Raw genomic sequence first — 144,179 nt, 5'->3', positions numbered from 1 at the left:
ACTCCATCCAACAACAATTTTCATCTCATCCATTAAACAACAATTTTCATCTCATCCATTAATGTTGAATTTTTAGAGAGTCCATACCTCCTACTCATCTTAGATTCATTGTTTCCTCCCCAACATGTAGTTTTTTATATCATAAAGCACTATGCCTTAACCAACAACATTGTAATGCAAAATTATATGTTAGTTTGGAATGGCTAAGTTTCCAAAACATGAGTCTCGTGGAATGAAACAAAATATGACTTATATTTTCCATATCTAGTTATTAAAGTTCTTGCAAATATATTTCCTTACAAACTACAAATTTAAAGACCAACTATGACAAACCATACTAGAACTAGAGAATAAATACAAAGAAATCATTTCCCTTCATGGGCTTAAGCTTGCACGTCCACCGTGGACATAAGTCTTGCATTTGTTACGTGCATTGCTTTGGAAATGATAATTGTGGTTGTTACGTGCATTTAGTAGCTTTCATCAAGTCCAAGCATTGGGTGCACTAAGTGTCTAGATGCTCCTCTACAACTAGAGAATGGCGACGAAGGGAGTAGTTCCTTAAAGATGTTCAACTATTTTAATGTGAGTTATTATGTAAGTTTCAATCAAAAACTGTATTTAGCTACTTTCTTATGTGTATCAACCATTTTTATTTAAATATGACCACAAGAATGTAATTATGGGTAAAATTTAAAGTTACTGTGAGTTAGTTTTTTATAATGAGACTCATAACGACAGAGTTATGTAACAAAGTGCCCATATTAATTGGATGGCCTGAGAGGCTTATATCATGAAGAATCATTTTTTATTAATAGATTTCTAATCCCTTGCCCTGTAGAGGTTTCCTTGATACATTGTCAAGGTTTTACCATATAAAATTACTCGAATTAGTTTCTATTTTATGTTTTTCTTGTTCAATTATTGAATGCTTAATACTCCTGAAAGCCATGAAGTCTCCCAGAGAGAAAAAAAAAATTGAGAGCTGCAGAGGCAGCCATCGAGCCCATTGTGTAGATTGCCAACAAAGAGCCATTGTTTGAAGTATGTATTTTTAAAGAAATCAAGCTAAAAAATAATTATAGCAGAAATAAGGAAAAAAAAAATCTCTGAAATTCTGAACTAAAAATGATACAGAAAAAGTGGAATAGGGTTTGAAGTTTTTTGTGGAAGTTTTAGAAATTTATTAAAGGGGAACATAATAAAAAAAAAATGTAAGAAATCAAAGGAAATTAAATTCAGAGAAACTCTAGTTGAAAGCAGAAAGTGAACTGATAAACCCTAGAAAGAAAATCTAGAAACAGAATTTTATTAACCCTATAATAGAAAGAAATGGAAAAAATGATGAATGCAAAGTTCGAGGTGGAGAAATTCACCAATAAGAACAACTTTGTTTTATGGAAACTCAAAAGTTCTGGATTTTCTTGTGTAACAAGGGTTGCACAAAGCATGACAGGGTGAAGAAGAAACCTGCTAGCATGACAGATTTGGACTGGGAGGACTTGGATGCCCGAGCTCTCAGTACTATCAGGTTATGCCTAGCGGATGAAGTTCTCTTCAATATTGTTGAAGAAACTTTAGCAAAGGTTTGCGGGGGAAACTGGAAACGTTGTATATGACCAAATTTTTATCCAACATAATTTATCTAAAAAGACAATTGTACAGTCTTCGGATGGAGGGTACAAAAATTGTAGAACATCTAAATTTTTTTAATACACTTATTTTCCAATTGTCGGATATGGAAGTTAAATTTCAGGAAGAAGACAAATTCATGGGTCCGCTTGGTTACCTCTATCAGTTTGAGCACAATTGATTCCTTGGAATTTGATTCAGTTGTGGGAGCTCCATTAGTTGAAGAAGTAAGGAAGAAGTCCAATTTTGAAACCTCTGAATCAGAAGCCATGGTAGCCAGAGGAAGGTCAAAGGAAAGATGGGAGAAAGTAAGGGGCTCTTCCAAGTCAAAATCAAAGGGAAAATAGTGTAAGGCCAAATGCTGGTACTGCAAAAAAATTGGACATCTCAAGAAAGACTATTGGAAACGAAAGGAGTCTGAAAACCGAAAGAAAGAAGCAAATCAAGTTGATTCAGGTATGATTGATGAAGTTTTATCTGTTGAAGAATTAGGTATGGTAGACGAAACTTTACCTGTATGTAATGTCTCTTAGAATTTTAAAAATTGTTTGTTAGACTCTGGTGCTTCTCATCACATGAGTCCGCACAGAAATTGGTTCACATTATAAGTTCTATGTTTATGGGTGATAATGTATCCTATCAAATTTTTGGGATGGGAAATATCAGGATTAAAATGTATGATAATACAGTTAGAACATTAACTAATGTTAGACATGTCCCTGAATTGAAGAAAAAATTGATTTCTTTGGGAGTGTTGGACTCGAATGGTTACAATTTTACAGGTCATAGTGGAGTGTTGAAAGTCTCAAAAGGCACCCTAGTTGTTATGAAGGAAGAAAAGGTCGAAAATCTTTACAAACTCAAAGGAAGTACTCAGGTCAATAAGGTAGTGATTGTGTCAGAGAAAGAAGAAGAAGGTACTTGCCTATGGCTTCAACGATTGGGTCACATGAGCGAGAAAGGTCTTCAGGTACTGATGAACCACGAATTTCTCCCTGGTTTGAAATCCTTGAAGTTGGATTTTTGTAAACATTGTGTGTATGGAAAACAATGTAAACAAATATTTAAAATTAAAAGTCATAATAGTAAAGAAATTTTGAACTATATTCATTATGATCTGTGGGGACCAATGATCTGTGGCGTCCATTGTGGAGTACTAAAGAAGGTATGTTTTTGGTAATTATTTCAGCATCTTCTCATTAGAACTTACAAACCTTTTTGCATCATGAACTAGGAAAATGATAAGGAATTGTAATAAAACCTGCGAGATTAATGTGCAAAACGAAAACACTGACAATTGTCATTTTCTTATGCAGGAAGAAGGAAAAATGAAAAGTTGTCGTTCCAAAGGAAAGAATAAGGACGGGTTAACCGCTGACCCTTTGACGGGGAACCGTATGCAAACAAGGCAAAAAAAATCAAAGTGAATCAAACCTGGAAAGGAAGTGAAGATATCGGCTTGGCACAAGAAAGAAAAGAGATACTGAGGACTAACGGTTCGGCGAATCCCTCAGGATCCTTTGATCCTGAGGGATCGTTGCTTTAACTATTTTTTCACCTAGACACCTTCGCCTTCACCATTATAAAGGGGGCAGCGCTGTTAGCTCGAGGGGGCGGTCGAGTCCTTATGTTTTATGTAATTTCTCTTAAGATTGAAACTTTGATCATCGAGTCTCGTTGAGAGCTGATCTACTGTAATTCCGTCTTATGCATTAATACAAACTCGGTTGCTATTTCATCTCTGAGTCTGGAATAACTTCAAGCGGTGTACCCCTGGAGGCTAAGGGCCCGGCCCTAGAGGACACTTGCTCCTGTACTATTACGTTTGGTTTATGTGTGGTTTGCTTATCAGCGTTATTTGGTAATCTTATATGTTTTTTTAGTTTACATCACATGCTCTGTTATGTTTGATTTGTTAAAGTTTCTAAAGATAGAACCATTGTATTAACTTTGCAACGTATTACTGTTCTTTTAAGCACTAATATAGTATCGTCGGTCTTTACAGAATATTGTTGCTGTTCAATTACAGAGCCTCTGTGCTATGCACTTATTCATTGATATTACGGGATTCATCTTAGCGATTATGTTCTTTGCGATTGTTGGATCTATAGACATTGTTGTTCCATTCTGCAACACATTGGTAATCTTTTATAACTGATATTGATAACTAGTTTACCAAGATCAGGTTACTATTAAGGTGTGTCGTGTGCATATATGGTTTTCAAGTGTTGTTCTATAATTCATCATTAATCAGTGTTGTTCCATTTTGGTGTGTTGTTCAATTCATCCTTAAGAGTGAAGGATTGCTATTTGATTCCTGTAGGTCACGATTAGTGCATTTGATCTTGTAGATTAAGGTGTTCCTGCTTGTTAGACTTAATTGTTGTTTTATTCCTTATTTGTTGTCCCATTTCTTATCTGATGTTCCATTTCCTGTCATTTGTTATTTTGGTGTGAAGAACGATCCAAAGTTGTAGTGAGCACTGACATTTACTGTCCGGCTCCCAGATCCATGATCTGTTCTCTGATTTACTTTAGTTCCATCAGTTTACAAAGGGATGAGTTACTGCTACTGAACCCTTGACTGATAAATTTCTTAGTTTTATGAATGTGTGGTTTAATATTTTGAAGTAGTTTGTTGTAAACAAGCATCCGTTTACTCTTGTATTTTTTAGCATTGTACTACTAGCATTACTCTGGAAAATGATAGCCTCAGACTGAGACACTCTTTGAAATAACAAAACGTTCCTGGATTGACAAACTAATGTGAGGTAATTAGAGGTGAAAAAGACCCTTTTTATAGCTCGACATTTTGGCGTCGTTTCCGAGGAAAGAGTGTAGCCATTTTTTTCTTTCCAGAGTAGTGTAAGAACCTGTTATGGAAGAATTGGGTTTTAAAAATGGAAGGTAAGAACCTACGTGTGGAGCATGTAACAGCCCTGCTCCCCTGCCCGCTTTCCTACAGATTTGTTGCTATTTTGTTTGGGTAGAATCTAGCAGTTGGTTTGTGTGCATGACTAAGTAGAAAAAGCCAGAAAAGAATTCCAAACCTCTACCCAAGCCAGAAAAGCTAAGGGGCCAGTGACCCTTAGCTGATCAACCTTCATAGACGAAATATTCAAGAAAGCAGAATATCAGCCTTCAGTAGGACCCAGAAAAGTTATTTCTAGACAGCCTACTAGTTCCCTTCAGGCCACAGGATCACCAATTGTAGCCTTTGCTGAGGTGCATAGTCAAACTAAAGATCAAGACTTTCAAGAAATTGAAAATTCTACTCTAGAACTATTGCAAGAAGGGAATTTCAGCAATCTTTGTGAAGGAGGAGGAGAGATAGTGGAAACTGAAGAACCGAGGTCTCCTCTTGGGACAACTCAGCCAATGAACAACCCAAACAAGGGAAGTGCTGCAAAAATCATTGTTGAAGAAACTCAATCTCCTCAGACATTAGGCACTCTCATTATCCCAGACAGAGGAAGTGCTATTAAAACCATTCCTGTTAAATCCATTCCTTCTCAACCTAGGAATACCCTCCTAGATATCCCAGAAGGTTATTGGCATATATTCAACCAAATGGCTCAAAACCAGCCAAACACCCAAACCTCTACATTGCAATTCCCCATAGTGGATACTGCAGCAAATGCGCCCATGAAAGCAATCCCTCTTCAACATATCCCTACATTCCACGGTCTTACATCAGAAGATCCGGATGCATTTCTATTTGAGTTCGATGTGCTGTGTAGGGGATATGATTACACCACCGACCCCCAGAAACTAGAATTATTTCCCTCTACATTAAAATGGGCTGGCTTAAGATGGTTTATGGGATTAGGTGACGGGGTTATAAATAACTGGGATCAAATGAAAGATTTTTTTCTAAAAAAATATCAAGACTATTGCAGGTCTAGATAACTGAAGGACAAAATATTCCAGATGGTAGCTAGACCAAATGAAACATTAGAGGAGTATGTGGAACGTTTTCAGTATAATCTTCAAAGATCTCCTTATGCATCTCTACCTTTACCTGATAATGTGTTAAAAACAGCATTAATTAGGGGCATGAAGGAACAATGGATTGAAACATTAAACATTATGGGAAAAGGAGATATTTAGCAGGAAAATTTTGCTGACATTATTGACTTATGTATCAGGAGCTCGAGAGGCAGCACAAGATTAAAACCGGCAGAACATGATCGGTTTGTAAGAGATAATAAAATTTCGACAGAAGGAGTAACGCGTGCAAAAATTGGAAATTTATTGGAAAATTTTAAAACTGATATACTAGGGATGCTAACTACACAACTTGATGTTATGCAGGCCAAACAAAAGCAAATGGAGGCAAAGCAGAATTTGGCAATCTTTTGTCCCCGATACAGGAAGAAACATAGCCATAAGGAGTGTCCACTAGATGCAGTCTGAACATGCGCCATCTACACAAAAGATCACCTTACGAAAAGCTGTCCCTCACTTCGCGGATTAAAAGCAGTATATAAGGAAGCAGAAGAAGAGCCAGAATCAGTGTATCTGCTCAACCAGCGCCATCAATGGAAGCCGCGACAGTCTGCTATGTTTTCGGAACCAACCTCTTCTTTTCAGTCTCCAGAGCATAATGCTCAACAATATAATATGTGGCAAAATCAACCCCCATTTCCAAATTGGTCACCACAGTCGTTTCCTTCATCAACCCCGTGGCCAAATTAGGCAAGCCAATCTAGTTGGCCGAATTTTCCCTATGCCCCACCATATTGGCAAAATAACCCATACCCAGCACAATGGACTCCCCCTACTTCACAAAGTTCAGCCTGCAGACAAACTGGCAAAGACCAATGCATCAGCCAGTAGGAACTATGCCGCTCCCTCAACCTACACTGCCAGCCTTACAACAAAATCCCCAGTCTAATCTGAGACCGCAACTCCCAGCCCAACCCAATCCCAATCCAAATAACAGACCGGTCCAATCTGTCCAAATAGTAGAAACATCAGAAATAGGAGCTGATCTGAGGGAGTGTAATGATCTTCAGCTAAGATCTGGGCATATTATTGAAACTGAGGGAGATAAGACAACCCATGCTGAAAATCAGTTACCCAGAGAACACCTGTCACAAGAAGAGGATGTGAACAAACAACAAACTTATAACCAAGCAACCACATCCTCTCCCCCGTTCCCAGAACGATTAATCATACCTCGACCTACACAATATCTTGATTTTGACATTCTGGGAGAATTACAAAATTTGTACATAAAAATTCCATTCCTCCAAGCCATTCAAGACATCTCGATATATGCAAAGACTATCAAAGAATTGTGTGTAAAGAAACCAAGGAGGAATACAGCAAATAATCCAAGAGTCCAAGTAGTTGGCACTCTATCTGACTTATTATCAGGAAAAGAAACACCCATTAAATACGAAGACCCAGGAAATCCAATAGTCACCGTACAAATTTATGGTCAAACCTTCCCTAATGCCTTAGTTGATCTAGGAGTTGTAATCAACATCTTAACAACTACTACTTGCCAAAAGCTAGGCATTACATCTATAGAACCCACCTCTACCTTGCTAGAGTTGGCTGACCGATCTATGGTTAGGCCAGAGGGCACACTACATGATGTCATGGTATCTGTTGACTCCTGGGAATATCCGACCGATTTTCTGATAATAAATCCCAAAAGCTGACTTGATGGACACCCATTGATTTTAGGTAGACCTTGGCTTGCAACTGCCGATGCCTATATTGGCTACCGACAAGGCAATATGACCATAACGAGGGGAGAGAATATCAAGAACTTAGCCTTATATCCTCCAGCACAGCCAAGTGTCACAATGATCAAAACTAATAAGCATCATGTATCATACCTTACTGACAACATTATATCTTCATTAACTATACAAGAGGAACTTGATTTTAAAGATCAGACAGAGGACGATGCCATTAATAAATTTATTAGTCAAACTGAATTCAGATCCCGCACACAGTGTCACATGATAAAGGCAGCATTCAATAACGAATTAGAAGAAAATCCTCTTAAAGATCCACATGATCAAACAATACCTATTACCTCTGTTGCAAATAGTAAAATTGTGGAAATCGAACCGGGAAAAACCCTAAACATTAATGCCAACCTCACCTCTGAACAAGAAACGAAGCTCATCCATTTCCTGAGGAAATATAAAGAAGCATTTGCATGGGACTACCTTGATATGAAAGGAATTGACCCCCAATTATGTACCCACCACATTTACATAGAAAAAGATGTGAGACCTGTTCGCCAGCCTCAGAGGAGACTTAATCCTCATCTAAAATATGTGGTAAAAGCTGAACTTCAAAAAATTTTAGATGTCAATTTCATCTATCCTATCTCCGATAGTAAATGGGTCTCTCCGCTTGTGGTGGTACCAAAAAAGAATGGGAAATGGAGAATTTGTGTGGACTACAGAGAACTAAATAAAGCAACACAAAAAGACCACTTCCCTCTCCCATTCATCGACCAAGTATTAGATACTTTGGCAGGAAAGAAATTCTTTTCTTTCCTGGATGGCTTCAGTGGATACAATCAAATTCAAATTGCCCCTGAAGACCAAGACAAAACCACTTTTACTTGTCCTTGGGGAACATTTGCCTACAGAGTTCTACCTTTTGGCTTATGCAATGCTCCTGCCACATTCCAAAGGGCTATCCTCAACATTTTTGCAGACTTAATAAATGAAGGACTTGAAGTATACATGGATGACTTTACACCGTATGGAGACGATTTCGATCCAGCAGTGGATACACTGGAAAAAGTCCTACAACGCTGCATTGCTACCAGGCTTTGTTTAAGCCATGAAATATGTTATATGATGATGACTAAAGGACTTATTCTAGGACATTATATTTCAGCAGTTGGCATTCAGGTAGACCCAGCCAAAATCTAAATAATTTTGCTTATTCCCACTCCTACCACTCAAACGGAGATACACAGTTTTCTTGGATTTTCTGGTTATTATAGGAGGTTTATAGAACATTTTTCGCATATTGTTGCACCTCTGTATACACTAACTGGTAACATTGATTTTCTTTGGACAGAAAAATGTGAACATGCTTTCCAGGATCTGAAGAAGCTTGTGTCCACAGCCCCAGTCCTTCGAGGACTAAATCGGGATTTTCCTTTTCAGATATCATCTGATGCCTCAAATACAACCATTGGAGCAGTCCTTGAGCAGGAAAAGGATAAAAAACCATATGCAATTTATTATATTAGAAAAAACTTATCCCCTACTAAATTAAATTACACTGTTACTCAAAAAGAATTTCTAGCTGTAATACATGCTATCAATAAATTTAAACATTACATTACTGGATATCCTGTTATCTTGTATACAGATCATTCTGCCATCAAATATTTAGCAAACAAGCCTATCAAAAATGGGAGAATAACTAGATGGCTGAATTTATTGCAGGAATTTGATATTACAATCAAGGATCGACCTGGAAAAGAAAATCCTGTAGCCGATTTTCTCTCAAGAATGCCAAAGCCAATCGATGCAGCAGAAGTTGAAGATCAATTTCCGAATGAGCATCTGTTTGTTGTGGTTGTTCAAACACCCTGGTATGATGATGTTGCCAATTACCTAGCAGTAGGTAAACTATCGAAACATCTAACCCCTAATGAGCGAAAACAGATTGTTCAGAGGAGTGCTCGATTCTCGTGGGTTGGAGGCTACCTGTTCCACATAGGGGCAGATATGCATATCAGAAGATGTGTTCAAGAGGATGAAATCTTCGACATTTTAAAAGCCTGCCATGACGGACCATGTGGCGGACATTTCGCCGATCGCAAAACTGGACATAAGGTGCTGCAAACAGGGTATTATTGGCCTACAATTTTCAAAGATGCAAAGAAATTCGTCCAAGCTTGTGACAGTTGCCAGAGAGCAGGACGCCCTGGTCAGTCCGATGAGATGCCCTTGAACCCACAGTTAGTCATTGAACCATTCGAACGATGGGCCCTTGATTTCTTCGAACCAATTAACCCACCCTCAAACCAGAAAACATATATTCTGGTGGCAACAAAATATGTCACCAAATGGGTTGAGGCAGAGGCGTTGCCGAGAGCTACAGAAGATTCTGTCATACAGTTCTTGTTCCATATATTTGTGCGTTATGGCCTTCCAAGAGATATAATTACAGACGGTGGACCACAGTTTGCTAGGAACAAAATAGCTGCAACACTCGAACACTATCATGTCCAACATAAAATCACTACTCCATACCACCCACAGGCAAATGGTCAGGTAGAAAGCAGCAATAAAATAATAGAAGCAATCCTAACAAAAACAATTGTGTCACATAGACGTGATTGGGCTGCCAGACTACTAGAAGCACTATGGGCTTACAGAACAACATGGAGAAGTACCACCCATTATTCACCTTATCAATTAGTGTTTGAAAAGCAACCCATTTTTCCTATAGAATTTGAAATCCAAACATTGTGAACAACACAGGAAGTTGGCTTAGATCTAACTGAGGTACAAATTAATCGATTACAACATATCAATGAGCTCGATGAAATCAGGCTCTCTACACTCCAAAACACTGCACTTATCCAACAACAACGAGCTAAATGGCATGATGTTGTCGTTAAAAATAAAGTCTTCCACGAAGGAGACTGGCCACTTTTTTACGATTCCAGGTTTCAGGACCTTCCTGGGAAACTTCAGACTCATTGGTTGGGACCATACGAAATCCAAAAGGTACATGACAATGGTACTCTTACTCTAATCACTATTGATGGTTCTGGATATGCCTTCAAGGCAAATGGCCACCGAGTTCGTCTTTATCGCAAACCACTCACTTGGGAGTCCTTCTGCCAGCAGCTACGCCAAGACTCTGATATGGAAATTTTGGGGGAGGGGGAGAAGTCTTCCTCACCTGTGATTCATTAAGTAATTTATCTCTTTTCACAGTTTGTACATAATTTCTTTTGTTTTGTTTTTGTACATATTTTTGAATCAAACGCTTTGCCGTCACTTTTCGAAGCAGTAGCAATGTTATTATTTTTGTTGTTCCTTTTCTCAAAGGGACAGCATTTTTGTTCTGCTGTTCCTTTTTCAAAAGAACAGCACCTTTTGTATCAGCCGTTATTTTGCTTTAATTTTGTTCTTTTTCTTTATTTTTGCTTTCTGTTGTTCCTTTTCCAAAGGAACAACACTTTTGCTTTTTGTTGTTCCTTTTCCAAAGGAACGACATTTGGGTGTTTTGTTGTTCCTTTTCCAAAGGAACAGCATTTTCGATTTTTGTTGTTCCTTTTCCAAAGGAACGGCACTTGGGTGTCTTGCTGTTCATTTTCCAAAGGAACAGCATTTTCGATTCTTGTTGTGCCTTTTCCAAAGGAACGACATTTCTGCGTTTTGTTGTTCCTTTTCCAAAGGAACAACATTTTCAATTTTTGCTGTTCCTTTTCCAAAGGAACGACATTTGTGTGTTTTGTTGTTCCTTTTCCAAAGGAACAGCATTTTTTATTTTTGCTGTTCCTTTTCCAAAGGAACGGCATTTGTGTGTTTTGTTGTTCCTTTTCCAAAGGAACAACGTTTTTTATTTTTGCTGTTCCTTTTCCAAAGGAACGACATTTGTGTGTTTTGTTGTTCCTTTTCCAAAGGAGCAGCGTTTCTTATTTTTGTTGTTCCTTTTCCAAAGGAACAGCGTTTCCGATTTTTGTTATTCCTTTTCCAAAGGAACGACATTTGTGTTTTTTGTTGTTCCTTTTCTAAAGGAACAGCGTTTTTGATCTTCGTTGTTCCTTTTTCCAAAAGGAACACCACTTGTATTCTTTTGCTCTTCCTCTTTGAAACAACAACATCCTCATATTCCTTTTACTTATGCTTGCTCCCCTTGCTGTTTTAAATTAGGGATGCTTATTGTTCCTTTTCTTTCAAGTCTTTTGGAATAAAGCTATGCACTTATGCAATGGATACAAAATCACAACATACTGAAATCAGGCGAATTATAAAATCATTATTTTTATAAGAAATTGCTCTGAATTGGTAAAAGGACAGAGGGAAGGACACACTTACCCATTATCTTTTGTTGTCATTGTTTCACTAACTCTGCTCTGATTGGTTATCTTTATCATGTTGGTTCCTTTTAAATCCTCTTTGATTATTATTCAGGAATAGGAGCAAAGGGTTTATATCTTCCTATTGAGATGTTAAGACTTCTTCCACCATTCCTACTCTTAAGGAGTGTTGAACCACCCTTTGTGTATAAATGGGAAAGTACTTTATGAAAAAGAAAGAAAAAAGAGCAAACTGACTTGTTTATATAAAGATGTCAAATGCAGGATAGGGGGTCTCATCAAGAGCCAGCCTACCATGATCATGAGGAAGAAAGTGAAGTGGCATTCCCACTATGGCCACCACACCAGGGATATGGTCCAAAAGGTATATCAAATAAAGAACCCTTGGAACAAGAGGTCTCATCACGAGCCGGCCTGCCCACCTTTCGCTCCTTCCTCGTGAATGGCATTATGGCTAACTGGTTACCAAGCCAGCATAATGGCCTACATTTTGACATCATACAACACTTCCTAAGCATACACAAAGGATCATGGTTCCATGGGTGAAATAAACAACTCTGCCAAGGTTATGGACACCTGTCGGCAGCAGAGCACTATTAATGGTATTGAAGTCACATTATTTACACCAATAGGCAGTTATCAGCACCCTTTTGTTTCTTATACCTTAGTAATCAATCGCATAAGATGGATGTATATTATTTTCCGAACCATACAACGCATGTAAATCTATTATCACCAATCATGACAAAACAATTGACAATGACCGCATGAGACTCGGTATGTACGGCAGATGTCCTATCCTCCCAGCCTCGCATCATATCACAGCAGTCTCTTACGTATTAAGTGATCCAACTTGACACCTCGATTTCAGTAATCTGCCACTTTTGTAAACATGGCATATTTCCATACGTTGTTCCTTTATGATTCTGCTTCAGAACAGAACGGCACGCTGCTCCTTTATTTGAAGGCCGGGACAGCCTATCACATTGCGGGGGGGGAGGTTAACATCATCATTCCTTGGATGATGTGTCAGACCGCTATTCGGGAAACTGTGTACTTTGGAATAGCACGGGTCAACGGTATACTATTATTTTTTTTTTCCATGGCTTGTTGTTCCTAAGCCATCTCCATAGTATGCTCTACGGCATTAGTAAAACCCTTTAGATTTTGAGCAAGTCTTGCGTCTGTCAGCCTCTCTGTGTTTTAACAGTGTGAACAGCTACCATTCCATTGTCAAAATTCTGAGATTTTACAGCGAAACCATAAACATGGGAGGAAGATCGATTCGGAGAGAGCCACAGGTGCTGACAGTCTCTGATGCTGCACGGGAAATCCTGGCAAGAGCAGGATGGCTAACTTATCTCAATCGCTTACAGGAATCCAACGAGACTGTAGCAATTGAATTCTTGCAGAACTTGCAAGAGGATCACTCCACAGTGAGGGGGAGACACATAGCAGTCACCGATGACATAATCGCAGAAGTCTCGGGACTACCAGCCGCTGGACCTGTATGGACGTTAAAGAAGGAGAGATTGCAGAAGATCATAGAAACCTTCCAGGAGAAAGGCCAGAACCTGACAATTAGAGGAAAGGGGGTTCTGCCAGTAGCATTAGGAGAGCCGTGGGAGGAATTGGCAAAGACCATTCAAATCTACATCACCTGTGAAGGGAGAAAAGACGTGGTAAGACCACGACACCTGAAACTCTTAGCTGTATTAAAGCAAAAATGCTCTGTAAATTTACTTGCATTTTTGAATTCATTACTTCATGATGTTGCACGGAGCATAAAAAAGGCACAGCATGTAGAATCAGTTGTTAGTCATCATGGGTTGATCGGTTAATAGTCAGCAATAGCCTTACCCAGCAGCAAAGCAGCTGGGAAGAGCTAATTGCCATGATAGATGGAGGATTGACCACACCATTCCCAAAACGTAAACATGCCACCAGTACACCTGAGCGTCTAGAGAAACGAAGGAAATCGGTCTGCCTAGCACGGCTACGAGGGAGGCTGGAGAATCCCCAAGGAAATACCAGCCAACTGGTAGAGATAGAAGATACAGGGGATGAGCAACCCCCATAATTAGAAGGAGAAGACAATGAGAAAGTAATGTAGGAAAACGAGGAAGGAGAAATGGAGGAAGAAACCGAGCAACTTGAGTAGGAGGAGGAAACAGAATAGCAGGAAGGCAGCCCATTGCAAGATCCATTGAGAGAAGATGAATTGGCCAAAGTTTTGGCCAATATGGGCGAATATGGCCAATCTTCCAGCCCATCAGACCTCCAGGCTGAAGAATAACCAAAAGAACGCTCTGTTCAAGAGGGAAATGCACCTAAAGAATCATATGCAGAGGAAGTATAAGAGGAGAGTCATCCTGTTCATGATGAAAACATGACAGGAGATGTAGAACAGGAACAATCCGTTCCTAGCCAGACGACACCAGAAGAAACTCCAGAAGAAGGGGGGGCAAAAAAGGAAGTCACCCAAGAAATAACAGAACCAACTAGGGTTCTTGCCCCAGAGCAGCTAGAGTAGAGCAACAAAGAAGCACCCTAGAGAGAAAATCAGGAAATTAATCCAAGTCATAGTCCAGGCCGCAGCGAACAGTCTGTTGTTCCTTCTAAGGAAATTGAGGAAATTAAGAAATTACGGAAAGAACAGCAAAGACTACTGAATGTAATAGTTCAGCTTCGACAACAGATCAGGATTTTGAAAGCAAGGAAAAGGGTAAAAAGGACTTTGGGAAGGAAACATGCAACCACTCCAACAAAACCCCTCAAGGCAAAGGATCGGAGGACCAGAGTCCACCCTGTTGTTCAAAACCCTGTCGAAAAGCGAGCTGTTGTTCCAAATGTTATTGAGGAGCAGACTGCTATTCAAATTCAAAAGGAACAGCATTTGACTATTACCCATGTTGAAATACAAACGGATGATATATTGACCTGCGATAAAGAAATTCAGATAGAGGCACCACCCTCGGGAGTGATATGGGCCATGAACGCAAGACAACGCAATAGGAAAATTCAGGTAAAACTCCCGGTCTCCACCGCCGTATGGGAAAGAGATCCGAGAATAGTAACCCTACGAGAGGGTTTGACGCAAGCTCAGCAAGCAGCAGAAAATCTCATAGAGCAAATGGTCCCTCGAGAAAGGTATGAAGAGCTACAGCAACAACTTAGGAACGTCAATCTATCTGAAAGCCAGGCCTTTGAAGGGTGGCGAAGGGAAGAAGAAAAAGTCGCAAAGGTAACTCGTAGGTTAGATATAGTTATCAAGTAGATGGATACCTTATGTTCTTTGTACAATGATGTCCTAGCATGTAGAGCCCCTGCTAAGAATTATGCCTTGTTTTTAATGGAACGATATTTGCAATTGAAAATAAAGGTTGTTAAAGCAGGTGCTCCCATAAAAATTAATACCATCGATGACTTTATAAACTGTTGTAAGCACTACGGGGTAAGAGTTAAAAGACTACTGTGTGAGTTTTATTTACATAACCTTGTATTAGACCAGGAGACTGAGCTGAACCCTAACCCTTTTGTTGGGGATATCCAATTACAGGCATTTATTTCGTTTGGGGTTAATCAAATTAAATGGCTTAAAGCCTATAACGCTTTCCAAAGGCAAGAAAACGGATTAGATTTGTGGGTAAGAGCTGAGCCTAGGGATCCAGTATAGTTGTGGAGAGAACATAGGAACCTCATGAAGACTCCAGGTGTAATTGAAGCATTAGGACCCATTCACACAGCAATCAATCAGCAAGGAATAGAATACTTTTTCACTATTAAAGACCTTGCCATTGATGCGTCTAAATTTTGATATCAAATCTCTAATCCAAATATCCAACTCAAAGAACCATTTAAGTATGAAAATTTTAAGTTAATCGCCAACCGCTTGCACCTATATGGCGAAGTCATTTTGAGGGCAAGGCCATCCTGGTTAGGATATAGGTTCCGAAGTCCAATTATTTGGCACCCTACACCTGGATACCAAGCCCTATATGAGATGCCTGAGGGTCAGACAGGCCATTTCTTTGAACACCTAGTTATGCATCATGGTTGTAGACCTCCACATGAGATTCCATCTCCAGCCTACTCTCTCACTGCCTTACATGTCAACTACAATGTTTTCATGAGGGCATGAAAAAGGGTAAGTAGGGGGGTGTGTGGAGTACTAAAGAAGGTATGTTTTTGGTAATTATTTCAACATCTTCTTATTAGAACTTACAAACATTTTGCATCATGAACTAGGAAAATGATAAGGAATTGTAATAAAACCTGCGAGATTAATGTGCAAAACGAAAACACTGAAAAATTGTCATTTTCTTATGCAGGAAGAAGGAAAAACGAAAAACTTCCATTCCAAAGGAAAGGACAAGGACGGGTTAACTGTTGACCCTTTAACGGGGAACAGTATGCAAACAAGGCAAAACAAATCAAAGCGAATCAGCCCTGGAAAGGAAGTGGAGATATTGGCTCGGCGCAAGAAAGAAAAGAGATAACTGAGGACTAACGGTTCGGCGAACCCCTCAGGATCCTTTGATCCTGAGGGATCGCTACTTTAACTATTTTTTCACCTAGACACCTCTGCCTTCACCATTATAAATGGGGCAGCACTGTTAGCTCGAGGGGGCGGTCGAGTCCTTATGTTTTATGTAATTTCTCTTAAGATTGAAACTTTGATCATCAAGTCTCGTTGAGAGCTGATCTACTGTAATTCCGTCTTATGCATTAATACAAACTTGGTTGTTATTTCATCTCTGAGTCTGGAATAACTTCAAGCGGTGTACCCCTGGAGGCTAAGGGCCTGGCCCTGGAGGACACTTGCTCCTGTACTATTACGTTTGGTTTATGCGTGGTTTGCTTATCAGCGTTATTTGGTAATCTGATATGTTTTGTTAGTTTACATCACATGCTCTGTTATGTTTGATTTGTTAAAGTTTCTGAAGACAAAACCATTGTATTAACTTTGCAACGTATTACTGTTCTTTTAAGCACTAATATAGTATCGCCGGTCTTTACAGAATATTGTTGCTGTTCAACTACAGAGCCTCTGTGTTGTGCACTTACTCATTGATATTACGGGATTCATCTTAGCGATTATTTTCTTTGCGATTGTTGGATCTATAGACATTGTTGTTCCATTCTGCAACACTGTCGTAATCTTTTATAACTGAGATTGATAACTAGTTTACCAAGATCAGGTTACTATTAAGGTGTGTCATGTGCATATATGGTTTTCAAGTGCTGTTCTATAATTCATCATTAACCAGTGTTGTTCCATTTTGGTTTGTTGTTCAATTTGTCCTTAAGAGTGAAGGATTTCCATTTGATTCCTGTAGGTCATGATTAGTGCATTTGATCTTATAGATTAAGGTGTTCCTGCTTATTAGACTTAATTGTTGTTCTATTCCTTACTTGTTGTCCCATTTCTTATCTGTTGTTCCATTTCCTGTCATTTGTTATTTTGGTGTGAAGAACAATCCAAGGCTGTAGTGAGCACTGACATTTACTGTCTGGCTCCCAGATCCACGATATGTTCTCTGATTTACTTTAGTTCCATCAGTTTACAAAGGGATGAGTTACTGCTACTGAACCCTTGACTGATAAATTGCTTAGTTTTCTGAATGTGTGGTTTAATCTTTTGAAGTAGTTTGTTGTAAACAAGCATCTATTTACTCTTGTATTTTTTAGCATTGTACTACTAGCATTACTTTGGAAAATGATAGCCTCAGACTAAGACACTCTTTGAAATAACAAAACGTTCCTGGATTGACAAACTAATGTGAGGTAATTAGAGGTGAAAGAGACCCTTTTTATAGCTCGACAACCATCTCCTATTGTATCTTATGGAGGTGCTTTATATTTCTTAACATATATTGATGATTTCTCATGGAAATTTTGGGTCTATATGTTGAAAAGTAAAGTTGATATATTTAATGTTTTTAAACAATTTGAAGCAATGGTGGAAAAGAAAATAGACAAATCAATTAAATTTTTGAGAACTAACAATGGTGGTGAATTTACTTCTGTAAAATTTGAACAATAATGTAAGGATGAAGGAATTGTTAGACATAAAACTGCTATAATGTGTGAATCAAAATCTTATGGAAAGAGCCAGAAGCATGATCAACAATGCTAACCTGCAAAAGGAGTTGTGGCCAGAAGTAGTGTCTACTTCTTGTTATTTAGTTAACAGATCACCTTCAATTGAAATTAATCGTAAAATTCCTTAAGCAGTTTGGTCGGGTCAGTCTTGTGATTATTCACATTTAAGGATTTTTGGTTGTGATGCATATTCTCTTATTCCTAAAAATGAGCGCTCAAAATTAGATCCAAAATCAAAATGTTATGGATTTGTTGGGTATGATGATGCGGTGAAAGGATACAGGTTGTGGGATCCTACTACATGGAAGATAGTCATTAATAGATATGTAACATTCGATGAATCTTCTTTTTTAAAATCCGATGTTGAAAAAATTGAACAGGAACAGGTAAAGCCAAATTAGAAAATTAGAAATTCGAAAGGAAGGAGACTTATAAAGGAAAAGGTGAAGAATATGAAAAGGAAATTGTTTAAGTTTCAGAACCAGTTCAGCAACCAATCACTCCAAGAAGGTCTACAAGGGAAAGAAAAACACCCAAAAGGTATGAAGATTCTGCTTCATTTTTTTCATAGATTACTGAAGATGGGGAACCTTCTTGTCATCATGAAGCAATAAATGATGTGGATAGCAGAATATGGAAAAAATCTATGGAAGAAGAAATGGATTCCTTAGCCAAGAACAATACCTGGGATCTTGTATAACTTCCCAAAGGGAGAAGTGTTTTTGGATGCAAATAGATCTTCTAGTTGAAACGAAATACTGATGACAGTATCGATAGGTATAAGGTGACGCTGGTTGAAAAGGGTATTCTTAGGTTGAGAGATTTTTTTACCAATCGTAAAACTTGTTTCTATTCGTATTGTGTTAACACTAATTGCATTACTTGATCTTGAGTTAGACCAGTTAGATGTTAAAACAACCTTTCTACATGGTGATTTGAATGAAGAGATTTATATGGAAAAACCAGAAGGTTTTTTACAAGATCGCAGTAGAATATTAGTTTGCAAGCTCATGAAATCATTTTATGACCTGAGGCAGTCGCCCAGGCAATGGTACAAGAATTTTGGCTCCTTCATGGTGAGTTAAAACTTTATTAGAAGTGAGTATGATCATTGTTTATACTTCAATAGTTTTAGTGGTGTATTCATTACCTTGGTTTTATATGTTGATGATATTCTTATTGCAAGAAAAAGCATGGAAGAGATCAACAGGTTAAAGGCTCATCTCTCTAGGACGTTTGATATGAAAGATCTTGGAGAGGAAAAACATATCTTAGGCATAGTAATACACAAAGACAGAAAAAATGGAAATATTTGGTTATCACACCAGAAGTATGTGGAAAGAGTACTTGAAAAGTTCAGTGTGAACAGTGTGAAACCTATTAATGTTCCATTAGCTTCCCATTTTAAACTTTCTTCGGTATTGAGTCCTTGAACCAATGAAGAAAAGAAGTAAATGTCTCATATATCATATGAAAATGTTGTAGGCAACTTAATGTATGTGATGGTATCTACAAGACCTTACATTTCACATGCAGTTAGAGTTAAGAGAGAATTTTTCGGCGAAAATCACATGGAATACCATTTGTCGACGCGTTTCGAACCAACAAGTGTGGTTCATCGTCAGGACAAGTTGAAGAAACAGATCCAGCAAAGCAATTTAAATAGGCAGAACGGAGCCTCCTGACCAACGGCTAGATTGACTCTAGGACCAGGGTCGGCTGCGCACCCTTTGCCTATGCCAGATCATTTATTAGTTTGGGGTCGACTAGATCTACTATTAGCTACTAGCTTTGTCTCTACTGCCTTTCTCACTACTGCCCGCGCGCGCGGCTCACTCTGCCTCTGGATCTCGGTCAACGATATCTACTGGTGGTACCGCTGCTACGGGTGTTACTCGCTCAGATACCAATGGTGCTTTTGCTCGGTCAAATGGGTAAACGGGTTATGCTGCGTAGAAGGCACTCGATCACAGGGAAAAATCGATCAAAACGAATCCTAGGCATCTCGAAATCCTCCATCAATGTGCGAAGAATGCATCGTATAATAAGAGCCAACGCATTTCCTCTCCTTATCAGTCGAGCAAATTTCATTCCTCTCCCGGGGGTCGAGCAATTTCATTTCCTCTCTGATCTTTCGGTAGTGACAGTGCTCCAAGTATTGATCGGAGCAGAGTGGTAAGAGTGGATGATGTGTTCCTTTTATCGTGGTCTGTCGGTAAGGGTACTTGGGACGGGTGTAGAAAGGAGGGGAATGGACTTTCAGTGTATAACCTCTTCTTGATCGTTCTGATACGACCAGCAGCATGTCATTGTGCTCTCCGTGCCGACTTGGGTAAACATCACTATATAAAATCTGTTGGCACCTTGTCTGCAATGTGTGTGAGTTTGGGGAATGGGCGCTACACCTCACCTACTTACCCCTGGCCGCTCCTCCTTCAGGCCAGCAACAGTAGTAGCATTCAGTTCTCTATCTGTTGAACTCAATCTATTTCATTTGGAGAAAGATAACCACCCGAATCGGGATACCATCAATTGGAACTATAACTATATAAAGTTCTGGCCTGGTCCGAATCTGGCAGGCAATTGATAAAATCAATATCTGATAAGAATTCTAAGCTTGCATTATAAATGTCATTATACTAAAATTGGCTCAGCAACTTTGAAAAACAAGTCCATCAAAGATCGTGCATCGGTTCCAAAACATCCAAGAAAGCATCGACACCTGAAATCGAGTGCATTGACAAGCGGCATTGACTTCTGGGGTCACTTCTATCGGAAGATGTGGCAGTTGTTTTTGGAGTTTGGAGTTTGGAGTAGGGGAGTGTGGAGTTGTAGGTTGGGGTAGGGCCTTATCTGTGGATGTAACCTCTTATTGGGCCATGAGAAGGGGAGCTTATCGGGACGAGAGCTGGGAATGTTGGGGCCTTGAGAGGGGGAGTTTCTTGGGCCGTAAGAAGGGGAGTTTAGGGGTACGAGAGCTGTTGGGTATGATCGGGACATGAGATGCGGATATGATGGGTACGCTAACTAAGATCAAGTAAGAAAGCTAATTAGTTTGTTAATGAAGGGGACGTTAGATTGGGAATGATGTGGACGCCTCTCTCGGAAGATGTATCAGTTGGAACGCCTATTTTGGAAGACTCATCAGTTGCCTTTGTCCACACCTTCCCGGCCAGCCTAATCAGAAGACTAATAATTTATAAATCAAATCCGTAGAACTTAATTTAGATGCTCGTAAGTAAAAAACATGTGTTCTTACTGTCTCTATTCAAGTAGGCAAGCCGAGTAGCCCAGTCAAGGTAGGAACTCATGTTCTGTAGGGGGGCCGAGGTGAAAGGGTCTAGGGCTGTGATTCCGTCGATTTCGGGGTTGAGTTGTAAAAAGAGGTCAGAGGCTATTGTTCTGTCGATTCATAGAGCAATTTCCTCTCCCTAGATTGAGAGCCTGCTTGCGCATCCTCTCCCTCTCCTCTCCTTATCATTCGAGCCCCCTAAAGGGTCCTTAACAGTCGAGTACCTAAAGGTTCTATGGTCGAGCACCTAAAGGTCCTCTCCTTAACAGTAGAGCCTGCTTACGCATCCTGAAAAGCCAATTTGAATGAAAAAGAAATTCATTTGAGTATCTCCGATGATCCAACTCCTTGAACCTCCTAAAAACCAATTTTGTATAAATCAAAATATTGAATTAGGCGGTTTTGTGAAAACTGTTCCAAGGCGACTTGTTGCCTGGTCCAAATCTGTAGGCAATAAACTAAGATCTATCCAAGCTGGACACCTCCCTCCCTGACTGTCATTACCTGACTTGCATGAATGAAACCATGCGTCTGTTTATGATCCTGAGGTGGATTGTAAGTGATGCATTATAAATGAAAATGCAACTCCAGCAGCGGTAAGTGAATTCGAGGTAGAGCTCGAGGTATAGACTCAAGGGTCGAGGAAGAGGTATAGTTCTAGGGCTACGGTTCCATCAATTTGATCTATATTTGGCAGGATGGATTCATACGCTTGCCTGGGAGGGAAGGAAGGAACTACTTGCCCACTCTGATGAATGAGATTCCAAGCATCATTATATACATCATTTCTGAATTATATAAGTCATTTCTGAATTATCTACGTCATTTCAGACCATGAAAGGTCCGGAGGGCTTGCGCTTCTGAGGGCAAGGAAATAAGTACGTGACAGAGTTACCACTAATCATGGAACCCGCTAATGGCACAGCACTAAATTGAGGAACTAACACATTGAAATGCCATTCATTTTCGTAGAGAATTATACCCGGATGAGTTAGACTCTTTCCTCCCTCTTCCCGTCGAGCGCCTCTATCTGGGCCTATTGCGAAGCCCGAAGGAAGATTATATATGTAATATTGCTGGGAAGTCTCCTTCTTCCCTATATATTCCCGCATATCCGCTACGCCCAGGCCCCCTTCCAAATTGTAGAAAATATCCCATGGTTCGGTGCCCGTTCCGTTCCATCATCTCAGGTCCCATGCTCCCTGTCGGTTTCGGTTATCCAATTCTAGTTTTAGTGCCCGACCACCCGATAGTGTTAGGGTTGCGGCTGGCAATTGGTGCTAGTTCTTGGCCCTGAACAAGTATTGGATAGGTTGGATTATAAACAACTAGTATTATCCGCTGCATAGCATCATATAGAATCTACGAGGCGATCCCCGATCACTCGATTCTATTGCCTGCCCGACTCACTCTAACGGCCCATAAATGGGGGGAACTAGCGGCAGTAACAATGGCCTTGCTTGTTAGTATTACCCATGTACGGCACCTACACGCACGAAACGCCATGGCAGGCAGGAAGAAGGCTTGTAATTTATTCGCATGCAGAGCACGACACTTTCGACAACTATATCTTTAGCGTGCCAACACAAGTCAGTATGATGTGACCTTCGTGGACCCGATACACATGATACAAGATACTATCCCCGATTCAAAAATCCAACCCTTATGACTTGATTAAAGTGGAGCAGGCCAGGCTCATTGACCATGATTTATCCAGCGCCTACCTGTTTCCACTCATGAGAGCCGAAGTGTACATGGAGTACGTTCCGTTGCCTACAGGAGAGCTTGCAGCACAGTGGAAACCAGAGTTTGAGCCTCTACGTGCATCCACTCTGACAAATTTGCTGGATTTGCCAGTCTTTGGCACTACAGGGGAAGCGGGGAGATGCACCAGATTCCTGATCAGCAGGGTGCATGGGAATTCGCTGTGGCTGGAGCGCGAGTACCCCATTCATGTCGACGACATCCACCAGCTGACAGGGCTATCAATGGAAGGTGAGGATGTCACCAAAGCGTTTCAAGGAGCCGGTAAGCACGGAAAGAATAAAGGTAAACCCACAATCTATAAGCGGTATGGCACAACTCGAGATGGGCACGACGTTCAACCCTCCTCATATACTGCACCTTGCCAGATTGATCATACTTAGCTTCGTGGTAAGTAACGTAACCGACTAGTGGCCTCCGTCTTCAGCCACAGTGTTCCAAGTTTCCCACCTCTCAATCGAGGACCCACCCCAAAAGACCCTCGCCGATGGCACAAAAGAGATCACGATTTTAGATATATTCGGGAGCTTTATGCACTAGTTATAACGGTACATCACCGCCTGCTTTACCCGATGCTCCAAATAAATGGAGGTGCGAAGCGCTTTCCTGAGGCCCCCCGTCGACCTAGTTAAACCAAAAGGCAAGGCCAGGTTCTTAGAGGAGAATTTTCCAGGCTTCATTAAACATGAGCTTTCGAATGCGGGTTCAAATCTTTAATACCAGGTGGAATAAATAGCGGGCGGGGCTTGTCTCACTATCCCCCCAAGTCATCAACGGCACTATAATTACCAGCAGAGTTCCGAGATTATGGATCCGCCGATGATTGACCCAACTAGTTCCGACGGACCTGGGCGTGCGTTTTCTTCGGCTGATGAGAGGAGCTCTGGCTCTGATGATTCTGGTGTTGCAAGTGTTTACCTTATTCGCGATTGGTATACTTCTACGTGGGAGTGTTGTTCGCGCTGTGAAAAATACGGGGGGTTGAGCAAAGAAAGAAGGTCAGTAAGGAACTCCGCGCACATGAAGGGGGCAAGTAAGGGCCTACTACCAGCTCTATTACTTGAAGGAAGCAATACTACCACTTACTGCGAATCCCCTGATAGGCCAATGACCAAGGCGAGGGGGCTCTCTGTATCAGTTGAGCCTGCTTGCGCATCCTAATTGACTTATTGGGTGGGGGGCTCTCAGCTAGCTTTCTTTACCTGCCTCGTAGCGTACCTGCCTCTTTCAACTCTACTCTATACTGCCAGAGAAGCAAGCTTACCTCACCTATGGATTCCATATGGGGTCAAGCGGGCTTATGGTGGGATAATGGGGCCCATAGAAGGCTTATGGTGGGCTGTGATGCTCTACCCCGCGTCAATCTATTGCGCGCTGCCTACAGGAACAGGGAAGGATAGTTCCGGGCCTATCACAGCAGGAATGGGTCCAGCGCTACTTAGTGGCCGCTACTTAATGGATAGCCAAGGACGAAATGCAACGGTTTTCGTGCATCGCCCATAGGGCGGGTGTACCTGAGGTGCGGGAGCAGCCAGCGCATCCAAGGGCACACCCAAGGGGACAGCTGCGCAACCAAGGGGACAGCTGCGAGTCCTAGAGTCCTAGGACAGGTGCGCAACCTAGGGGACAGCTACGCAGTTAGAGTTGTCAGCAGGTTCATGGCAAATTCAAGTGAAGAACATTCGCGAGCAGTGAAATGCGTGCTTTGGTATTTGAGAGGCACAAGTGACCATTGCATCATCTTTAATGGTAGTGAAGGATCAGTCTGTGGATATGTGGAATCTTATTATGTAGGTGATTTTGACAAAAGGAGTTCTACTACAGGTTATGTCTTTACTATTGCGGGTGGAGAAATTAGTTGGATGTCAAAGATTCAAGAAACAGTTGCTTTGTCCACCATTGAAGCAGAGTATATAGCTGCTTCAGATGCTAGTAGAGAAGCAATCTGGTTGAAAGGTCTACTTGATGAGATTGGAAGGACATAGGATAAAGTTAATGTATTCTGTGGCAGTAAAAGTGTTATTGATTTGACTACAAATCCAACTTATTACAGCAAAACCAAGCACATTGATGCAAGGTATCATTTTCTGAGACATGTGATTGATGGCGGAAAAGTAGCTCTCAATAAGGTCCGTCTGCAAGAGAATTGTGCAGGCATATTCACGAAGCCAGTTACAATAGAGAAGTTGTGATGGTGTTTGGATTCTCTTGGCTTGCAGAAGTGATGATGATTGGGCATGGTCAAGGGATTAGGAAAAAAAAATTCAAGGTGGAGTTTGTTGAAATATGACAACAAAAATGTAATTATGGGTCAAATTTAAAGTTATTGTTAGTTAGTTTTTATAACGGGATTCATAATGAAAAGGAGTTATGTAACGAAGTGCCCATATCAATTGGGATGGTTTGAGAGGCTTGTATCATGGAGAATCATCTTTGATTAATAAATTTCCAATCCCTTGCCCCGTGGAGGTTTCCTTGATACATTGTCAAGGTTTTACCATGTAAAATTACTTGTGTAAATGTGTGAATCAGTTTCTATTTTATGTTTTTTCTTGTTCAGTTATTGAATGCTTAATACTCCTAAAAGCCATAATCAACAATTTCCTCCTCTCATTCCCTTGATTATAAAATATGATTTGTTCCCTTGATTCTAGAATATGATTTGTTGTTATAACCATATGTTGGTCTCTAGCTTTATCTGCTACTTGGTTATGTTACTCGAATCTTATTTCCATCAATTCCACCACAGGGTCAAATTCATGACACTACAATGGGCCTCCACTACCTCCCACTCACACTTCTTCAACCCTCATTTCACTTCCTTAAGCTCACACAGTACACATCATTTTTTGTGAAAATGGAAATTCACCATCTCTAGCCCAACTCTAAATGGAAGCCCAATAATACTAACTATCATATTTTCTAAGAGAGAAATACCTAGAATTGGAAAATGCGTTCTTTCTTGAATGCTTTTCTTACTAAGCTCCATATTGAAAGAATCAAGGAGTTGCTATAATTCAATATCATGCTAAGAAATCCCACACATAGCTTACAATACTTCCATTGTACAAATCATAAGGGTGCACAAGGTGCATAGTAGTAGGAGCTATATATAAGAAAGGGGATGACATGAGAGGCTTAATTTGCTCTCATTTCATGTATGTATGAAAATACATGTTTTGATGCGTGATAAGATTTTGTGAATTTGATTGCATGTTTGGTTGATTGACCCCCATTTAGCTTATATATTACTTCTTGCAATTGTGCAATATGGTTGCCCTATGACTGAACACACATCTTTTTCTTTCTCACAGTGTAGAAAAAAATGATTTTCTCAAAGTACTATATTATCAAGGAAATCCTTTAGTAGAGTCTATAAAGTTTGATGTTTCTAGGAGGAGTTTGATAATATAGGACTTGTAGAATAAACATCTAGTCCCCACTTATCATATGTTTTGTTACTCCATCTATAAGCACAATTAAGCCTTGGAGCACTACTAACACTTTCACCTAATTGTTTGTTGTGATTCCCAAGTCCCATGCAAACTTTTTTTCCTTTTGTCCCTGTACATCATAGATAACTGCACTTCAATCGCATAAACCTTAAGATATATTTAGTATTAATTCCCCTTGAAACTAATCAAAATAGAATGGTACATACTCTATATATATATATATATATATATATACCATTTTTTCCTCTTCTACAATATCCAAGAACTATATGTTTAGTAGATGAAAATTTAAATTTGTCTTACCCATTTTTAAAATTTGATTAATTATTATTATTATTATTTTCTTACTTTCTTTTTATTTCTTTATATACCAAATTAATAGTTGTCGATATAACACATATTTATATTTTTATAAATTTATCTATTCCCTTAACATGCATGTAATTATTCCCTAAAGAGTGTGCCAAGTCAAAGGAATGTGGAGGGTGACAAGCCAGAGCATGTGTCAATGGTGAATGATGGAAATTGTTGGATATGGAAAGTGGAGAAAGCTCTCGATATAGTAGGTTCAAGGCCATCAAGAATGAAGTGGTGAGGTACAGTCCCACACTCCACACCAGGAGTTATTTTTTTCTATGTGGTTCACAGACCTTGGAGATTGGTGACCACTACGTCGACGAAATATTTGTACTAAGAAAATCCACCTGAAGGGATCACTTCTTTCTAGCACAACCACAAAGCCTAAGCGTGAGAGTGTCGAAAGAATTGAACCTGTGACCTCTCAATAGAAAAGGTGCTTTAACGATGGGAACTCAACCAATTGAGCTAACCCTCAAGGCTTCCACTCGATGGGAAGTTGTGAATTAAGTGAGTGGAAGATGTTGCAGATTTGTTGTAGCTAGCGACATATAAGGGATAGGGTAGGGAAAGGTACCTCTGCGCCTGCACCTCATCACATGCAAAAATGGTTGGACGATGCATTCATTTTTTGGATTGCTGAGATACGATGGTGAAGCATTAATACCTCTTCAAATGACAATGATTTGGGGTGGGTTGATATCGCTACATTTCATGCTTAATTCATTACTTGAATATGCATACAAATTCCATTAATTTACTAATTTTGTTTTTTCTTAATGTGCAAGGGATAGAAGAAAAGTGGGAGGACCAAACTATCTAGGAGTTGTTATCACCTACTATTTGTGTGTTAACTATGTAGTGACCTATTATATAACCATGCCTAAAATTATAAAACAACGTTGGAAGGGAAGTGGATGAGGTTACATCCTTATCTAAGTGGATACAACTCGAGTTTTAGTTACTAAGGTGGTTGTATTGTAATGTTAACATTGAATCTTCAATGATTCATAAGCTTAAATCTTGCATGATATAGAGGACTACCCCACATGTTCTTAAATGACTATGCATGCTCTACTTACTTAGTATCAATTTCTCATTTAACAAAATTTGTATTTATGTTATACAAGATATTATTTATATCCTTTATAAATCTCTAGATGAATAATGAAACTACAAATTACCACTAATTTTGTGCTCTTTTTACAACAAAATCTTGCACCTTAGTGCAAAGTCCCACTAGTTGACTAAGACAATGAGTAACATGGGAGAGTCACCACTACCATCTTCGCAACTAGTCCCCTCATTTTAGTGATGGATACAATCCAACACAAGGGAGGATTCTCTAGTAGATTTTAGGGATAAAATGGCCCAATCAAACCAATTCAAGAGCTCCTTATTACTACTATTTCTATCACCACCAATCAAGAGAATCAAGCAATTATGGTTTATGGTGGATTTGAAAGTTATTTTATATTTGATTTCAAAGGGTCGTATGGTTTTTCTAATGGATTTAGGTCAACCAATATGAGCTTAAAGAATCTCCCAAGACAAAAACAATCAAAAAGTTACACAATGTCATTGCAAACTAACTTTTCAAAAACAAAATTGCAGCAAGGAACCAATTTACAACAACAATAATAAATAGACCCAATACCTATGATAATAAAGTAAAAAATGAAAGGCTACAATAAGAGTAAAATAGAGATTGAATCACAACAAATTTATGTAGTAAAGGTACATAACAATACTAAAAACCATAGACATTGGCCGTAGAAAGGGGTTGAAAATGCATTAATATTGACATTTGTTATATTTTACAATTATTCCAAAACACTTTCTAACCATAGGAATAAGAAATCCAAGTCAATTAGTGTTGAATATGGAATATTTTGTTGTAATTTAACCCTCAAATACCCTAAAACATAAAATAAAATAAATATTAAAGCTATAATGATTGACACAATGGAGAAGAGTAGTTTTGTTCTCTACCTAGGGCATATGCAATCAATGATCAACACGCTTGAAGAGGATTGGAGTAGATATAGGTTCAAAATATAAGGGTAACTCCATTCACTATCCCTATAATTTTGACTTAAGGTTTCTCAATCTTCAAATATGAGATAAGGGAAGGAGCCCACTTGCTCCTTTCTAAAAGACTTGGAAGAATAGTTTGATTAAGAGGAATAAATGAAAATAAAATACCATGCCTACTTTCTTAATACTTAATTACCATCATCCATAAACATAACCAAGGCAAATAAAATCCACCCACTTATATTAGAATGCATTCATCCAAGCTTCAACAATATCCGTCCAAGAAAAGAATGCAATCCACATAAACAAGCCCTCCTTAAGAGGTTTCTCTACTTAGACATCCACAAAGAACAAGAAAAAAAAGATAAAAGGCAAGAGAAGAGAAATCTCCATGATGTGAAATGGTACAAATGAGGTAGTGCTCCCTTTATAAATATGAGGAAACCAAGCGCTCTCCTCTACAAAAGGATAAAATGAAGTAAAATCCATGATACAAGGTGAATAGGTCAAGGTCGACCCCAAAAAGATGCCTCATCCATGAGTGAAATATGCTATAAATGCTAGTCATCCATAATAAATACCCTGTAAGATTCACATGTGTGAGTTAATAAATGAGCACGACATTATCCTCCTAAGTGGTTTATAATGCTCTAAAAGTCATGTCTCTAATCCCACAAGAGTCACATCTCATCATCAAAAGGTGCCAAGTGTCTCCTCACCATGCTAGGTCATCTCCAAAAGTAGTCATACATCATCATCAAGTGAAACCTCCCATCATAAGTGCAACAACCCTCAAGCTAGGGCATCATTTCATCAAGGGAGAAGGTGTCATGACCCATCCAAAGGGGTGTCCTATCATCATCATTTCCATAATCATCAAGAGAAGGCTCAATGTCCATTAAGAAGATACATTCCATCATGGTGGTGTCATACGCTCTCCAAGGGGTACAAGGGCATCTTCAAGAATGGTCTAAATCATCACCAAAATGAGATAACATCTCAATAATCATGGATAGAGAGTGTAGCCATCATCATCATGGTAAGAAGGTATTATCCATCATGGTGTATCATCATCTATATGGGCTCATATCATCATACATCTATGGCACATACTTCCAAAACAACATAATAAGTGTGTCATGTCACATACAAGGGTCATTAGGTTAGATCACACTAAGAATCCTCATAAAATTTCATAATATCTCAATATTCAATATAATTTACCAAGTCTAGATATGGTACAACCATCACCTACCCTTATCACATGCAACAAAACACAAAGAATGAAATAAGTCTTAGAACCCTCATCAAGGGATTGTCTTGCATAATCAAGTAAGGCCAATGAATATTAATCCAATGAGCATATTTATGGAAGATTATCTCAATGCTTTGAGTTGGCCTTTCCTTGGCATTGTATATTTTCACCCTTTCACTTTTCCTTTTAACTTTCATCGCCCTTCTTCAATATTTGATTTCTTTTCATCTCATTTTGATTGTATATAAATATACATTTATAATTCAGATTATTGGGTCCATCATTTATATGAAGTTGATCACATGGGACATCGAGATACTTCATTAGTCCATTTTTTGGTAGATGCATTTAATGTATAGGACTAGGGGTAATGGCATCATATGAGGGAGCTTTCCCAATTTGCTTTGGATATTGTGGCTTTATGTATCCCTTTTATTACTCTTTTGCATTTTTTTTATTTCATAATTGCTCTTACTTTCTTTTCATTAGCATTAGCCTTAGGCTTACTAACCCTTTCTTCTCACATGACTATTAAAATTTGGACCTTTGATGGGGAACATGTACAATTCAACCATGAATGTGAGTGTGCGGGAAAGATGGAAAATTTTATGCATGTTGGGGATATGAACACTATCCATTTTCAAGCACTCTCCAGTAGTACAACCAACCCCAATAAATGCCACACTTTACAAGAAGATAGTGATGACCTACAAATGAAAATTAAAACAAATTAGAAAGAAAAATAGAGATTGTCTTGACCCATTCAACAAATCTCTCAAAAATCTCTAGGAAGACCCCTATATATGAAAATAACACACATTATGAACAATAGAAATAATGTATCTCGTAAGTACGTGGTACCAAATCATTTGAATTAAATGACACTTGAGCAAGGCGTCCAAGGCATCATTGGTCATTTTCACTATGGAGGAGACAAGAATATGTATAGTTATTGGCTAGATATTTACATCATGGAAGAAAAATTTGCTCTTGTTACTAATGCATGTGATGGGTAACATCTACCTCCAACTTGGGGAGATGTTCTCACCATAGAGCGCATGAGAACATCAACAAATTTAGTATTTTGAGACCTATAACTTGTCTCACTCTAACATCTTTGCTAGATTCTACAATAAAATCAATACAAAAGTGTTAGGGTGATATGGTCACCTTGGAATATGAAAGATTATAATTAAATGCAATAAATAACTCCTAAGCTATCCTTCTTTCTTATTTCTTCTATTTCATATAAGCATAAGTAAATACAGATGCATGCCCAAGGAATGATGGAAAAATCAAGATGCATAACACAAAACCTACCTAATCCTAATTTAAGCTAAACCACCAAGTGCTAGGTATAATCATATAACCAATGAAGCCATCCTAAAATCTCATCAAAGTCAAAAACTCTACCCTTGTTCTTGGTTATGAAACGAAACAAGGATATGTCAAGGATAAGGTGATCACAAGCTCATATCACATAATGACCAAGGATAGGATTGAACTCATAAGGATGGATAGAAACACCACAATCATGTCAATATTGATATGTGCATTTACAAACTTGTTCTATCCATCTTTGAATAAAGTTGAAATAAGAAAATAATGGTTCATCCTTTCTCCAAGAAAGGTCTTCATGATGTAACTGTGTATCTTAGAAGGTTGATACTCAAACTTTGAGAAATGACCTCTTTGGATTCTATCAACATCATTCTCCAAGGTTTGAGATGGGATCATAAGAAACTTGGAAAGTTCCTTATTGTTTCTCAATAAATATAGCGCTAAAAAGAGGAAGATAAATTCAAATCTTAAAAAATAAATTTGCTCCAATTCTATGACTTGTTTCTTTTTCATATGTAGTTGGAAATCCTTGCAACATTCCATAAATTAAAAACACTTCACCCTATAGACATTTCAACACCAAAACTATAATTCTCGGTTCTATTTCCAATGACATGCTTAGGTTAACATGCTGATAGAGATGATTGGAGATTTATGCTTTGAAGTACATGTTGCTCTTCACAAATATCGGCCTCACAAAAACGCTTCAATGCTAATTTGGCACATGAATATTCACCAAATATGAGCATAGGGATGGTTGAAAATTTTCCAATTCATAGGACAACTTCAGGTGCAAAATAACATGTATCATACTCTATAGAATGCAATTGAGATCATCATGAGAATAAGAAAGCAAATCAATATTTGAGGGTTGAAACAGATCGATGAACATGTCCTATTAATGTTGTCCAAAATCTTTATCATATTTGTTCATATATGATATGAAGCAGTCATGAGAATTATCCAAATTGCACTTGTAAAAGATGGTTGTCCCAAAGACAATAATTCTCTAGAATCATCAATGCTATCATAAATAGAATTCCTATGAAAAATGACAACTCATACCTTTTCTTTACTTCCCAACATGTATAAAATCATTAATGTTTTCAGTCTTCAAAGGTTTCTTCCTAAAATATTATTTTCTCAACTCATCAAAAGGCATATCATGAACCTCAAAATCTTGGGAAGGAATAAAACTTACCTCACCCTTAATCAATTAGATTTATCTGGGGTGGTTGGGAGGAACGATTGTTATCATCCCCACAAAGTTCAATACCTACAAGTGACATTATGAGTTCATATTGAGTATATTGTTGTTATGGCTTGGAGCCTTGAGAATATCTTACCTTTTCCTACAAGCTTAAAGGTGGAGTGCTTTGTTACATGGAAGAAAACTTACCTAGCCCTTGTCTTTATGAGAATTAATGTTTATTCAATAGGATATCCTTCATGGACTTGATCTTCAACATAAGGTGTTTCATCAAAGCTCCCTTAAGAATGCTCTTTGTTATGTCATTATCTTCATTGTAATCTCTATCAATGTGTTCCTCGGGAACTTAATTCTTGATTGCATCATAAATGGATTCTTCTTCTTGCTCTTAGAAAATTTCTTGATCAAATTGTTCTTCTTCTAAGTGTTGTCACTCAATGCTTCTTAAAGTTATCGGTTGCCCAAAGTGCAGAAAAGCAATGAAGTTTGAAGCCAATTCCCAAGCCACAGAAGCTCTCAGAGTTTAATTAGTCCCTCTCCATTAAATAGTTCTTGTGATAAGATTTACAACAGTATATGGAAGTCCAAAAATGGACTCATGGATTAGAAGGAGAAAATAAATAAGGGTCAGGGTCACCGCAATCACAAATTGGGGCTTACTAAAGAAGCGAAAAAGAGAGACATCGGAATTTGCGATCAGCCGATCGCCAATATCGCAAATCGCATATCGGTGGGTCCGAGGCAGAGAAAATATTGCATATCGGCGATTGGAGGGCCCCGGGCACAGTAAATCTCGCATATCGACGATGGGCAATCCCATTGTCCCGCATCCCGCATATCGGCGGTGGGAAAAATCCACAGTCCTTCATCCCTCATATCGGTCATATTGTAATCCCGCAGTCCTGTGATATCGCAGTACCGCATATTGCAATCCCGCAGTATCGAATCAGCCCAGTCCCACAATATCGCAATATCGACAAATCAGCGATCTGTGGGGTCCCGCGCACAGGCTTACTGTTTATCGCGGTTCATGATGTTGAACGCCGATATCACAAATCAGCAATCACAGGTGAAAAGGGGTGCACGCAAGTGCAGGGCCAAAATCATCACCGAATGTTGATATCGTAGAAATCGCCAAAAAATGGGCATATAGTGTTAAATCTTCGGGGAAGGCAGAAAATATTTAACAAAGGAAATCGACGCAAAATAGGGACGGGCGGGCATTTTTCTCTCTCCTCTAGGGGGCCACGTGGTAGAATACCATTGGTCATTATAAATGACATTGCACCTTATGTCAACATGACGTGGCGATATGGATGCCACATGTCATGCCGATTTGGCTTTTTCAAGGGTCCTATGGGGGCATATCCGGGTGACACCTGTCACCACTAAGGAGGTGCAATGTGGCACCGAGGACGTCATCAATCCCATAGATCGCCAATCGACAAAGGTAAAAGGTCGCAATTCCAGTTACAGATATGTGATTGTGATTTGCGGTAAAAAGGGCTCTGATAAGGGGGCTAGCCCACGATCACACGAAGGTTCGAATAACCAAGGGCCATGCACTAAAGGTACAAATTGGCAATCGGTGATCGCACAGGTCAAAGTTTCTCCTCTGCCGAAGTGCCTTCCGACTTGCTATTACGATATGCGGGAACTTCCCGGATTAGATATTTTATGTGTTAAATCTTACGGCGATTTCGCATCTGGATTGTCGGCCAACGCTATGAAAGAAGGTAAATGGTCTCCCTCTCCTATATTGGATATGCAGGGGATCCTCCCTGATGCGATATTCTATGTGTTCTATCATATAAGGAGTTTGCATCCGGACAATCGGTCAATGCTATGAAAGGAGATAAAAGGTCCCCCTCTCCGGTGTTGCAATTGTGATATCTTTGGGTAGTCTGATCCTGCAGATCAACGATCGCAAGGGTCAAGGGGAATGTAACAGACAAAGCACTACAAATAGCTGGTATGTGATATTCTCTGTAACAATGGAAAAAGGCCCCCGGAAAGTAGCCCAAAGGCCCTAGCGCCCGAGGACTAAGCACCTGGTCATAGCTCTCAATCGTATGAGAAGAAATGTAGGTAGGGGCTAAACCAAGGGGGGGCCAAGGAACACCAGAACTCGTCGTTCTGCAACACCTTTTAGAGTAAAGGTCCCGATGCGGTAATACTCCGATAACATTGTACAGAGCTTGAAAGGGCGGATGGGTCGGCAGCTGAGGTAATGAGTGAAGGCATGGGGCAGTGGCACACCGAGTTGGGATAATCCTGTAGAAACCCCTGCAGCAAGAAACGAAGGAGTACATAGGCCGTAGAGATGGATTCGACGGCTTCACTGCACGACTGCTATGAGTACATGACAGTATGGGAGTCTCAAGAATACTTAGCGCCTCAGCATGGTGCTCCACTCCGTCATGCAGCAAAGGACTATCGCGACATGCTCCATTTCCACTCCGTGACATGCATTCACAGTCGACCCACTCCCAACTCTGGAGAATGAGATACTCAAGTAGTTAAGCCGCAAGCGACAGGTGAACTGGCTGACACATCATGGCAGAGACGTGGCTTGATCAGGGGGGCCTTCACAAGAGAAGCAGAGGGATACCTCCTCCATCATCTTTGAGTTTTCTTGATTTCTATTTATTATGTAATATTTGTTTATTTCCAAGAAGGGACCACATCCCAATTGTAATCATTTTGGGCAAACAAAGCCTTGCACGCCAAGACATCTAGTCTAGCAAACAACTGGAGCTCTGGCGAAGATATTTTTGTAACTGAAACCCAAGCTCCCCTCTTCTTATAAATAGCAGGAAGAAAGACTTAAGAGAGGTTCCGAAATTATGGAGCAAGTTTTTCTTGAAAAATATAACGTTGAGGAGCTAAACAATGTTTGTGGCTTCCCTGACCAAGAAGATAATGGTTGTCAGCAGACTGTTTGTCAAAAAGAGTTAGCTGCAAACATTCCTTGCCAATTCCATGACCCTGTAGCTAAGTACATGAGCATATTCTTTGGACAGAATCAGAGGTTGTTTCTGGAGTATGCATCAAATCTTCTTATTTGCATATTTTTCATGGTGCATGCTTGTTTTGTTTTTAAATTTCAGCAGCATGAAAGCATTAGGTCCAACACCAAAATGCTAGCCTAGCTCCAATGGAGGGTTGAACTCATTTAGGTGAATTGAGCCATGTGCATAAGTAGGAATGTATATAAATAAGCTCACTCAATGAACATTTAATTTCTAGTGGTTAGAATTTTTATTTTTGCATTTCAGTTTGAGGAGGAAGTGACTCCCTGCAAACAAAGTTTCATGGAGATTTTATGTAAGTTCATATATTTCTGACTCCATGCCCAATGGTGAAGGATACTGGTCTACAGGTTCTCAACACCTTGCCAACAAGGCATTGTCCCTAATTGGAGCCAATGTTGTCACTCACTTCTTCATAAAGTTATCAATTGCCTAGAGTGCAGGAAAGTAGTGAATTTTGAAGCCATTTCTCAAGCCACATAAGCTCTAGGAGTTTAATAAATCCCTCTCCATTGCATAGTACTCGTGATAAGTTTTCCAAGGGTATATGGAAGTCCAAAAATGGACTCTTGGATCAGAAGTTAAAGTAGATTAAAGATACCCTTTGAAAACCTAGAAAGAAAAGAGAAAATAACTAAGGGTCAGGCTCATCGCAATCGCAATCGCAAATCGGGGCTTACTAATGCAACGAAAATGAGAGACACCGGAATTTGCGATCTACCGATCGCATATATCGCAAATCGCATATTGGCAGGTCCAAGGCAGAGCAAGATATCGCATATCGATGATTGGAGAGCCCCAGACACAGTAAATCATGCATATCGGTGGTGGGCAAGTCTCGCATCTCGCATATCGTGGTGGGAAAATCTCGCAGTCCCACATCCCGCATATTGGCCATATCGCAATCTCGCAGTCTCGCAATATCACAATATCAACAAATTGGCTATCTGCGGGGTCCCAGGCACATGCTTACGGTTTATTGGCAGTTCATTATGATGAACGTCGATATCGTAGATCGGCGATCGCATGCGCAATGGGGTGCATGCAAGTGCAGGGCCAAAATCATCGTCGAATGCCGATATCGCGGGAATCGCCGAAAATTGGGCATATAGTGTTAAATCATCGGGGAAGGCCGAAAATATTTAACAAAGGAAATCGACACAAAATAGGGACGGGCGGGCCTTTTTCTCTCTCCTACAGGGGGCCACATGGCAGAATACCATTGGTCCTTATAAATGACATGGTAGCTGACGTTAGCATGAGGTGGCAGTACGGAGGCCCCGTGGTATGCCAATCTAGATTTTTTAGGGGTCCTATGGGGGCATATCCGGGTGACACGTGTCACCACTCAGAGACTGCCACGTGGCACTGATGACATCATCAATCCTGCAGATCGGTGATTGGAAAAGCTAAAAGGCCGCAACTCCAATTACAGATTTGCGATTGCGATTTGCGATAAAAAGGGCTCCGATAAGGGGGCTAGCCCACGATCACACAGAGGTCCGAAGAGCCAAGGGCCAGGCACTAAAGGTGCATATCGGCGATCAACGATCGCACAGGTCAAATTTTCTCCTTCGCCGAAGTCCCTTCCAGCTTGCGATTGCGATATACAGGAACTTCCCGGATGCGATATTTTATGTGTTACATCTTACGGGGATTTTGCATCCGGACTGTCGGCTAGCGCTATGAAAGAAGGTAAATGGTCTCCCTCTCTCATATTACGATATGCGGGGACCCTCCCGGATGTGATATTTCATGTGTTCTATCTTATAAGGAGTTTGCATCCAAACAATCATCTAGTGCTATGAAAGGAGGTAAAAGGTCCCCCTCTCCTGTGTTGCGATTGTGATATCTTTGGTGGGCCTGATCCCGCAAATCGGCGATCGCAAGGGTCAAGGGGAATGCCACAGACAAAGCACTACAAATAGCCGATATGCGATATTCTCTATAAAAAAGGAAAAATCCCCCCCGGAAGGTAGTCCAAAGGCCCTAGTGCCCAAGGACTAAGCGCCTGGTCATAACCCGGGGTCATATGAGAAGAAATGTAGGCAAGGGCTAAACCAAGGGGGGGCCGAGGAACACCAGAACCCATCGTTATGCAACGCCTTTTAGAGTAAAGGTCCCGATGCGGTAGTGCTTTGATAGCATTGTACATAGATTTAAAGGGCAGATGGGTTGGCAGTTGAGGTATTGAATGAAGGCATGGGGTAGTGGCACACCAATATGGGATAATCCTATAGAAGCCCCTGCAGCAAGAAACCAAGGACTACATAGGCCGCAAAAATGGATTTGATGGCTTCACTGCACGACTGTTGTGAGTAAATGACAATATGGGAGGCTCATGAAGACTTAGCGCCTCAACATGGTGCTCCACTCCATCATGCAGCAAAGGACTACCGCGACATACTCTATTTCCACTATGCGAAAGGCATTCATAATTGACCCACTCCCAACTCCGAAGAACAAGCTACTTAAGAAGTTAAGCTGAAAGCGACAAGTGAACTGTCCGGCACATCATGGTAGAGACGTGGCTTGATCAAGGGGGCCTTCACAGGAGCAGTAGAGGAATACCCCCTCCATCATCTTTCAGTTTTCTTTATTTATGTCTATTATGTCATTTATGTTTACTTCCAAGAAGGGACCAAATCCTAATTGTAATCATTTTTGGAAACAGAGCCTTGCATGCCAAGACAGCTATTCTAACAGACAACTGAAGCTCTGGCGAAGATATCTTTGTAACTGAAACCCAAGCTACCCCTATTCTTATAAATACGGGTAAGAAAGACTTAACAGAGGTTCCAGAATTCTACACCTACGGGTCAAGATTTCTGCGATTCCACTTTTGGTTCTATTTGCTTGCTCATGTGGAGACTTGACTAATATTGTGTTGAATTTTATGCACTGGTTATTTGGACCCTCCTAGTATTAATGAAACAATCCTAGTGATTCCAAGCATGATCAATATGTAGTATGTTTTCCCTTCTGTAATCTCATTTCATTTGTGTTTTCCTTTCTCTGAAAGTATAATGAAGCTGGTGGTTTATCTCTGATTCATGGATTTATCTAGGTTGTTAAATAGAGAACAATACCTGCATTATATTACAGATTTACTTGTGTTATTCAATAGCCTACAATACCTGTAGTAATTGCATATTTATTTGTGTTATTGGATTAACCTACAATGCCTATGTGAGCCCAGATTTACTTATGTTGTTTGACGCTAATGATACAAATGTTATATCTGGCATGAATCCTTAATTAGCACACTATTGTTTCTACCATTTCACCCCCTTCCTCTTACATATCTGCTCGAACATTGTTACTGAGGATTCTGTTTAGTTACATCCCTACGCATCTATTTCCCTCCTTCCTCTCCTCCTCTCCACCATCACTACTACTTCATTATTAAGTTGTATCATTGTTGTGTATCGGCCACCAAAGCAAGACATTTCTCTTTGAGGTTGCCCCAATATAACCCCCCACATTTGGATCCATTTTTGGCTTGAGTCTACCTTAATGAAGGCCTATTGAACCAAGCGCCCTTTATTATCTTTTTATTGCGTGACAATTGGACTGCTGTGAAAACCCCTCACAGATAATCTTCCATGCACTCCTCTATTTAAGATGTCCTAGGCACTGGTCTACAATCAACCAAGAGGTTGTCTCAAGGAGGCTTTCTATATCTCCTGAAGCACTCGTGTTGTTGGCGGTGCTAGAAAAAGCTACAACACTAAGAATGCTTCATTGTTATCTTCCAAGATGTAAAGAAGGTCTTATTTACATAAGGTTTCCGATAGAATTGGACCAATGCCTTCAAAAAAAAGTCATGCATTTCAACAATAGATGAATTTTTCAGGGACAAATTTGATGGAAGATATGCTCTTTAGGTGACAACAGTTCTTAACCCAATCCTTTTTCCTTTGTCACAAAGATAATAAAAAAGGTTGTATTAAGACATCATGTCTTTCATTTAATCTTGGAACATACCTCATGAATGACATAAATGTGGGATAATAGAGTAAAAGCCGTCATTAAAATTTGAAAGCCACTCCTCATATTTAGGTGGAGGTCGGGTTGGGTATCTCAGGTTGTCCTCAATGTCGAAAGCGAGAAATAATTCATGCAAACCCCATGAAACCATGTTTTACTCCATAAGATTTTCACAATATAGAGTTGTAGAGTCAATAGAGTGAATCCTAAATGCCTTCAACTGATGCTTGTTTCACCCTACAAGCACAAAAAATTGGAAATTGATAAGGAACAAGGACTTCATTTCTCCAATGGAGTCGCTAGATAAGCACATATAAAGATGGCTTTCATTAGAGAAAAGTTTAACCTAAAATTCCCTATGAAATATTTTCACGTGCATAATATGTAAATCAATCAAAATCCTTTAAATGTAAATATTTTGGAGGGAAAATAAAAAATAAAAATAATTGTTGTATTTTTAGCTTATTTCCTTATAGGTTTACTCAAATTTCAAGCGTAGACACTCATTGGATTCAGAATTAAATTCTACATCCAACAAGTACCCATTATGCATACTTTTTTGAAGACCAACATTGATAAAAATTGAATATACATTAAAAAATGTGGGAAAATAATAAAATAAGAGTCATGAATTTTGGAGGGAAAATAATAATACTATTTTTTTAATTATATTTTTGGCTTATCTTCTTATAGGTTTACTCAAATTTCAAATGTAAACACTCGTCGGATACAGAATTAAATTCTGCATCCGACAAATACCCATTATGCATACTTTTGTGAAGGCCCACATTGATAAAAATTGAATATACATTAAAAAACCAAAAAAAAATATATCTTCAATTTTTCTCAATGTGGGTCTTCTCAAAAGTATGCACAACAGGTACTCGTTGGATGCAGAATTTAATTATGCATCCAACGAGTGTCTATGCTTGAAATTTGAGTAACCTATAAGGAGATAAGCCAAAAATACAATTAAAAAAAGCAATATTCTTTTTTTCCCTCCAAAATTCATAACTCTTATTTTATTATTTTCCTATTATTTTATTATTTTTCCTTAAGAGGCCACTTTTAGGATGAAATTTCCTTTAATGGAAGCATAGTTATCAAAAACAAAAAGAAGCGTAATCTTCATATCACAAGGAGGACTCAATTCTTCCTTGCAATAGTGTCAAAATGTTACAACAAAATATTGCACCTTGGTGCAAGGCCTCATTAAATGGATAAGATAGTGAGTAACATGGGAGAGTCACCGTTGTTACCTTATAAACTACTACCCTCATTTTAGTGATGGATACAATCAAATAGGATGGAGGCTTCCCTAGTAGATCTTAGGGATCTAATGACCCAGTCCAACCAAGTCAAGAGCCCATTAAGGCTTCCACTTCTATCACTACTAATGAAGAGGATCAAACAATTATGGTTTATTGTGAATTTGAAGATAATTTCCAAAATTGAGTTCAAAGGGCCCTATGTTTGCTCTAATGGCTTAGGTCAATAAATATGAGCTTAAAAAATATCCCCAAACACATGCAATAAGAAATTACCCAATGTTGTAGCAAGCTAGGTTACAACAACAATAATAAATAGCCCTGAGATCTATGATAATAAAGTAAAAAATGAAGGGATACATTGAGAGTAAAATAGAGATTGAATTACCACAAATTTTTACAGTGAAGAACATATAACAGTGCTAAAAACCTTAGATATTATCCCTATAAAGTGGTTGAAAATGCATTAAAATTTGTATTTTATAATATATTCCAAAACACTTTCTAACCCTAAGACTAAGACATCCATGTCAATTAATGTTGAAAATGAAAGATTTTGCTGTAATTAACCTTAAAATACACTAAAACATAAAAGAAAATAAATTTAAATGAAATAATGTTTGACACAATGGAGAAGACTAGTGCCTTTCTATACTTGGGGCATATGTAGTCAAAGATCAACACACTTGAAGAGGATTGGATTAGATATAGGTTCAAAAGACTTGGGTAAATCCATTCACCATCCCTAGAAATTTGACCCAAGGCCTGTAGGAAAGGAGCCCACTTGCTCATTCCTTAAAGACTTGGAAGAAGGGTCTGTTTAAGAGGGATAATTAAAATAAAACACCACGTGAACTTCCTTAATACTTAATTACCATTAGCCATTAACATAACCAAAACAAAGAAATTTCAGTTATTTACAATACCATGCATTCATCCAAGTTTCACCAACATCCATTCAAGAAAAGAGTGCAATCCACATCAAGTCCTACTTAAGAGGTTGCTCTATTTAGACATCCATAGCGCACAAGATAAAAGATACCGACAATAAGAGAAGTCCCACAATGTGGAATGATCCAAATAATGTAGCACACCCTTTATAAATAGGAGAAAAACAAGCATTCTCCTCTACAAAAGGTTAAAATGAAGTAAATTCCCTAAAATGCAATAAATCCACAATACAAGGTGGATAGGTCAAGATTGACCCCCAAAAGATGCCTCATCAATGAGTAAAACATGGCATAAATGCTAGATGTCCATCATAAATGTTGTCCAAGAGTCACACGTGTGAGTGAGTGAAATGAGTGTGATGTCATCCTCCAAAGTGGTGTAGGATACTCCAAAAGCCATGTCTCTCCATGAAAGGGTGTAACGTCTCATCAAAGGTCATGTTTTAATCATCCAAAGTGTCACAACTCATCGTCAAAAGATGTCAAGTGTCTCCTCATCATGCGAGTCCAACTCCAAAAATAGTCATAGATCATTATCAAGTGCCATGTCCCATCATAACCTCAAGCAAGGGCATGACATCATCAAGGGAAAAGGTGCCATGACCCCTCCAAATGGGTATGTTATCATCGTCACATCCATTAAAGAGCTTAAAAAGGCCAAACTTGGTCCACTTATTTGCTTGTTGCTTTCCCTTCCACTTCACTGTTCACTAAAATGGATGGATACTATAGTTAGTTATTTGACATTGGTAATCTTTGAGATTGGTTTGGTTAGATAAGGGGTAGAGGATCCCAACCTTCAATCATCAAGAGAAAGCTCAATGTTCATCAAGGTACAATGCCATCATGGGGGTGTCATTCCGTCTCTAAGGAGTACAAGGTCACCAAGAAGCCCAATGTCCTCAAGAATGGTCCAAATCATCATCAAAATAGGAGAATGTCCCCAAGAATCATGGAAGGAGAGTGCAATCATAATGGTAAGAATATTCTCTCCAACATGGTGTATCATCCTCTGTGTGGACTCATTTCATGCATATGGTGCACATACTTCCAAAACAACATACAAGGGTCATTATGTTATGTCACGGAAAGAATCCTCATCAAACTTCATAGTAGCTCGATATTCAATACGATTTATCAAGTCTAGATATGATACGAGCAACACCTACCCCTATCGCATGCAACAAAACCCAAGGAAATGTCCCAAAAACCTATCTAGCGATATGAGAAGTGTGAGATGAATATGGCAAAGGGGAAATAGAAGGGGTTCAATGGTTTTCTTGCACAATCAAGTAATGTCAATGAATGTTCATTTATTGAGGACCGAAGTGTTGTCTAATGCTTTGAATTACCCTTTATTCGACATTGTATCTTTCCACCCCTTCACTTTGCCTTTTGATTTTTTTTGCCTCATATGAGGGGGCATTACTCAATTTTCTTTGGCTTTTGTTACATTATGTATCCCTTTACTAACCCCTTCATCTCATGTGACTATTGAAAGGGGGACCTTTAATGGGGAACATTTACAATTCAATGATAAGGGAAAGATGAAAAATGCTACGTATGATGGGGACATGAACACAATACCCTTTCTCAAACACTTCCCAGTGACACGCTTTATTAGAAGAGGGTGATGACCTTCGACTAAAAACTAAAAACCAGGGAAAAAAGCATAAATAAAGAGTGCCTTGATCCATCCAACAAATCTCCCACTAATCACGGAGATGACCCTTATATATGAAAATCACACCAAATTTGAGGAATGGAAATAATGTACCTCATACATATGTGGCATCATAATCCCCTAACTTAACTAAGAGTTCAGCTAGGTATTGAAGGCATTAGCTATCAATGGCATTGTGAAGAAGTGAAGAACTTGTGTAGCTATTAGTTGAAACTCTATATTAGGAAAAAAAGTCTCATTTGATTTTATCCATATACGTGGACAAGTAATAGGTTTTGAGGATAATAAATTTTAACTTAAAAGTAAAAAAATTGAGAATACGTGTTGAATCAGCGATGAGAGGCTTCAAAGTCATTTGCTGAAAATCACTTTAATACCCATTTTGTGCCTTTAAATTTTTATTTTTCACAAATGGGCAATACTTTCTCTTATAATGAAAGATTGTCCATATTTCTTTTATGACAGTTATTTTGGTAAAAATGCATTACTTACATTAGTTATATATATGGTTGGCATGTATTTTAAATGAAAACTAATTCACTTTTTTTTTCCCATGGAAAAAGTCGTAATTTTCATTAGTAAGAGAAAATTACATTTTGTAGATGCAAAGCATATGTAGTATGTGAGGCATTGCCTGTCCAGTATAAGTTAACGATGATGAAGATGCTCCACACAGGGAGCGAACTGTTCAAAAACCAAAAAAAAAAGTCTCTTCACAGAGAGAGTATAGTTCAGCTTAGTTCTACATATATAGTGACATGAAGAAAACATAAATATTTACATATATTCAAAAACTTCCTGACTCATATTGAGCCATCCAGTTATGCCTCAAGGTCTATGAACGGTCTATGATAGTGCTGATAGATAACACCGTCCTTCTCCTCATGGATCATCCAAGTGCCATCATGCCTGTGCGTTGCCTCCTTGGATAGGAAATCGACAGCTGTGTTGCGCTCCCTGAAAATGTGATGGCAAACAAAAGTGTCAAATGTCAAGATGAGCCTGTGGATTTCATCCAAGATATGCCTCAATGTGTATGCATTGCAATTTGATTTTTTGTTTATCCAATTGCAGACTAATTTTGAGTCCCCGAAAAGTTGGAGGTTCGTGCACTGTTTGCTCAAAGCAAAATGGATGAGGAATTTGGTTGTTATGAGCTCTGCATAATTATTAGTGCCTCTACCCAGTCCCATTTGGATTTTAAAGGTATGGGATTCTGATATATGAAGTATGCCCCCCCCCAAAGCCTATCCCCTGGGCCGATCCATCAAAGTATGCCCACAGAATAGAGGTGTTTATGGTTTCCGGGCTGATGTTCCTGTTGTGCTGTTGAGTGGTCTCTTCGGGAATGTAGTGGTAGTCAGCGAGTATTCTTGACAGAATGGAGGGCCAATGAGGAGCCTTATGTTGGAATATGATGCGGTTCTTGGCTATCCATATAGCCCAGCGTGTAAGTAATGGCAGGTTCCTCTCCTTTCCTGAGGTGGCCTTCCACCAGTTATTCTAGGCTTCTTTTATATTTGCACCATGCCACCGACATAATGTGGGGAACAATGTATGAATATTGTTCCATAGCTCCTGTGTGATAGGGCAATCCAGGAAAAGGTGATTATTGTCTTCACAGCAATTTCTACAGAGGTGGCACCAAAAAGGTCCTAGATAAGATCGCTTCATTAGGTTTGCACCAGTCGGGGTTTTGTTGAAAAGTATTGACCACATTAGCAGCCTAGTTCTGGGAGCCGCTTTGAGCTTCCACATCAGGTTCCACCAAGGCTCAATGGTTTGAGGTTTATATGGTTCCATCAATGCCAGATATCCTTCTTTGGGTGAATATGAGCCATGTTTGGCATATGCCCATATGAGTTCGTCATCCCCTTCTATGATCCTGATATGGGCCTCCGTCAGTGCAGTAGTATAGTCGTGCCAGTGTTGTTGCCAGTGCAGTGGAATATTTAAAGAGTTCCCCGATTTCCAGGCCTGTTGTGTCATGGTAGAACGGGCATTGTCGGCTATATGGCAGATGTGGGTGATGCCTTGCTCAACGAGGTGTGTTTTCAACTCCGCCGGTATCCTGTGTGCATTGCCACAGCCAACCCAGGGGTCTTCCCCAATGTGAACTAGTGATCCAGATCAAATTCTCCAAGTCAAACCATTCCAAATAAGACTCATTGCGTTTGTAACAACCTTCCAAATGATGGAGATGTTTGAGGTGTTCCCTTGTGCTTGTCTGATCCAATCTAGAGTGTTGAAAGGGGCAATGTATTTGGAGACTGCTACCTTTGTCCATAGACTACGAGTGTTGATCAATTTCCATCCTAGCTTTGCCACCAACGCTTTGGAGAAGACATCTAGTCTTTTAATCCCCCATCCTCCCCACTGTTTGGGCAAAGCAAGGGTCTCCCATCTGGCCCATGCAAATATTCTCCCAGGTTGTTTCCCCTTCCATAAGAACCGACAGCAAATGTTTTGTAGTCTCGCCAGTATCCCTCTAGGAATCCAAGCCAACGTCATCCAGTATACTGGTGTTGCTTCCAAAACAGCCTTGATCAGGATCAATCTGCCGGCTCTTGACAAATATTTGTGGTACCATACATTGAGTCGTTTTTCTACCTTGGTAATTAGCCAGGTCCAATCAGCAATTTTGTATCCATGAGGCTTAAGTCGATAACCAAGGTACCGCAGACCTTCTTCTAGGGGAAGGAGAGTGAATGAAAATCTCCTAAGTGCATACTGAATTTCATGTTGAGAGCATCCTGTAGCTGTAATAGTGGACTTTGCTTCATTCAGAACCATTCCCGTGGCCTTTTGAAATATTCCAAAAGCATTGTGCAGTGATGTTAAGTCTCCAATGCCCCCATTGAGGAAAATAAGTACATCATCGACGAAGAGCAGGTGTGTCAAGATACAAGTATCAGTGATCTTTATTCCTACAATCCGTCCTTGCTTGTGTTCTTCTCCAATAAGTCTGCTAAGACCCTCCATGATAAGGAGAAATAAGAGGGGATAGTGGGCATCCCTGCCTGAGCCCTCGTTCCGTATGAAAAAAAGGGGATGTTGATCCATTGATAAGTACACTATATGTAACATTGGTTATACAGCACATGATCCATTTAGTGAAGGTGTAGGGGAAACCCAAGTGTGTTAACATCATTCAGATATAGAGCCAACTTTATCAAATGCTTTTGATAAATCAACCTTCATTATCATGCCTTTCAATTTTTTGAACTGTACAATGTGAAGTAGTTCCTGAGCTGTGCCCACCACCTCGTGAATCTGTCTGTTCTGTAGAAAGGCAAATTGTTCAGGGGAGATATGCGAGGACAGGATTGGCCTTAGACAATTAGCAATAATCTTGGCATTGATTTTGTAGATACAGTTACACAATGATATAGGCCTGAAATCGTCAAAGGTAGAGGGTTTATCAGCTTTGGGGATGAGGGCGATGAAGGTAGTGTTAAAGGCTTCAAACATCCTCCCACGCCTTCGACAGTATTCTATGATCCTTAACAGGTCTGCCCCTATGATGTCGAAAAATGCAATGTAAAATTCCACTATCCAGCCATCCAACCCCAAGCTCTTGTCCTTCTTGAGCCATTTTAAAGTTCCTTCAAGCTCATCTAAAGTAACTTCTCTTGTAAGTTCCATTTCTGCCTCCTGATCCACAAATCTGGGGAAGAGTTGGGCAGTGCGCATCACTTCTGCCAGGGTGGCGATGGGGGGAGCCTTGTAAATGCCCTTAAAATGTGAGTTAGCCAATGCTACTAGCTCTCGAAAGGTTTGTATAGCTTGTCCATGCTCATTTTTTAATTCCCATATTGTATTGATCGCCTTCCTCCTGTTGGTAAATTTGTGGTAGAATTTGGTATTGTCGTCCCCATCCTTAAGCCAAATTGCCTGACTCCATAACCTCCAACTCTCTTCTCTGTCCTTCAGGATTTGTGTCCTCTTGTGCATCAGAGAGGCAATCTTATCCTTGTGTTCTTGGGTGGAAAAAATCCCTCCAGTGTTCTCCTCGAATGTGTAGATTTCCTCCTCAGTTGTCCTGAGCATATGGTCTTCCAACGTTCTTTTCCTGTGAGCCCAGGTTTTGGATAGGGATTTCAACTCCCTCAGGTTGTGGGCAAAGTCTTCTATAATATTCCCGCCAACACCTGGTGGGTGAGCCTTCCAGTAGTCAGCCACCATCCTCATATAATCTGCATCCCTAAGCCAGGTGGAGTTAAATTTAAATGGGGCCTTTGGCTTATCAATGGCATCCTGCATTTCCAGATAGATGGGTCTGTGATCAGATAGTCCCCCAGATCCCACCCATTGTCTGATACGAGTGCCTCTATTGACCAAAGGTTCTTTGATTAGGAATCTATCAAGCCTTCTGGCAAGGCTAGCCTCGCCAGTTCTGTTGTTCCTCCAGGTGGGCTGGATCTTTGCAGAGGGAATGTCAATAAGGTTATGGTCCTCTAGGAGATTTTCAAAAAATGCTGATAGCATATCCACCTATGCTTGATGGCCCCAAGACTCCGCAAACCCTATGGAAAAGTTCAGGTCCCCTCCCAAGATTAAGTTGTCTTGCTGGAGTATGGATGAATTTAGTAGTTTTCTCTAGAAATCGGCCCTATCGTGACAGGGGCCGTATACATTGATAATTTTGTAATCAGCTTCGAGGGTGGATGAGTATATATCAGCTCCCAGGAATCCATATCCTCCCCATACTCTGTCCAACTTGATAGATCAATTGTTTATGCCCAAAGCTACCCCTCCTTATCTTCTCGTGGCGTCCAGCGAATGAAATGACCATCCTGGTAACCATGTTTCAAGTAGAGGGGTAATAGTGCTAGCAGGGCCTAGGGTTTCTTGGAGAAAGAGTATATCTACGGCTTCAGAGGCAATCAATCTTCTCATGGCTAATTTTTTCCCAGGGCTAGCCAACCCTCGATAGTTAAAGGAGAGCATCTTCATGGAGGGGGGGGGTCGAGGGTTTGCTCTGCTCTAAGAACCCATTCTATAGTTTTTTGTTTTCCAGTGGCAATCTCCTCCCCTGCCAGATGTTTAGCTTTGGAGAGTGAGGAGGGGTGGCCCCGAGGTGGTTTAGGAAGCAAGGGGGTTGTGTCAATACCAAATCCTATGGCGTCAAGACCTTGTGAGCGAGTCCTCGAGCACAGGGGGTATCGTGGTTCGGTGCTCATGGGAGGATCAAGGGGAGGATGCAAAGGGACCTCTAAGATGTGAGGCTGGGAGGTAGAGTAAACAAGAGGGGGGGACCTGATAGGGCAGTGCTAATTATTAGAGGATAACAAGTTGAAGCCAGGGGGCTGGTGAGAGCCAGAGGCTCGTGCAATGCAATGAGATGCGGCCGTAGTGAAAACATGGGATATAGCAGGAGAGTGTGTAGAAGTATTACTAAGAGATACAGTAGAAATAAAAGCAGTGGAGAGTGTAGGAGTTGACATACCCGTGGAAAATGCATCCCCTATAGTCGCCCAAGCTCTCGTCAGAGGTGGAGAGGGTGGTCGGAGTGGTGCTTTCCCACGCTTCTTCTTTGTCTCTTTCTCGTGTACCTTGCCTGCTTCTTCTGATGCCTGTTGTGGTTGCTCTTCTGCTTCCATTACAGACTGCTGCTAAGTTTGAGGGTTTGGTGCATCCATTTCCTTTTCATTTGACCTCTGACCTGCCTTATTGTTCAGGGGGCAATCCCTGAATATGTGTCCCACCTTATGGCACCTTCGGCATCTGTAAGGTACTCCTTCATAATCCAGAAGTTGTTTCCGGGAGTATGACCTCCATTGTATAGTGATGTGTTCCTGTAATCCCCCTTTGGTATCCATGTGCACCAATATCCTGGCATAGGCCATCATGCCCGTGGATTGATAAGACTTGTCATACTCCAGATACATGCCTAGAGAATTCCCAATGTGTCGGAAGATGTCTTCAGACCAGAACTGTAGCGAGAGCCCTGGCAATCTAATCCATATTGGGCCAACCCCAATCTGCTCTGTTTTCGGGTCAAACAATGGAGTCCATCTCTTCAAGAGGACAGGTGCATGCTTGAAGTGCCAGAATGAAGACAATACCCAATTCGTGTGATCAGGTTTGGCGAACCTTAACGCAAACCAGCCCCTCACAAAGGTTTGCACAAATGGTATGTCAGCCAGGTGGTGTCCCCATACCTCAGAGGCCCATAACTTTAAATGGGCCGCAGAGTAGTTCCGACCTCAGATTCTTCCAACCAGTACTCTGTCTGCAAAGTCCATGGTATCCCCTAGTTGTATGTCCTCCCCAAGCCTGAGTATGATGTCTTCAGCTTTTGTTCTATAGCATCTGGATTTCTTGCAAGGCCGCGTTTCGGCTGCTATATCCCCACACCGGTCAGTGTTATCCCCAGAGTCGTGTGGTTCCTCAGATGGAGGGGGAGGGTTCGAAGGAAGGGCGTCCGATAAGGGTGGGATGTTCAAATAGCTGCTAGATGGGGGGGCGGATGAGTGTGGTGTGATCAAGGGTTCATAGACGGCGGCAATAGAGGAGCTGGGTAAAGGGTTGTTGACACCGAAGGACAATGGGTGAGAGGGTAGGTCAGAGCTGTTATCCACAGGGTTAGGGTTAATGCAACCCGAGGCAAACCCTAGTGAGGATGGTGATGGCGGGGGGTGGAAAGGGTCGACCAGGTCGGGGGGTCGTCCAGCAGGGTCACTGAGGTATTCGAAGGGCCCGAAAACGGAGGTAAACCGACAATGGTTTCTGTCAACATGCAGCTGAACGGGGTCATGCCTTCCACAGTAACATGCGGGGTCGACCAAATAGAGCCTTCCATCAATGGTTCTTCTGAGTAGTCAACGAGATCGAGGTCCATTGTTGTCGATTAGCACAGTTCGCCAGCTACCTGTGGGTAACCATAGAGGAAAGCAGCGATTAGAGCAGGTAATAGTTGAAACGGAGACCTGAACACCGAGCGCGGAAGACGTAGGGTTACGGCACACTGCGACTACAGTAAAAAAAACACCCGTTACGGTAGAAAAAACGAGGGGTAAGGTTGGGCACCCATCAATATCGAGAGTCCTACATGTGTTCCTTCTGTCCGCTGCCAGCTGCAGTGACCCGTACTGCAGACACGAAACCCTAACCATATTCACCTATGCATCCCTTCTCCGTCACTCCTCTTAAGAAAGCCAAAACTAATTCACTTATTCTAAAGTAAATTAATATTTTGTTTTTCAATCCAATAAAATATTTCCACTTGTCTTAGTTTTAATTTTTTTAATGGATTTATCTTTACTATACCATACATATTTCAATAGTCTCAAAGGCCTTAATCACTAGCCACATAAGATCTTAAAAACCTCATGTTGATACAATTGTCATCATATATACTAAAAACCTCATGTTGATACCATTGTCATCATATATACTAATTCTTCTACTTCGTGAAATAGAATAATAAGTCATTATGTATCGAAGTTTTATTGCATAGAGGGGATTTAGCCAAGCTTTGTTACTTTTAAAACTGTAAAATAGGTCAATATTTGATGTTATAGATAATGTTAAGTTTACTAACTAGATAATTAACTAGCACGGCCATATAAACCAGCATAGATCCCTCTTAAATACGGATCTAACATGAGCCAAGAGGGATTCGCTGCATTATTTAAATGTTTTTTTTTTTTGGCAGACATGAGCAAATTTCAATTTTGATGACAGATGTACCCCTTACACATCATACTGGGTTGTAGAATAAGCATCTCGACTGAATTAAATCGTTAATAAACCCTAATCTCAATCAAAATAATTATGTATCATTTGTAATGTTAAAAATTTATAATGCCAAAATAAAAGTGAAGATCCAAAATAAAACAATTTGGAAATACTTCATTTCATCTGTTAAATTATATATATATATGATGAAACTTTTTCTCAAATTATTAAATTTAAACCCTCCATAATTTTTTTATTCATCCATTACTTTTTATTTTTACAAAAACGAAACTTATGGAATTCGGATTATGAAATACACCACAGCACCTCTGGGCTTTACTTAATACTAATCACCGTAGCTCAATTCTTTGCATATATAGCATTTCATGTGTATAGGTTTCATTCTTTCGAATCGATCATTTTTCAACGCTTTATTTAGCAATATTTCTTCATCAGTTGATTCAGAGTCCACACTCCTCGCTCATGTATGACATAATTCGACTAGGCTAAGGTACCATGAAATTGCATCCCCTTGCTTGGGATCGCTTTAGCAATTTTTCCACTCGATCATCGTTGCTGATCTTCAATATATTCCAGGGCATCCTACTGTTAGTGTTGAGAACAAATGACGCAGGCTTCCATACTAGAGATGGCTCCAAGGCTCGGAAAGAGTAAATTGATTCGCTGGCTTATATTCAGACACCGAAAAGGCATTGTAGGATTGTCAGCTATATGCCCTTGTGGTCACTAGACCAGTCCTATTTTGTCAACACCCCAATAAGGCACCCATGAATAAACGTAATGAAGATAACAAAAATATGAATATAAGATAGCAAAATCATGAATACGAATCAGGATTGCCTGAATTGTTAACCGCTAAGAACTAGTATATCAATGCTGTATCAGATACATGTTATTGACAATGTCATAGATTGGATCATATGGCAGAAACAGCCAAACCAATATAGAGATAGTCGAAACTAAAACATAGCCTTGACTATTGAACATTCTGAAAATATTGAAAATATTTTCAGATATTTTCAGAAAATGGTAACATTATGATACACTTACTGTACTAGTATTATTTTGTTCCCATGTTCTATCTATCTTGGAAGATAATGAGTGTACATAGGGAAATAATTTCTGAAGGTTTCAGTGAGAGTAAAAAAATTACAAAGGTCTATAAAGGTCTATATGCATCTGGATTTGACTGGTAAGCCTCCTCAAAATGCAATGGCTACTGCTCTACACATGACCCTTCATATCCCACTCAAATTTATGGTTCTGCTTGCTCTGTGGGCTAAACAGTGTTTAAATATAGCTATCTTAAACACAATGAATAATTTAAATCAGCTTAAATCCGTTTTCACTTTAGATCTGTCAAGTGCCAAGAGTGATCAAATCCCTTGTAGTGCAAACCTTTCATCAATTTTGAAATGAGAAAACATTTTCACCTCCAGGGATTAATCCATTGGCTGCTGCTCTATACATGAGCCTCCATATCACACTTAAATTTTATGGCTGTCCTTGTTTAGTGGGCTCAACGGTACTTTAACACAACTATCTCAAAAGCATAATGGATATTTTAAATCAGCTTATAGATCCATCTTCACTGTGTATCTATCAAGTGACAAGAGTGATCTCCTTGTGGTGCAAACCTTTCATCAATTTTGGTATGACTAAAACATTTGCACCTCAAGGTATTGATCCACTGCAACACTTGATAGATCCAGAGTTAAGATAGATAAAGGTTGGTTAAGAAATAATCGAAATACACACGCTCCATAAATATATATACAAATTAGCACAACATAAATGGTGGTTTATGTCCCGACATACATCCATTCCATAGGCTTTGCCTACTTTTGCTCCACTTCCATTAATCCAATAACATGATGGCAACAATGTGGTGCAAACCTTTCATCAAGTTTAGCACCTACGAAAGCTCTGTATTATAAATAAATACATAGGAAATAATGTAAAATATTGTAAATGATAATAATCATAAATAATGATTAGTTAACTAGTAATTAGTTTGAAAAGTCATGTCTAAATGAGACAAGGCTCTCCATGAAGAGACGCTTGGTATATAAGCAAGTTTTTCATTCTCATTGTATCATCAATCTTATTCATACATTTAATATATAATATTTGTATCCTCATGGATATCTTTATATTCCAAGCCTTCTGGAGTATTTAACATGCAGGACGAACTTTGTTCACTTCATTTGATATCAGCACTATTCTATCATTTCGTTGCTTCACCGTTGCACAGAACTCGTCCTCCGATCCAGGTCTTTGGCCATCGAAATCTGTCAAATTCGTTGCCATTGAAGTGTTTCGCTACGAGCTTTTGGAGGGTCTCCAATTCGCCAATTGCCCTATGGCACTGGCCATAAAAATTTGAAAAATTACAAAAAAAAAGAGTCAAAAATATATATAAATAAATATAACTCATCCAGAACTCGTCCTCCGATCTAGGGCTTTGGCCATCGAAATCTGTCAAATTCGTTGCCATTGAAGCGTTTCGCTATGAGCGTTTGGAGGGTCTCCAATTCGCCAATTGCCCTATGGCACTGGCCATAAAAAAACAAATTTGAAAAATTACAAAAATAAAAGAGTCAAGAATATATATAAATAAATATAAAAAAAACCAAAAGATATATCAGATATCTCGGAAGTGCTTTCTCAAGAAGGTAAAAAAGTATTACAAAATATGCAAAATGAAATTGACAAAATCACTCTTGATAGAAATGAAGAAGTCTTACGAATTAAGGATCATAGTGAAAAATTACTAACACAAATTAAGAAGCTTAAAAAAGACAAAAAAATCATTAACAGACAAGTTAGAGCAACTTAATCAAGAAGTATCGAAGTCTCTAGACATAACAGTCCAGGTTGAAGATAAGGGAATTAATATCGAACCAGTCAATAGCAGAACTGAAGAATAGGATCAATAAGTGGAAGGAAAAACATATTCACATGTTACAATCTAGACGATGAAAATTCCTAACAAAGATTATGTACCTAACTCAAAAACTGTACCAGAAGGAAATCAAAAAATTTCCACACACCTAATAAGGGGAAGTCAAACCAAAAAGGTTCCCTATCGACATCCGAATCACGAGAGTAGACAACTCAATCAAGCTACGTATATGTACCATTCAGAACATAAACAACACGCTGATGTTTCGAAGAATATTGAAATAACCTCAATCTAGTCCTACGATGACAATTTGTTACAAAGTACTAGTGATCGGAGTATTCCACATAGGATTAATCTAAGATGGTCTAATCCCTTCTCAGTACAACAATTTTGTTTGTCACTTAGAAGATCATATCAACTTGTATTGACGAAGACGATTGTTCCAAGATGAGAAGACATTCAAACCCGAAGAAGAGATCAAGCCTTTTTCATCGACAAGCTTTGAGGACAAAGCTTTTTGAGGAAAAAGGCAAAGTTATGAATAAATATATAGGAAATAATGTAAAATATTGTAAATGATAATAATCATAAATAATGATTAGTTAATTAGTAATTAGGTTGAAGAGTCACGTCTAAATGAGACATGAGACATGACTCTACATGAAAAGACCCCTGGTTGGTATATAAACAAGCCTCTCGTTCTCATTGTATCATCAATCTTATTCACACATTTAATATATAATATTTGTATCCCCATGAATATATTTATATTCCAAATCTTCTGAAGTATTTAATGTGAAGGACGAACTTTATTCGCTTTAGTCTGCACCTCAAGGGATTGATCTATTTCTGCACTTTATAGATCTGGAGTTGAGATGAACATACACATCTATTTCTGCACTTTATAGATCTGGAGTTGAGATGAACATACACTGGTTAGCAAAATTTTGAAATGCAAAAAAAATTATAAATTTATATACAAATTAACACAAAATATACGGTGGTTTATGTTCTGATATATGTCCATTCCATAGGCTTTGCCATTAATCCAAGTAACGTGATGGAAATATAAGAAAGATTAAACACAACTAAAGGCAATTGCATTACTTACCTTATACATGTTTAATCTTCGTGGACAATTTCCTTTCTTGTGGGGGTTGAGAATGCTGCCGTGCGGTTTTCAATTGGCTTTCCAAAGGCTTGCATCAAACAATGATTTGCTGTACACTGTGTTTTGCAAGAGGATATAACAGAGGCCTTGGGGCAGAGTCTTGCAATAATGACTATGAAAATAGCTTAATTTCGTTTGCATCTTTCATATAAATTGGCAGGAAAAATACTGTACTATAATTTAGTTACAAAGATCACTCTTCGGCTGCATGTGCATTCCGATTCTTTGCAGCTACAAACAGAAATCAAGCAAGAGGGAGGAAAGCTTGAACATTCCGATTATTTGTTCATAATATCTCAGAAAACAAATCATGCAAAACGATCAATGAACGCTGAAACGCAAAGAAGGTGAAACAAAAGCAGGGGGGACCGTTAATGTATAATTATTCACATCAAGAGTGCGGAGTAACCTACCCACTATCAGATAAAGCTCATTTTCCTAAATTTTCTTTTAGATTTTTAGACTTACCAAATTAATTTTCCATTTCATATCTAGAGCTAGTCATAAACAAAATAAAACCTTCAGTCGGAGACTGTAGGAGAACCACTGACCACTACACAAACCAGCATAACCGAACAACAGCAGCAAGCCCCTAGAAAACATCAACTCCTCCTAACAGTATTAAATACTAACAGCAAACCAATATTTATTAATGCAAAAATGGTTATAAAGGGTTTGCTCCTCCCAGTAAATGGATAAATTGATTGTTCCATACACATACTCTTGCTAAAAACACCTGTTAGGCATCCAACATGTAGTTTCTTTTTTTATTTAGTTAATATTTTTTTTGCAGTGAACCAACATGTCAGTGTTACCCATTTAGATAGGTGACAACATCTGTCATACTGGGCTGTAAGCACCTCTCTGCACAATAAATAATGATAAAAAATGATATTGCATTATGGTGTGCTGACTGAACTCAAACTATTATCTTAATTTCATGCATTCAAAGTCATAGTGAGCAATATATTTCTTTATATTTCTATTTTCCATGTCTATCGCACCAAATATCATATTAGAACCATCGTTGACCAAAAATCAACAATGTTCATACAAATTATGTACAGCCCCCAAAAATGGTGATATTACACCTTAGATATGCCTATGAGGAGGCTCAGCATTTAGCAAAAGGAAACCAAAGACTCTGCCACTCGAATTGATTTTCACTCTTGCTGGTCATTTACATGCACATTCTAAGCTGAGACTAGCCAGCCCATGTGCCTATCCTATGTGCAGTACAATCAACTATCAAGTATTATCCAGTCAGCTGAATAAAATATAATACATGTGAGGACAGAATATAGCAGCATATATCCAACATATCAATCTTAAAGCCTCTCAACAATATACAATTCTTCCAGGTGCAGCTCTTATAACAGTCAAAATCCTTTGTATGTTTACTTCTCTGGGTCTTTCATTCAACTATTCATACTGTGGCAGATTAAAAAATCTTTCGAAATAAATTGAAGATAAACAGTCCCAAAAGAAACACGAGGTTAAGACGATCAAACACACAACGTAGAATCTGTGTTCAAGCATAGGAGTTGTGTTTTATCTATTAACGGACGAGATGCTGCTGCTTCAACCATCTGTACACAGAAAATTGAGACCAAACATGAATACACTTAGAAAATCAAGGCTTTCAATAGCTGCTGCAGAAATGAATAATATTTTGGCAATAACAAACCTCAAATCCAATATTTTTGTACAACTGCTGAGCAACCTTGTTGTTAGTATTTACATGAATAAAAACGTCCTTCACTCCTGTAAGAAAATAACACTCAGAGTATGTTCCATAGATATGCATCAGCTGAACTTCAGATCCTACTTAGAGAATTGAAATTCCTACCAGAGGATTTAGCAATTTCAACAGCCAGTTGCAACATGTTGCTTGCTATCCCTTGCCTACGAGCAAACTTTGCAACACATACATTTGCAACATAGCCATATCGGTGAGAATGCCCTGATTTGCTACTGCTCATGTACACAGAGGCTCCCACATGTTCCTGTTTTGAATTTAAAAGCCGGTTAAGGTCTATATGCCAGAAGAAACAAACCGTGCACTACGTTTTCCCATGCCAGATAAAAGTTTACCACACCAATTAGAAAGAACATACCCCAGGAAAAGTTTCTCCTTGTAATAGCTGTCGAATGCTTAAATCAAGAGTACCAACCACACTATTCAAAACTGTGCGCCTTATATTTCTATCTTCCTTCTTGACCTGCAAATAATCCAGAAATAATGTGAACAAATTACGTATTGCTGTTGGTCAATCAATCTGCAAGCTGTCCTGTATCATCTTTCCTTACTTTAAGAAAAATCATGATAAAAATTATCATTCCATCCCATACCCCTATATACCTGTTTAGAGACATGCTAAGAAAATCCTCACTGGCCAAATAAATTTGGTACATCCTGACAATTGGGTTTATGGATATCGATAGCAATCACGAGGATGTATCAAAGGTTGTTAACGAGCCAATGAAGATTCACATAGCAGTTCCACAAAGAGCATGGCCTATAAATTGTGTCCGGGATCAATTTAATATGGAGCACTGATTTCCTGTCTACATTTGAGATTGAATAGATCAAGACAAAACCAATAGACAAAATAATTCGTGTCAAATATAGACAAAAGAATTGCATCAAAATTATGGGATATAGCAAAATTTATATTAGGGCAGTGAATATTCATTCATTTACATACTTCCACAAATAAAGCAATGTACTATAACCGTTTACAAGAACATCTTGATAGAGTATCCCAATGGGCTGTTTACATTTAAGTTTGAAAGGAAAGAATGGAAGGAAGCAAATATTAAATTTCAAAGTAGCAAGAGATGAAAGATAACGTAAATCCCATTAAGAATTTTGAAAATTGAGCTGTCTCTTTTATTTACAATATCTGTACTTTGTAGCAATTTAGCATTGGTATTGGACATCATTAAGATGAAACCAATACACAAACAAGACAATCACATATTGCACATCGCATAAAACATTGACAAAAAATGTATAGCGGAAAACCTCTACAAATGGAGGAAACATCCAGTCTCAAAATTGCTCTCTTCAATTCATGATTGCCTAATGTGAGGAATAGTTTACAAGGACCCCAATTTATTGGTGTTGTGGGTAACAACGTCAATTGATGAGGTTGTCATGATTAGAACTGTTGAACACTGTGTCAACGACCCATAGCAGTACACCCCCTTTTTTCGCAAAAGGGATAGCACTTGATCGATGTGTCCATGCTGGAATTCCAACATGATATGTAAACCCTTTTTGCATGTGTATAATATAAATAATCTCAGCAGATCTGTGTCATGTATGTAACGACCTAGGTAAACTTACTTTTCTAGTGACAATCTCCATTCTGGGAGGTTTTTTTGTCTCACCGATCCATTCTCGGATGGTCGACAAAGTTTTCCTCTAATCTTACCCCAAAGCTGAAATGGATTTTTTCGCTAGGATCTTAAGTGAGTCCTAGTGTTCCAGATCGAGTCTATGTAAAAGTAATTTGGAAATAATATGACTATTTGGTTATAGGTTATTTTATTACAAATTGTTTAGTCTGCTAGATTATATTTGTGTGGAAGAAACAGGTCGTCTGTGAGGGTCTATTACAAATGGGTTTTCCCTCTTATGATGTAAAAGATATGAAAATCATGATGTACAGTGTCTTGAGGGTTGGAAAAAAATTTATCCTCTCATAGGTTAATTAAATTTTCTGGCCAAAAATTAATTAAAATCCTAAACTAGAAATTTAATTAATTCCAGGTCCTAGGTAAATTTAAATTCTCCAAATTAAATTCTTCAGCCCTTGAAAATTAAATTTTAAAAGATCCTAGGACTAAGGTAAATTAATTATTTTGCCAGATTTTAAACCTTTGATCCCTGGGGGTTAAGTCAAAGTCAAATTTTTTGGGAAATTAATTCAAAGATTTTATTTTTGAGTTAATTAAAATGCATTTTATTGAAACATTCGAATTTCCTCAAGAATTAAATATTTCGACGGATAAGGTTAAAAGAAATTTTAATCTTCATGAACCATTGAGATTGCTTTGACGAGAATCACTCGAACTAACCGTTTGGAGGATTTATCTTTAAATAGGAGGTCATTTGTCAGTCGATTCATCCGACCTGAGTCGTGTGCTTAGCAAAAAGCTCTTGTGCAATCTTTTTCTGGATAATAAAAAAGACATTGGGGTTGAGTTTTGTTGGTGTTACTCTTCAGGGGAATATTGTAAGATGTGTTGCTTTCATGCATAATTTTTTCTAAAGCCATTGATGATAGCTTCTAAAGAGTGATTTGAGTACAGGTATCTTGCTCAATCGCTGGGGTTTGAATAATAATCTAAATTTTGAACGTAATAGCAGGTATCTCTATTTCTCTGAATTTTATTATTATTTTCTCGCTCTATTTTGATGGCTAGATTGAGTTTTGTAGGGAAATTTTGATTGTAGATCCTCGGGTGTTAGGGGAAGTTTTCAGTTGGACCAGTCAACTCCCGATCCGTGTTTTCTTAAGAGCCCAACAAAATTAATCCCGGGCTTATCATAACATTTTTTGCTTTATTGAAACATGAGTGTTTCGACTTAGCACCTTTAAAATTTAAAAATATTTTAATTTATGTGCAGCGTAATGGTAGATCTAGCTTATTAGAGCTTGCAGTTTGTAAATTTTGTAATTATTTTTCTAACGTGGGTTTTTCTGGGTTTTATATTTTATTGTATATATCGTTTGGGTGTTTTCTTGTTGTCGTGCAACTACAGATCTGAGGAAGAAATTTGTGTAGAGCCCAGATCTAAGCCCTAGAGGGTAAAGATCTGGATCTCTGAGGTTTATTCACATAATTTTCCAAAGATATTATTCAAAAAAAATTGCAGTCCAAGGGTTTAAAATTTCTTTGAACTGGAAATTTTCATAAGGGTTTCAGGGATTAATCTAAAGCAAAAGGATTTAACATTTTAATCAGAATTTCTGGAAATATTTTAAAGGGTTTTCTGGTTACCATTTATCTGAGTTTTCCGATCTGCTGGCTGGGTTTTCGATTTGCTGCAAACAATTTAGAAATTTTTTTTCCTGCTACCCAAGCTCCCTGCTCTTCTGCGTCCCTCAAACCCCCCTCGCAGCCTTGCCTTCCTGCTCGCAGCTCCAACGTTGTAGCTCCATTCCTCCAGAAACGCCTTACCTCTGCGTCCCTCTTCCATGCAGCATTTCCGCGATCCATTTCCTTCAGGGCCCTCCCTATTCTACCCTCAAAACCCGTCGTCATTACTCAACCCTCATTCCTTCGCTGTCAAACGCTGCCATCGAAGCCCCTCGCTGCCATCCGCCACCGTCCAAGCTTCAACCTGCAAGAAAATCCTCATCCTCCGTCGCTACCAAAGCCCTTCGCTGTTGTCGTCAGTCTCCATCTCCCTGCGTGTTCCTCTTTCCTCCATCCATGGCCTCTTCACCCATCTGCATCAGTTTCTCTCTTCCCCGTCATTCCTTGGTGCTCTCCCGCACTCCTTTTCATCTCACAGCTTCTCTCGCTGCAACCCCATTGCCCCTCCGTCAAGCTGCTCGCTGCCTCTACTGCCAGACCTTCATATCCATGCTCGCAGTCCCTTCCTCGCTCCGCCGTCAAAGTCTACCTGCACACACAGCAAACCAATTCGACTTCTTCATTTTTTTATTTTATTTGTAGTATGCGTAACGTTTAGTTAGTTTCCTTTTTTATTTTGTTTTAATTCGATTCTTTTTTACTTTGGTTAACTTTTAGATTCGTTTTGATTTAAAATTTGATTTTTTATTTTTATTTTGTCTTGTTTTGATTTCACATTTTTTTTTACTTATGATTTTTTTATTTTGATTTTGATTTCCTTTTATCTTTTTATTTTTTATTTTGCTTTAAAAAAGCACAACTTAAGCCTTCATATAAACAAAACAAAAAAAATGTGGCCTACGTCCCATAATTTTTTTTTTAATTTGATTAAGGTCTTTTGATTTGATTTTTTAGCCACATTAAAAAAATTCATTTACCACATTAAATTAATTGCCTAAAGAATAATTAAATTGTTAATCTAAGGTTCCTTGGTGTCCTTTTGTGGTAGTGATTTCCCTATTGTGAGGTGCGATTAATATTTTAAAATCATTGACTATTGGAGAAAGATAAATTCTTCTAAGATATGGGATTTAATTGCTAGAAACTATTGCATGATAAAGTTTTGGACATTGACATTTAATTATTCATGATCATCGTTTTGCCACATTTATAAATTGTTTTGGATAACTTGTTTTATTTAATCTATGGTTAATTGAATATAAAGGCACTGGTCTATAATCATTTTTATTTTGTGGTCGTGTCTTATTTTAATCTATCCACCTCAGTTAACCAAAACTTGTTCTAAATTCATCAAGTTGTCCGTCTTTAAGTCTCCTAGAGCCTGTGTTTCACAAGCTATCCTCATTTATTCACCTTAGGGACTACCCCCCTTGACTTGTCTAGGAGAGAGTCTAAACGGAGTTAGGATTAGAGTGACAACCCTTACTCTGATCATTGTCGCGGTGCGTAGACACTTTGTGCAACAACAAAAACAATGGGCCATAGTTCCTTATGACTTAGAAGTGTGGGAACCAAGTATTACTTCAAAATTTCAAATCAACTAGGCTAGGTCTAAGAGGCAAAACCCTCCTTTTGATGCTTCATTTGGTGAAAACAAATGGTTCCCATCCCCATCGTCCAAGCAAAGTTTGAGGCCCAACTTCTTCGACTAGAGGCAATTTTCCAACTGGTCACATTTCTTCACAAAGTTTGACAATTTGGGGACCCTGCCTCAAGGAGAGATCAATATCATTACCTATCACTTGTTAGTCCGAGACCATAACCTTGGTTGGCACCTTGCATCTAGGTTCGTTGTTGGTTTTTGGAGGCCTCTTGACTTCTCTACTCAATGGCCACATCTCTAAACCATCTTCCCCCTTTCAAGTATTGATTATTTCCTCTATGCCCTAGGACACCTCCTATGATCCAATAGGACCTTAAGTTTTAACCAAACAATTGAAGGACATCTACAAATACTATATATAGGTTACTTGGATAACCCCACTAGAGGGCCTTAACTTGAAGATGGTTTTGGACTCTGGGCAGTTCCTTGAGATGAGATGGGGCCTAATCATCTTACCTCATGCACATGTAGATCTTCTTAACGTAGTTCAACGTGGGCTCTCACAAACTTCAAATTGATAATTTTTCAATGATGCCACCTGTTGTCGCACAGATTGTCACGACAACGCTCAGACCGGGGGTTGTCACCCTGATCCCCGATCTCTCCGTTTAAGCCGTCTCCCGAGGCTAAGTCGGGTAGACCCTATAGGATGAATGAAGACCAACTGTCGACCAATTGGGTTGGGAGACACAAGAAGGCAATTTAGCACCTGATTCTCAGATCCCATCTCTTCTCAAATGACCCCTAGCACCCTATTTAAAGGAAAAATTCCCAACAGCTAGTTCGAGTGATCCATGTCAAAATGATCTCGACCGTCGATGAGGATTAAGATATCTCTTAATCTCATCCGTCGAATTTTTAATGCATTAAAAAATTGAAATTTTGCATTTATGTTTTTACTTTATTTTATTATTTTTATTTTTTATTATTATTATTATTATTATTATTTTAATTTTTCAATTTTTTAATTTTTAATTTTTTAATTTATTTTTAAATGGATCCTCGAACTTAGCCTTTGGAAAAATCACCTAGGACCTAGGACTTAGGACTTATGAGGGGATTAAAACATTTTCTAACCCTCAAGACACTTTACATCATGACTTTTACAACTTTACATCTCAAGGGGGAGAACCCATTTGACATAGACCCTCATAGACCACCCAATTCTGTGACACAACTATAATCTAGCAGATCAACATACTAGGATTCTCCTAAGATTCTAATGACAAAATCCATTCCGGCTTTGGGGTTAAGCTGAAGGAAAACTCTGCCGATCATGGATCAGTGAGACAAAAGAACTTCCGGAACGTAGATTATCACTAGAAAATTAGGTCCACCTAGGCAATTTACATACATGACTCAACTCTGCTAAGATTATTTACAATTCACACATGCAGACTGGGTTTACAACATAAATTGATCAAGTCGGCGATGACTGTCGAATGGCCCGGACACGTTGCTCAAGCGCTATCCCTTTTGCGAAAAAAGGGGGTGCAACACCACCTACATGAACCTAAGACAAAGGATTATTTCATTCTCTAATGCCCCACCTACTACGAGATTCGAGGTAGATTTCATTTCTTATTCAGAAACTCAAGGGGGCCTCTTTCCATGCTTCGATTACTTTGATCAACAATGCCTTGCTCTATACATGAAAGAAGCACTCAAAAATAGATCTCAAGCTCTTCATACCCTGCCCAAATACTCCCAAAAAGATCACCTTTTACTTCTAAGTTGTCTTATCAAATGAAGACAACAAACAATAAGCAAGGACAGATAATAGATCCCCATAAGACAACCATATAGACTCCAAATTGGTGAGGCTTTGGTTGTCTAGTAAGTCAAATTTTCCCCCATCCACCCCCTTGAGAAGTTGATTTATCTCCCTCCCTAAGACCCTTACATAGATGCTAGTCAATTTCACACATCACTGCACACCACCAAGTTAGCACAAAATCCAATTCAAGACTACCTAGAGACAAAGTATCCTCCACCACCTAGCATAACCAAACTTCCATCTAGACCTTTTACACAACCTTAGATGCTAGGAGAACAACGCATCGTCATCCCCCTCATCCTTATCCTCCCCCTAGGATCATACAACTAGGACCCCTCAACCATGGCCACATCTTGAGGACATCATATGCTAATGCATAAATCACTTCACAATCATTGATTACCTAGAGAGTAAGACTCGATCTCCACACTTATCCTCTCATTTAGCACAGGTTTTGATGTTGAATGTTCTCTTCTACCAACATTCTAGCTTCCTCACATCTCTATATGTGCCTATTCTTTATGTGTTTCTCATTAGCATTTTTAGCTTTATTAGCTAGGTCTTTAAAAGTTGATCATGAGCTTGGATTTTCTTACTTTAGCTTGTATCAAGGCACTACTTTTACACTCTTACCTTATGTCATCGATTGTATCTATTAGTCCCATTGACCTACATTTGTGGTCATTTTTTGAACATTATTAGAGTTATCTTATTAACTCATATTAACTAGGATTGGATCGGTGTTGCAATTATCGTGATAATATCGCCGAAAACCACCTTGCCGATATTATCGCCAATAATTATCACAATAAATTGGTAAAAACAAAAGTATTGTCCTGTTGTTCCGAAATTTGCGTTTAAGCGTCCGGGTCTAGTTTTTTTTTGTCATTTTGGTTTGTTGCTTGTTGGGATTGAGCTCTAAGAGGTATAGTGGCCTTGTGCCCTGACTATAGCCACCGAACAAAGGGATTTCCATAGATTTTTTTGCCATTAGCTGAGTATTTGTGGAGTGGATATCTACTCCAATATACCATTTCCACATTTCCAGGTATGTAAAAAAAATCTCCTTCATTTTCTTTGTTTTTCAAGATCTAGTATAGGGTATGCAATGTTCATTAGATATACCTTTTTTTTCTCTCTTTGATTGGAGGATTTAATACTTATGTAGCTAGGGTATTTTAATTGGAGCATTTTTCATGTTTTTTCAATTTTGTGGATTTGTATTCTATTTCAGAATTTGTAATTCTAAGTTCCTCTCATTTTTTGTCCCATAGGTTTACAAATTGAATCAGTGCTCTAGACTCTAGAGTCCACAAACTCTACACATTCCAAGAATCAAAATGCCAAAGCCATTAGATCCAATGTGGGAGTATGGTCTACTCTATGAGGGTCATAATAGAATGAGGTTGAATTGCAAGCTATGTGGTATGGAAATGTTTGGTGGAATCAATCGTTTGAAATACCACCTTGCCAGAATACCAGGGAATGAAGTGGAGATTTTCCCAACAACCACCCTATAAATTATCCATATTGCAAACCAATCCATTTTTCAAATGCATAAGAAGAGAGATCAAAAGGAAGAAGCAAGGCTTGAGATGGCAAATATATCCATAAGCTTCTCAGCAGTGGGGGAAGCCAAACCTCGGACACACCTTCTACATGTAGAAAAATGTCTTTCAGATTAATCACATTTTCAGGATTGGGTCGACGTTTCGAACTGACTAATGTGGTTCATATTAGAAAAACGGTAAGGCAGAAAGATTTTCTCTAGTTGATAATTACTTGTGATTTTTTTGAGTTATTATTATCTTTCTTATGTTCTTCTTTTATCTTAGTTCATCAAGCAATTACCAAAACCAAAACACGAAGATCAAGGACACCAGATGTAGGCGCACAGCCAGGGAAAAAACCCCTATATAGGGGAAAACACAGTCAAAAACTCTTCCTTCAGTAATTCAAATGAGATAGACCAAGACCCTAGACCAACAAACCTTCCTCCTCCACCATGTCAGCCTTCCAATATGTTTTAGCTCACTTCAATAGTCTCTTCTTGTCCAACAGCTTCAACCCAGCATCAACCCATAAATTTTGGCCCCAACTTCACCAGCAGCTTCAGAATTTCGGCCTTCCTAGAAACTGCAGAACTTCGACCCTTTCAGCAACTTCACAGCTTCACACGTGTGGGAAAAAGAGAGATAATTTCGGCTTCTTATGCTTGCATGGGAGCTCCTTCTCCATTGCTATTCTTCTTCTTCTTCTTCCTTGAAATTCGCATTTTTTTTTGGCCCCGAAAGTTGCAGATCACACTTGTTGTGTGTGAGTGATAAATGAGGTCAGGTTGTTGCCTTTATATAGTGATTATGTTGCTCAGTTTAGGCTGATTTATGGAGTTCGAGGCCAACTTGGTGGAGGAGGCCTAATTGACCTATTTTACAATAAAATAAATTTCTTCTTTGACAAATAAATCCCAAGAAAGGTTCTTTACAATATGACATGGGCAAGGACACTTGACATAAACCCTAGAAGCCTTCAATGGAGGTTTTGACCTAAAAACAATTGACCCAAGCATGAAACCCATGCTTTAATAAGTCAATTTATTTATTAATAGAACCTTTTTCTTTCTTTTGATAAACAGATTACATCAAGACTCAAATACAATTATGAAGACGAACACTAGTTACATTCTTCAACACTACAATGCCTGGCCCTTCAGCGTCCTCACCTTTCTTTGTGCCTGGGGGCAACCTTCTATTCGGTCAATGGTGAAATCGAAGGAGAAGGAAGAGGCTGGAAAAATTGTGGCCAAATGCTTTCTATGGAGTGACATACCATTCAACATTGCCAAGAACAACCCATTCTACCATTCCATGTTTGAAGTTGTTACCATTGTTGGTCCGAGCTACAAGGGCCCTTCTTATAATGACTTGAGAGGGCATCTCCTTCAAGGGGAAAAGACTAATTGCACAAGGAGATTGGCTGAGTTGAAAGAATCATGGGAGATCACAAGATGCACCGTTATGTCAGATGGATGGACAGATGGGAAGGACAAGTCCATTTTGAATTTATTGGTTAATTGTCCTAGGGGACAATGTTTATCAAATCTATTGATGCATCTGCATATGTTAAAGATGCACAATTGTTATGTGAGTTATTGGATAACTTCATTCAGGAGATAGGTCTGCAATATGTTGTCCAAGTCATTACAGACAATGTTGCTAACTGAGATAGGTATGCAAATATGTTGTCCAAGTCATTACAGACAATGTTGCTAACTATGTTGTCGTTGGCAAGTTGCTCATGGAGAGGTATCGAACCTTATATTGGTCTCCATGTGTTGTCCATTGCATTGATTTGATGCTAGAGGACATTGGAAAAATTCCTTGGATCAAGGAAATTGTTGAGTCGGCTAGGAGTGTTACAAAATATATTTACAATCATACATTTGTTCTAACACTCATGAGATAGTTCACAAGGGGAAAGGAGTTGGTTCGTCCTACTATCACACGTTTTGCAACTAGCTTCATTTCTCTTCAATCTCTTCGCAATTTGATGTTGGAGTTGCAGAGGATGTTTCTCTCAGATGAGTGGAATGCTTGTGTCTATAGCACAAAAGTGGATGGGCAAGCCATAGCCCAACTTGTGAGACACAACCAGAGTTTTTGGATGGGAGTGGAGGAGTTGTGTGCTATCAGTGAACCTTTAGTAAAGGTTCTTTGCTTGGTTGATGGTGAGAAGCCCGCAATGGGCTACTTGTATGAGGCCATGGATAGGGCCAAGGAAGTTATCCAACAATACTATAAGGACAAGGGGGAAGAGGGATTCACTAGACGAGATGAGATATGGGGTGTGATTGATGAGCGATGGAACAACACTCTCCATCGTCTAATTCATGCAGCAGGGCTCTACCTCAACCCTGCATTCTCTTATGCATGTGGATTCAGGTTTGATGCAAAGGTTATGGATGGATTTTACCAATGTATTTAGAGGATGGTGTTGACTTCCACTGAACACAATGAGATTTCCAAACAGCTTGAGGTATATAAGTTGGGTTCTGGGACATTTGGGTATGATATGGCTATCCAAGACAAGACCGCAAGGATGCCAGGTAAGCTACAAGTAAAATTTATTTCAATTTCAAATTTCAATGTGTATCCTTTCTAAGTTTCTATGACTATCTATGATTCTATTTGAATTTTGACATTTGTTACTTAATGGAAAATTGAAATATAAGTCATTGTCTTTCCTTGGAAATTTGAATCCTTTCCATTTATTTGTTGTATATGTTTGGTGGGCAAACTATGGTAGAAGAGTCCCAAAGTTGCAAAAACTTGCCATTCGAAAGTCAAACTTACAGCTCTTCAAGGTGTGAGAACAACTGGAGTGTCTTTGAAAAGATACACTCCAAGAACCGCAACAGGTTAGAAACTTAGAAAAGTTCATTAATTTAATTTATGGCATATGTGGAACATCATCGTGAATCTTGATTAAATGATTCCTCTAATGATTAATCACAAAATGTTCCTCATGCAGGTTATATGTCAACCACCTCAATGACATGGTATATGTCTACTACAATCTTAGGTTATGGGTTAGGCAAATAAACAAAGTACCTGATACAAATGCCATTTCATTGGAGGCACTTGACACCATGAGTCCGTGGAGGGTGGAGACTGAGAGGCCTATTATGGAGGAGGCACCTGAGTGGTTGGAGCAAGAGGATGAGGGGGAGGAGGAAGAGGAGGAGGATGCAGGAGAGACATATATAGAGCAGGGGGAGGATATTGAATTTGAGAGTGTGCCAGAGATACAGCCACTACAACCGCGACCACCTGCACAGAGACTGCAAATTAGGGGAGGAGGCGGAAGACATCCCACTCCGTCTTTCCACATATTCCGCAAGAGTTTCACCTTCAACTTTAGGCTCAAGCTTAGCATGTCCACCCACTGCTTCTAGAGGAAGAATGACACCAACACCTTTGCCCATAAAAGGGGTAGAGGGAATCGTTGAAACTTGACATTTTAGTGCATCTAGATGCCTCATAATGATCATCTCATGAGATACACCTTTTTGTTTTGATGCAATTTTCTTTGATCTTATTAAGACTTGTGACTCGAGAGTTAGGACAAATGTCATATTTCAGTATCGATGTTTGTTGTACCACTTGACATCTTATACATTTTATATAGTAGTTTTATCTTCATATTTATGTGACAATGTGTTTATTTGATGTTGATGTTGCTTTATAAGTTTAAAAAATTGAAAAAAATGAGTATTTTCTTATTTTTTTAAGTTTCCCGATAATTTCCAATAAATTCCCCGATATTGCCGATAATTAAAATTTTGGACCCCAGGCGATACATTGTCGATAACGATAAGTGTAACATTGGATTAAATCTCACACAAGATCCACTAATCTAGGATCTTACCTTTGTGGTCATTTGTCGAACATTAATAGAGTTACCTTATTAACTCCTATTACCTAGGATTGAATCTCACATAGGATCCACTAATTTAGTATCTTACCTTTGTGGTCATTTGTCAAACATTAATAGAGTTATCTTATTAACTCCTATTACCAAGGATTGAATCTCACACAGGATCCACTACTTTAGGATCTCCTTGGATCTTCTTATCTTATCACAATGTCAGGTAGCTTCACAACTAATAGCTTGATTTGTCATGATACAAATGATTTCTTAAATCAAGAATAGGAGATAATCATTTATCACTAACATCACCCCTTACGCTTGACTTAGGGAATAAAAAGTGACAAGAACAAAAATATGACAACGATCTCTGACCCAGCAATGTGTGTTGAGCAATCAATCAATGAGAACAAGGAGGACCGCATATGCAACACAAGTCAATAAGATGTCCTGAAGTAGGTGTTCAAAGTTCACCATGATAAATCATCTATTCAACCACAACATGTCCTAGTCCTAGGCAATGATCCAAGAGATTTCCTATGACACCTCTTCATAAATGATTTGCAAGAGGAACTATACGCATACTAGTAGGATCTTTGATACTAGGATGGAGCACAAGAATGTCTCTTAGCACTCTAGGAACCAAAATCCAACATTGGCAAATTGAAAAATTTGAAAGGAAAGTCTTGTGAATTAGATAATGTAAAATCAATCTCTGATATAGAAGAAACATCAATTAGTGAATCAAAAGATAAGAAAATTTCTAGTTCTTGCAAAATAAAGTTGGTTGTGAGATCAAAGGAACTTGAAGATGAAGTTCCAACATAGCCAATCCTTACACACATGGGTCTAGTCTTATAGGTAAAATTGGATCAACAAAGCCCTTTCCATGCTTGCAAGTCCACCACTCATATAAACCATATGATGTAACCTCTTTTGTCTGCATATGGAAAAGGCAATATTGTTTGACTCCATAGCTCAAGGCATTAAATATCCTTTATATCATAATTGATAATGCCAAGGTCTTCACACTTTCAAATTCAACTCCAATAAAAAGGGTGTGGGTTGTTGCATGGAAGATCATATCTACCTTTCTCACATGACAATATAAGGGGCCATGGGATTGGCTTGGATCTAGCATCAACACCTATTTGGACATTTCAATGTACAAGAGGTCAACTTCGTCTCTCGACTATGCTTCTTGGCAAAATATTGACCATGAAAGGTATTTTTCTATTGGAGGTGTTACAAGCCATTTTGTCACATATGTTCAATAGGCCTGCAAACTGAATCCATCAATATCCTTGAACATTTTGTCATAATCCCTTCAAAAATCCCTAAGCATCACTTGATCTGGATTTAAACAGGAACGCAATAGGTTACAGAGATAACCATAAATACAGAGATGCAATAACCATAAACACATATATGCAGCGGAAATAATGATTCATTTCATTAATGGAAAATACTGAATACAACCAGAAATGGAAATAAACCAGCTAGGGCGATGGTAGCTATCTCTGAGAAGAGATGTGCGGCTACATGCGTCTGAACTGTTCTGAACTGTATTACAATGAGGCTCGAAGGCCTATTTATTGTTGAGAAACAATGGAAAACCCTTCACAACCCGAAACCTAACCCTAGAAGATGAAACGCCAAATTGTGGGCCCCGTTTGGGTAAATTGGTACATCAATTTCCCGGGGTCGTAACTTTGGCATACGATCTCCGTTTGACGCGTACGATAGCTCGTTAGAAAGATCTATCCGAGTACTACCACTTTGGGAGGCAACATTGGTCTACGACCCATGTTGCCCCAAAATCCCAAAAAAACGTCGTTTAGGGCCTCAAAACGGCTCCGGAAGTTCGGGACCCGAAAAAACTGCTAAAAATAGTAAACTGTGCTACAATTTAGGAAACTGAAAAGACTGAAAGAGACAGTTGTGGGGGTCCAAATGGGTTGGTGGGTGGCCACCAACATCCACCTGGATCATTCCTCCCCCCTTAGGAAGCAATGGTCCCCATTGCGTTGAGTTCCTCCTTGAGATGAGGAAGCTTCCGCTGAGCTGGGTCTCTGGTGAGCTGTTTTGCACTCTCTGATGTGACCAGAAATGGTGGGAAGCATGGTCGACGACGGTCCACATTGAACACTCGGTGCAAGCCAAGGAATGGAGGAATGCTGTGCTTCGAAGCATTGTTGCCCGTAGCCTTGGTACTGGTGTAAGGACCATGTCGGTGTGGTCTGAGCTTCTGATGGGTTCTGGTAAGGCGTTCTTTCTGTCGATGCAACCAGACTTTGTTGCCCACCTGAAACTTATGTGGTATCCCTGTGGGTGAGGAGAAGTTGTTCCCGTGTTCCGTCATGACTGTATTCCTTTGTTGCTGTTGCTGCGTAGAGGAACCCTTTGCAGGGGTCATGGATGTAGCAACAATCTTCCCCTTATTTTGGGAGTGAACCAGACAGATGAATTTCCTGGTCTGTGATATGAGCTTGTTGCCTTTCTTGGTAGTGAACAAAGATGTGGCGGTAGGTGGGGCTACCTCTGGTATCCTGTATAATGAATTATTCAAAGAAATAATGACAGCACGAGGCCTTGACTCATACACAGCATGTCGCCTCCACAAGTATGGCTGGCCTAACAGTACATCACAAACATCCAGAGGTGTAACATCACACAATACCTCGTCTGTGAAGGGTTTGATGCTGTAGGGAAGGCGGCACTGCTGGCGAACTTTCAGATCTCGTCCTTCGTGAAGCCACCCGATACTGTACGGCTGTGGGTGTGGTGTAGTCGGTAGGCCCAACCGCTTCACGACCTCTGCTGAAACCAGGTTCTTTTGGCTACCACTGTCGACAATGAATCGCAGCGGTGAACCCTTCACCCACATCTGTGAGTGGAAAAGACGCTCCCCCTCCTCTGGATCTTCGGGCTCATTTTTCTTGATCTTGGCGGTGGCAACAGTGGCACTGGGATCTGCATCAATGATCTGCTTCCCTTTGCCATTCCCCTTGTCGGGTTCTGGCTCAGGATCGGAACATGCATCTGATTCGGAAGCCTTCAACTCGGCCACCAGCGACTGCTTGGTCCGACACTCACTTGTGTTATGAGTGGGACTCTTGTGGAACTCACACCACTTTCCTGTGTCCTTCTTCGGCTTCATGGTGTTGTTCTTTTCTTGCGGCTTCGACGGGTTGTCTTGGGTCACCCCGCCTTGGCTTTGTCCTTTGGGCTTCGGATTTGCAGATCCAAAGTCTCGCTTCTTCTGTTTGAACTTTTGCTCGATTTTGACAGCGTATCGGTATGCTGTGCCGAGTGAGGGGATGTTCAAGAACCCCATCTCTTCCTGGATGTATCTGTGTAGGCAGCCGCGGTATTTGAGTACCAGATGCAGCTCAGAATCTTTGATACCCAACTGTGTGCGAAGGGTATGAAAAATGTTTGTGAACTCTGGCACATCTTGGTCTCGTCCCTGCCGCAGTGTGGTCCATTTGATGTATTTGTCCTCATAGCTTCCGACAGGGTAGTACTGCTCCTTGATGGCATCCCGGAAGTCATTCCAAGTGGGTGCGGCTGAAAATAGTGAGCCTGTACTTTCATCCTTCTGCTCGCAGTAGGTTTCCCACCAGTCCTTGACGTGGGGGGCTGCTTTGAGAAGAGCAAAAACAATCTTTTCCCGACTTGAAAATTCGTGAACAGAAAAATACCCATCTAGCAGATTTAACCATTTATCTACGGCATCTGCGTCTATTTGACCCTCGAAGATGGGGATTTCAAAATTAACTTGTACCTTAAACGGCGTGGTGTTTCCAGAGTCGCTGTTGGAAGCCGATGCGTCGCCTCTGGGTAGCCGCTGAAGGATCTGCGCAAAGCTATCCATCATCGCGTTCCTTTGCCGCTCGAGCGCTTCTTCGAGCAAGATTTTGATAGGATCTCCTGCCCCCTCGTCTTTCTTCTCATCCGCCATGGGAGGCCGTCGGAATTTTCGAGGCTGGTCTTGCAAAGGTTCGACCAGTTCAAGCCCTAACTCCTTATATCCCGACCTCGTTGGGGACATGCAAAGAAAAACAGAGAAAAAGCAGACCGCTCTGATACCACTGATCCGGATTTAAACAGGAACGCAATAGGTTACAGAGATAACCATAAATACAGAGATGCAATAACCATAAACACATATATGCAGCGGAAATAATGATTCATTTCATTAATGGAAAACACTGAATACAACCAGAAATGGAAATAAACCAGCTAGGGCGATGGTAGCTATCTCTGAGAAGAGATGTGCGGCTACATGCCTCTGAACTGTATTACAATGAGGCTCGAAGGCCTATTTATTGTTGAGAAACAATGGAAAACCCTTCACAACCCGAAACCTAACCCTAGAAGATGAAACGCCAAATTGTGGGCCCCGTTTGGGTAAATTGGCACATCAATTTCCCGGGGTCGTAACTTTGGCATACGATCTCCGTTTGACGCGTACGATAGCTCGTTAGAAAGATCTATCCGAGTACTACCACTTTGGGAGGCAACATTGGTCTACGACCCATGTTGCCCCAAAATCCCAAAAAAACGTCGTTTAGGGCCTCAAAACGGCTCCGGAAGTTCGGGACCCGAAAAAACTGCTAAAAATAGTAAACTGTGCTACAATTTAGGAAACTGAAAAGACTGAAAGAGACAGTTGTGGGGGTCCAAATGGGTTGGTGGGTGGCCACCAACATCCACCTGGATCATCACTTCTCCAAAATCTCTGTCTCTTGGACAATTAGCTCAAAAACATTGTTTTTAGCCCCAACGCACCATGCATGGTTGGCCACCTGCACTCAGCGCATGTTGCATACCTGAGAGCAAGCGTTGGTCAACACATGTTACTCCCTTCTATAGGTGTGTTGATTCTAGAAATTTGGGAAAAATAAAAAATTATGTCTGAAGCTTCATCTTCCAGAAGCTTCCAAGGTAGTTTTAACTATTTACTACAAATAGAGAGCTCGAATTCCTATTTGATCCTATCTTGGAGACCTTATCTCTTATCTCTTGAGCTCATCCTCCCATCATATGTGGATCTCAAGCCTAGAATGGTAAATCCTAAACTACCACACTCATCCTATAAATTTACTGCCTCCCATAAGGTCTGGGTTGGCTTTTGGAGATTGATAGTGCCCTCATGCTGCTACTTTGAGCCTAAAGGAGTCACCATATTCATGCATTAGGGTTGATGTTGAGGTGTGCTTTGTGACAAGGAAGGACAAGTCAACTTGGGGAGACATCTACAAAGTCAGACTTCTATTTATGGTTGTAACTCTCTCCTATATTTGTTAATACAAAGAGCATCTTGTTTTCCTATATTTGTTGTGTTATGTTTGCACTCATGTATTTCAATGCCATTCTGACTCATTGAATAGAGATTTTAGATTATGCTACGTGGATTGTGGTTCCTTTGCTTGTTTTAGTCGTGTGTGCAGGTTCTAATTATAGCACTTGGAGTTAGAGTTGGAGCTTACAAGCAAGGAGGAAAGGAAGGCTTGCTACAGATTCCAGGTAGGCTTCTTTCCCATTTTCTAATCTCTCTAAGGGAAACTCAAATCTTTTTGTCTTCTATTGTTCTAGATCAGACCACTAGATCTAGGGAATTCACCTTTGTCCACAATAGTGAAAATTTTGTATAACAAATTGGCGACTCCACTAGGGAGCGATTCTTCCCTTAGTGGTTTCCTTGATCTTAGCATCTTTTTCACCTCTTAAAGCGACCTTAATTGACTCACTCAGACATTGATTGACCTTAGGAAAACACACTTTTGAGCTTGGTTGGGTTTCTTGTGTCGTGTTTTGACCGAAACAACCCCAATGCATTCTTTGTTTTGAGACAGAGCGCTCCAACACACCTGTTTCTTCTCTATACCTGCACCGCAATGCACTGGTGTCTGTTCTGCACCTATGTTGATCCTGTAGGATGCAAAAATTTGCATTCCTTGGCCTTGCTCCTCATTCTGCTTGAGTTCAAAAAGTTTTCTTTGTGTCTCTGAGTTTGTCTTTACCTCTGAAAAGCCATCGTAATGTTTGTTTTTGGTTTTATTAGCCTTTGGTAAGAATTTCTTTGTTTTTTTATTTTTCTTATCAATTAGGTCTTTGTAAACAGTTTGCTTAGATCTTTGTAAACAATTTGCTTGATTGTTGATTGGATTGGAGAAATTTACATTACAATTATATTCTGTGTGATTTCTTTTATCAATAATCTTGTTGCATCTTAGTTTTCATTGCATTTGAGAATTAAGAGGAAAGAAAAGAAAAATCTCATCATTTTGCATATTTTGCATTGCATTTAGGGTTTTGAATGAAATTTGGAAATTGGAGCAGTTACATTTTAAGAATTTTTATTGGGAAATGTTGTTTGTTACATTATTTGCTTGTTGCAGAACTGTTTGAATCTCTTCCTTCTCATAGATAGTTTTTCATCGAAAAGCAAAGAGTTCATATTATCATGCTAGATTGCATTGTAGGGAATTCAAGTGAACTCGTGGACCGTGGTCAGCCTTGAAAACTGAAATCTAATTCAAGATAAACTCTAAAATTTACTAAATCAATCTTAAGGAGCATTTGGAATATTAACTTAAACATCTAGAGGTCTAGGCTAGAGACATGTTTCATCATCTTTAAACGTTGGAGCTATCATTCTTTGTCAGCGTTACATTCTGGGGGTGATATCTCGTTCCACATACGTAAGTGTATAGAACCGTTCTCCACGTACCTTCGAGTATATCAGATGGCGCCCCACGCATGATAGGTATATGGGAACACTCTCATTGAATGGTTACACATTAGACAACACTACTATGGACTGCGCTTCTACGTATCTCCGGGTATATTTTGGAAGTCCCCAATAGGTCGTTATCCCACCATAGGTAACCGAGTTGTCCACCTTGTACACTATGATACACTGAACACAACATTCGGGGTGATTCCCTGTCCTTACGTAAATCCTTGGTTTTCCATAGTATATTGCAATTCACAGTTGCTTGGTAAACCCTTTTGCCTGGTTACCCCTCTTTTGATTTATTTTGGTTGTTAACTTCTAAAATTTACGAAACCATCGTGGAAGAACAACCCAACAACCCCGTCATCTGTGTAGGATGCAAAGATTGCCTCCTTTACCTCCCGAGGAAACACTTGGACATCGTCAAAAGAAAAAAAAGACGCAAACTACCGAAACTAGTGCTTCAAAAGCATCCCCTTCTAGTACTACATCTAAAGTTAATCAACCAGAATCTTCTCTTCCTATAAGCACTGAGCCTGAGATCACATCTTTAACTGCTAGTGAGTCCCACGTAGTCAAAACTGAAAACCTTGAGACTTTACTACCTGAGGTCATTGAACCTGAATTTTCAGATTCAAAAACATTACATCCTAAGGTTATACAACCTAAGGAGCCTCAGTTAACTCAACCTATTACTTCAAGGCCTTCTCTTTCTCTTCCTCTGCCTTCGACCCAACCACAACAACCTATATATCTCAGTCCCGACGGTGAACAACTTCCACCTGGCCTTTTGAGTATTGAGGAAATTCCTCAAGAAGAGTCTCGACCTTCCTCTCCTATCCATTTATGAGGGACTCCTCTTTATCAAGCCCATCCTTTTCATACTCCTCATACTCCAATACAAGCTCCTTCACCCAGTACCCCTCATTTCAACACACCTTTGAGTTTCCCTCGACAAACATCTTTGGGAAGTTTAACCATGACTGAGTCAACAACGGTTCTCAACTTGTATCTACTATCATGAGTGAGTCAACCGAAGTTACAGCTACCTCCATGTTTGTGACTTCGCCAAAAACCCATTTGTATGGTGGTCCCTCTGTGCCACCTAGTTATCAGTCCTTATCTGGAACCTTTTCTGGTGCAACGACCAATCCATGGACTTCTCTTTCTCCATCCTCATCTGGAATGACATCTAGAACCTTTGTAATGAGCACCTCACAACCTGTTGTGTCCATTGCACCCCAACCATCTTTGGAGCAACAGTATGGTCCAAATGTTAGTGGAATGGGACATTTACAACAGCCTCCTCCACCTTATACTGGGTACCCTCCTCCCTGAGGGGCAGTTACCTCCATATACTCCCTATCCCCCACCAGGGGGGCAATCCGTTAACGGAATGTACCCATTTCTAAATCAAATGCAACAAGTTGGTGCTCATACCTATTTGAGTCAACATCCTACAGGTCCTCCCTTTCTAGGAATGGTTGCCAATCCTTAGCATCCTACACTGCTCGTTCAACCTACTTTGGCTCTAAATCAATTCCAGACTACTCAACTTGTTCCAGCTACACCTCAGGTTTCTACTTGCCAACCTATGCCTCAATCTGCCCAAGTTGTATCTCAAGTAAATCAACCTTCCTAGGTTGCACCTCAAATGTCAACCTTCCTAGGCTGCACCTCAAATGCAACCTGTTCCACCAGTATCTGGGATGTCTCAAATCCCAGCTACCCAACATCTTCAGGCTGCCTTACAAACCCCACTGCTTGGTTAGACCACACATCAAATGCAAGTACAACAACCTATACATGGCATGGCACAGGCACAAACCAATCAACCTAATGTAGGGATGTTGCAAAATCCCTATGGACAACCATACCAAGGTATCCCGCAAGCACTTGTTGGTCAAAATCCTATGCAATAGATGCCTTATCAAGGTCAACAACTTCAAACACAACCATTCCAATCTTATTAAGGTTATACTTATCCTAGACAGCCTAGTTATACATATCTTGGTTATCAAAATCCTCCACATCCAGGAATGCAAATACCCGTGGCCCAGCCTATTCCATCATACCCAAGGTATCCTCCACCACAGGTTAACCTTCATTCTCAAGGTCAACCTTCCCAGGGATACTTGAATAGGCAATTGTCGTTTATTGCAACTCTTGAACTTCCAGATTTAACCCGACTTACAAATGATCCCATTTGTCACTCTCCTTGGTGGTCAGTCATTCCTACAAAATTACCAAGTGACATTCCCAAATTCAATGGCAATCCTGGAGAAAACCCGTCTACTCATGTTATGACATATCATTTATGGTGTTCATCGAACTCTTTAAATGATGATTCTATCTATTTACTCTTTTCCAGAGAACTCTCACTGGTATGGCAGCTAAGTGGTATATCGAATTGCCACGAGCTTCTTTCAACAACTTCAGTGCCTTAGCAAATATGTTTCTAACTCACTTTCAGTTGCCTATTTGTTACGAAATGAAAACAAACTTTTGACCTCTTTTAAACAATCTGACTCCACCCATATATCAGATCATATTCATGAGTGGAGATGTCGGTGTCGATTGGTTAAAACTTACATTCCCGATCAGTTATTGGTTGAATGGTTCACTAAATCTTTGTTAGCACCCATAACTGAAGATGTTGCTAAAGGCAAAGTCGTTACTGAAGAGCAAGTAATTGCTCGTGCCCAATATCTTGATCTCGTTTATACGCAATCTAGCATGCTCTATGACAAAATACCCAATGCTCCAAGACCTCAACACACTATTCCACCACCTCCTACTAAAGAATCACATGCCACTGATGACGTGATTGGTTCTGCTAGCCAGCAGACAGTGAGTAAACTATCTAGTTCATCTCCTGTTGTGGCTACTCAAAACCCATCTTCTGCTACTCCTACGACTACTTCCGAGATTAATGTTGTTCAATCTACGAAAGGCAAATTGCAGCAACCCGGAAGTAAGAAGAAAGATAATTCTTCGCAGGATAAACAAAATAACCAGTCTCCTGAAGACAAACGAAAACCTCGTTATCCTTGCTTAATCTATAATGAGGAACATTTTACCCGAGACTGTCCACATCGGGCGGAAGTTAATCAATTCCTCAAGTCATCATTTGTCGCACCTACTGCGTCAACAGATCACTTCCCTAATTAGGAGACGAACATGGTTGCACGGGATCCAGCTTCCTCTTCCTCAATTATGACGCTATCTTCCACCAAACCGAAAAATGAAATCATGGTGGCTACAAGAAACAAAGATTATGGAAATCTAAATCCTTCAACTGGTAAGGCTACTGATCAACTTGCCATTTCTACCTCAGATCCTCCTCCAAGTGTGGTTCCCACTGAATTAACTATTAAACCTCCCAAGGGCATCATTCACAAATCAACATGTAATCCTCATGTGGGACTTGCACAGAATTATAATATAGTAGAACTCTATGTCAACTCTCGAGATTTTGCAGAATTGTCCCGCCTAAAATAGATCTTTACTTGCCGCAATTGGAGGCATAGATCCTTCGGATTTGAATCTTGTGGTCTTTAATCATGAGAATCATACACCCAAACTTCCACCACAACTGGTGTTTATGATTCAAGTTGTTGTTCGAAGTAAAACTATCCATCGAACAATTATGGCGAAGGTGCTTCAACCTATATCATGTCACTTTCATGTTGGAAGGTTATTGGTTCTCCTTCACTTAATCAATCACCGACTACTCTCAAAGCCTTTGATGGAAGAGGCTTCAAGCCTTATGGAATTTTGAATATGTTGCAAGTAGAATTAGCTAGCAAAACGGTTTCAGTAGAATTCGAGGTTATAGACAGACCATTGGATTATAACCTTTTACTGGGGCATACATGGATTTATGCCATGGCCGCTGTCGTTTCAACCTACTTTAGAATGATCGCTTTCCCTCACCAAGGGGTCACATCATGGCCATCGACCAGCTTACCTTTTTTGCCAATAATTCTCAGACTACTGGAAGCATCCCTCTTGTGGGTGAATCCCCACCACCTTACCAACATGTTAGAGTAGGATTACTTAAAGATTCCTCTTTGATGGGAACTTTTTCCCTTCCTCCTCCTGACATTCCAAATCTGGTTGCCTTCATCAATATGATTTCTTCTTGTATTATTCCATCCAATCCTTGGATAGTGCCAAATGCCTCTAATGTTGATACATTTGGTGACCGCATGCCACTCAGTCCTGTTGAGATCGAATATGAAGCTATCTATTGGCCTGTTTGACACATTCCAGAGATTATGGTTCATCTTCTGATCCTTTCTCCAGTACATTCTCTACTGATGAAAGCATCATGGAAATCATGATGTCAGATGATGTGTCATGGGATGATAGTCATCATCGTTCCTCCTTACCTAAGACCTTTGAGGATAATCTTGGAGATATTTATTCACCCAATATCGTTGAGATATCTACAGATTCCCTATCTATCCACGACATCAATTCAAAGAAGAATTTATCGAATATTGAAGAGACTGTTCCTCTTGATATTTCGATTAAACCCGAAATTGTCGAAAATGTACATATTGGTGCATCTTGTTCTCCCGATGAGGTCAAGATCTATAAAGCCCTTTTCTAGGAATTTCATGATGTTTTTGCCTGGACATATGAAGAGATGCCAGGTATTGATCCCAATATCATTGTACATGAAATCAAAACATATATGAATGTTAAGCCAATCCAAAAACGCTTGTCTGTTTCATCCTAAGAGAGTTGCTACAATTAAAGCAGATGTTGAAAAACTTTTGCGAGCTAGTTTCATTTACCCAGTTCCTCTTACTGATTGGGTCTCGAACATTGTTTATGTCATGAAAAAACAAGGTATGATATCAATTGTGCTTGTCCTAAGGACAGTTAAACCGACTCCATTTATCGACCAGATTGTTGATGATTGTGCCGGAAGCAAAGTTTTTTCGTTTATGGATGGTTTTTCCGACTACAACCAAATCAACATACTCCCATCGGACCAACATAAAACTGCATTTATTTGTCCATGGGGCACGTTCGCCTATCGTAAGCTCCCTTTCGGTTTGAAAAATGTTGGTGCAACTTTCCAAAGGGCTATGAATTATGCCTTCCATGATATTAAGCACATTGTACAACCCTATTTGGACGACTTACCTTCCCATTCAAAACATCATGAGGATCATCCAATGCATCTCAGGGCCATTTTCTTACATTGTCGACATTATAATATCAGGTTAAATCCGCACAAATGCGTATTTTGTGTCCAATCTGGTAGACTTCTCGGCTTCGTTGTGTCGAAGCAAGGAATTCGTATTGATCCGCTTAAAGTGCATGTGATCCTCGATTTGTCTACACCTTCCTTGCTTGTTCAGTTACAACACTTCCAAGGGAAGGCTAACTTTCTACGGAGATTTCTTCCCAACTATGTTGAATTGACCAAAGGATTTACTCGATTGTTGAAGAAAGGGGTTCCCTTCCATTGGGACGATACTGCCCAAAAGGCGTTTGATCCTTTGAAAGATGTTCTAGTTCGAGCATCATTGTTGTATCCCCCCCATTATCAACGCGATTATTTCTTGTATCTTGTTGCTGCCGTTACTACCATTAATATGGTATTGGTCCAAGAAGATGATGTCGGGAACGAACATCCCATTTATTTACGACACCGAAATTAAATATACTCACGTTGAAAAGTTAGATTTGGCAATTGTTCAAGCTGTCCAAAGGTTTCGCCACTACAGTTTGCTTCGGAAGACTATGGTAGTTTATGATTGCAACCCCATGACATATATTTTGTCAGAACAACTGCTTGGGGGAAAGTACTATAAATGGATTGTTATTCTCCAGGAGTTTGATTTGAATTTCATCAAATCCAAATCTAAGAAATCCCTAGTCTTCATCGAACTGATCTGTGACCTTCCCTCACTCGAAACTGAGTCTACATCTGACGTTTTGATTGATTCATTTGATCCTTAGTATGGGGATATTATTATCTATCTCCAAACCCAGACTTTTCGACCCAATACCTCTTGCTCTGATCAGTGACATATTCGATACCAGGCTAAAAATTACATTATAATTAGTGACACCCTTTATCGTCATGGTATCAATACCATATTTAGAAGGTGCCTCACCCATGAGGAGGCTAAGAAAGCTCTAAACAAATGCCATGCTGGAGCATGTGGCAGACACGTGTTGGCTATGCCACCGCCTTGAAGATTTTGCATGTTGGTTCCTATCTAATCCTATCTTGGACACCTTATCTCTTATCTCTTGAGCTCATCCTCCCATCATATGTGGATCTCAAGCCTAGAATGGTAAATCCTAAACTACCATACTCATCCTATAAATTTACTACCTCCCATAAGGTCTGGGTTGGCTTTTGGAGATTGATAGTGCCCTCATGCTGCTGCTTTGAGCCTAAAGGAGTCACCATATTTATGCATTAGGGTTAATATTGAGGTGTGCTTTGTGACAAGGAAGGCCAAGTCAACTTAGGGAGATATCTACAAAGTCAGGCTTCTATTTATGATTGTAACTCTCCTATATTTGTTAATACAAAGAGCATCTTGTTTTCCTAGTCAAGCTTCTATTTATGATTGTAACTCCTCTTTGTATTTGTTAATACAAAGAGCATCTTGTTTTCCTATATTTGTTGTGTTATGTTTGCACTCATGTATTTCAATGCCATGTTGACTCATTGAATGGAGATTTTAGATTATGCTATGTGGATTGTGATTCCTTCACTTGTTTTAGTTGTGTGTGCAAGTTCTAATTATAGCACTTGGAGCTAGAGTTGGAGCTTACAAGAAAGGAGGAAAGGAAGGCTTGCTATAGATTCTAGGTAGGCCTATTTTTCATTTTCTAATCTCTTTAAGGGAAAATCGAATCGTTTTATCTTCTGTTGTTCTAGATCAGACCACTAGATCTAGGGAATTCAATTTTGTCTGCAATAGTGAAATTTCCTTATAACGGGAGGGATTCATGGAAGTACAAGCACCAATAATGGTATACTTTATGTGATCTTAAACAAGCTCAAAAGCTAAATTACTTGGACAAGCATACTTATTGTTGATTTTACTAGGGAAATGCTTAAGAACAAATTTCTCACATATTTAACAATTATTAGCATTAGCATTTTACATCATTAAAATACAGTACTAATAAAAATTCATCCATAAGCATGAAAGAATAGAGACAAATGCAATAGAAATAACCAAGAACCCATGAGACTAGAGACACATAAATTAGGCCTCAGGCCAGGGGAAAACCCATAAATCTTTCCTTATGCGAGAGAGATAGTTCCAGATTCATGAATACATCAAAATTAACCATACCAAGATAATAACAAAATCATCAACCAAGAACATGATCAAGGACCATGACAAAATACAAATTCCCGAAATTCCCCCCCCCCCCCCCCCCCCCCGGCGGTAATTTCGTTGGGTCAGAGACGGATGACATAAGTTCATGTGCAAATGAGAGATAATCTAATTTATATAGCCTTTTAAGAGGGGGTCAAGTAAGTGCCTCGTAGGGGCCCAACCAACCTAAATAAAAGTGAGGCCAACTTTGAATATTTTGGAGGCAACAATAAAATTTAAATTTTCAATTTCTTTTCAAGATGAAAATACTGGCCATGGATACCATAATTTCCAACACTCCCTCTTATAGGCAAGGAGGTACTTTTCATTCTCTCTCTAAAGATCAATTTCTCATTCTCTCTCTAAAGATCAATCTTCCCGACCAATCATAGGTCTCACATCCCATAGCCTAAGAGATCACAAATACAAATCTCTCTCTATTAGGATCAATCTCTCTAACCAATTATAGGTTTCATAGCCCACAACCTAAGGGAGAGATCATCAGTCTCATCATAAGGAAAGATACATAACATCCAACTCATTCAATGCATATCCCTAACCACAAGGTCTCACAACGCACAGCCTAAGAGAGGAATTATCAAATCAATGCATCTCCCAAACCATAAGGTCTCACAACACACAACCTACAGGAAGATCATCAAATCAATACATCTCTTGGACCACAAGGTCTCACAACACACAACCTACAGGAGGAATCGTCAAATCAATACATCTCCTGGACCACAAGGTCTCACAACACACGACCTACGAGAGGAATCATCAAATCAATACATCTCCTGGACCACAAGGTCTCACAACACACGACCTACGAGAGGAATCATCAAATCAATCTCTCCAACCAATTATAGGTTTCATAGCCCACAACCTAAGGGAGAGATCATCAGTCTCATCATAAGGAAAGATACATAACATCCAACTCATATCAATGCATATCCCTGACCACAAGGTCTCACAACGCACAGCCTAAGAGAGGAATTATCAAATCAATGCATCTCCCAAACCATAAGGTCTCACAACACACAACCTACAGGAAGATCATCAAATCAATACATCTCTTGGACCACAAGGTCTCACAACACACAACCTACAGGAGGAATCGTCAAATCAATACATCTCCTGGACCACAAGGTCTCACAACACACGACCTATGGGAGGAATCATCAAATCAATACATCTCTCGGACCACAAGGTCTCAAAGCACACAAACTACGGGAGGAATCATTAATGCACCTCCCAAACCACAAGGTCTCATAGCACATTGTCTACGAGAGTAACAATCTTCCCGACCAATCTATTGGTCTCATAGTCGCAACCTAAGGAAGATTTAGGATGTTATGTAATCAATGCTCCCTCTCCAAAGGGATTCTTAGTCATTTCAGTTTCTTCATATAAACATCAACAACCAGCTCAACATAAAAAATGTAGCCATGGTGGATCTCAGTACTTTATCAAACACAATAACATTCAGTGGTTCATTCAGCTACAGCCAAGGCTTCTCTCAGAAGCAAACATCAGCAATTATCAACAGACAATAATAGACTTCAACAGTGACTTCTCATAGAAGCAATCATTGGCAATTATAGTAGAGTCCAACAGACAATAAGTGGCTTCTCACAGAAGCGAATATCAGTATCCATACTCGAATTCAGCAAATAATAAGTGGATTCTCACAATCATATTCAAATTCAACACATAATAAATGGCTTCAACAGAAACAAACATTAGTAGATAGATCAAGTCAACATCAAAGTCTTGCAACTTCTTCAAACCATTCATCATGGAGATATCGATGGACTCACAGTCCATAGTGCCAAAGATATCACCGGGCTCATGCTTTTAAAAAAGAAACTCCCTCTTACACAGAAGTCCTCTTCATGGAAACATGCTTCGATCAGGTTGATCTTGTCTGCTCCCTTTAATTACAAAGCCTATCACAAGTCTTCTTATCATATTGTTCTTCCGTCATTTCCAATGATTGCCACACCTTAGCAGTCTCCATTACGTACCTGCAATCCTCACTAGCAAGTTACGGAAGAACAAGTACAACCAAGCAAATCAAGAGACTCATAATGAAAAAATCAAGATAATACTATCTTTTGAGAGTGTGTCAACTCCCTCTTGATCTTAGTCTTCTCAGATCGAGTCAATCTCATCACATCATCAAGGAGTCCATACCATCATCAAAGAGCTCACATCATCATTAAGGAGTTCTCATCATCAACAAATAGTTCACAGAGTCGGAGTCTATATCGTCATCATCATCAAGGAGTCTACATCTCATCATCATTAAGGAGTCTACATCATCAACGAGTCCATATCATCATCTTTAACGAGTCTACATCATTATCATCAAAGAGTTTATATCATCAACAAGTCGACATCATCTTTATCAATGAATCAACATCATCATCATCAACGAGTCCATATCATCATCATTAATGAGTCCACATCATTATCATCACCAAGGAGTTTATATCATCAACGAGTCCACATCATCTTTATCAACGAATCCACGTCATCATCATCATCATCAACGAGTCCACGTCAACATTAACAAGTCCACATCATTATCATCGAAAAAAAGTTTATATCATCAACGAGTCCACATCATCTTTATCAACGAGTCCACATCATTATCATCAACAAGGAGTTTATATCATCAACGAGTCCACATCATCTTTATCAATGAATCCACATCATCATCATCAAGTCCATATCACCATCATTAACGAGTCCACATCATTATCGTCAACAAGGAGTTTATATCATCGAGTTCACATCATCTTTATCAACAAGTCCACATCTCATCAACAAGGAGTTTATATCATCAATGGGTCCACATCATATTTATCACAGAATCCACATCGTCATCATCAACAAGTCCATATCATCATCATTAACGAGTCCACGAACAAGGAGTTTATATCATCAACTAGTCAACATCATCTTTATCAACGAATCCACATCATCATCATCAAGTCTATATAATCATCATTAAAGAGTCCAAGTCATTATCATTAACGAGATCATAATGAAGAAATCCACATCACCAGAGAGTTTGTATTATCATCATCAATTTGCTTATTTACATCATCAACAAATCAAATCTAGGACGCAGTCCATATGCCTTAGATCTTCTTCCAAACCCTACCTAGGATTTACAAGCCATAATCAATCCAATGTCAATAACAATTAAAATAATAAAGGAGATACAAGATACTTATCTATGATAGCTCCCTCTCAGTCTTCAACCTACTTGTGTTTAGCCTGCAAATCATTCTCACCATCAAGAAGCTAGGGTTTCTTATTAAGCAAAAGCAAAAAAGCCTTAGACATCATCAACCCTAAATGTTCTTATTCGCATTCGGCATACTTCAACATTTTCATTCTCAGCTTCTTGCTAAAACAATCCAAGTCCTTTAAATCCTTGTCGTTGAAAAGTTCATTCAATACTTTTAAATGGCACCAAGTATCCATGATCTTTAGAGGGAATATGGCCCAATCAATATTTCATCAGTTCATTCAACTTTACATACAAATGTGAAGGCTATATACTTGTGGCTTGATGATTCCTTAATGATTCTGAGATCATTATTTTGATGTCTTACCTTTAGGTTATGTGAAGACTTTTGATCTTAAACTAGTAGCTAGCTTTCTATCTTGGGAAGAGATCCCTGAAATTATTTGACACTATTTTGCACTCTTGCACCTTGATTGACTTTTAATGATGCCAAGCCACCAAAAACTCATCAGAAGATTTTCATAAAACTTTTGATCATCGAATGCTACTTTCATAGCCAAATGTTTTGGACTTCTTTAATGGTACCGAGACATCCATCATAAAATGACATTTACACACTTCTAGATTTAACCCTTAAGCAAGGCAACAATTATAGATAACAAGTCGACTTCTTGTAATGAAGAATGTTTATCTTGATTTCCTAATGTCGGCCTTCTATCAGAACTAAAACTGTATGTATATATATATATATATATATATATATATATATATATATTGCCTATCCCTTCAATAGTTGTAACTTAAATGCTTCAATATTAACATACGATCATTGTTTTCAATGTCATGGAGAAAGGACTTGGAACTTCAAATAGCAATCCATGGACTTTTATAGAGGCAAATCATACCTCGAATCCTCCTTATCTTCTTCGAATCACAATAGATAGATGTTATATACTCAAATTGCCCTTTAAGCCATCCTATCAAATGTCTTCACACAATTTGCATTACAAAGACCTTAGAATTGGGTCCTTGGATCATCCACAAAGAAAGAGAGCTCAGATGCTATCTTCAAATTTGTCACAACTTTCATAGCTTTACCATAGATAATTTGAATGGAGAGTCAAAGTCTTAGGTCCGCACTAAATTTCATAAAGTGCCTTAGAGAAACTTATGGACCAAGAGTCAGATCTTCTCCAAAGATTTAGGATTCGAGTGAGGTACATGTCGCAAAGCAAGGAAAATTCGATTTGATCATTACAGACTTGAACAATACAGATTTCCATAGACCTTTTGTTGGAGATGGCACATGATTCCTTAAACACATTTCAAGTTCTTCTGAAGATCATTCTTCATTGAAGTCTTATATTTGAAGCTCGGGTCAAACAACCCTTGGATCTCCTTCTCAACTTCGCATCATTCACAGGTTCGAATGTATTTGACATGCCACCGATCTGAGCCACAAAGCTCACATAAGGTCTGCGAAATTCATAAATCTCAATCTAGGCATTCTTGATCTTCAGATCAATTTCAGATTTGAGAAACAGATCATTAGTAGAGTTTATAGCTTGGATCATGGAGGACACCTAGCATTTAGTATCACTATAGAACTCAGATTATATAAAGGTTGTGATCATAGTTTTACTACAACTTTCATATCAAAAACAAAACAAAAAAACTCAAGAAATTCGCATGGAGCTACAAGAAACTCGCATGCATAGCATAATATAGGTATCTTTCTCAGGAAATTAATGATTTGTTGTCTTTTAAGGCAAGTGGACCCTTGATTTAGCCACGGCCCTACTATTTACTTTGGTTTGGTTACAAAGACAACAAAGGCTCGAACTTCCATAGTAAGGTTTATAACTTCAGAATTTATCCTCAAACTTTATGGCCATACATCTTTTAACTTGGCTTGATCTTAGTGATTAAATTGAACTTAACACTGTTCTCCAACACCCCCCAATTCTAATACCGTGTTGATTTTACTAGGGAAATGCTTAGAACAAATTTCTCACACAGATAACAATTATTAGCAATAGCATTTTACATCATTAAAATACAATATTAATAAAAATTCATTCATAAGCATGAAAGAGTAGAGAAAATTGCAGTAGAAATAACCAAGAAACCATGAGACAAGAGACACAGAAATTAGGCCTGAGGCCAGGGCAAAACCCATAATGGGAAAACCCATAAATCTTTCTTTATGCAAGAGAGAGAGTTCCAGATTCATCAATACATTAGAATTAACCATACCAAGATAATAACCAAACCATCAACGAAGAACATGATCAAGTACCATGACAAAATATAGATTCCTGAAATTTCGACGGCCTCCTGAAATTTTGACCCTCCTGTAATTTCCCTAGATCAAAGATAGACGAGATAAGTTCATTTGCAAATGAGGAGAGATAATCCCCTTTATATAGCCTTCAAGAATCGGTCAAATAGGTGTGCCTCTTAAAAGCCCAACCGACCTAAATAAACGTGAGGCCGAATTTGAAGATTTTGGAGGCAACAATAAAATTTAAATTTTCAATTTCTTTTCAAGATGAAAATATCGACCATGGCTACCATAATTTCCAACACTTATTAGGACACTTGTAGAATGATTCTTGCAAGTTGTCTTTTTAAAATGCAATTCCATGGGTCAAAGTCCTATCTACAGGGACTAGAGATGGAAGAGTGGAAAACCCTTATTAACTATGTGGCCAAGAACATTTACGACTTTGTAAGACACACCTCCAAAGTTGTTTCATGCCTGAAATTTGAATGAAAGGTGGCACTCAGGGATCCCAAAGCACATTGCTTAAGGAGTTGCTAGTATATTTGGAAATCTCAACCTCCCTTCAAGCACTGAGTATTAAAGGTGGCTTATGGTGCACCAAGGCTTGGTTATCAAACTAGGGTTCAAAGAGATGGTATTTCAAATGCTACATGCACGCCTTGTGGTAGGGATGAAACAACTAAGCATGTATTTTAGAGGCTCATTTTCCCTAACCTTTTGGGCATGGTTTTAGTTTGAATTCAAAACTCTCTTTTACTACTCAACTTTCTTGGAAAGTCCCTCTCCTTGGGAACACTCGCGTGATTAGGGATAGCTGCAAATCTCTATTTTACACAATTTCATTGTCTGCTATTGGCTTTCTATGCAAATATGAATGTAACTCTAACTTTCATGACAAACCATCCCCCCCTCTTAGCTTAGAAGAATTGAGGCTTCATAAGAGGGAATTGTCTTTGTTTTTTAAAATCAAATTTAGTTTCTTTTATAAAGAGGGGCTCTTTTTCTATTAGGGCACAACCTCATGCTAGCATTTCTAGCTTTTATAGGAAGGGAACGAACTTGTAATTTTGTTGTTAGATTGCCATAACTCTTGGTTACTACAGAAACTAGCACCTATAACTTAAATTCCAAAATATGTGTGCTAGCTTTTTGGAACACGAGAGGTTGGCCATTGTCACCTCACCAACTCTCCCCTTGCACATTAGACCCAAGAAGAATTTCCTAGTCAAGGGGGGGCATCCCTATCAATCAACTAGGCTCACTTCGTGTAGTAGAATTGGGAGTAAAGATAACCTAGACACATTTATGATGGAAACAAAAATAATGGTGAAAGATGATCTTGGGGTGATGAGTGACTAGGAGACTACTGCTTATCTTGCTTGGGGTATGGGGTCTAAGCCACTCTTGAGTATTTGTCCTCTTGTCTTGGTTGTTGAAGTCCCAAACAGCATACATTGCTTAAAGGAGCATCAAGCTAAGGATCATCTAACTTTCAAGGCTTAAAGGGAGCTTAACTCTTACAAATCAACCCAAGTATCACAAGGAAAAATTTACACTAGATCTATTGTAAAGAAACAAAACTCTATGATATTCACTTCTAATACGATGGAAACCTAATTTAAATTCAATAAAGAAAAGAAATAGAACTAAGATCATACTTCCTTTCCATTATCTTTCATTGTGTCATTGTGATAGATCCTGCCTTATCAAACTTGCAACACAAATCCTTATATTATTACTATACGACAGACACTAGAAAATAGACAATATTACACATTAGCTTTGCAAAGTAAGACTAGCTTCTTCCCATTATTCTCCACTAATAAAATCCATCTTGCAAATGGAGTGTGCAAATACTTCTATAGATTTTAGCTCAACTCCTCTGCAATCAAATATTATTTTCCTCGCGAGACTCCAAGGAAAATATTAGAAATATTTACAAAAACTACCTAAGTGGGAAAATTAGGTCAAAAACCCATAGAAAAATGCTTGGATACAATGTTCTAGATTACTATAATGCCACATGTCTCCTTCCATCCTTATCTTCATACAAAGCCAAAATCTGGGTGTCATTCGTCTTCCTCATGTGCAAAAATAATAATAAAAAGCTTTGCCAAATAGGTAGAGAAAATTTTCAATAGGTCTTACATGAATGCCAAATGTAAAATTCAATGATGAAGGCATCGTCCTAGAAATAACCATCTCCAAACAATAATATTATTTTAGGAGAGCGAAATTTCAAGAAAATGAGTGGTTTTCCATATATGAATTTCATTTACGAGGATGTTTTTCTAGAAATATATGCCAATGCCAAGTGTAATGCTTGAGTGTTATTTTTAGAAGCCCTTTGACTAAAACTTGTGATGTGTTCATATTTAAACCTTCACAATGCATGAATTGCCCTAAAAGACTATGCCACTTTGACCAAGTCAACCTTGAGATTCTCCACCTAGAAGGGGCACTCTCGACTCTTGTGCAAATGGGTCTTCATCAAATCCATGAGATATCCTCAAAATGTGTGCATATAGGTGCCCTTCAACCAAGTCAAAACATCATTAGTCACTTCACATATGTGTTTCACATTTAAGCTTTCATTGTGCATGAATTCGCCCTAAAAGGATATGCCACTTTGACCAAATCAACCTTGAAATTCTCAACCTAGAAGGGGCACTCTTAACACTTTTGCAAATGGGTCTCCATCAAAGCCATGAGTTCTCCTTAAAATCTGTGCATATAGGTGCCCTTTGACCAAGTGAAACCATCATTAGTCACTTCACATGTGTGTAAGGTGCGAACAAGGTTATGTAGGAAGTGGATGTGTCCTCCTAGTGGAGTACACCGCCTAGGGATGTGTGCATCAATGGATGAGGTATATGGATGAGATGGAAGGTCAAAACCTTAGGTAACATGGGTAGTAGTCTTCCCTCTTCAACTCAAGGCTCAACTAACTCCTCAAGCCTAACTCCTCAGGTTTAACACATGTGAACAAGGCTAAGCCAAGGGTAGGGCGAATTAGTTTTTTTTAATGCGTGTTTGTCTCAACATATGTGCCAAAAGGGAAAGTACTAACTTAAGTTCTGCAACCAATGGATATAAAGTTAAGTTCCCTAGTGAATAATTAGGAATGAGTGTACCACTCAAATATGTGTCAAAAGAGTGCCTAGTCTCATGTGTGACACCACATGGACTTTAAGTTACAACTCCTACTGACCAATTAAAAAGTGAAACTAGCGAAAGTTCTCAATAAAGAAATAAACCGGTACTTAGGCACTTAACCTCAGCTTTAATATATTAAATTTTTATTTAAAATAAAACAAAACCAGTTAGGTGTGTTCACAATGGAAAATTTGAAAATATAAAAATTGAAAATTTATTATAATGTAAGACTTGGGGATTTTAAGTTAATTATTCCATGTGCCTCCTAGGAGATGGAATGAAGTGGAATATAGGTGTAATTGAGGATTTTACCTAGGAAAAATATCAAGATGTGATGTAATACATAAATCACCTAGGTAAAATGGTGAGAATTAGTGGAAATGTATGTAAGAAGTGGATTTTACCTAGGCAAAAGTTATAATATGCTTGCAATAAAGAAATTTTCCAAGGTAAAACTATGGAAATGGCATGAATATGAATGGAACTAGGTAAGTGCATCATCATGTTAGAGGACAACCATGCAACGCTAAGTAAAAGTGACTCAGATGTGACCACCATGATGAAGATTTGTGAAGGAAAAGATAAAACCTAAAAGCAACCTCCACCAACATTCCAACATTTGGAAGGCTAGAATGATGCCATCAATCTGCACAAGATCAAGTTTACCACTCATGTCAATATGAGAGGTAACACTCCATTTGTTCTAGGGTGTGACTCTTTTATCCAAGAAGATATCAATGATGCATTTCTCAAAAAAGATATTATTGATATAATTTACTGTTTCACAACAAACAAGACGTTCATGGATTGCTCAAGTTTCTTTGCAAGGGATGGATTGGACTTGTTTCCTTTGCAAGAAAATAATTCGGATTGATCATCACTGGACAATGAACAATTCTGTTCTTTTATTAAGTTTCTTCAAAGGAAATTAATGTTAGTATTAAATGAATGGACTCTTGACATATTTATTTAATGTGTATAATGTCCATACTACTGCAGTTTCTTACTTGTTCATGTTGACATGTTGGGAGAAATTAAGTATAAAAATATATTATATTTAAATTTAAAGTAAAAAGATAGCCTATGGGGTCGTGATTCAGTGGTGAAGATGGTGGCATGTCAGGCCACCACCAATGTTCAATTCCTTGGAGAGATAAATAAGTCATTGGGGCCAAGTGCAAGTCCTGGGTGATTTTGACAGAAGGGTATCTCCTGTCACGACCGCTTAGCCAACTGGAACTACTCAAGTTTAATGGTTCTAAAACAGAAAGTACTTATGCGAAGATTCAATTTCCAACTCAAATATGAGAATTTTTGTTCCATGAACAAAGGAGTGGGCTAAGAACAACAAAAAAGAGTAAAATTAGAAATTATGGGAGAGAGAGCAACATGAATAAAGGGGCAAATATATTGCATTAAAAGTCACCGCAAGGGAAATAAAAGAAGCAAAAGACTAAAAAGAAAGGTGATGTGATGCTATTTCTTACTGCAACAATGCAGAAACACTTGAGGGAGTGGCCGTCTCTTCCAAAGCACCGTCGCTTTAAAGCATTGAACTCCTGTGAACAACACATTGCAAACAAAGTAATCAAATTATTTGATAGAAGTGAACAGAATCATACATATGATTTACTTATCTAAGATAACCCAGTATGCATGCAGCAGAGCTCTAATTTCAGCTTTACAACTGTCATCTACTCTAAAGAGTATATCAGTTACCATTTCCTTCACTCTAAGCAGTCCAGCTGATTCTCTTTACCTTTCATTCAATTCCGTTACACTAAACATGTAAATCACACAATGAAACTATATTTAAGCTCAACTTTATTCACTGCTTTTTATCTACGGACCTACTTTATTTTTCCTTATCACATAGCTATTTTATATTCAATTGACGTTGAAGACAAAGTTTAAATCATTGTAGTAAATCCTTTGCAAGAGTATTTTAGAACTCTGTTACTTTGACATTCACAGTAAGGGACATCTGTGACAACCTTGTAGTCAATGCATGATTTATTTATTTCATTTATAGACCAACAATACATAGAAATATATAAAAAATATCAAGCAACATTGCCCTGGCCCAATGATTGAAATACTTTCTACTGAAAGTCACTAACAAGACTAGCCAGCTTCTTGTAAACCTGCAGAGTTGACTCAGACTACAGGCCTGCCATAAAACCTGTTCATACTCGACATGAACCTATGATACTCGGATCAAATAGATCAAACTCGGGACAAATCTTTCAAACTAAATCATGAATGGTCAAAAGTGGTTCACGACAGTCCCACAAGGTCAAATTTGGCCACACTCTCCCGCGTTTTCCAATTCTTTTAATGTCATGTAACATGGCGCGTATGCTTTGAGTTTGAAGTCCATAAAGGCACAAGTCAAAAATATAACTAATATAGTAAAATACTAAAGGCCATTTCAGAAATATAACTAATATACTGAAAATTAAAGACTACTTCAAAACCATAACTAATTTAGTAAAAACTCATAGCAGACAGAGTCCTCTTCTGAAATATCAGCAGAAAGAGAATATTTGAGGAAAGAAATGTGATATAATTGTGAACTCTGTACTATATGGAAATATCAGCAGAAAGAAAAATGGTTAAAGGATAAAAACTGTATTATGTAATTGCACTTCAGTTTGTCTATTGCGTGCCAGCTCAGTTGAGGACACCATGATCCCCTTCAAGAAGAATATTGGACTTCTGCCATGGCGCTGAGAGTATAAAAAACAATGATTCTAAATACAATCATTTCAAAGATAGACAACTCCAAACCTCTTACATGCAATCCACAAAGCCACTTCAACATCAATCCAATACAGTCCTGAAAACAGTCCAAACTTCTAATCCCAAAAAACTGGAAAGCAGGCCACTGCTGGACAGAGCATCCAAACAGTTAATAAGACAATCTCCATCCATCAGAAGATGTCCATAGATCAGAAAACATATAACTGTGGGGCTTTGATGACTAATTCAGACTTATCTATCAATTTTTGAAGCATACTCAGGTAACACCCAGAGAAAGCACAAAATTTAATACGATTTCAGTAATACAATTTAGAGTGATACAAAGTAAAGTGCAAGTAGCAAAGAGTATATCATTTAAGATATAGATTATAATGATGTGCTAATTTGTCGACTCAGTAGCAAATAACATTTACAATGCCATAGTCATATTTCCTATAGAAAAATTGTGGTTGGCATTTAACCAAACTCCTGAAATGTAGCAATATTTTGTCAGTACCTGCATCCCTTCACTTATAATTTGTACAGAAAATTGTATAGTATGTGTTAAAGAAATGCCTCAATCAAATACACAACAAATTGGCAGCACAACATAATCATGATGCAAGCAGGAACGAAGATTAATTTAATTAAAACAAAAAGCCTGTGAACCCTAAATCTTAGAAAACAACAATTTCAAATATCAAAATGTAATAAAAGATAAAGCTAACCTGCTCTGCAAATTTTCTCTTGTGGCTATCAACATAACTGCAATGAAAAAAAGAAAACAATTAGTATTTCACACCATGGAAAATAGAAAACATGCCTGCAAGAAAACACTTTCAAAATACACCGACATACTGACAGATGTGTGTGTGAGAGAGAGAGATTCTGAACCTACAGCACTGTCAAACAAATAAGTGAAGATAAATAGCCAATCCAGCATCCCAATAAAGGTAGAAAACGAACCGAACAAATGGCTGGTCCTCCCAATGGCTCTCTGCACGCAACCATGCTGCTGTCTACCATTAAACATAAGACCAGGCACAACTGAGTCAAACACACATATTCTTGATAAGTCAGAAAATGGAGAATAAGTGGCAACGTTATGCAAAGTCTAGAACTAACCCAATACTCTTCATCCAGAATGGCTTCTCGGGCAACAAATTTGCCAAATGTCCTTTTATGTCGGGTCTTACAATCCTGATCAGTAGGTTGTAATCTGTCAAATGAGAGGCCGGACAAGCCTCCAGCATCAGCCTGGGGTGGTGTCGAATTCTGAATGCCCGGTGCATTATTGTTGCATTGGATTATTGCATATTTTCTTATTCGCTTTCTTGAAATCTTTTGCCTGAGGAACCATATAGGGCAATCAAAAATAAGTTTAGCTCAGTGTGCTAGGCGTGTGGCGAGTCTTGATCATTAATATTTAGTTACATCCTCAGGAGGTTTCATTATCAAGAGTGAGAATTCAGAACCATGTGAACTAAGACTTTAATATCAGTGACGCCCTAAGAATCATCTGCCTTGATAAAATAAAGCAACATTAATTGCAGAGGAAAAAAAAATACAGGTCTGAATCTACCATTCAACATAAAATCTAATCACACAAGTGTCAACTTCCTCAAGAAGACGCAAATACAGCACATCTACCAACTCATATAGCAATTGCACACATACATCTCTATCTGTCAGTGGTATAATGACTCAACAGGTTTTACGATCGTGACCTATCTTCCAGGAAAGGGAAAGTTATTGGCAAACAGAAATGAAACAAGAAGTGGTACTATAGAATTTCAGCCCGCAACCCATGTCCCCCTACAATCAGCAGAATTTACGTATATAAAATTCATTAGTAATGTACTAATGTAGCGTTAAACGGAACAGAAACTGACGAGAATCCCCAGGTAATTTACGTATATAAAATTCATTAGTAATGTACTGATGTAGCGTTAACCGGAACAGAAACTGACGAGAATCCCCAGGTCAGGTTCCTGGTATCATAGATCATAACCAGTAACTTGGTTGGAACGGAACAATAAAATATGAAATGCCTTGTGAACCTCTATTTCTACGACGTTCTATACAACAGTAACAGAAGTGGGCCTTTGTGAACATATTATTGTCCCATTCCAACCAAGTTAGAGGTCATGATCTATGTTACTAGAAACATGACCTGGAGAGTCTTGCCCTCACCCAGCATGGCGGATGGCCAGATGCGGCCTTATAGCTCTGTAGCCGAGATTGTATCGACCTGCATATCAGTGATGATAATTGTAATTGCAACCTAGCTGCCGATTAATGAACCTTCGGAATGCCAGAATGTGACTCTGTCTCGACTCTCAACACCAACACACACACACATAATTAAGGGTAGCCCTGTCCTCAAAACAATTCCCAAGAACATGGGTGCATTCACTTAAGTTCCAAAGTGAAGGCAGAGATCGATTCAAATTCCGGGAAAAAAACACACTGCCCCAACAGAAAAATATCAACCCTCAACCAATACAAGAGATTGGGCCTTCGAATTTTAAATGGCGTGGTCATATTCGCATGGATGCATTGGTAGGCAGACCTTGTAAATTTTCCTATATGGACAAACTTACGGTTTAAACAGCTTTTGTATTGTTAAAAACTCATATGTTTCTATCATAACTCAACCACGCCTTGTAAAATAAACCCGAAACCCGCTGTAGCTTCATTTTCCCATTTATCTTAAGCAAATCCAAGAAAAGCAAAAAATTTCAAACAGAGACTTCCCAATTTTACAGGACCTTCGAATTTTAAAAGGGGTGGTCCTATTCACACGGATGCACTGGTAGCTAAACCCTGTAAATTTTCCTATATGGACAAACTTACGGTTCAAACCAATTTTGTATTGTTAAAAAGTCATCTGTTTCAATCATAACTCAACAAAGCCTTAGGAAACAAACCCGCCGTAGCTTCATTTTGCCATTTATCTTAAGCAAATTTCAAACAGAAACTTTCCAATTTTACAGAACCTTATTTCTAAAGCAACCTGCTTATGGATACCTGCACTCTTACAAATGGCCTGATAATTCGAAACCCATAACAGAGGGCAAAATAAGAGCCAAAAGCCTAAAACATATTTGAAGTCTATTAAACAATAATGAGGCTCCTCCCTAAATATTATTTAACTAAAAGCAGCAATACTTGATTCAGTCATGTCTAATTACAAAATTCGAGTGTACCTTTTCGAATCAAATTAATATAATTAGAAAGAACCTTATATAATTTTCATACCTGTTAGGAGAAATGGATATTGTGCAGGACAAAGAACGGTCTTTTCTTCTACCTGAGCGAACAACAGGCGTAGGTAATACTACTGGCAAACGCCAAGGGACTGAAAACATTGTATTCCACCCTTCAGACACTTACAAATATACGACACTGATAAACCTCTGGACCAATGCAATGCATCCCAACCCCTAAATTCTCACATCTTCAAAGATCTATTCGTACAAATTCCCACAGCTTCAGCAAAACTACAATTCACAAAATCTACAAAACCCCGGTACCCAACTCACAAACTCAAGAAATCTCCCACACCCTGTTCCTAAAACCAGCAAATCTCGCACACCCAATTCATGAAAATTGCTGAGTGTCCGACACCCAATTCATGAAAATTGGCGAGTCTCCGACACCCAATTCATAAATCTTGTAAGAGAATTTTCGCCCATTTGAGGAACTGCGTTGTCCTATAGCCCTTGGACACCAAAGAAAACCATTCTGTGGCCTCACATAGGGAAATTGTGTAAGCAAACTGAGGGCCCATGTGATCAGAACCTTGGATTTGTAGGCCCAGATAAGAGAAATCAAAAAGTAAATACCATGCATACTGACCTAACAACAGGTTCCCACTTCCCGCTGCCCTTTAGATTAAGCAAAAACCGTTCCCTAAGCTTACTTTAACTTAACGTTTAGACAGTGATGGCGTCAGCATTTTGTTAGTTTTGGATAACGTCATTGGCGGTTTGAAAATGAGTATATCCGAACCTAGATTGCAGCTGTGCCGTTAGATAGTGTGTACGGGTGTGATTGCTCCACATGGCATGAGAACATTGCAGGTTTCTCTGTCAAAATATCTTTGTATTTTGACCGATAACTCTGATGGGTTTGGCGGAGGATTTGAGAACAGCTTGTTTGTCGTATTTTAATGTAATGGATGGCTAATAATGTCGGTTATGTGCGATTTACCAGCAGATTGGTGGCGATTTACGACAAATTGTTCAAGGATTAGAGGTGTCATAAGGGTCTATCGCCAGATTCCTATCTTCAATTTTACTTTTAATGAATCCAACCTGCAGTGGGTTGGTATGCCAATTAAACAATTCACAAAAAAAATAGAATGTGGCCCTTTCCCGGTTGACTTGGTGGGTACTTCGATTTGAAATGGAATATATTTCATTCTTTCTTAATCATTTCTAAATCTGTTCTTCCACATAATGAAAACGTCAGATGTTTCTCATTCTTTCTTAATGGGTTTCTAAATCTGCCCTTGCTTCCACATAATGAAAATCTCAGAGCAAGTGAGACACCCCTCAGGAATTTGATATGATCGGCAAGGAATACGATAAGATGGACAGATCAGGATGAAACTGAGGCGGCTTCAACATGGTTGATGAATAAAGAATGATGAGTGAGTCACCTAAAACAGCTCAATAATTTATAGGTTGATGAATGAAGAATGATGAGTGAGTCACCTGAAACTGCTCAATAATTGTTGTAAATAATGTGATATACACTGAACATGATGAGTCACCCATGTTACCCACTTAATATTTTCACATGATATGTGGTTTTAAATAATTTAACTTAAACATGAACTGGCTTTATTATAATTCTTCCTAATTGTTAGAATATAATTCGTCTTGATTGTCAGAATTTTAACAATCCATTAAGTAATTATGGAGAAGGTTCTTCCAATTGTATCAGAGGTACTTGGATCGTTTAACCAGAGGTACTTGGATTTTTTAAAAAGAGAGGAGCTCCTTTTTCTTAACTTGTACCATATTCATGGTACATCATGTGAAGAATGATCATATCTTTACTCTTATGATCATGAGTTACATTGGTAATTATAGGTAAAGCATGAGTGTAATATAAAATATCTTATAAAATTTGGTAGATATTTAATAATAACAGTTCGAATAAGTTTTTTTAATTAATTAGTTAATTATTTATATCAAGTTTTTAATATAATAAATTAACTAAAAATATTTTTAATTAATATTAAAAAAAAATTATTTATATTTATTTTATTTTATTTATTTATTTGTTTTAAAATAGTGAAAAAAATTCCATGATAAATATCTTTATATTTCATAAATAAATAAATACCTGTTTAAATAAGGTTTTTTTTTAAATAGTAAATATTTTTTCTCATAATAACTATCTTTATATGCTATACAAGTATACATATTTTGATTGATTAGACAACAAGATTCAAAATCATTACAAGAAATATTCATTATGAGCTCAACATGTCATATATGGGAATTGAAACCATGTGGAAAGGATAACAACATGTTCCCCAACCACCAAGTGGAGAGGATAACAATATCTTTCCCAACCACCCTAACTACATCCCAAAAAAATGTTATCCATATACATAAAAATATTATTAGAAGTGTATAGTATTTTTATTATTCATATGTATTAAAGTATTATTAGGACTCTCCTCTTATTTTTATTGGAAGTTTATATTCTTGTTATGGAAAAAACTAATTTTTCATACTTATCCCAAAAAATGATTAGCCAAATTCCATTTTTTAAATGATTCATCAAAATTCTCTAAGATAAAACTATTTAACTTTAAAATTTATTAAAATTTTATAAACCTGAAACTTATATAAACCTTTAAGAATTTGAATATTTTTATAAAAATATTATGAAACATTTTGCATTTTACATTTTAAAAATTAATAAATTTCACCAAAACTTTTACATTTTAAAACAAATTTCCTTTCCTAAATATTTCATCATATTTATGAAAAATAATAACTAAAATTTTTCTAAAACGTATAATTAATATTAACATATAATAAGTCATATTTATGAAAAATAATAATTAAAAAATCTCTAAAAACATATAATTAATAATAACATATCAAGAGTGTTATTGATAAAGATAATAAAGATCATGGATATGAATCACAATAGGTTGGAATATGTTATTGGAATATTAATTTAGAGTGGATTGTGATGTATTTGTATTGTGAATATAAAAAGTTGGAAAATTGTATTTATATAAGTATTTAATGGTTGGAATATGTTATTGGAGTATTAATTTAGAGTGGATTGTAATGTATTTGTATTGTAAATATAAAATGTTGGAAAATTGTATTTACATAAACATTTTATGTTTTATTAGATTTAGTAAATTTGTTTAGTATTTTTAATTGATTCTTTTCATGTAAATTTATCAATTAAAATTGGGATATCATAAGTAGAAGGAAGAGGGAAAGCAAAATAAAAATGATATACCATAATTACGAAGAAAAATAATTAAAAAAACAAAAACTTAAGACTATTAAGATTGGAAATATGTCATCAGGAAAAGGGTTGTCCTCTAGTTAATAGATTTTCCAACTAATTATGAATTCAATTGGATGTATTGGAAAAATAGATTTTGTTGAGAGAAGAATGACCGTAGTGTTTGATTTAATTTTTAATTTTAAAATAATAATAATAGTAATCTAATTTTAAGGCTATAGCTAATTCAAACACCAAATTGATGTATGAGACCCTCTTGCTTGTGGGATAAGGGATCCCTCTCACGTTGATTGGAAATATATCATCATCGAAAAGATTCTCATTGTTTTTTATCAATATGTTCCCTAGTTAGCTATGAACTCAATTGGTAGTGTCTAATTTAATTTCTAGTTTTAAAATAACAATTATAATAATAACCTATTTTTAAGGTTATAACTAAATCAAACACCAAATTGATGTATAAGACCCCCTTGTTTGTGGGATAAGGAACCCCTCTAACAAGGATTGGAAATATATCATTATGGAAAGGGTTGTCCTTTTGTTTGATCAATAAATTCCCCAATTAGCTATGAACTCAATTGGGTGCATTTCAAAATAGATTTTGTTGATACAAGAAGATTCATAATGTCTAATTTATTTTTTGTTTTAAAATACTAATAATAATAATCTAATTTCAAGGTCATGGTCAAACCAAAACACCAAATTGGTGTATTGGACACCCTTTTTCGTGGACAAGGGACCCTTCACCCTTTGCTACACAACAATTTAATTGATAAAATCTACAAATGCATACATATTCTACCTTACTTTGGATTCAAACCTATGACCTATTAAGAGGAAACACATGTTCTTAACCATTAGGCCCACTCAAGTTGCCCCACTTCCTTAAGCATTAAACTTGTTGTATAAGGAACCTTTCTTGAAATATAATGAGAAGGAAAATGCTACTTTCGAATTGATTATCCATGCCTTGAAAAGAAGAAGTTGATTCATTATCAAATCATTTTGAGACATGCATACATTCTTTGAAGAGTAAAGTGAGAATAGTAAGAATTTAAATAATAAGTGATTGTCTCATAAAGTTTCTCGATAGCAACATGTTGAAACTTCAATAGAAAAATATCAAATAACATATGGATTCACTAATAACAAATAGAAAGAAAAAAAAAAAGTAAGTTTGAAGTGTTTAATTCTAGAATTACCACTAACCATAATTGGGATAATGAGTATATATGCAATGTGCAAAGATTGATATTGAAAAATGGATAAAGATGTTGCAAGAGTAATAAATATCTTTGTTAATGTTAATATTATAATTTTCTTTAGAGGAAAATAATGTTATTTTCTTTACTCATACCCATCATTTGAAATATTTAAAATATAAATTAATATGATGACAACGGTTAATATTTTTAAATACATGTAATTAATGTAATGAGAATCTCTAGATGTTTTAGTTTTTTATTTTTTTAATTTGTTTTTAATGTATTTTATTCAAAATTTAACCAAAATTAAAGTTATTAGATATATAATTAAAAACTTTAGAATTTGTTAAAGTAATAGAAAATTATGATAAAAAAATGTATCACAAAATTTCAATGAACAAAAATTCATATATAGATTATATAAACTCTACCTTCTTATTTTTTTTTAAAAACAATAAAAATAAGCATTCTAATTATGTCATTCATAGTAATATATAATATTACTCTATTGAATGTACGGAAGGCTACACTTAACTTAAGATCAGCTTTGGATGTTATATAATATTATATAAATAAAACATATTGAATGCACGGGAAGCTATAGTTGACTGAAGATCAACTTTAGATTTGGATTTTTATGACGATTGCCGTAAAGGAAAAGTAACCTGAATGGTCGGCGAAGGACATGACCAACTACATTCTCACCCCCTTGTACGTGGAAACCAAAGTCTATAGTTTAAACATTCACAACAACTTTCTCCGTTAATGATTCGTGGGAATTCTTTTGTTCAAACCCAAACACGTTTCATTTGCCAAAGTGAGGTTGAATGAATTTCTAATGGGTATTACATCACACCTTTCTCAGGCCCGTAAGCGTAGATCACACCTTTCTCAGGCCCGTAGCGTAGTTTAGTGAGACGGTAAATTTGCCTCAAAAACAATGGAAATTTCAGTATGATTTTCATAAAATTTGGCGTAATTTTTTGGAAATTTTGGTTACAATTCTCAAGCTTCAAAAGTTTGGGTGCCCGAGGGATTTTTGATGATGTTGAATCTATTTCCACCATCAAAAACAAGATTCAGGCAATCCTACCATCAAATTTTTTAAGGAAAAAATGATCGAATTCCAGTAGTTTTTGGGTCTCCGTGCAAATTTGTCGCTCCATAGACAATGCCTTTTTCAAATGGGGAAATTACATATTTACACCGTCGGTGTTCCTCTACCAGATTGGGCTGGGAAACACTGTTCAGCTCAACCAAACCCAGGGCTTCATTTTTGTTGTCCTCCAACAAATCATATTCTACCATGTGGCACTCTCTTTTCAAAGTCGTAGCCTTGCCTGGAAAAGTGGGAAATGTCGGCAAAGCGGACAGGCTATCAAGCTCCTATAATGGAGCATGAACGCCTTTGCTTCTTCTCCTATCGATCTGATATGTTCCTTCACTTTATGATGAAGGTCATGAAGCATCAACATCGATGAATAATGTCCATATGAGGAGCAGTTGGAAGGCACCGTTTTGATTTCATCGAACACCGCAAACGAATACTGTCGTCACCGTGGATCCATATAAAATTTCCCAGAACTGAGCCCTGCTTGAATTCCCACTCGTTGGGATTGTCAACAGCTTCTCACCTATTTTCCTCAGCATCGAGTTGCACTTGTCTAGTACTTTGCCTCAGAGGCCTGCAAACTCTACACCTCTTTCTTGACCATGGATTCTTTACAATTACTGAGCGACGTCCGAGCACTCAAAAGATGTTTGGCGTAGATCGGATTATCATAAAAACCCTCCAAGCCACGAATGATCATCTACTGCAATACCTGGTATAAAGATTTGAAATGCAGCACACACAAAGGAGATTTGTAGGCGTAAAGCCTATGAATCCTCAACTTTTAGAGATTAAAGACAACATTTTATTGAGAGTGACATTGATTCTCACTTGTTATTAGGGATAGAAGTAGTTAATAGCGAAATAAAATAAAATCATGTTTGTCAGATAACATGCATCTAACATTTTGTTCATGCATAAGCCCAAGCAATAATTGACCTATGAAATCCATAGCATTTCATTCACATCCATAAACAGGTGTATTACTTGATATCGAAACAAACAACATATTTTCTTCCAAAGAGTAAAGTTTTCAAGATTTTAACATTAACGTGTGTGGAAAGTGCATTGATACAGAACAACTTGAAACCAGAAATTTTAGGAAAGCGAATCATGTTTTTTTTTTTTTCTCTGTAAAACTAATCTATTCTATTATTATGTACATAAAACCATTACAGTCAGAAAAGCAGGATGCCCCAGGCCTACAGTGGTGCTGTGGGTTGGTGTATTGCATCTCCATTACAGCCCTTACAGGGGCGACAGATTCTTCCAGAGTTGAGACCAAAACAGCAAAAACTTATCATGCTTTTTCATCCCGGACCATAGTCACCCACGCAGGGGCTTTTAGGCAAAAACAGCCCGCGCAGGGGCGACCAACAAGCATAGCATATAAAAGACTGGACGTAAACTTTTAAAGACCCAGACATAAACCTATAGCTTATCCCATACTTAGACACCGGTGACAACCGAGACAGAAGACATAAACTGAACCTGAGCAAAAAGCTGGTTGACGGAGCCTGCCACTGAGCGCTACTCCTCAGGCTTCTCCTCCACAATCGGCACCCATCCATAGCCATCCTCTTCTTCCTCTGCAACATTCTTCGAGGATGACGCCTCCTGCATCCGAGATTGGGTGGGAGCCTGCTCCGTCTTTCCCTTTGCCTTTTCCTCAGCAAGTGTCGGATGCTCAGCGTACTGCATCGCCATGCTGCCCTCACCGTCTTCAATTTCCTTGGAATCCTTGACAAATAAGACAGAGAGGTGAGCACTAATGCCTCCAATAGAAAAAACTGTTGTGCCAAATGCTGGAAGGGAGGGTGGTTCTGCTGTGGGGCTTCCCGCGTCCATAAATTGGGAGGCCTGCATGTGGGTAGCCCCAGCTCTCCTGTGACAGTAGCAGCAGCAGCAATGGTGGTGGGCATCCGCTGCTGGATGGCGTGAGGAGCTCCCTCGACCAGAGCTGCGTCTACACGGCATTCTCTCCCTTGGCTTGACCATTTCGACAAAGGAACTGGTGAAGCAGAACAGAGCTTCAATTGCTGGCCACCCCTCATCTCTTGGCAGAAGCTCAGAGAAGCCCACAATGCTATCAACAAGAAGAAACAGCGCAATGTATTCCGAGACCTCTCGTTCACCGACTGGATCAGCTGCAGCGTCTGCCAGATGGAAATAATCGCCCTCACCAGCCTGCGCAGCGTGCCTCTCACTCTGAAAATGAGGCTTCCCCAACCAGACCTCCTCTTTAACCCGCTCAACATTCTCTTGAACTTTGGGCGCCTTGAATGCGCTCTGCAACTTCTCCATTTCGTTTCAGGTCTCATTAAGGCCCTGAGTTAATGCTTCTGGGATTAATACCTCGGCGACGCTCAGGCTGTCCTCCCCTGTATCCACGCAAGGCATCACATGTAGGCCATGTGGCCTTACACTCTCTGGCGTGCGAACACCCGCATCCGGGGGGAAAGCGAATCATGTTGATTCTAAGTGATTTGTCCATTAATATTAGAAAAGATTAAAATTTGGTGCTCTTAGTTCATATAAAAACCTGAAAAACCTATGAATATGTTCATTGTTTAAAAAAAAATGCTGAAATAAAACCAAAAAAAGGCATTGTGACAAAAAAAACTTTGAAATTCAACACATGAAGACATGCCTAGGCACAAAATCTCGCCAATAAGCTATTTTTACAGCCTAAAGATAGAACTTTGAAAGTGAGCACATGAAGGACATTCGTAGGGACAAAATCATGCTTGTCTGATGTCCCATGCCGCAACTAAAATAGGCACCTAAGCATTAGGGGAATTTTGAGGTCTAAAATGGGTCTCCTAAGGAAATTATAAAATAAGATTAGATTACATCATTAAATTTTAAAGGAAAAAAAGAAAGAAAGAAAAAAAACTATTTTTCAACTCGTATTTTCAACTTATCTCCCTCTGTGTTTACTCAAATTTCGAGCAGAAACACTCGTTGGATGAAAAATTAGATTCCTCATCCAAGGAGTATCCATGTTGCATACTTTTGATGGACCTACTACACGAAAAATGAGAAATACATGAAAAACATGATTGCAATCACATTTTTTTCATGTATTTCCATATTTCGTGTAGCAGGATTGGATGAGAAATTAAATTTTGCATCCAACAAGTACTCATGCTTGAAATTTGAGTAAAACCTTAGGGAGATAAGTTGAAAAAGTAGTTTTATTATTTTATTTTATTTTATTTTTTTATCTTTTCACTTTTGTACTCCAAAAATGGTGAATCATCCCCGTGGTTAATGTTGGAGCCTTCGTTAATTTTGAATGATTTTGGTCGGTTTTGACTGACCAAAGGGCGGGAAAGGGACAAATGGTAGCAACGGTTGGGTGGCGGAATGAATAGTTGTGGAGGAGTGATGGCAAGGTGGCAGCGGAAGGCAAAGGCAGCCGAGGAGATGGGAAGGCGCAGAAGCAGCCAAGAGAGGAAGCAGTTGAGCGAGAACTACAGTCCAAGCAGCCAGGAAGGATATAAAAGGGGAAGAACGAAGAGGAAGAAGGTTGTTGTTGAACCCGCCAGAAGCAAAAGGAGTTGGTTGCAGAAGAGGTATGCAAGTGCAGATGTTGAAGCAGAGAGAGCTGGGATCCGAGGAATTGGGTTGCAGAGTTGATCTAACCAGAGCGACTAAGCTAGGTATTTTATGTAGTGTTTATGGCGAAATGTTGGATTATGATGTATTTTGTTATGCTAAGTTAATATAAACAGAGCTGATGGTTGTTGAGACTTCTAATGTATTGAGCATCATGTTTTGTGAGCCTATTAAAATTTTAAATAGTCTACCTGTTGCATGTAAATGGTGATTCATAGATTGATGCAAGGATGTTGTTAGTTCTGTGTTGTTTATGATGGATCCATGCGTATGAGTTATGGGTACTGTTATCTTTGTTTCATGTATTATGGATGTGCATGTGTGTGATCCCCTATGCCCAGTTGATATTCTCTCGACCCCATGCTGAACCCTTCTCCCTTTTGTTCGCGGTACGCTTCGAGTGAGACTCCTTGCCCTTCGAGGTGAGGTGAAAATGTCAGTGTTGTACTAGAATACAGCAGACCACTATTGGCCTCCTGTGCATGAACCAGGGTCTTTTCCCTGATGACTCTTTCGAACCAATAAATGGTTCCGTTGTCGGGACCTGAAGTTAAGAGAACTGGTTCAGAATATGGTGTCGAGGGTATTTAAAAGAGAGATTAGAGACTGGTGGAACCACAAAGTAGATCAATTTGTGGCAGAGAAAGTTGCCCACATGAATCAACCAATCGACAAGGTACGTGAGGGGATTTTATACGCTGATAGCTCAGATGACCAGTATGAAATTTTCTGGTGCAATTTCTCTGATGAACTATACAATTGGGTGAGGGAGTTAAAGAGGCAGAGTCAGTCAAGTGGCTCGGTGACAGTCTGCCATAGTTGGACTCCATCTGATACTGCATTGTTACAACAACTAGATAACGATCGGACGAGAGCAGTTGATTTATGGGTGAAGACTACGGTGGAGGGGTACATGGTCGAGTTTGCTGCGGAGAGCTACCAGTCCTTCTCAAAGGCAGAGGTTGTGTTTAACTCCGAGCTAAGGGGGGAGTTGATAAGGGAAGTCCCAACGTGGATTAAGATGTTTTTGGTAGAGGAGGGACTGCTACCTTTACCCATTGCCGGGATGGAAGTGTAAAACCCTAGTACCGGGGGAAGGAATTAAGGGGGGAAATGTTGCCTACAAAGGGATAGGGATGCTACGAGGGGATGGATGCAGAAGGATTGAGGAGAGCTAGGGATGTTAGAGCACAAAGGAGGGCGTTGCTAGCGGACAAGTGGCAGGCAAGAGCGGCTCAGGCTCTAGGGAAGAGAAGGAGGGGACCCCACCAAATAGGAGTGGTGATGGGAAAACCCCGAGTTGAGACGAAGGGAGAAGATGGTGCTAGGAAACCTAGGTGTGGGAGAAAGGAATGTTGGAACCAGGAAGAGAAGGAAGGACGTTCCCTGCAGGTTGCGGAAATAGGATCGCAACAGGAGACCAGAGGAGGACCATCTCGGAAGGTTGCAGAAATGGAATCACAACAGGGAACGGACGGGGAATCCTCCCTGCAGGTTGCAGAGGTAGGATCACAAGATTAGCACCCATGTTGGCATGAAGATGATGACAATGTGGGCGATGGGATGAGGAGGTTGTTCGACGAGGAAAAATAATTCATCAAAATTCAACAGTCCCAACCCCGAAATATAAGTGGCGTTTTCCCCGACCTTCCCCTGGTACTTTATCACAAACCAGAAGAATTTTTCACTAGCTTAGCCAAGGCAACGCGAGTATATAGTGCACAGGAGAAATACAAGACCGGTCTCAATATTGGAAGTGATACAAGAACCAGCTATAGCAGTAACTTGGGACTACAGGGATCCCAACAGCTGGGAAGCAAGGGTTTTGTGTTGTTAGCCCATACTTAGAGCAGTATGGCAGGATCATTTACTAGATACCCAGAATTTGCAGGAAAGGGGAACGAGGATGTGGAGCAACACTGGTACCTCTACGAAGCCATCTAGAGGGCCCGTCAGACTCCGAATAACGTTCGGGCAGTGGAATTCCAGACCACGCTAAGGGAACAGGCTCTATGCTGGTTCATAAAGTGGGCAGAGTAGAACCAGAACCCCACCATAGATGATATTAAGAGGGGATTTGTGCAAGAATTCAAGGTACCGCAGACAGATCAACAGGGGTTATCAGAGTTGTGGGAAATTAAGCAGAGGGAGGGTGAGACGGCTTGGGAGCTCATGCAAAGGTTTAAGGATGCCATTGCCAAGTTGAGTTACACCCTGGACCCAAACCACCAATGAGACTGGTTCATCAAGGCACTCTTGCCCCTGACCAGAACACCGTTGACACAACAGAAGATAGGAACCCTGCAGGATGCATTAGAGAAAGCCTCTTGGATAGAAGCAATGGCAGGATATCCCCATGAATATTGGGGAGGCACGAGTCTACAAGACCCAGCGATCACGGGCTTGCAAAGCCAGATCACGAACTTGACCGAGAAGCTGAGGGATCTCCAGTTGTACGACCAGTTAGGCCCAATGTTTGGTGCACCCATTACCTAGTGGAAGGGCATGTTGCGACGGAGTGCCCGCGATTGTGGGGAATTAACCAAACAAAGGGGGGTGGCGGGGCCGTCAGGAACCCCTCCCACTGTAGGAGTTGCGGCAATAGGAACGCAAGGACCCTTCCCAAGAAGGAATAACGCAGACTTCTGTGAGATTTGTAGGACATATGGACACCTGCTGCAAATGTGTCTAATTCTGCAAAAGTATTCTAATGTCCCTAATAACAACTATTGTGAGTTCTGCACATCAACCACTCATCATACCAATCAGTGCAAAGCGTTGGATGCTCCAGCAGAAAGACTGGACAGATCCACGTTCAAGGTCAATGAAGCGAGTCGAGGGGGGCAAGGAGGAAATGGATGCGGAGGAAGAACGGGAGGTAGAGGACCCTTAAGGTGCTACAACTGTGATCAGGAGGGACATGTCGCAAGGGAATGCCCGCTCCCGAGAAGACCCTGGTGTTCGCAGTGTAGAGTTAACACCCATGCGATGGAGGACTACCCAGAGCTCATTGCGAAGTGGGAAGAGAGAACCCGACAGCGAGGGGCCAACCTAGTGAATGCTGAGCCTCGGACCAATGAGGGCTTCCTTGCGACAAATATTAATATAATCACCCGAGGAGGGAAGAAGACAGGGGAGGATCGCTATGCTGAGGAACCACCCTTGATCGTTAAAGCAACGTCACCACGAAGGGCATATCAGCCCGAGCGCCAAAAGCAGTATTATCAAGAAGCAACCAAATTGTTCGAGGGAATGACTGAAGATAGGGACACACAAAGACTGCAAGTCCATGGGCCCGCTCCCACCCAGCCCATTGGGGAATGGTTTAAATTATTCTTAAAAATTGTTGAAGATGAGGCCATGCTAAAGGAATTGTGGAAAAGCTTAAAGGCCGTGGTATCCATAGAAAAAGAGGACGCGGAACAACCATGTGAAACCTGGCTAGAGAAAGCCTCCAGGAGAGTGAAGCGGAATAAGAAAAGAAGTGGCAAGGAGTTCTGAATCAATGCGCAGGTGGCAAGATTTCAGATAAGGGACACCATGTTAGACTTAGGGTCGAATGTAAACATCCTACCTAGGAAGACTTGGGAGGCAATGGGGAAGCCACAACTGAAGTACTCACCAATTCAATTAAGAATGGCGAATCAATATTGTATATTGCCTATCGAGAGATTGGAAAACGTAGAGGTTGATGTGGCAGGGGTGAAAACACACACTGAGTTCAAAGTAATAGATATTATGGGGGATAAAGACCTGTATCCAGCACTCTTGGGGATTGACTGGGCATACAAAAACTATGCTATCATAGATTTGAAGAAGGAGTTGATGATTTTTGAAGCAGAAGGGCTAAGGGTGATCCAGCTGTTGGACCCTTACCAAGGACCCAAGTTTACAGAGCCAACAGATGACAAAGAGGAACCAGGGGTGTTAGATCAGTTATATACGCTCACGGCAGGGAAAAGGGAGGACTACATAAATCCTACAACAGAAGGATCAGTTAGATGGATAAGCATTCAAAGCTCGGAAGCTGGTTCAGAAGCTGCATGGGATGCATGGTAGCAGGGTGGATACGAACTGACAACCCGGCGATGTGCAATGATAAGCCAAGTGAACTAGGGAGACATGGGGAGGGGTGACAACCCGAAGTACTATGGCCTTGAGCCGATAAATTAGTTCCTCGACAGGGTGGACCAGGATGTATCGAAAGACCAGAGAATTCCCTTGCTAGACATTGCACTCATGGCAATGCCAGGAAGATGTTGGAAGACGCACTGCCAAGTAATAAATAACTGGAAGGACGCTAGGCAAGCAATTAAGGAGAGGTTTAGCAAGAAATAAGATCGACCACAAGACGAAAGGGAATACACGGGGAATTCAAGTCTCGAGGAGCACATCAAATATTGCATGACCAACTGGGAAATCTGGAGAAGCTGAGGGATCTCCAGTTGTACGACCAGTTAGGCCCAATGTTTGGTGCACCCATTACCTAGTGGAAGGGCATGTTGCGACGGAGTGCCCGCGATTGTGGGGAATTAACCAAACAAAGGGGGGTGGCGGGGCCGTCAGGAACCCCTCCCACTGTAGGAGTTGCGGCAATAGGAACGCAAGGACCCTTCCCAAGAAGGAATAACGCAGACTTCTGTGAGATTTGTAGGACATATGGACACCTGCTGCAAATGTGTCTAATTCCGCAAAAGTATTCTAATGTCCCTAATAACAACTATTGTGAGTTCTGCACATCAACCACTCATCACACCAATCAGTGCCAAGCGTTGGATGCTCTAGCAGAAAGACTGGACAGATCCACGTTCAAGGTCAATGAAGCGAGTCGAGGGGGGCAAGGAGGAAATGGATGCGGAGGAAGAACGGGAGGTAGAGGACCCTTAAGGTGCTACAACTGTGATCAGGAGGGACATGTCGCAAGGGAATGCCCGCTCCCGAGAAGACCCTGGTGTTCGCAGTGTAGAGTTAACACCCATGCGATGGAGGACTACCCAGAGCTCATTGCGAAGTGGGAAGAGAGAACCCGACAGCGAGGGCCCAACCTAGTGAATGCTAAGCCTCGAACCAATGAGGGCTTCCTTGCGACAAATATTAATATAATCACCCGAGGAGGGAAGAAGACAGGGGAGGATCGCTATGCTGAGGAACCACCCTTGATCGTTAAAGCAACGTCACCACGAAGGGCATATCAGCCCGAGCGCCAAAAGCAGTATTATCAAGAAGCAACCAAATTGTTCGAGGGAATGACTGAAGATAGGGACACCCAAAGACTGCAAGTCCATGGGCCCGCTCCCACCCAGCCCATTGGGGAATGGTTTAAATTATTCTTAAAAATTGTTGAAGATGAGGCCATGCTAAAGGAATTGTGGAAAAACTTAAAGGCCGTGGTATCCATAGAAAAAGAGGACGCGTATCAACCATATGAATCCTGGCTAGAGAAATCCTCCAGGAGAGTGAAGCGGAATAAGAAAAGAAGTGGCAAGGAGTTCTGAATCAATGCGCAGGTGGCAAGATTTCAGATAAGGGACACCATGTTAGACTTAGGGTCGAATGTAAACATCCTACCTAGGAAGACTTGGGAGGCAATGGGGAAGCCACAACTAAAGTACTCACCAATTCAATTAAGAATGGCGAATCAATATTGTATATTGCCTATCGGGAGATTGGAAAACGTAGAGGTTGATGTGGCAGGGGTGAAAACACACACTGAGTTCGAAGTAATAGATATTATGGGGGATAAAGACCTGTATCCAGCACTCTTGGGGATTGACTGGGCATACAAAAACTATGCTGTCATAGATTTGAAGAAGGAGTTGATGATTTTTGAAGCAGAAGGGCTAAGGGTGATCCAGCTGTTGGACCCTTACCAAGGACCCAAGTTTACAGAGCCAACAGATGACAAAGAGGAACCAGGGGTGTTAGATCAGTTATATACGCTCACGGCAGGGAAAAGGGAGGACTACATAAATCCTACAACCGGAGGATCAGTTAGCTGGAGAAGCATTCAAAGCTCGGAAGCTGGTTCAGAAGCTGCATGGGATGCATGGTAGCAGGGTGGATACGAACTGACAACCCGGCGATGTGCAATGATAAGCCAAGTGAACTAGGGAGACATGGGAAGGGGTGACAACCCGAAGTACTATGGCCTTGAGCCGATAGATTAGTTCCTGGACAGGGTGGACCAGGATGTATCGAAAGACCAGAGAATTCCCTTGCTAGACATTGCACTCATGGCAATGCCAGGAAGATGTTGGAAGACGCACTGCCAAGTAATAAATAACTGGAAGGACGCTAGGCAAGCAATTAAGGAGAGGTTTAGCAAGAAATAAGATCGACCACAAGACGAAAGGGAATACACGGGGAATTCAAGTCTCGAGGAGCACATCAAATATTGCATGACCAACTGGGAAATCTGGGGACTGCCAAGGAATCTGTGGGTATATGCTTTTATACATACCCTTAGCATCATCCCCCAAGCTTGGTATATCCAGGAGGAGCTACGACGACAAATGGCTAGTTGGGATGCCTTGGAAGCATAGTTCGTCGGCAATTTTTCATTCAAAACAAGTGAAGCACAAATGACAGAAGTACTCCAGGTGGAAAAGGGGGTGTTGTTCACCCCAGAGACGCTAGTTGAATGGGAGCATGAAGAAAACTTTCTGCAGTGCTTGTATGATATGGAATCGCCAGGATTTGTGACATGCGACAAAATTGATGTAGAACTAGAAGAGGATGGATTGGAGGGACTTAGACACCTAGCATTTGAAGAAACAGAGGGAGAAAGAGGGATTCGGGAGAACCCCTCGACGGAAGGTGCCCATCTCCTACCAGTGAAGCTAAGAAAACAGAATGTAGGGACGGAAGATAAGCCCAAGATAGCATCAGTGGGAGACTACTAGGACGAACATACCACCAAATAAAATTTTCATTTATTACAAGAATACTAGGACCTGTTCCCAGCTTTAGTGGCAGAACTCAAGGGGATAAAAGGTAACCTGGGAGAGATGAAAATTGTTCTGAAACTAGGTGTCCGACCAATAAAGCATAGACCATATCGACTGAACCCAAGGGTAAAAGAAAAAGTTAAAAGGGAAATTGACAAAATGTTGGATGCAGGGATCATATTTCCGGTAGATGAAGCTGACTGGATAAGCCCCATAGTTATTCAAAACAAGAAGGATGCGACCGAAATTAGGGTATGCGTCGACTACAAAAGCCTGAACAATGCATGCGTGCATAACCCGTTCCCCATGCCATTCAACGACGAAGTCCTAGATAATGTTGCGAGGAATGAGTAATACGCGTTCATAGATGGGTTCTCAGGCTACCACCAGCTCCGGATAGCCGAGGAAGATAAAAGGAAAACAACTTTCACGACGGAGTGGGGTCGTACTCATACAATGTAATGCCATTCGGATTAAAGAATGTGCCAACAGTCTTCTCAAGGATTGTAATAGCCGCATTCCGGGATTACATTCATAAGTTTCTAGAAGTTTACATGGATGACTGGACAGTATACAGCCTGTTGAAGAAGCATACCAGCCTATTGAGAGTGATGTTCAAAAGATGCAGATAGTTGCAGATCTCTTTAAATTTGAAAAAATGCATTTTCGCAGTCCCCTTTGGAAATCTACTAGGCCATATTGTCTGCAAAGATGGAGTCTCCGTGGACCCCACCAAAGTAGTAGCAATTGTCCACATGGAACCACCGCACAATGTGAAGCAACTAAGAGAAACTCTAGGCCACACGGGGTACTACAAAAGGTTCATCAGGAACTATGTAGCCATAACAACCCCAATGGAAAAACTACTAAGGAAGACGAAGGAATTTATCTGGACCATGGATTGCCAAGTAGCACTGAACAAACTGAAATAAAGGTTAGTAAGTGCCCCCATATTAGTGTACCCCGACTGGAACAAAATGTTCCACGTACACATCGACACATCTGGAATAGTGCTAGGAGCAGTCTTAGCGCAACCGGGAGAAAAGATGGACCATCCAGTATACTACGCTAGCAAAAAGCTCTCTACGGTGGAAAATAACTACACCACAACAGAACGAGAAGCCTTGGCAATGGTCTACTGTCTCCAGAAGTTCAGACACTACCTACTAGGCGCACTGTTCAAATTCTTTACAGACCATTCCACGCTGAAGTACTTAGTAAACAAGCCAGTACTAGAAGGAAGAATATGCAGGTGGTTGTTACTATTTCAAGAATTCACGTTTGAAGTGGTTTTTAATCCAGACAGACTGAATGTAGGGCTAGATCACTTGTCTCGCTTGGAAACAGGGGAGAATGACGGAGCACTAGATGATCGGTTGCCCGATGTCGACCTGTTCAGGATAGAAGCCATTCCCGATCACTTAGAGGAGATTGCTACATTAATAACTGATGAAAAGAGATCTTGGTTATAGGCCAAAATCCCCTTTCATGTTAAAAATCTCAGACTTTGGACCTGTGGGTTAAGACCCACAAAGCTCTATCGGAAGCGTTCTAGGCTATAAACCTCCAAACCATGGACTTACAATTAGAATCCCGCTTTATAACTTTGTCGCGCCTTTAATTTCCATCGGAAGCCACCACCCATCCGCTTTATTTATTAATAGAGCTTTAAAGCCCACGGCCACACATTGCAACCATCGCAAGCATTATAGTATATGTATTATGTCTTAAACCCCACGGCCACATATATATAATAATACACGGGAAAACACCATAAGTCTCGCTCCAATCCACATATATGGATTTCAAATTCTATACGCCCGCCTTTATAAATATCTGCGGGTCCGCACATCGGCCATCGTAACAACACTTAAGCCGCCTTCCTTCCTCCGATGCGATAGTTGCATATATTATATGTTATATATATGCGATAGTCGCGGACCCGACACCTCTTACGCCCCTTCCTATAATGACTTCGGGTTCGGGATATCGGCGATTCCTTATCGGTGGGTTTGTAATGTAATGGGTCCTGCGGACCCGATGCCCCCTTTGAGCTGCACTTTGTAATATTTTGGCTCCGGTTGCCGGAGCGCACACTGTTCTAAAGCCCTTGCGGACCCGACGCCCTTTATGCTCTTATTTATAATGTTTCGGCTCCGTGAAGTCAGAGCTTTCGCACTTAGCAATATTAAGGCCCTCTCGCTTCTGTATGAACCAATCTTAACAAGCTTTCACGTCCACCACAATGCTCCGCTTAAGGAAAATATTATGAATTCTCTGTGTAAACAGAGTAAACAAAAAACTTTGGAGGATAGCTCAGGACGTCTGCGAACGCCGCAATGAAAGGGAAACGGCCATAAACGCTTCACTCAAGCATCATGCGGGAAAATTAAGGCAAATTCATAAACTTCGAAACACAGTAAAATAAGTTAGTCGATACAAGATTTAAATTAACAGAGGCCATTATTTCAGACAGACAGGGAGAAAACTCTTCAGGAATAATGCTTCTGCTCCTCTCTCTCTTTGTGCTTCACCCTCGATCGTGATTGATTATAATTATTTCCACACTACTATTTCATATCATAAACAACCACAGAACACGCCTTCCATACATTCTGACATAATCAGGGAACTTTGCATTTATTAACATAAAAGCACAAATTTACATTCGAGAGATTAAGGTCTCGTACACACTCACACGCACAGGCCTGATTATCAAGACTAGTGGCCTCCCTCCCTCTTGCCCGTAGGCTTACATACATATATATAATAAACATTGAATCGGATCCTTGAAGGTCCGATCAATCCAAAAGCTTCTACATGCATGCATACATGTGACAAAAAGCCTCTTGAGGCTTTATTCCATCTTTTCTCTGTTTTAAAATAGAAAAGCCTCCTTATCACTTAATGGTCCACATTCATTGCTTTTATGCCTAAAAGCTCTCCTTAGTTTCTATGTTCTCATTTATTTACTTTGAGAACATCTAATTAAATCATACTTAAAAGCCTAAATGTTAAACTGACTTGGAGCTTAGGAAACAAATTCCAAAAATGCATGACCCCCTAGGTCTACTATTTACAATGATTTCCCTTGGGCTGAATGCTCCTGCATCAATAACAACAGGCAGTTGCCCACAGGGATACACGGAAACACAGAAGCGACACTTAATGGTCAGAGCAGTAGATTACCAGCTCATAGCAGAACACCTCTACAAAATGGGCTTGGACCAAATACTAAGACGTTGTGTCCTACAACATGAAAGAAAGGTCGTCCTATGGGAGTGCCATGCATGGGTCGCGGGAGGCCATGTAGGAGGCAAGGCTACGGCAAGGAAGATACTACACGTAGGATTATGGTGACCCGCTATCCATAAGAATTCGAAAGCATTTGCTAAAGAATGCGATGTCTGCCAGAGGGTTGGTAAGCCTTCCCGACGCGATGAGCTACCACTACACCCGGTCCATACGGTGAAGATCTTTGACAAGTGGGCAGTGGACTTCATTGGGCCAATTTCTCCTCCACCAAGACACTCTCGAGCCCGGGGAATTGCAGAAATATCAGAATTTGAAAGGCCAAAAGGAAAGAGTGACAAAAAAAACTAGGTTTTCCATTGCTGCTGCGCGCGCGAGCAACCCGCGATCGAGCCTCGGCCTGGGACGCCTGAACGAGCTTCATCATGGATCCTCCGGATCCACCCGGTGGGGATCCGGAGCTGCAAAGAGCCTTCTCCAATCTGGTAAAGTCACTCCCTCCGCAAAGACCTAGACCAACAACAACAAAGTTTGTGAAGAAGCTTGATGTATTACAGGAAGTTCAACTGCCACCTACCATTCCACGCATGGCAGCCATTTCCCTAGCGGAAAAAGGGTTAATCGGGCAATTTACAGGACTGTGGCCATCACCCAGAACAGTGCAAAGATGGGTCGAGAGAAACTGGTCGGACAAGATCCAGGGTAAAATATCCATCAGATTCTGTGGCAGAGGATATTTTACTTTTCATTTTGAAACCAAAGAGGACAAAGATCTAATATTCAGAAATGGGCCTTACTTTATGGACTCCAGGGGTCTCTACCTCAATAAATGGACCCCGGATTTTGATCCAGAACTTGATATACCAAATGCGGTTCCAGTTTGGGTTAGACTGCCGCATCTTCCCCTTCACTGCTGGGGGGATGACTCGGTCAAAGCAATAGGAAATGCGGTTGGGAAATACATAGATCGCAGTGAACCTAAAGACAACATGCAGGCGTGTGCGCGGATTTGTGTTGAAGTCGATCTGGGCCGAGGACTGCCGGAAGCGATCAAATTGAAAGTTGATGATTGGTGCCATATTCAGCAGTTGGATTACGAGCAGATACCCTTCAAATGCAAGGTATGCCATGAATATGGACACTTTGCAAATAGATGCACTAAAATAGTTAACGTAGAATCTGATGAGCAGGATGGGCAATGGGAAACTGTAAAAAGGAAAAAATCATCTCCTCCCCTCAAAACTATGGATCCTGATGCCCCTGGTTCTTCCCATCAGCATCCTCCCCATCAGCAACCTTCCCATCAGCAACCTTCCTCCTCTCAGCAACCTCCCCTTCAGCAACCTTCCTCCCCTCCTCTGATTCCCGATCCTCCTCTCCCTCCATCCTCTAATCCCTACGCGATCCTCTCTGAGGCAGAATCCGGGCCTGATTTCCCTTCCACAGATCCCCCTCTCCATCTTTCTCCTCCCCTCATCATTCAGCCCTCTCCTGATCCCCCCTCTTCAAGGATTACCAGGAGCTCTTCAAAGGAACATGGAGCGCCCAGTGATGTCCCTAAAAAGCAAGGGCCTGGCAGGAAATCGGCCAAGCAACAGAGGGATGAAAGTGCTCAGAAAGACATAGCCCTGGGCACCCAAACTCCAATAGAGTCCTTCATTCTTGGACACTTGGAAAAAGAAAATAGTAACAAAGGCAATGAGAGGCGAGCACCTCTCCATGTAACCAGTAAATCATGATGAAAATACTATCTTGGAATAGTAGGGGCTTAGGGCACCCCTCCAAGCTAGTTGCCCTCAAGGACTTAATTCACAGTGAAAATCCTGAAATTGTTCTTATTCAAGAAACAAAGCAAGATCAATCAGAAATGAGTAGAGTAATAAGCCAGCAAAAGCATTTCAATGGATGTGCAAGCGAAGCAAGAGGAGCCTCAGGCGGCATATTAACTATGTGGAATAGCAATAAATGGATCTGTGACTCCACCAGCGTACACCAGAACTGGATTCGAGTCAATTTAGAAAGCAAAACTGGTAGCTCAAAGGTAACAGTTTACAACATATATGCTCCGAATCAGTACAGAGAGAAAGAAATGTGTTGGAACACATTGGAAGCAAGTATAGAAGAAGAGCAGAACAATAATCTCATTATAGCAGGAGATTTAAATCTGGTGATGCACGCTAACGAAAAAAGAGGAGGAAATTTCACCCCTGATCCATTCAGAAGTCGACTTGAGGCCATCATGCAGGAGCACGACCTTGTTGATATCAGACCCAAAAACCGTAGGTACACCTGGAGTAACAGAAGAATTGGTGCCGGCAATATCATGGAACGACTTGATAGGTTCCTTATAAGTATAGCATATCTGTCCACCTTCTCTACAGGCCATTCAAACATTCTCAATGTCTCTGCCTCTGATCACTACCCAATAACGCTTACTCTTCATAGCCAATGTCAACTAGGACCCATACCCTTCAAATACTGCTCCATTTGGAATCGTTCCCCAGCAGCAAAAGATGTGGTGCGGCAGGCTTGGGTTCAACATGTAGAAGGTTCGCCAACTTATATTTGGGAGACAAAATTGAAGAGAGTAAGACAGGCTTTAAAGAATTGGGCAAAGAACAATTATCAAGAGCCCGAGATGAATAAAAAGAAAATTAAGCAAGATCTAGAGGAAGTGCAGCAAAGAATCGAAGTTCTTGGGCTAACTCAGCAAGCTAAAGAGCAAGAAACCAGATTATACTCACAGCTGAGTCAAACTATTAGGGATGAAGAAACAAAATGGAGACTGAAATCAAGGCAACTCTGGTTGCAGGAGGGAGACAAAAACACATCTTATTTCCACAAGCAGGCCACGGTTCGAAAGGCCAGAAATACAGTGAGCACAATAATGGATAATGAAGGGAACCGTTACAATACTCAGGACTCTATAAAGGAAGCAGCTACCAAGCACTTTAATAATCTTCTGACTGAGGATAAAGCTGAGGAGGATTATTCAAGCATGCTACAGCATCTGTCTAAAGGAGTCACACAAGAAATGAACAACAGTCTCAGAAAAGAAGTAGAAGAAGAAGAAATCCAAGCAGCAATTTGGAGTTTACACCCAGATAAAGCTCCAGGACCTGATGGGTTTTCCATTAGCTTTTACAGAGAATATTGGCATATGATTAAAAAAGATCTCTTAAAGATGATTCGTTGGGTTTTAAAAAAAGGCAAAATGGGGGGATTTACCAACTCCACCTATCTGGCTTTAATTCCAAAAGAGAATCGACCTTCCACTTTTTCAAGATTTCGGCCAATATCTTTATGCAACTCAGCATATAAAATAATTTCAAAAATTCTAGCATCCAGGCTCAAACCACACCTCCCATCCCTGATCTCCGAAAATCAAGGGGGCTTTCTCCCTAATAGGCACATCACTGACTCTATCCTACTTGTGCAAGAGGCCATCCACTCAAGCTTAAGCAGAAAAGAGAAAGGGTTTGTCCTAAAGCTGGATCTTGCCAATGCTTTTGATAGGGTAAGGCATTCCTTCCTGTTTGCTGTTCTTCATAAAATGGGGTTTGATCCCTCCTTCATCACAATGATCAAAGCTTGTATAACGGATCCCTGGATCTCCCCTTTGATTAATGGGAGACCGTGTGCTGCCTTCCAATCTTCTCGTGGCCTCAGACAAGGCTGCCCCCTATCTCCTTACTTGTTTATCCTTATGGCTGAAGCATTCAGTCAAACCTTGGATTACAACCGGAGAATAGGCCTAATCACTGGCATCAAGATTGAGCAAGGAACAAAGAACATCAATCATTCTCAATTTGCAGACGACACTCTCTTATTAGGAGGAGCTTCCACCACTATAGCAAGGCGCTTTAAGAAGATTTTGGATCAATTCATGGATTACTCAGGTGGGAAGGTCAATCAGATAAAAAGTTGTATATATGGTTGGAATACACCAAATCATACCATCCATAACATTGCAAGTATATTTGGAGTCTCCTGCAAACTAGTCTGGAATCATTTCTCCTATTTAGGGATGCCAGTAAGTATGGGACCGCTGAAAGCTGATACCTGGAACGAAATTCTTGATAAAATAAAGAGAAAAGTTCAGCAATGGGGCACCATGTGGCTGAATCCAGCAGGACGACTAGTTCTTCTAAAATCAGGTATAGCTTCTCTTCCCATATATCGTTTTTCCTTATATCAAGCTCCTGTTGTTTTTCATCAGAAAATGGAAAGAGCCCTCAGGCATTTTCTTTGGCAAGGAGGGAAAACGGATAAGAAAAAATTCAATCTTGTAAGCTGGAAGAACATAATCCAATCTCAGGAAAAAGGAGGACTAGGCATCAGATCACCAAAATTGCTAAACTTAGCACTTGGAGCTAAAATAGTATGGAGGATGATCACAGGGCCTACAGCGTGGTGGAAGAAGATTTTAGAAGCAAAATATCTGAACTGCACAAGGCAGCAACTCCTGGAGACTAATATTCCTAACAGAGATAGTACAAAAATTTGGCAACTCTGCAAGAAGGCCATTACCTTTATGTCTCAGAATATCTCAAAGGTCCCAGGAGGGGGGAGCAGCATCAACTTCTCCACAGACAGAATTTTAGGGCAGCATCCCATTGGAACAAAGATGGAGGCAATCCCTGCCATAAACTGGCTCAATGGCAAAGGGATAATGCACTTGGCTCAAATATCTCAATGGGACAGTCACTCTCAAGCATGGACAGGTTGGAAATTCCCGGACCACCCCAGGGAGCTAGACACTAGCCTCACTGCCCTAAAGAATCTCCTTCACAGCAAAGCCCCGGTCCAAGAAGGCAAACATGATGGATATCGTTGGGACCCAACTGGAACTCAATACACGGTTAAAGCTGGACATCAATTTCTTTGTGATAGCATCCTCCAACAGGAAATATGGAACCAATGGAAACTTGTATGGAGAGCAGAAGCACCCCCCAAAGTCAAGTTTTTCATTTGGCTTCTCCTGAAAGGAAAAACGCTAACAGCGGAAAATCTAAAGAAAAGAGGCATAATGGGGCCATCCAGATGCCCAAACTGCTGTCGATCAGAGGAAACAATCCAGCACCTGTTTATAGAATGTCCGGTGGCTGGTGAATGTTGGAGGAAGATGGCCTCAATAGGGGAAGCTCCCTGGGAGCCTCAGGCAACTATTGCAGAAACGATTCACAAATGGAGGAAGAATTGTCCATGGAAAGAGAAAAGGAGTAAATTGGCGCAAAGGGTATGGAACACCATTCCTCTAACCCTTTTATGGCGCATATGGTTGGCAAGAAATGGAAAGGTCTTCCAGGAGAAAGGCTGCAACACCAGGATAATGTGCCACAAGGCTAAAATGTTAGCGTTAGAGACAGTCACAAATCACACCAGAGGCAAGATCGAGGCAACAAATTATAGCATGGAAGAGAGAAATTTGATCAGCTATGTTTTTGAGAACATTGCCAGCGCTCAGGAAACAAACAAAGGAAGGACACAAATGAAAGAAACGAATAGTGCATGGAAAATGAGGTTAAAGGATGAGGAATTTTCGAATTGGTTGAGAAATTGTAACAGGTTCTATCTTTTTTTTTATGGTGCTTCTAAATCGAACCCGGGCCAAGCAGGTGCAGGGGGTCTAATTTGCAACGCAAATGGAGAGAGCATACTTCACTTCGAATGGGGGCTAGGAGAGATCTCCAACAACAGAGCAGAGGGATTAGCACTGTATCAGGGACTCATACAGCTGCTAAAGTTAGGGATAAGAAAGGCAGTGGTGTTCGGGGACTCCGCAATAATTATCAGGCTTATGGCGCAGCGACAGAGCACGCCAAATATTCTCCTTCAGCAGATAAACCACCGGAATCAGATCCTTCATGCTTCAATGGAAGAAGTCGAGTATTACCACATCCTACGTGGATTGAACAAGGAGGCCGATAAGCATGCCAGCAGGGCATGCGAGCGTTCCAAGGGCAGCCTGAGTTGTAATAACACTGTCTCTTTTCAACCCTTACCATGAACCTACAACATTCAGTCAACAGCAGATGTACCCCAGCTGACAGAATCAGTGACATCAGTCAAGCAATCAGTGCCGACGACAGAGCAGGTAAGATAGGCAGGATTTGGATCAGAAACGAGATCAGGATATCGCTTCAATGCATGGGAATCAAGAGAAATCCAGGAGAAAATCGTCCTTGCAGAATGATCCCATTTGCGGTTAAAGATTTGCATTTGACCATTCCGTGGATTACCATGAGACGCGGATGGGCATCTTCCCGCCTGCACAGCATGCAAATGGACTCTATTTATACTCCAGGTAGCAGAACTCCTCAAAACATTAAGAAAGGGAGGTTATACAGGCAACAGGCTTTTAACGCTCCCGTCTGCCTCCAATCAGCCCAAGGTAGATGTTTTAGCGCTCAGCAGCATCGTAACAACCCTGCGAGAGCTGTGGTTGCAATCTGCCGTAAGCGAAGAGGCCAGAGAGTTCAGAGGTTCTGCGTTATAGAGGTCGACACCACAGACAGGAAACACTCAGTGATAATGGACCGCTCAGAGGACTGCTTCCACTGCAGAGACCTTCAGGCAGAGTTTGAGGAGCTGAGAGCGCAACAACGTGCATTGGAAGACCAAGTCCGAAGTTTGGAAACACGAATGGAAGATCAGTACAGAGTTCTCAATGAGAAGTATCGGGCAGAAATCAATCTGTTCCTGCACAGAGTTAATTCTCTACATGAGCAGTTCAGCAACTTGGCCAACCGGTGCAGCCACGCCGAAGAATCGATAACTGTTCTCAAGTTCATGATGGACAAAAAGCTCAAGGAAGCCCCTTCTACCTCCAGTGCAAAACAGAATGAGCCAGATCCATACCCAGAAGAGTCCACAGCTAGGAAGATTAGTCATATAGAGATAGATTAAATATGTTTTGTAGCTGTAAATTTTGGTGTTTGCAATATGTAAGGATTTACAGTAGTATAAGAAGCCTTAGAGGCAGGAATATTAGAACAAGGATCAAGGAAGGGACCCTTTTTGTAATTCCTTGGATCCATGATGTTCAGGAAACATTGTATGTATGGCGAACTGCCTCTCTTTTCTTTTTCAGATCATAATATAGCAACCGAAATTTGTCTAAAAAAAAAGACACTCTCGAGCCCGATACAAAATCATAGCGACAGAATACCTCACAAGATGCGCAGAGGCCGCACCAGTGAAAGGCTGCACAACAGAAACAACGACAAGATTCATTTTTGAAAATATTATTTCAAGGTTTGGATGCTCGAGAAGCCTCACAAGTGACCAGGGCACCCACTTTCTTAACGAAACAATTGAATTTCTGCTAACAACTTTTATGGTACAACATAATAAGAGTAGTCCTTATCATCCACAAGCAAACGGTGCAGTAGAGGCATTTAACAAAATACTGGAGAAAGGGCTAACAAAAATCATGTTTTCCAACCTGGACGATTGGGACGAAAGAATTCCAGCGGCTCTGTGGGCATATAGGACAACAATCAAAAGACTCCACAAACAAAATCCATTCCAGCTCATCTATGACAAAGAGGTGGCGGTGCCAATGGAATTTATACTACCCAGCATGTTAATCTCAGAGGCTACAGGAATGACGGATAGTAGTGCCTTGTGAAACAGGCGGAGGCAACTAATGGAACTCGATGAAACCCGGTTCCTAACGGAATTCCATCAATCAGTCGAGCAACGAAGATAGAAGGCCTGGCATGATAGGCACATTAAGAGGAAATCGTTTCAAGTTGGAGACCAAGTGCTCCTTTATGACAACAAGTTCTTGAAGTTCCCAGAAAAACTGCAGATGCATTGGTTAGGCCCATTCACAATCGCAAAAATAAGAGAATCGGGTGCGGTAAGACTCGCGCAACTGGATGGAGTCCTGCTGCAGGGATGGGATGTCTTAGTTTGAATAATAAGGTTGCGGCCATGATTGGGATACCGCAACCCATTTGTGGTCGGGGGGGGGGGGGGGGGGGGGGTGTAGTGTCAGCGGCCATATAGTGTCAGGGATCGCATTGGTAGGCCTAGTCAGCAGGGACAATAGCCACGCATGTCACCCCCGTCAGTAGAATACACATAAGTCTGAACCTTTTCCAGAATTGATAGCCGCACAAGTACCCATCCCATCCACTGTACTAGTAGTTATTTCCCGATTAAGTAATCAATAAGGCAACTGTTAAGATAGGGTAACAAATTTTTCCCGTTAAGCACATAATTAGTTAATAAATAAGCCCATCACAACAGAATAAAGACGTCATGCAGCCCACTCTGTACCTTCTAGACCACGTCATAGTTGGCATGTACCAATCGGCCGAAGGCAACAAAATATAGCTAGAATACATGGAAAGGTCGCCGGAGTAATTAGTTCTTTAAAGCCTCATCAGTCAGGGGACGTCGTGCCAGAGTTGGCTACATAGATTGCAGGAGGATGCAAGGAACGGTAGAGTTTCAAACAACAGAAGAATTCCAGGATCGATCGGAAGAATAGGAGCAGAAGAAGAGAAGCAGGAGACCACCAGTACAGATTGTTTGCCACAGAAGAAAAGCAATGACAAAAGGAATCATATCAGTCCCACAAAACGCTCTGGATGTAAGAATTGAAGTAGTGGACGATCTATATGGGAAGTATGACAGGTCGAATCTCATCGACAATGACTTCACAGATGGATTCCAGTTTCCAGCAATGAAGAGGGAAGTATACGCGGAAGAATTTCAAAGGGAGGATGGCACCAGGGCCTCCAGAATCAGAGAGGACTTCAGAGGGATACAGAGGTCCACGTTGTTCCACCTGTGAAATTTGCCCATATTCGGCACCCAATTTGCCGCCATGCAGTGCACCAAATTACTGGCAAGTAGGATGCATGGAGGGTCACTATGGTTGGATAGGGAATACCCCATTCATGTCGAGGACATCTATCGACTCACTGGGCTGGCAGAAGTGGGGAATGCAGTCAGCACAATGTTCCAGGCTGGGGTCAAGCGGGGGAAGAAGCAAACGGAAGACAACATCTATGCCAGATACGGGATAGAGCGAGGAGGGAAGGGCGCGAAGCTGGACAAAATCAACAAGGATAACATTAGGTTTTCTTGCTATCTTATTGCAGGCAAGACAATGAGGCATTTCACGAGGAACGAGTGCACCCTGGACACCGTTTCGATTGCAGAACACTGCTACCAGGGAGAAGTACTCAACTGGTCAGCTTTCGTGCTCAACGAACTATTCGAGGCATGTGAAGATGTCTACAGGAGGAGCACTGGCTTTGTGTTCGGATACTTGGTAATGGCACTAGCCATGTGGAAATGGAGGCCACCACCAGAGAGGCAAATGGCAACCATTACTGAAGACCAACCAATTGCGCTCAGGTACGAACCATGGAGGGCATCGAGAGATCCCAACACAAAGGAGATCAACGAGAGGGCTTTCAAGAGCTGGTACGAGTAGATGGTGGATGCCATTTAGTCCACTGAGAGGATACCCAAGGCTCTCTTGGATGAGTTCTCAGGTGAGCTCTGGTTTGGTGCCTCCCACGCGCACACTTATCTAAGACCGCGGTGTGTCAACCCAAGCACATTCAAATTAAGGCTGCAGAGGTTTAGCTTGATGGAGGAAGCCTTACGCAGAGAAGTGGAGTCCTGGCCGAGAGTGGCCTATGAGGTAAGAGAAGGGAAGCCAAGGTACCTGTTCGGGGCTTTGATGCCACAGGACCGAGAGGGAGATGGGGCAGAAAGCAGTCAGAAGCGGGCAGCAGATGAGGCACTCCAACCGATGCTACTCCAAATGGAAGAAAAGATGTTCGAAGCAAGAATGATGGTCGCCAGCTTCGAGCCAGGTGAGAGTGACTATCCCAAGCACTTTCAAGGTTCCACCATGCTTTTCCCCATTGTAACGCCACCTCTTGCTATGGCACCTCCTGCGGGAGTAGCCCAGGCTCCCTCCCCGATGACAGTCCCCAAACCGCAGAAGAAACGAGTCATCCGCACCCCCAAGTCAAAAAGCCAGCTACCAAAAAGCCGAAAATTAACCCACCAGCTCCAATCGTCGACCTCACTGTTGAGGTCGAACAACCAATTCCCGCAACCACCATAGTCGAGGAGATCCCTGCCACCACATCCACTGCAGTACAGCCGTCGCGGGAGTCATCCCCGCAAACCACTTCCACTTCCGCGACCTTGTCCGAGATCCTCCCGTTCGGCCACCGAAGGACTACTGCAGAAGCAGAAGTTCAGTCGGTCGATTGGACAGAGGGCACCACCTCAACCATAGGGATGCCACCAATAGATAGTACAACAACAATGCTTGGGTTGGACCCACCACAGGGAGACGCCTAGATACCAGTTGGCAGATAGAAAGGACTGCCCCGTACTTGCCCATTCTCCCTATAAAGATCATAGTCCCTCCAAACCCTAGCATCACACCAGCCACACCACAGTTCACTCCACCATCCCAGTAAGAACATTCACCTGCCTCCCATTTTGATAAGTCCATTGCAAACGGCCTACCTCTACAACAACAATTCCCGGAACCAGACACAATGTGGGCTGATACACTCCATCACTGGTCATCAGCCCAGTTATTTTCTTTTATTCAGCAAGCAACCCACAAAGCTAAGAGCCTTCATGAAGACCTGGCCGAAGAACATGTGCAGCCTTGTAGTGATGGAAGAACGAGATCGCCTATGGGAAGCAAACACAGGATTGCAATCCAGGGGGATTAGATTACACAACGGTTCCAATCCATATGGTCAACCGTCACTAAAGCCAACACAGAAGCACCGATGGACATGTCTGCTTGCACGTTGATCGACTGCTACGACCACATACAGATGACGTGCACGCGCTTGGCAACCATAAATGAAGACATGAAACGGAAGCTATTGACTGTCAGGTTCGCACTACCAGATCCTATGGAATTCTACGTGCGAATAGTTGAAGGCAAGGTCAGGGAGCTAGAAATGAAGAAAAAAGCCTTGGCCAAAGCCCTCATTGATGGATATGACTTAATGGGCAAGGTCCACGACTAGTTAGGAAGTCTAGCTCTGAAGAACCACCATGTTTACCCGTTAAGAGAATAGATTCAGTCCCTGTTTGCCAGCACAAGGGATTGCACAGACCATGCTTAGTTGTAGCAAATCAATGAACAAATCGACATCCTCCAGGCCCAGGTTGACAGCATTGAGGAGGAATCAGCGAGGATGAAAAGGATAATTCGAGACCTGCAGCCCCCAGTTCGGATGCAGGTTCTGCTCTTGAAGGAGGCATGCGACTCCAACGGCTAACAATGGGACGATTTGCAGAGACAGCGACCAAAAACTCTAACATCCCAATCGACAGAGGCATTCACACAAGGCGCCGATGCAATCCTCGCCAACTGGGACTTGGCAATTCAACGATACACTGAATTCACGTAGCAAACAACAATTGCAGTCCCAAAGTTGGAGCCTTCGTTTAGAACGGAGGAGCCACAAGGTCAAGAAAGGGCCACATGAACAAATGCCATGCCGCAAACTAGGATTGAGACAGAAGGGATGCCTACTCTGCAAGCAAATATCAAAGCAACAAAAGTGCCGACACAGCAGATAGCAAAGACAACGCCGGTAGTAACGCAGCCACCACCCGTAGAACACATGGAAGCAGCAGCAGAACCACTAGAGGTTGAAATGAGTTGAGTCGGGGGCGAGTCAAGAAATTGTGGTCGGGGCCTGTTGGAGCCTTTGTTAATTTTGAATGATTTTAACCGGTTTTGACTGACCAAAGGGTGGGAAAGGGACAAATGGCAGCAACAATTGGGTGGTGGAACAAATAGTTGCGTAGGAGTGATGACAAGGTGGCAGTGGAAGGCAAAGGCAGCCGAGGAGATGGGAAGGCGCAGAAGCAGCCAAGAGAGGAAGCAGTCGAGTGAAAATTGGAAGTCTAGGAAGCCGAGAAGGATATAAAAGGGGAAGAACAGAGAGGAAGAAGGTTGTTGTTGAACCCGCCAGAAGCAGAAGGAGTTGGTTGTAGAAGAGGTACACAGGTGCAGATGTTGAAGCAGAGAGAGTTGGGATTCGAGGAACTGGGTTGCAGAGTTGATCTAACCCGAGTGACTAAGCCAGGTATTTTATGTAGTGTTTATGGCGAAATGACGGATTATGATGTATTCTGTTATGCTAAGTTAATATAAACAGAGCTGATGGTTGTTGAGACTTCTAATGTATTAAGCATCGTGTTTTGTAAGCCTATTAAAATTTTAAATAGTCTACCTGTTGCATGTAAACGGTGATTCATAGATTGATGCAAGGATGCTGTTAGTTTTGTGTTGTTTATGATGGATCCATGCGTATGAGTTATGGGTACTGTTATCTTTTTTTCATATATTATGGATGCGCATGTGTGTGATCGCCTGTGCTCGGTTGATATTCTCTCGACTCCATCCTGAACCCTTCTCCCTTTTGGTCGCGACACGCTTCGGGTGAGACTCCTTGCCCTTCGGGGTGAGGTGAAAATGCCAACGCTGTCCTAGACTACAGCGGACCACTGTTGGCCTCCTGTGCCTAAACCCAGGATCTTTTCCCTGATGACTCCTTGGATGAGAAATTAAATTTGGCATCCAACAAGTACTCCTGCTCAAAATTTGAGTAAAACCTTAGGGAGATAAGTTGAAAATATGAGTTGAAAAAGTAGTTTTATTATTTTATTATTTTTTAATCTTTTTACTTTTATACTCCAAAAATGGTGAATCATCCCCCATGGTTAACATCATCATCTTGAATCCTATTGGTTCTTATAATAAAAAAATTGTTGTACATTTTTCTTAGGAGGCCCATTTTAGACCTCAAAATTCCTCTAATGCCTCTTCTTTTAAATCTGGATTAATCGTTTTTCTTTGTTTTGGTGGGCATACACCAACGTTTAGATCCCTGTAAAACGTACCGAGACAAGACTCATGTGCTTCAATCACCAACATTCTTGTGCGTAAACCTCCATTTTCAATTCCATGGCTTCCATTGTTCCAAACGCTCGCAACACCAATAATGTAGATGCCATAAACCGAACGAGCTCTTTAGAAGTTGTAACCTGTTTTTTTATTTGTCTCGCAGAGCATTGCAAGCGGCAATGCTACTTGGTTATGCTTGTCAGCTATCTTCATTGGGGGTGAGGCGAGAGGGCACATGGTCGCATGTTGCCTAACCCCAAGAGTGTCGTAGAAGATTTGACCTCATGACCTCCCAATTAGAAATAACAACAGAAACTCAACCAACTAAACTATCCCTTAAAGATATATTTTTTATCATATTGTAATAATATCGAAAATTAATTAACACTTTTTAAAAACTGATTTGATTTCTTTCTTAACCTACATGAACATCAAATAATTTATGCTTTAAATCTATAAAACCTCACATGCATGCCAAGTGCTTCATTACATATCGACGCAAATGAAAGCATTCAAAGTGCAAAGCATGCAAAGATGTCACGTGAACATGTTACATCATTTTTACGCATTGTTTGGTTTTATGAATATTACAAACTAGCATTCAAAGTGCAAAGCATGCAAAGATGTCACGTGAACATGATATATCATTTTTACGCATTGTTTGGTTTTATGAATATTAAAAACTAATTATATGTATAGGCATGAGATAAATGGCATCAATTTTTAATATATGATGAATGCAATGTCACTATAGCAATTGCAAGACATAGCTCAACAAATATTGTAGAATGTGGAAGCGATTTGTTAGGATCAAAAGTATAAGGTAAAAGTAAAATCTTCTCATGGATCATAACTTAGATCATTTTTTACAATGCTTGGATATGGAATACCTCATTCATCTTATCAAGTTTCTATATTTTTTTTTCATCAAAACTATTATTAAAGTAATGTGTAGTATTAACCTAATTTCTTTGCAATGTGTATTTTAAACCTAATTTCTTTGCATTCATAGAATTTGATTTTGTGGATTTCTAATAATATTTAGAGTTATTGTTAAATATCTATCACCGATGAAACCAAACAAGGTAAGCAACTCACTTGAGAATCTCACTCAACCATCTCTAGGATATACACATTTCTCTCTCTCTGCATGCTTTATGTCATCGAGCTTACTATTACTCATACTATGTACTGACAAGCAACTAAAGGGATAATCCCAATAAATATTAGATATAATTTTTCCATATATATGAAGTCCAAAAGGATATTGTGCATGAACCTTACAAGGACTGTGTGACAATAATGTGTTTATACAAGAAAATAAGATCCTAAAGCCATTCATGCAAGAGGAGTGGGAAGGGATCAACTCACAATAATGGGACAAATAACAATAATCTCTATATCGTTTGGAAACAATGACACTACATGAGTTCCTTAAAATAATGGGACAAATAACAATAATCTCTATATCGTTGGGAAACAATGACACTACATGAGTTCCTTAAAATTTCTGGCCCTAATTACTATTGTTGATATTCAAATGCAACACTACAACCATACTAATGTAATTTTATATCTTTTGACCATGGTCATCAAAAATTTCCTATGCTAGATAAAAATGGAGAACCCAAGAATGCTTGACATGAATTCTTTCGTAAACATAATTTTATATTTTGTGATAATCTTTTACAAAGTGAAAATTAAAAAAAAAATGCATATTTAAAATCCGATCATTTTTTAATTGGATATATAAATTATATATATAATGAACTAGGTAATCACAAGGATTAAAATATTGGATATTATTACTAAATTAAATTCATTTATTTGATATAGAGTGTTATAGTCAACGAATTTATGTTGAAATCATAAAATTGAAATTTATTAATGGAATATGAATGAATTAATAAACTAGTATGTACCTAGTGTTAGGAGGGTGGGTAGAGTATGTATACCCTTGTAGACTTTAGTAGTCAAATCGCAGCAGGGAGGCGAGTCCCTTGTTCCACAAACAAGGGGGTCTCATATACCAATTTGGTGTTTGGCTTGATCATGAACTTAAACATATATTTATTAATATTATAAATTATTTTATTTTAAATATTTAAATTTAATAATTTTGTTAAATTTATCTTACAATATTAAAAATTAATTTTTCTTTGTAACTTAATTTAAATACTTACCTACAAGTCAAATCCCCCTAGTATGATTGGTTTCGAAGGGATTCATTTAATATTAGAAGTTTATATTCTTGTTATGTAAAAAGCTAATTTTTCATGCTTATCCCAAAAAAATGTTAGCCAAATTCCATTTTTTTTTATAATTCATCAAAATTCTCTAAGATAAAACTATTTAATTTTAAAATTGTTAAAATTTTATAAAACCGAAAACTTATAAAATCCTTAAAAATTTCAATATTTTTATAAAAATATTGTGAAACATTTTACACTTTATATTTTAAAAATTAATAAAATTCATCTGAACCTTTACAGTTTAAAACAAATTTCCATTCCTAAAATTTTTATCATATTTATAAAAAGTAATAATTAAAATTTTTCTAAAACATATAATTAATAATATCATACCAAAAGATCATATTTATGAGAAATTATAATTAAAACAATTCTAAAACATATACTTAATAATAACATACCAAAAGTGTTACTCATAAAGATCGTGGATATGAATCACAATATTCATAATGGTTGTAATAGGTTATTGGCGTATTAATTTAGAGTGGATTGTAATGTATAATTATTTTATGTTTGGTTAGATTTAATAAATTTGTTAGTATTTTAATTAATTTTTTTTATGTAATTTTATCGATCAAAATTAGGATATCATGATTAGAAGAAGAGGAAAAACAAAATAAAATGGTATACCTTGATTACAAAGAAAAAAAATTAAAAACAAAAAACAATTTAAGACTATTAAAATTTAAAATATATTATTAGGAAAAGGGTTGTCCTCTAGTCAATAAATTTTCGAACTAATTATGAATTCATTGGGTGCATTGGAAAAATAGATTTCGTTGAGAAAAAAATGATCGTAGTATCTCGTTTTATTTTTTATTTTAAAATCATAATAATAATAATAATAATAATCTAATTTTAAGGTTATAGCTAAGTCAAACACCAAATTGATGTATGAGACCCCCTTGTTTGTTGAATAAAGGACCCTCTCACAGTGATTGGAACTAAATCATTATGGAAAAGGTTGTCTTTGTGTTTGATCAATAAGTTCTCTGGTTAGCTATGAACTCAATTGGTAGTATTTGATTTAATTTTTAATTTTAAAATAGTAATTATAATAATAATCTAATTTTAAGGTTATAACTAAGTCAAACACCAAATTGATGTATGAGACCCCCTTGTTTGTGGGATAAGGGACCCCTCTAACAAGGATTGGAAATATATCATTATGGAAAGGGTTGTCCTTGTGTTTGATTAATAAGTTCCCAATTAGCTATGAACTCAAATGGGTGCATTGCAAAATAGATTTTGTTGAGACAAGGATCATAATGTCTAATTTAATTTTTTGTTTTAAAATACTAATAATAATAATCTAATTTCAAGGTCATGATCAAGCTAAAACACTAAATTGGTGTATGAGACCCCTTTTTTGTGGGACAAGGGAACCTTCACCCCTTGCTACACAACGATCTAACTGATAAAATCTACAAAGGCATACATATTCTACCCTACTTTGGATTCAAACATATGACCTATTAGGAGGAAACACATGTTCTTAACCATTAGGCCCACTCAAGTTGCCCCACTTTCTTAAGCATTAAACTTGTTTTATAAAGAACCTTTCTTGAAATATAATGAGAGGGAAAATGTTATTTTGGAATTGAGTATCCATGTCTTGAAAAGAAGAAGTTGTTTTATTATCAAATCCTTTTGAGACATGCATACATGCTCTGAAGAGTAAAGTGAGACTAATGAGAATTTAAATAATATAAGTGATTGTCTCATAAAGTTTCTGAGAAGCAACATGTCGAAACTTCAATAGAGAAATATCAAATAACATATGGATTCATTAATAACAAAAAAAAAAGAGAAAAAGAAAAGAAAGAAAGTAAGTTTGAAGTGCTTAATTCTAGAATGACCGCTGATAATAATTGGGATAATGAGTATATATGCAATGTGCAAGGATTGATGTTGAAAAATAGATAAAGATGTTGCAAGAGCGATAAATATATTGATAAATATGTTAAGCTTTGCTAATATCAATATTATAATTTTCTTTAGAGAAAAATAATGTTATTTTCTTTATTCATATTCATCATTTGAAATATTTGAACTATAAATTAATATGATCATAATACTTAACATTTTTAAAATACATGTAATTAATCTAATGAAAATCTCTATTTTTAATATAGTTCAGATGTTTTAGTTTTTTAAGTTTGTATTTCAATTAATTTTATTTAAAATTTAACCAAATTTAAAGGTACTAGATCTATAAATTAAAGGGCTTTATAAAAAAATTGAAGTATCAAATTCTTTTATAAAATAATTAAAAAATAATTAAAAAAAATAAAAATAAGCATTCTAATTATGTCAGTCATATAGAAGGCTATAACTGACGCAAGGTCAACTTTGGATGTTATATAATATTATATAAATAAAACATATTGAATGCAGGGGAAGCTATAATTGACTTAAGATCAGCTTTGGATTTTTATGACGACTGCCGTAAAGGGTTGTCCTCTAGTCAATAAATTTTCGAACTAATTCATTGGGTGCATTGGAAAAATAGATTTCTTTGAGAGAAAAATGATCGTAGTATCTCGTTTTATTTTTTATTTTAAAATCATAATAATAATAATAATAATAATAATAATAATCTAATTTTAAGGTTATAGCTAAGTCAAACACCAAATTGATGTATGAGACCCCTTGTTTGTTGGATAAAGGACCCTCTCACAGTGATTGGAACTAAATCATTATGGAAAAGGTTGTCATTGTGTTTGATCAATAAGTTCTCTGGTTAGCTATGAACTCAATTGGTAGTATTTGATTTAATTTTTAATTTTAAAATAATAATTATAATAATAATCTAATTTTAAGGTTATAACTAAGTCAAACACCAAATTGATGTATGAGACCCCCTTGTTTGTGGGATAAGAGACCCCTCTAACAAGGATTGGAAATATATCATTATGGAAAGGGTTGTCCTTGTGTTTGATTAATAAGTTCCCAATTAGCTATGAACTCAATTGGGTGCATTGCAAAATAGATTTTGTTGAGACAAGGATCATAATGTCTAATTTAACTTTTTGTTTTAAAATACTAATAATAATAATCTAATTTCAAGGTCATGATCAAACTAAAACACTAAATTGGTGTATGAGACCCCTTTTTTGTGGGACAAGGGAACCTTCACCCCTTGCTACACAACGATCTAACTGATAAAATCTACAAAGGCATACATATTCTACCCTACTTTGGATTCAAACATATGACCTATTAGGAGGAAACACATGTTCTTAACCATTAGGCCCACTCAAGTTGCCCCACTTCCTTAAGCATTAAACTTGTTTTATAAAGAACCTTTCTTGAAATATAATGAGAGGGAAAATGTTATTTTGGAATTGAGTATCCATGTCTTGAAAAGAAGAAGTTGTTTTATTATCAAATCCTTTTGAGACATGCATACATGCTCTGAAGAGTAAAGTGAGACTAATGAGAATTTAAATAATATAAGTGATTGTCTCATAAAGTTTCTGAGAAGCAACATGTCGAAACTTCAATAGAGAAATATCAAATAACATATGGATTCATTAATAACAAAAAGAAAAGAGAAAAAGAAAAGAAAGAAAGTAAGTTTGAAGTGCCTAATTCTAGAATTACTGCTGATAATAATTGGGATAATGAGTATATATGCAATGTGCAAGGATTGATGTTGAAAAATAGATAAAGATGTTGCAAGAGCGATAAATATATTGATAAATATGTTAAGCTTTGCTAATATCAATATTATAATTTTCTTTAAAGAAAAATAATGTTATTTTCTTTACTCATATTCATCATTAGAAATATTTAAACTATAAATTAATATGATGATAATACTTAACATTTTTAAAATACATGTAATTAATCTAATGAAAATCTCTATTTTTAATATAGTTCAGATGTTTTAGTTTTTTATTTTTTTAAGTTTGTATTTCAATTAATTTTATTTAAAATTTAACCAAATTTAAAGTTACTAGATCTATAAATTAAAGGGCTTTATAAAAAAATTTAAGTATCAAATTCTTTTATACCGTCAAAATTACAGTTAAAGTGATGGAAAATTATGATAAAAAAAAATGTATCACAAAATTTCAATAAAAAAGATTGATATATAGATTATCTAAACTCTACCTTCTTATTTTAAAAAATAATTAAAAAAAATAAAAATAAGCATTCTAATTATGTCATTCATATAGCAGGCTATAACTGACCCAAGGTCAACTTTGTATGTTATATAATATTATATAAATAAAACATATTGAATGCACGAAAAGCTATAGTTGAGTCAAGATCAACTTTGGATTTGGATTTTTATGACGATTGCCGTAAAGGAAAAGTAACCTGAATGGTCGGCGAAGGACATGACCAACTACATTCTCACCCCCTTGTACGTGGAAACCAAAGTCTATAGTTTAAACATTCACAACAACTTTCTCCGTTAATGATTCGTGGGAATTCTTTTGTTCAAACCCAAACACGTTTCATTTGCCAAATTGAGGTTGAATGAATTTCTAATGGGTATTACATCACACCTTTCTCAGGCCCGTAGCGTAGATCACACGTTTCTTAGCCCCGTAGCATAGTTTAGTGAGACGGTAAATTTGGCTAAAAAACAGTGGAAATTTCAGTATGATTTTGATAAAATTTGGCGTAATTTTTTGGAAATTTTGATCTGTTTTAATGAGAAATAGAGTGAGTTGGGTGTCATTTATTACAGTTATTGGGTTTGGGTGTCATTTATTGGACAAAGTGGGTTTAAATGTTATTGGGTTGGCTGTCATTTATTGAACATAGGGTGTTTAATTGTTGAACAACACAGCAGTTATGGCTGACATACATTCCCTTTTGTTATGTGCAGGTAGGCATATTCCTTTGGGATGCAAAGCTGCAGTTCTGATGAGTGGGGGTTGAAGTGGCTGCTGCTTTGTACTTTTGGAATAGGCCATTTTGGCGTTTTAGCTGTTTTCTAGTTGGGTCAATATGGTTTGCAGTTTTAACTAGTAAAATACTATTTATGGACATTTGTGGGCCCAGTCAATGTATGGGGAAATTTTGGACATAAATTAATACCTATTTATACTTCTTTTTTTTAACGAAGTCGGGTACTTATGTATTATAAAAGCCAGCATTACAGAGTTCTTAGTACATACGGGAGATGGATCTGAGAGCTGAGGAGCAAAAGCGGGTTCGCAGACCCAAATTCCTCGTTGCTTCTCTTGGTTAAACAGAAAGCAAAATAAAGACAGCTATATTGCCTAACGAAGGAACCACCTATCCAGCTAAATTTACAATGCATCCTTTATGGGAAATGTTGAGTGACTGAATCATCAGGATTCCTGACGCTTGCCTTGGTTGAAGCTTCAGCCTGGTAACTCTGGGTAAGGGAACGGATGTGCTCCATGGCCGCCTCCAAGTGGCTGCATCTCTCTTTCAACGATTCGATCTCAGTCTTCCTTTTGTCCAATTTTTTGCGCTTTGAGTTCCTGTCTGCCTGATAATCATCTTGCAACTATTTATGTTGCTTGGTCAAGCGGTTGATCATGATCGTGTGAGCCTTGCACATGGTGCAGTCCCTGTTGTTGAAAATGTTGTCCAAAGGGTTACCGGGTTGAGCCTGATCAGCTGGTTGATTCTGCTGTTCTGCCATCCTATCAAACAGAAAACCGAGGCTTGTGGGATGGGAAGACCCGTGAGGAGCTGGGAGCGGGGATATAGAGGGAGGGGAGGCGATGACACGGAGTTGCTGGCTCAGAAGAGAGAGGAGCGAAGGACTCTGAGGGCTGAGAGTGGGCTGCGGGGGTATACCAGAGACTCTGCTACAATCCAGGAACAAAAATGTCAGCGAATATAAATCAAAAGAGCATAAAACCACAATTACTAGGAGCGCGATGCGGAGCTCTGTTTCCCGATGAAAGATGAGGCCTTCCGCTAGATGCCTTCGATTGATGGAATCGCAATGGAGATGCAGAGCTTTGCCCAAAACTGCGCGTTTACAGAAAACCCGACTGCAATATATAAGACCAGGGAGGGTCCGCATATGCTTGAGTCGATTCTGAGCGGATCTGATCTTGGGAGAGGAGAGGTCTGTTGAGTTGATTTGTCTGCTGGCGAGGAGCGTGCGGAGGGGATGGCCACGATCCCATATCCTGAGAATGTCTGCGCTGGTCAGATAATGAAATCCAATGAGATATAACTCCATGATGAGGGTCAGGTCATGAGGGCGATTAGATCTCCGATGGTACCAGGTAGAGCAGAAGGGAGATTTGGGGAAGGGCCAGATACGGAGGGGATTATGCCTGTGGTGACTGGGTTTCTTGGGAGAGGCGATGGGGGAGGCCCGCTTAGGGAATGTCTTTCTCATAAACTGTATCATTCTCCTTAACTTGACCTGTTTGCCTTCCTGTAGCCTTGTTCACTTGTTCATCTGCTTCCACGTTGTTTGCTCTGAGGATGTGCTTGAAGGTGGCGCCGCCGAGAGTCCTGATATTTTCCATTATCCTTCCTTTGATGTTGTTTAAGGCTGCTTGTTTGAAGTCTTCCCCTGATGTCATAGCTGCTATGATGATAGCAGAGTCACCAATTATCAAGAGGTTTTTTAGGCCAAGCTTCCTGGCAATGGAGGTCCCCAGAAGGAGGCTGTATGCCTCTGCCTTATTGTTTGTCATGATGCCCAGGCCCCATTCAAATGTAACTATGTTTCTCCCTTGACAGTCTTTGATAACTCCACCTGCTCCCGCTTGGCCCGGGTTGTTCTTTGATGCCCCATCAAAGTGGAGGGTAGGTCTATTTTGATTTTGAATCCAATTTTTGACTTCTTCCTTAGTCCCTCTTAATTTCCAGTCCATGTTCCTTCTTCCTGTGTTTGCTTTCTTCTGAGTTCTCCTTTCATATTTGAATTTGCTGCTCCACTCTTTAACTCTTGCATCTGTCAGTTCCAAGTCTGCCTGGGTTATGCCGTTTGCCTCAATGGTCTCAGAGATGAGTGCCATCGTTTTGGCTAGAACGCTGGAAATACTTGGCTTTTTGTTCTTGAATATACACTTATTTCTGGCGATCCATATCTGCCAGCAGAGATTAGCGGGGATACTGTTCCATATCCTTTTAACTAGGCCCTTGCACTTGCCGGATTGAGGGAAGCTATTTCCCCAGTGTTTCTGTAGGAGAGTGATCTGGTTGGGAAGGTCACTGATGCTTAGGGGGCTGGTGATGAGATTCTAGCAAGCTCTTGCAAAGGGGCAATCCATAAAGAGATGGTTACTGCTTTCCTCAGCTTCCCTACACATGCAGCAAATTGATGGACCTTGAATGCCCTTCTTCCTGAGATTTTCAGCAGTAAGGATTTTACCATGCAGAAGGGTCCAATTGAAAAGCTTTACTTTTGGCAGACACTCAGTTCTCCACGTTGCTTTATGAAGTGGCCAATTGTTAATTGCTGAGGCATTTTGCAATACTTTGTAGCCCTCTTTGACCGTGTAGCTACCCCCATTAGGGTCCCAAACAAATTTGTCTTCCGCCATTCTGTTTGTGGGGGCTGAGCCTATAAGCGAAGTCTTGAGCTCGACCCAGAGGTTCTTGAGATCATCAGGGAGGGAGAGAGGTCTCCAACCTGTCCAGCAGTTCTGATCCCAAAGAGAGATATCATAAAGAGTTCTGAGCTTTGCCTCTGCCATCCACCTTTGCAGGGGCCTGTAGTTAATGAGCATTACCCTTGCCTCCATGCCCATTATTCTGTCCTAATACCTATTTATACTTAATGTTATTTATTTTTGTTTAAATATTGGTTTCAAAAGTCCCAATTTATGGTAGTTTGGTGGGACAAGTACTATATCAATAACTAGTCCCTGCACAACATTAGGAATCTCTCCCCTACCATAAAGAAAAAGTAACCTGAATGGTTGGCGAAGGACATGATCAACTACATTCTCACCCCCTTGTATGTGGAAACCAAAGTGTATAGTTTAAACATTCACAACAACTTTCTATGTTAAAGATTCGTGGGAATTTTTTGTTCTAACCCAAACACGTTTCATTTTCCAAAGTGAGGTTGAATGAACTTCTAATGGGTATTACATCACTATCACCTTTCTCAGAACCGTAGTATAACGAGATGTAAATTTGTCTTGAAAATAATGGAAATTTTGGCATGGTTTTGACAAAATTTGGCGAAATGTTTTGGAAATCTTGGTTACAGCTTTCAAGTTTCAAAATTTTGGGTGTCCAGGGGTTTTTGATGGTGTTGAATCCAATTCCACCATTAAAAACAAGATTTAAGCAATCCTACCATCAAACTTTTTAGGGGAAAAATGACCAGATTCTAATAGTTTTTGGGTCTCCGGGAAAATTTGTCGCTCTGTAGACAACGCCTTTTTCAGATGGGGCAAATACATATTTACACCGAAGGTGTTCCTCTACCGGATTGGGCTGGGCAAACACTGTTCAGCTCAGCCAATCCCAGGGCTTCATTTTCATCGTCCTCCAACAAATCATATCCTGCCATGTGGCACTCTCTTTTCAAAGTCGTAGCCTGGCCCGTAAAAGTGAGAAATGTTAGCAAAGCAGGCAGGTTGTCAAGCTCCTGTAATGGAACTTGGGAACCTTTGCCTCTTCTCTTATCGATCTGATCTCTTCCTTCACTTTATGATGAAGGTCATGAAGCATCGACGCCGATGAAGAATGCCCATATGAGGAGCAGTTGGAAGGCACCATCTTGATTTCAACGAACACTGAATACGAATACTATCGTTGTCATGGATCCATATAAATTTTCACGGAACTCGGCCTTGCTTGAATTCCCACTCGTTGGGGTCGCCAACAACTTCTCACCTATTTTCCTCAACATTGTGTTGCACTTGTCTAGTGCTTTTCCTTAGAGGCCTACAAACTCTGTGCCTCTTTCTTGACCATGGATTCTTTACAATTACTGAGTGTTGTTCGAGTGCTCAAAAGATGTCTAACGTAGATCAGATTATCATAAAAAACCCTCCAAGCCACGAATTATCATTTGCAGCAATATCTGGTATAAAGATTTGAAATGTAGCACAAACAAAGGAGATTCATAGGCGTAAAACCTATGAATCTCAACTTTTAGAGGTTAAAGACAACATTTTATTGAGAGTGCCATTGATTCTCACTTGCTATTAGGGATAGAAGCAGCTGATAGCGAAAAAAATAAAATCATGTTTGTTAGATAGCATGCATCAGACATTTTGTTCATGCATAAGCCCAAGCAATAATTGACCTACGAAATTCATAGCATTTCATTCATGTCCATAAACAAGCACTGTATTACTTGAAACCGAAAAAAACAACAGATTTTCTTCGAAAGAGTAAAGTTTTCAAGATTTTAATATTAACAGCTGTGGAAAGTGCAAGGATACAAAACAACTTGAAACCACAAAATTTAGTAAAGAAAATATCATGTCGATTCTAAGTGATTTGTCCATTAATATTAGAAAAGATTAAAAGTCGGTGCTCTCAATTCATATAAAAACCTGAAAAACCTATGGATATGTTCATTGCTTCAAAACAAAAAAAACATTGAAATAAAACAAAGAAAAGGCTATGTGATAACATAACTTTGAAATTCAGCACATGAAGACATGCCTAGGCACAAAATCCCGGCAATATGTTATTTTTATATCCTAAAGATAGAACTTTGAAAATCAACACATGAAGGAGATTCCCAGGGAAAAATTCTTGCTTGTCCGATGTCCCCTGTCACAACTAAAACAGGCACCTAAGCCTCTTCTTTTAGCTTTGGATTCATCGTTTTGCTTTGTTCCGGTGTGCATACACCAATGTTTAGATGCCTGTAAAATGTATCGAGATAAGACTCTTGTGCGTAAACCTCCATTTCCATGACTATTGTGAATTATGGCTTCCATTTTTCCAAATGCTAGCAACACCAATAATTCGATGCCATAAACCGAACGAGCTCATTAGAAGTTGTAACCTATTTTTTTTATCTGTCTCGCAGAGCATTGCAAGCGACGATGCTACTTGGTTATGCTTGTCAGCTATCTCTACTGGGGGCGACGCGGGAGGACACATGGCCTCATGCATGGACGCATGTTGCTTGAATGAAGGTGTGGGTTTTATATATATATATATATATATATAATGGATATATATATTATTTTATTTTCTTTCTCGTAATTGTTTATATTAAAAAAATCACCACAATATACAATGGATAGATGGTAAGATGGATGACATATTATTTTAAATAAATAACGTTTAAACATTTGTGATTATAGTTATTTTTGTATTTTTTATAGGTTTTATGGCATCAATATTAATTCATTCACTGGTATATACTCGACTATGGAATGACAGAGGAAGTAGGGCATGGAACACTGCTTTTATAGGCGAAAATACAAAGGGAAACCCATCGTAATTCTTCTTCACTGTTCATTTCTTTTGCAATATTATTGACAATGGTGTTGCCTGGTAGATTAATTAGGTAGTGTCTGGTCAAGCCGATAGTGTTAATCGATGAGGATAAGGAGAGTAAGTACAAACCTAATCATTAATTAAGTTTCACATGTCCCTATCGTTGTGTAGTATAATTACTTCACCAGGGTTCGAACTCGTGGCCTTAGCACAAATATTGCCTGGGTAGCTTTAGATCCTTTCAAATGTCACACCGGTTCGTCCTTTTCACTACACGGTGCTATTGACACCAGCTCATCCTACCAAATAGCAAGTTGGCAACTCCCATTTCATATCGCGTCAGCCACATAATCTGCCACATAAAAACTAAAAAAAAAATACAATAAAAACATTTTACTTCATTTAAAGTTGAAAATGGCAAGTGAAATTACATCGTAATAAAAATAATAGGTTGATAAAAATACTTTCGTTGAACAAAATGATAAAACAATTAAAATTAAAATAAAATATCAATAACTTCAATTTTGATTAATTTTATTTCATTTATAATTATAATACAATTTGAATTAAATAGTTAAAATAAAAATACATCCAAATTGAAATCAAAACAAATGAAATTACATCAAAATCACTCTCAAAATAAATTTAATAAAAGCACTTTACATCGCACTCACAAATCTCAGTGAATTGATAATCATACTTTTGAATGTAATGGTTGAAAAAACAATAGTTGGATTTACATTAAAGTCACTCAAAATAATAAAAATGCTTGCAACACAAATATGCCACTAACTTTGCAATTTTGACATATTAAAGTGAGACTAATGAGAATTTAATTAATATAAGTGATTGTCTCATAAAGTTTTTGAGTAGTAACATGTCGAAGCTTCAATAGAGAAATATCAAATAACATATGGATTCATTAATAACAAAAAAAAAAAGAAAGAAAGTAAGTTTGAAGTGCTTAATTCTAGAATTACCACTGATAATAACTAGGATAATGAGTATATATGCAATGTGCAAGGATTGATGTTGAAAAATAGATAAAGATGTTGCAAGAGCGATAAATATATTGATAAATATGTTAAGCTTTGCTAATATCAATATTATAATTTTCTTTAGAGAAAAATAATGTTATTTTCTTTACTCATATTCATCATTTGAAATATTTAAACTATAAATATGATGATAATACTTAATATTTTTTAAAATACATGTAATAATCTAATGAAAATGTCTATTTTTAATATAGTTCATATGTTTTAGTTTTTTTTATTTTTTATTTT

General features: G+C 39.3%; 1 protein-coding gene across 1 annotated transcript; it reads right to left on the bottom strand.

The window, feature by feature from the left end:
• Positions 1–56,635: 56,635 nt before the first annotated feature.
• On the bottom strand, positions 56,636–98,522 carry LOC149235778 (Acyl-CoA N-acyltransferases (NAT) superfamily protein). The gene is given in 10 exon segments (XM_089372186.1): positions 56,636–56,792; positions 56,891–56,956; positions 56,959–56,967; positions 57,053–57,209; positions 57,321–57,425; positions 93,430–93,501; positions 95,413–95,449; positions 95,651–95,703; positions 95,810–96,032; positions 97,946–98,522. Coding segments are annotated over 9 exon segments (789 nt in total). The 5' UTR covers positions 98,056–98,522; the 3' UTR covers positions 56,636–56,792; positions 56,891–56,933.
• Between the last annotated feature and the right edge of the window lie 45,657 nt (positions 98,523–144,179).

The sequence above is a fragment of the Pinus tabuliformis genome, chromosome 8 (assembly GCF_031772625.1).
Source record: "Pinus tabuliformis cultivar Carrire ecotype Pingquan chromosome 8, CPIR1, whole genome shotgun sequence".
NCBI classification, from domain to species: domain Eukaryota; kingdom Viridiplantae; phylum Streptophyta; class Pinopsida; order Pinales; family Pinaceae; genus Pinus; species Pinus tabuliformis.
The sequence above is the reverse complement of the archived record's forward strand: the minus strand, read 5'-3'. Positions and strand labels throughout refer to the sequence as shown.